The sequence below is a fragment of the Biomphalaria glabrata genome, chromosome 14 (assembly GCF_947242115.1).
Source record: "Biomphalaria glabrata chromosome 14, xgBioGlab47.1, whole genome shotgun sequence".
NCBI classification, from domain to species: domain Eukaryota; kingdom Metazoa; phylum Mollusca; class Gastropoda; family Planorbidae; genus Biomphalaria; species Biomphalaria glabrata.
Genome location: NC_074724.1, coordinates 36744152 through 36869389, shown reverse-complemented (window position 1 = coordinate 36869389; position 125238 = coordinate 36744152). Strand labels below are relative to the sequence as shown.

Below are 125238 nucleotides of genomic sequence, written 5' to 3'. Positions count from 1 at the left end.
AGTCTGTGTAATTTAAAATGCTCACACACCAGCAGATAATGAAAGCATCACCTAATTTTTGGTATACAAAATTGAAAAAAAAAAATTATATCTTCACAGAGATGCCTACAAGTATCTTGCTTATTTTTGTACGCAAATGGACACGCGAGTACGGTTTAACATCTGAAAAGGAAATACGCATTCCTCCCGCGAAAGCAAAAAAAAAAGTTTTAAAAATTTTTATAAAAATTTATAAAAAAAATTAATTAAAAAAAAAAAACAACAACAACAACAACAAACCATGAACAAACTAACAAAAACAAAAAGAACAAAACCAAAAACAAAAAGTTGTTTCAATCATATAGAACTATATAGATCAGTGCATCCATGCCGGAAATGGATTAATCTTACCACGATATTTAACTTTTTCTTCTCTTGCGCTGATGCGCGAAGATTTCAACTACTGAACTAGACATCTAGACTAATTATTACTAATTAGACCTAGAATATCTAGATCTTGCTGATGCCAACAAAGTGGAGTACCTTTCAGTGTGTCAGCTTATTCCTAGACTTGTTATCTAATGGTATGTACTAGTACTACATCTAGACTTAATTAATTTTTATCTAGATCTAGCTATTATTGACTACATGATCATGATCTATTTAATTTAATATTATAATCTATACTTATACATATACTTATACTTATACTAGACTAGATCTACTAGTTACCTAGATCTAGTAACTATACTGTTACTATACTATTATTATTATATCTAGATCTATACTTTTATATAGATCTAGATTAGATTTGATTAGATCTAGTCTAGTCTAGTGTCTCTGTCTGAGTGTCTCTAGTCCTAGTAATAAGTAATTGCTACTAATAGTAGTATTTCTAGTATATAGGCTATTTTTTTTATAGCCATAGATTATGATAGATAGGTCTACTACTATACTAACTACTAGAATTACTAGATCTACTAATAGAACTAGAGAGTCTATATTTGGTATTAATATTTATATATATATATATTATATAGATCTAATCTAGAAAAGTAGAACCAGTTACCACTACCAGTATCCTGAGTATCATGAGTATGAGTATAGATTATAGATCTATATATTATATGAATCTAACTCCAACCTCACAAAGTATATCTTATTATCTAGATTGAAATTTTGAATCTAGAATCTAGATCTATTTATTAAATTCTTTTAGTTTTAGTATTACTACAAGTAGTACTTCTTCTTCTTCTAGCCAGCTTTATTGCTGCTGAGCTGTGAGCTCTTTTGCAGACTGTGCCAAGGAAAAAAGTGTGCTGTTTTCTTCAGCTGTTCAGCACTGCCGTACAGGGTGTTGGTTATGTTGGGCTGTAGTGGAAGTAGGGTCTGCCTAAGGTGGATTAGGGAGGGGCATTTAAAGAGGATATGGTTTACGGTTTCAAAGGGGTGGGCGCAATGTCTGCAAAGGGGTAGTTGTGTGGAGTTTATTTTGTTCAGGTGGTAATTTAATAGTGGTGTGTGTCCTGTTCTTAGTTGGAAGATTGTAGATTGTTCTTTGCGGGGGAGGAAGTTAATACTGTCCAGTTTGTTAGGCGTAGTCATTTCTCTGTACATGGCTCTGCCTGTGTTTCCTGATGCCCATTGGTTGAGCCACTCCTCTTTGTGATTGTTGACTAACATTGACCTTAGGGTGAGGTAGTTAACAGGTCTATCTGGTTGTTCCATAGATGAACCTGCCTTTGATAGCTTATCTGCCTTTTCATTTCCCATGATGCCAATGTGTCCAGGGATCCACTGTAGTGGTATTGATATTTAATTTTGATATCATCTGGTGGATTATCACAATTAGTGTTGTCAACTCTCTTGGGCTGTTTGAGGTGCTGCTGTTAAGTGCTTGCAGAGTAGATTGGGAGTCTGTAAAGACAACAATATCTGATGGTGGTTGCACTCCTTCATATAATTTGTTTTCCACTGTCTGGAGTGCTATGGTGATTGCCTCAATTTCGGCTTGGAAGTTTGAGCAGTAATCACCACAGGGTGCGCTTATCTCAAAGTGTTTATTTTTAGGAAAGATCAGGAAGGCACCAAGACCAGCATTGATGGTAGCTTTGAAAGCCGATCCGTCTGTATAAATATGGATAGCTGTTTTTTTATAGCTTTCGATTGTTTCAAGCGTGCCTACTTTGAGCTCCAGTGGATTTGATTCTTTTGTTAAGGTGTTATTTAGTAAATGTGTTTTGATGGTTGGTTGTTTGTAGTTTAGTCCGGGTGTAATGTTTGAAAACCTGGTAATTTTTTCTCTGTTATTGGGTAGGTGGTGTTTTAGGGCTAGTTCATCAGTAAGTTGGATCAGAGTCCTTTGCTTTTTTTGGTTGTTTTTCCTATTTCTCTGTGTTAGTAATTTATTTGGATGATCGTCCTCCAACCTTCTGTATCTCTCAATAGCTTCTAATGCTGCTCTGTTGCGCCTTAACTTAAGAGGTTCAATATTGGAGTCTATTTCACAGGCTGCTGTGGGAGTAGTTCTCATACCTCCACTAATAAACCGCAAGGCTTGGTTTTGGATTGTATCTAATGATGATTGATAGGTTTTGTTGGCAGCTACTTGTATGGAGAGACAGTTATCCATTACAGATCTGACAGCTCCCCATGATGTTCCTGCTAGGTGTTTTATTATGTTTAATCTTTGTGATGCCTTTTCTTTTAAATCTGCCATAAAGTGTTTTAGAGACAGTCTTTGGTCTAGTTTTACACCAAGATATGTTGGATTTTCTTCTTTATTTATTGTCTGAGACTCTATTTTTAGGATGTAGTTTCTTTTTGCTGTTTTGTTGCTGTGGCTAAAGATTTTCTTTGTTTATTTCCATTTTCCATAATTTTGAATATGTGGAGATAGTTGTGAGGGCTCTATTTAGTTTGGATCTAGTCAGCACTGGATATTTCTCTGTAGTCCAAATTAAAAGGTTGTCTGCATAAAGTGCCTTATTGACCGAAATGAGGTCCGGGAGGTCATTCATGAAGATTAGAAAGAGAGTGCAGCTAAGGGCTGAACCTTGTGGTAGTCCTTCTTCCAAACTTTTTTTGCTAGAGATGGCACCTTCGAATCGGGTTTGGATGGTTCTGTTTTTTAAGAATGCCCTGATCAAGCTGTACATTTTTCCATGGATGCCCATTTGTTTCATCTTCAAAAATAGACCTTTTCTCCACACTCTATCATAGGCTTGCTGCAAATCTATAAATACTGCTGTAGTGTCCTTGTTTTCATGAAACCCTTCTACTGTGTCCTGGATAAAACGAAAGAGGTGGTCTTCTGTTCTACTTGCTTTCCCGAAGCCAGCTTGTGCATTGTGGAGTGAGCAAGTACTTTCTAGCCACCAACAAAGTCGGTTATTGATCATTTTTTCTGCCATTTTGCCAATGTTGGATGTTAGAGATATTGGTCTATAACTTTTTGGGTCTCCAGGTGGTTTATTTTTTCTTTAAAATGGGTATTATGTTTGCGGTTCTCCATTCCTGTGGTATGTCTCCAGTTTTCCATGTATGGTTGATAAAGTTAAGTATACAGTTTTGGGCCTGTGGTCCTAGTCCCTGAATCATTTCATTTGTTATTTTATCGGCTCCAGGGGATTTTCTTGACTTGAGGCTTTTTAGGGCAGTATTGAGCTCATGTAGAGTGAAGGGAGTGTCAAAGATCTGACAGTTGACTGTTGGAGTTTTTTCTTCTTTCTTTAAGATATTACTGAAGGCCTGGTCCAGTTGTTTTCTTGGCTTTGACTTGTTAATGCTGGCAAAATATTTATTGAAGGTTTCAGCCTTTTTAAGGTTTTCTGTTATTATGTCGTCAGTGCCTTTTATAGGTTGGGGGTTTGTTATTTGTTTCTTTCCTGCTAGCCGGTGCAGAAGGGTCCAGGCCTTTCGACCATCCTTGTTTAGATCTAGTTGTTCGCATGTTGTGGTCCACTTTTTAAGTTCACATGTTCACATCATTATGTGCTATGCTCCCACCAACCTTGCAAGTGATACTGACAAAAATACATTCTATGACCAACTGCAAAGTATAGTTGACAAAATACCTACAAGAGATGTTTTGATCGTCATGGGAGACTTGAATGCCAAAGTGGGAAGTGACAACAGAGAGAGAGAGAAAAGTATGGGCACCCATGGACTTGGCACCATAAACGAAAATGGAGAAATGTTTGCAGACTTCTGCACATTTAATGATTTAGTGATAGGAGGCAGCATTTTCCCCCACAAAAAATGCCAAGTGACATGGGTTTCACCAGACAATAAAACAGAGAATCAAATCGACCACATTACCATACGGCGGAACTGGAGAAGCACATTACTAGATGTACGAAACAGAAGAGGAGCAGATATTGGCTCAGACCACCACCTAGTTGTTGCCAAACTAAAAATGAAGCTGGCCAGCAATAAAACAGAAAGAAACAAAAGGAAAAGATTTGACCTAGACAAGCTCAACAACACACAGATTAAAAAGGAATTCCAACTATCACTTTTTCTTTTTTTCTGTTTTAATTTTGTATCTTATAAGCCCTGTCAATTTGTTGTACGTTGTCTTGTTCTCTCTAGTAGGATTTTTTTCTATAGTCTTCCTGGCCATTGTTTCTTTCTTTTACTAATTTATCTAATTCAGGTGTCCATAAAGGTTTGTATTTCTTAACTTGGCCTCGGGGGATGTATTTTTTTGCTGCTTGTAAGATGTTGGAGACTATAGTTGTGTAGGTTGAATTGACGTCTGTCTCAATTATACTTGATAGTCTTGTGTCTGTTTCTTGTGAAAAAGCTACAAGTAGTACAAGTAAGTACTAAGAGTCTAAGTATTAGTATTTTATTTATCGACCTAAAAAAAAAGGCTAAATTTAACTGACTAGGTACATTGTAGCTTTAAAAATTGGGCAAATATAGGTCTAGTGACTAGTCTAGTAGTAGATCTAGAATTCTAGATTCTAGTATTTCACATTCAGGACATTAGCTTACAATTCCATAGAATTATTAAAATAGCTATAAATTAAATAGCCTATGGCATAGGCCCTATGCACATTAAAACCAACAAACCATTGATGAATCTGCCCCAGCCTCCAGATCAGTCACCAGTGGTCTCCGATGGGGACGCTATCAGCGTATCAGCCTTACTAAGAGTTTTAGTGAATTGCCACTAGATAAAAAGTATGTTCTACTTTGAATGATTGCATTTTCTGATGAGGTTATGAAACCAAGTCGGCTTCACAAACATATAGCAATATAAAAAATAATTTTTAAAACAATATTCATGAACAATTATAAAGATCTACTATTAAAACAACATTAAAAACATAAAACGGCAAAGCTGGATATGTTTTGGTAGCCTCTTAGAAAAATGCATAGCTTTTTTAAAAGTCTTATGATACTGTTTGAAAATTGATTAAAACAAAAAAAAATTTTTAAAACATATGTTATACATCTGATCTGTTAGTGATGAAATATTATTTTAAAATTGTCTAGTTATGTAGATTATAAATGACCACATATAGGAAACCATCAGTGGTTGAACGCAACAATGACTTCATAGTAATATAGAATAAAGAACAGACCTATTCACACTATTCACCTAGTAAGTTATAATACACAAAAAAGTTAAGCCTGCAATTTCATTTCTATTTGAATCTAATTAAATAAAATTGTAAATAAAATACAAACCCATGCCAAAAATAATCTCATCTTTCAACAGTTTTGTGAAACAAATGATAAAAAAAGAGATTAGACTAAAAACTTAAGTTAGCTGGGATGTTAACATAGAAGGCACACACGTGGTGTAGCTATGGTGGGGGGAGGAGGGGGAACAATTTGAAAATCCCCTGGGCCCCCACTTTGTGGGGCCCCAAATGAGTGTCTTTTTCATTAAATAAATTAAATATTACGCAAAATGCAGGGGCCCCCAAAGAGTTAAAGCCCTCCTGGCCCCCAAATGATGGAAAATTCCTGGCTTCGCCCCTGGATGCACAACTGAGATGTGGCTGCATTTAAATGTTTCAGTAAAGTTCCAAAACTGTGGTCAAAAATGGAGTTATGTTTTAGCTTTTTCATCAACATACATGGTTAACCAAGATTTAGTGGGTGACAAACTTAATGAATAAGCAAAGTAATAGACTGGATGTAGCGACTAGAGGAGACCTTTGCCTTGCTTTGGCTAATTTAAAGCTTGAAATTTCTAATATTGTCAGACTGCAGGAGGCACAAGTTTCCCATTAGCTTAATTTATTTTTGTAGTGAATTCAGCAATAATAATGTTTATATTAAAAGAATAAAACTAAATTTACAATTAAACTAAAAACAGTAGGCCCAAATATTTAAAAGGGGGTTATTCTTAAGGATTTGAAAGAAAGTCATGACAGTGAGATTAACTTTTGTGTGTAATCACTGCAAATTATTTGACATCATTTTTGTATAATAATAATATTGGCTGTTTTCGCCTTCAATTCCGAAGATTACGGGTGAGAGCAGTGTTTCACATAATTACGCAGACCCAGTTGAGACCTGCATATTTTCCAGAATTTTGTGCAGACAAAGCCATAAACAAAACTAGATGTCACTAGATCCAGACAAACAAACCATTGCATCTGGTTTAAGTCTAAATTCACTTCTAGCATAAAGTCATATTCTTTGAAATGAATTTTCTGTTGGTGCCATTACGGAACCAGGAATAAAACACTAGAAGCACCATGATCATAACATCATTGCCAAATGTAAAGAACTTATTCATATTCTAGAAAAGTCTATGAACTACGACAAAGACTAAAAGTGTTAATATTTTGAAAACTTTACAGCATGTCTTATATAACTCTTATACTGTGTTATTTTTTTTTTTTTTTGGATTGCTGCATGCCTGTATTAGTGTATCTTACGAGATTGAAGGATTTTAGTCTTTCCTGAGTATATTTCTTTATATTTAGAAAAATACACAATTGCCCCTCAAAATACACATTTCCAGGTCTGGGAATACACATTTCCATTTTGGCATGTAGGCATCTCTTGAGTCTTTAAAATTCGTCCTATTGCGACGGACTAGTTCTATTGGGAGATGGTATTACTACTTCTAATCTTTAAAATAAGTAAATTGTAATTTATTTCTCAAAGGTGGCCAGTCTTCAGAGACGACTTTAGCATTGGATGAGGCCCTGATCGAGTGTCTTTAGGGGTACGAATATTTGTTTGATGAGCTGAAGATGACGAAAGATTCTCTTTGTGGCGGGGCTCCGATCTCTCTCTCTATATATATATATATATATTTATCTCTTTCCCTCTCTATCTTTCTCTTTCTATATCTATTTTTCTCTTTCCCTCTCTTGTTAGCTTAAAATAATGGTACACTCATTAGCCTAATATAACACTAAAGAACACTGCACGCTAGATACAAGAGACTCTTTCATAACACACTCTCTAAAACACAGGTTACACACAACACAGTATGAACTTTCTTACCAAGGGGAACAACTACATGTGGCATTTTACGTCTCGAGAGACGATCTTTTCCCTTTGCAACTTCTTGTGTGACTAAAGAGGCCAATCCTTGATACACAGCTGCGATCGCAGGTTGGGCATATATAATCACCAGGCGCCGTTGCATTTTCACCCTTCTTTCTGCTTCTGTTGTGTATGACATCTGCAATCTGTGACCCTTCCTTTATGCTCTCTCTCCATGTGGATCTGTCCAGTGCCACCTCTTTCCAGTTGCCAGTGTCGATTTTGAAGAGCTTCATGTCGCGTTTGCATACATCCGTATAACGTAAAACGTAACACACATACATAAATACAATGTCAACATGTCTATTTTTTTCTCTCTTTCTTTCTCTCTGTCTCTCGTTCTCTATGCCTCTCTCGTCTGGTATGCTTTGAGTCTAGTATCCTCCTTTGGTTTCTAATAAAATTTATTTAAAAACAATGAGGACAGCATTGCTACAATAACACATTGGACGGGGCGCTGGGCGAGTATCATCGGGGCTCCAATCTCTCTCTTTTTCTCTTTCCCTCTTATGTTAGCTTAAATAATAATAATAAGGCTTGTCTTCGAGTCCCAAGATTAACGAGGAATGCAATACTTCTCGTGGATATGCAGTCCCATCTGTGACCTACATATTTTGCCACTTCATTGTCCGCCGGTAGTCGATATTAGATTTTCTGTATGCGACGCTGGGTACATCAAACTCTTTCATAACACACAATAGGAGCTTTCTTACCAAGGGGAATAACTCTATATACAAACACATTCACATAAGCACAATGTCAACATCTCTATATTTTTCTTTCTCTTATTCTCTCTGTCTCTCGTCGTTTAGTATGCAATTATTCTTGTATCCTCCTTTGGTTCCTACAAAAATTTGTTTAAAAAAATTAAAATAGCATCACTACAATAACAAATAATCAGAGACTGTCTCATCACTGGACCTGGCCCTGGGCGAGTGTCATTAGGGACACGAATATTTGTACGATGGGCTGAAGGTGACAAAAGATTCTCTTTGAGGCGGGGCTTCAATCTTTCTTTTTCTCTTTTTTTTCTTTCTGGTTTTCTATTTCCCTCTCGGTTTAGGAAATTTAGGCACCCGGATAATTAGGCACTTTTTTGACAAGACGGAAAATTAGGCACTGGAAAATAGGCACTCTTTAAATAGCGACCTTAATTTTGAAAATAATATTAAAATTTTAACGTATATTTCATCCTTAGACCATGGGCTATCGGTGACGTTATAAAAAAAAATAGCATCTATAACGATTCTTACTGAATTTTCTTGATATAAAAGAAAAGCTGACAAAACGGGGGAAAATGACAATCACGAGAATGTGTGAAAAAAATAACTCCGGATGAAGAGCCATTATAAAATGATGATTCTCCTCTCATTTCTTCACCTCCTTAGCCCTCCCCCCCTCCACGCACTCCCACTAAAAGGAGAGGATTTGTCGCGGGTAGAATGTTGAGCTAGGTCGTGAAAATGACGCAATGAGCCTCAAGGCTACACACTGGAGTTAAGGGCAGGGAACAGCATTGTATACCAAGGTGTTAAAATTAGAGTGGGAATGGGGAGGAAGGTTTTATGCGCGTTACTTATAGGAATTAAAATATACTGATCAACTTAAGTAGTATTCATATTTTATAAACAGTCTTAATCTCCATTATCAACACTCCTTCTTTCTATTGTTAATGGGTAGCCCCTTTACGAAGATCTATTGTGTGAGTGTATAGGTGTGTTACCTCCTTCAAATATTATTTGTGGTAATTAATTTTTATTGAATATATATGTAAATTTATGTAATATAATATTTAATAGGTATATGGTTGGAAATTGCAAAACGGCTAGAAATCACGATCAAATATGTTTTGAAAAGACAGATGAGTTAAACATTTCTCGTTTTTTTAATGGAATATTGGTCTCTTATAGATACTTAGTCTGCTTATAGCAGATTGTTGATGTTCCAATTTAACCCCGCCTTCTCTATCATAAACCAAATTTAATATAGGGCCTATTTACTACAATTTTCGAGAAGGTATGATATTCCCCCATTCCTTTTATGTTCAGTACCACATACAATTTTTTTGCTCTTTAGAATGAAAAATAAAAAAAAGTCAAAAAAGGTTTCATACACACATTATTAAACAAACACTTACACACACACACACACATATATATGATTAAAACAACAACAACAAAACACTCGTTTCCCTTTCAACACTGCCCAATGAAATTTAACTATCTGCATTTCCTTTATATTATTATTTGTATTACTGTTATTAACATTATGATGGTTAAAACTGAAATGTGTCTACCAAAGTTTTTGAAAGCTCTGCAAAGCCTATAAAATTGAACTCCCCAAACGTCCATTTGTACTATATGCTGATCTACTTTCCTTACACCGCCAGTGTGTAGCCTTGAGACTCATTACGTAATTTTCACGGCCACGTTCAACATCTACCCACGACTAATCCTCTCCTTTTAGTGGGAGTGCGTGGAAAAGGGGGGTGGGGGCTAAAGGACATTACGTGCGTTACTTCGAGGTTTAAACAAGACCAATCGTTGTTATCGCTATAACAATAGGCCATATGTCTCGGTTTTTATGTTAATAAACTAATACAAGTATTTAGTTTATATACAATATACAATAGTAATCCAAATATCTATAGTTCTCTCTTTTTATATTAATTAAAAATGAACAATTCTACTTGGAAGAGGTAGTTCCGAATTCCCCCCGAGTCACGTTGTTGTGTGTATACAACGCGCACCGTGCTTAATTTTAGTTAGTTTGTAGTGGGACTCTGAAGCGTTTTAAGTCAATATTTAGTGGTTTCAATTTACTCATTAGCGCTAAACTATAATTTGTTAATAACAGGAGAATCTAGAGATACATTTTTTTAAATAGTTTCAACTAAAACAAATAGTTACGTTGGCCTATAATCTGCCATACTGAGATCAAGATTACTTGATCTACAATGAATGACTACACTTACAGTTCTTAGCATTCGGGTAACCAGTCCTAGAAAAAAAAAGTAACACTTTCATCCCCCCCCCCTTTTTTTTCCTCTGCCCAAAAGTAAACAAGCTTGAACTTGAGTACAACACTAAAAGTTGGACAGCAGACCAGTGTGTATTGGTCAGATAGCTCTAGGGCTAGTATGTAGTCGATATGTCGACTAGTTGTTATAAAAGATAAAAAGACTGCCATGAGTTTTCCTTGTGCGTAATAGGCTTGAGTTGTTTAGCGAACAAATAACACATCTGATAGTCAAGGATATATCGAGATCTACTCTTACAGTTACACAGGTCAAATGTGTCTTACCCCGCCCTTTCATTGTGAAATTTGGTTTCTAAGTAATAAAATGGATCTAGATCTATTTCGTCGACGCATTTTTGAAACTTTAATGTAACATTTTGTGAATTTCTTAAAAATGCTAGAACTTTTAATAACATAATAATGCATCATGTATCCAACACAAAAAATAATTCTTAATGTTATCGATGTGCATAATGTATTAACGATTGGCGGAATATGAAATACATATAACGTTAAAAAATAGCTGAAGTTTATGAAAATAACAATGTTTCAACTAATATGCATATTATCCCATATATAGGCCTATAAATAAATAAATAAATAAATAAAAAATTAATAAAAAAAATATACATGTATGTGTGTGTGTGCGTGCATGCGTGTGTGTGTGTTTTGTGTAGTTTATACCAAGCCTTTTTTTAATCTTACAAGAACGTTTGTAAAAACATCTTTTTCTGTATGCATCATCGGCAATGTGTTGACGCTTGCTGTGGACTATAAAGGAAGTATCATTGAATGATTGATAATTTAAACCAGGGGTGGCCAACATTTTTCTACCGAGGGCCGCATTAAAAACTATTGTGGACTGGCGGGCCGCATAATTTTTTTTTACTCTCAATTGAGGAATTACAAAAAAAGTTAGCAATATCTTTAACTAATTTTATGAATAGTTTTTTAAATTTTGGTATTGTCCTTTTACATCACAACATTTCACCACAAATGTACAATTGTACTTAATGTGAAGCATTTAAATGTTTACATCCGTGCATCTGTAACTGTAGAACTAGCCTACTAGTTTTTTTTATTCTTGCGACTGCTGTCAAATTACAGTCAGTGAGCATCGGCCTGTTATAACACTTGATAATTTTGAAACAAACGAAATAAAGCGTGTTCTTAGATAAATCAGGTTCAGAATAATGTGAAAGCTTCGCAGCAAAGTTTTCATAAGTATAGGAATACAGCTTCTGGCAGTCATGAAACTTCTGTGGAAGAACTCACTGGAATTACTCTTTCATGTCATATTTTGCTTGGAGGTATGTCATCTGGAGCTGAATCAGCTTCTGCATTAAATGGTGAGCTGATGGTATAAAAACTAGTTCCAATTCTTAAAATTTATTTTTAAATTCCACAATAAAGGAATCCAAATAAGTCTTGTACTTTCAACCATTTCAGTAGAAATAGTTTCACCTTTCAGCTAAGGAAAATGATGAGACCCGATTTCACTCGCCGCCTCAAGAAGTGGTATAACTTTGTTTGAAAAAAATTAAGATGCAGATACATTTAATTTGCAAACAAAACATTGCAATGTCTCCAATGATAAGCATGAAGTTTGTCTTCAACTTTTCATTAGAAATATTAGTAACACAGTCAATGTCCTTCAATGAACCTAACTATTTCTTCCTTGAGATTCCATATTCTTCTAGTCCAGCGGATGTAACCGAACATCGGAATGTTTTGTTTCCAAATCGTCAAGTACTTCTCGGAACTGCCAGTCATGGCCGGCAGATAATTGGAAGCCCTTGGCAAAGTGACAACAGTAAAATATTCAATTTATTAAAAACCTATTGTTCTTCAACACTAACATTGAGGACAAGTTTCGCTATTTCTTCTCTAAATAATAAAACAGTAGTTAGTGCAAGGCCCTCACCAATTGGGACCCTAAGCTGTTTGTCTATGCCTAAGGCTGGCCCTGTGCCAATAATAAGATCATTGAGAAATCAATTCCAACATTATATTTGATATTCAATGCTTTATTTAATTAAAAAGCCTGTTTTTCTTAGTCAAAGCACGAGCTCCGTTAGTTGTTACACTCGCCATCTTGTACAAGCCGACCCAACACTTTCAACACAGTTTTTGATAGAATTGAATAAATACTGGCCCGTGTTTGTCTTTGACTGAATGCTTCGAAATATTGCCATTTTAAATAATCTTCGCTTACTTTAAACTTTTTAGAATGACGTTTAAAGACAATGTTTATTTTGCCCCTTCGTGATAAGTGATAAGAATCAAAAGTTTCAATAATTTCTAGATCTATAGATATTTACAATTATTTATTTAAATATTTTTTGCATTTTTATATGTGTAATGTGTGGAAACATCTGATCGAATTAGCCTTAATTAGGCGTCGGCGGACCGCATAAAACACTTCGGCGGGCCGTAATTTGCCCACCCCTGATTTAAACCCATCCTTAAACAGTTCTTGGCCCTTTATGAAAACATTTGTAAAGTTATTTGAAAATTCAGGGAGTTCGTTGATGTTATTCTATATATTTTAAAATGTTTGTAAGTGTAAAATTTCGTAAAAATAGAGGAGCAACAGCAATGGAATTATAAGAAAAGGCCATTCTCCTCTTTGTTGTCCAACAATCACGTGACTTTGGTTAAAGTAGGTCAGAAATAAGGAACTACCTCATTCAGTGGTAGAGTTCTTACTATGAGTATTACCTTGAGTTCTTAAAAAAATAACCAATGAATCAGGCTCCCTTACACAGGCGACTATCTCACAAGAAATAAAGGTTTATGTGCCGATCATCAACATCCACATTTTTACCGTCCCCTCCCCGTTTCAAAAGTACGACCCCCCCCCCCCCTTTCCTTTTTCAGGAGCACTTCTTAAGGGTTAAAGTAGATGAGGAGAGAGCGATTATATTTATCACCAACACTCTCCGACATAATATATAATAAATAATTTATAATATTATTTAATCTAACGTATTTACATTGGTAACTAAACATGTACACAAATCGCGTAATTATCAATTTCAAAAACTCATCCGACAACCATGGGGGTTGGTGATGGAGGTGAAGCAATGAGCGGAGAATCATCTCTACCTCCCCTCCCCTGAATCATGTGATGTCTATATTATATAATGACTCTTAATTGGGAGTCTTTTTTTTGCCACACATTCTCATGATTATATTTTTTTCCCCGTTTTGTTTCAGGTTTTCTTTTGTATCATGAAAAGTAGTAAGAATCGTTATATTTATTTTTAGGTCAACGATAGCCCATAGCCTAATGATAAAATATCCGTTAAAATTGTTTAATTATGTTCAAAATTAAGGTCGCTAAATAAAGAGTGCCTAATTTTCCGCCTTGTCAAAAAGTGTCTAATTATCGGGTGCCTAAATATCCGATGCCTAAATTTCCAGACATCCATGTTAGCTTAAATAATAATAAAAATAATAAGGCTTGTCTTCAAGTCCGAATATTAACGAGGAATGCAACATTTCTCGTGGATACACAGTCCCAGCTGTGACCTACATATTTTGCATAACAATTGTTCGCCGGTGGTCGATTAGATTTTCTATATGCGACTCTAACACTCGATGCTGGGTGCATCAAACTCTTTAATAACACATAACACACAATAGGAGCTTGCTTTACCGAGGGGAATAGCTCTATATACAAACACATCAACACAATGTCAACATCTTTATATTTTTCTTTCTCTTATTCTCTCTCTTTCTCTCTCTCGTCGTTCGGTATGCTTTGATTCTACTATCCTCCCTTTGTTTCTACAAAACTTTATTTAAAAAAAAACAACGAAGATAGCGTTACTACAAGAGCAATTAATCCATGGCGTCTCAGCATTGCACGGGACCTGGGCGAGTACCAAAAGGGACACGAATATTTGTACGATGGACTAAAGGTGTCGAAAGATTCGCTTTGTGGTGGGGCTCCAATCTCTCTCTTTCTGTTTCCCTCTAAGCCTTAATCTCTCTCTTATTCGATATCTCTTCCCCCCTTTCTATCTCATTCTTTCGCTCTATCTCTTTTCTCTCTCTCTCTATTTCTCTCATTTTTCCTCTCTTTGACCCACTCTCTCCCTCCCTCTTTCTCTCTCTATTTCTCTCTCTCTCTCGTTGTAGTCTTGACCTGGTATGCTTTTCGCGCCATTGGTCACGTGAGCCATTTGTCGATAAACTATTTGTCCAGTGAACTAAATATTATTTTCAAAGAATTGTCATTGAATCTTCTTCAGAGTTAACATACGTTTTATATTTGACGGACAGGCGTGGGAGCTCCAGTTGCACACGTTCACAGACCACGGGGACCGCCATTCCAGCCACGGGTCTCTGATGACGGCCCCATTTGTGGAACGGCGTGTCGGACTTTTTGGACTGGGACTGGGGTGTGTGTGTGTGTGTGTCAGGTGTACCTTTCATTCTCAACATGGAGAGTAAAAAAAAAACATAAACAAAACACATAACAAAAACAAAACAAAAAAAAAAAAAAACGGACAGAAGCGAGGCTCACTACCCGATGTTCGCCTATCTGCTTCCACTAACATTTCTACCGAGGCGCCACCTTAAAGGTCAGGGGGATCTGGAATTAACTCGGTGTCATTGAACCATCTGTCTCTGCACCATTTGTCGTGGCGCCTTTATTGACCTCAACCTATCCCTTGGTTTGTTAGCCCGTTGGGGCACCACTCATGATCGGTCAACCGTCTTCCTCCTTCCCTCTCTGTCCTTTGCTTTGTATAAAATCTCTTCCAAAGACAGGCACGTCCATTCTTTTTGTTGTTTTCTAATCGCTTTCTCTGTCTGTCATTTTTTTTTTTTACAGTGGTAGCAGGCCTTCATTAACCTATTATAATGTCTTGAATTACTTCCCTTATTTCTGACCCAGTGCAGTCTTGCCAATGTTGGCATTATTTTGAGGAGAAACTCGTGCGCTAATGGACACACGCGATGGCTGTGTTGAAGCACGGAGATACTTTTGGGCTGTATGACACGTTGCGGGGTTGACTGCAGACACTTGGTACTAGATTGACACGTGATATGACGTAATTATTTTCCTTTTTTGAGGAACGTTTGTTAATATGTAAGATAACTTTATTGATCCAATCGAATGGAAATTCAGTTTGACTACAATTGACACTCTCAGCGCAACTCCTGTACAATAACATATAGATGCACGATATAGATGCACACACGAACAACATTCACACACGAAAAACACATACACACTCATAACCAGCGCTTTATAAATAGACTTCTATGAATTCTCGATGACGGAATGTTTTGTTTTATGTTGGTCATCCAGGCCAAGTCCAGGGTCTATTATTACTGAATGTTTTAATTTTCTTCGTTGATAAATTATAGTTTCCACAGAACTGGATGTACGAATTAACAGTTGTGGTAAGTTCATCTGTCTGGGCAGTTGTTTACAAACATGTCCCAATCTGTTTGCTCCAGGCAACTTTGTGGCTGTAAAACAGCGTCGTCAGACCATGACTGAATGGACTGTACTTCGGTTTTTTTTGTTTTTAAAACCGATTTGTACACGGGTGTAAGTGTTGTCCGACTCTCCGAGGGGAAATAACGATCGAGATGTGTAGGCCACTTCTATGTTGCTATAACACATGTCCAAGGTTTTATCGTGCCTTGTGGGACAATTAACATGTTGACTTTGTGTTGGCAAGTGTTGAGCTAACGAAAGATGATTGAAATCTCCCATAACTAGTCGGACAGCATCAGAACTTTTTGTCCCAATTATATGTACAATGTTTAGTACCGGGTATATGTTTTGCTGCTTTCTCTGTGTTGGCTGTGGGTTTTATATACTCAAGTATGACGTAGACTTGTGTAAACTCTCTCGGCAGGTAGTATAGCCTGAGACTGTTACATAGTAGTTCAATATCGGTCGTGCACACTTTAGTTTTGATTGAGATATTGAGATATAAGATAATATAAGGCTGCGCAACAAGATCCACTTTATTTAGAATCTTATAATGGCAAGCTAGGAATATTGATTTATGTGTTAAGTTATGGACCTTGTTGATATCCAAAAGGGCTGAGCCGAAGGCTCTTCGAGCTCTAAGTTTGAAAAAAAAAATGTTTGGACGCCAAAAAAAAAAACCCTGTGAGAACACAGTTCTGTTTGGGAGAGACCCGAGTCAATGCCTATGTAAAGCATTGCTGTTTTCAATGCCTTTGGCCCCCGACGCATGCTTGGCTGCACATGGCCGAAGGCCGATGACACTGGGAGCCTCCGCCATTTTCCTTCGTTATACCAAGCTAACCGTGGGGGACTCGCCATTTATGTAACGGTCCCTTTGAGGAACAGCGCATGGATGTGTGACAGGTTTGTGGGGACTTTTTTACAACCCCGCCCGTGCAAGAGGTGGACTCTCGTCTACCCGTGGGCATCCCCACGGGAGTTATGTTTCGCCATTCATTTAGCCTAGCTACCCCCTCAAGTAGCCGTTTCCACCCAGGTTCCACGATGAGGCAGAACAGCGTACCCGGAAAATTATGGACCTAGATTTAGTATAGAATCTAGACTTGAAAAAAGGTGTGTGGATATTATAGATCTAATTGTTATAACAATAAGCTACATATTAGAAATTTAGTTTTCGGTTTTTCAACACCGGGAAATATAGATCTATTTAAGAATATGAAATTTTTACAATTTATTGTAGTAGCAGTATAGTAATATTATTGGGTTGGAAAGATTCCATGTCTCTTGCAAAGCAACACCAAGTATGCAACGACATCTTCAACCATTAATAACCTTGACCTTGTGCTAGTACACGTAGGGAAAAGAATAAGGCCACCAGACGTCTGCACACCCACGCAGACAACTCTTGCTACCTGTCATGTCTGAGTGTCAAGTTTTACTGTCGCCGCTAGGGGTGGGGGAGTTAGAATATCCAATCAGAGGCAAGATAGATGGCTGCCTGGTCGTGCGGTTTGCACGCTGGACTGTCGTTCAGATTTATCGATGGTCCCGGGTTCAAACCCTGCCCGCTCCCATCCCCCGTCGTCCTGCGGGAGGTTTGGACTAGGAAGTAATTATCTTCAACTCTGAAGGAACATCCGAAACATGTAAAACATTTTACAACATTTTATATTAAATCACGATGTTTTGCATTGAGCCGACTTCTGCACTGATCGCGAAGGACCCGCTCGGGAAAGACCGTGACCTCCGTGTCATATCACGTTGGCTGTGGAAAGACAGCCTTATGAACTCTCCGTGACTTACGCCTTCTTCGATGTAGCGCAACCAGAAAAAAAAATCTCAAGCATAGAAGATTACTTCATAGACCAGTGTTTCTCAAACTTTTTTGTCTGGCGGCACAGTTAAAAAAAACTACAAAAGTTTCGCGGCACACCACGAAGAGCAACAGTTGTTTTATAATAAAAAGAAAAAAAATAAATTAGGCCCTACCTGTTTTTAAGTAATATATTTAATGTTAAGGGTGTGCCTGTTTTTTTTAGAGCAAATGTGATCTAATCAAGGCTCCAGAGTCGACAAACAAACTCACATTTCATCGTCCATTGTAAGAAGTCTCTCTCTTTTCTTAGACTTTGATTTCAGTCAGTGCTCAAAATCCAAACTCACAAAACCATGAAGATGCAAATGGAAGAATTATTTTGATTGCTTTTAAACTGATTGCAGGATATAACTTGTTGATTGAAATCTAAAACACATCCAGGCTTTTCTCGGCAAAACTTGACTTAAGAACGGCATCGTTTCTTTAAATCAATTAGCTTCTCTGCTTCTTCAGTTGTCAAATTTGTAGCTTCATTGTTTCCAAATGGATAACTGACCCATCCATATTCATTACTTCCAACTGTTGAAAATTAATGCCACAATGCTGACTGCAAGTGTGTCAAAGTGTCCAGAATTTCGGGGGTGATTTCTTTAGTTGAAGCACATTCATTGTAAGTAGGAAAGCAGTCGAAGACTCCTTTCGAGATCTTACTTTGTCACAAAGACAATTTTTCACCAAATGATTCAGTTTGAGGATGCAGTGATGATGGTTTCCGATGGTCCTTGAATTTAATTTGTCAAATAAATCAGAGAGAAACGTCACATTAACCACCAGATCTCGTCATGAATAAAAAATCCAACTTGAAATCAATCCCTTTTCTGGCAGCTTTAGGTAGTTCGTAAGTGTCTTAGCTTGTTTATTTTGTTGAGCCCTGATGTTTTCAAAAGTATTTCTTCGGTTGCGCTTTTACAGCTGGATATTTAGTTTCCAAGTGTCTCTTCAATTTGCTTGAAACAAGCGTCTCATTCGACAGAGTTGCATTGCAGATCAGACAGAATGGCAATGGTTCAGAAGATATGAAACCATATCTGGTGTAATCTTCTTTGTACCTTCGTTTGGTTCCTTGCTTTTCATTTAACACTTTCGCAGTTTCATTCTTGCTAACATATTTCTCCATCGATAACAATGAATAAGGCTTATTATTAATTTGTTATTATTAGCATACACCTAACCAATTTACTTGAAACACATCGCTTATTGTTATCGTTACCAATTCGAGAACTGCTGTGCGTCTGCTAAGGCGGCCAACATTTTATTCATTATAATAATATATGTGTAGTGGACCATTTCACTGCTAAGGCGGCCAACATTTTATTCATTATAATAATATATGTGTAGTGGACCATTTCATAGCCTGAATAGCTAACACCCCTTTCCGTCATAATGGAAAGATCCACTACTACTACTGGTCATTGCAAGTGGAGATGTCATCGCAACGTAAAATCAAAATTTAATAATAGGCAGACCTGTGTAACGCTGCACGTGTGGCGTTCTAAAAACTCCCGCGGCACACCTGCAAATCTTCGGACAGTTTGAGAAACATTGTCATAGACGGTTGTGATGGTAGACTGGCAGACGTCTGTGGCGCGGGAAGACCTGTAAGACTAAGACGGAACTGTTCGATGGGTCAACCGAACTGGACACTTCGTAACAGTATAAATGTCAGTTGGTCGACACAGGGGAACGTGGGTGGGTGCACTATGAGCTACAACCCCAGCTCCATTTTGTTTTATCCGCTCTAAAAACTCCAAAGGGGGGGGGGAATAAATACCTGTGTGGTGAAGCACTTGGCTTCCTATGGTTCTCAGCAAGAATTTCTGAAGACTGGTATTTTTAATTTCGTGATAATTATGACGCCTGTATCTACACAACTCTAATGGGTACCTGACATTAATGGGGCGGGGTAAAGGAGGTTGGTCGTTGTGCTGGCCACATGACACTATCGTTAAGCGTTGGCTTTTGAAACAGACAGGGCCGGAATAAAATGCGTCCAGGCCCCGGGGCAGGATTTTGTCCCATACACTTTTTCGAAAAGCTTTAAAAAGACTTATATGATTATTATGAATAACAATACCGGTACTTAAATCCGGAGCTACATTTACATATTATTATTATTATTATTAAAGACTCATGAGCATGCAACAAGCGGGCACTTGTTAATCGCGACAATGTTGCCAACCGACTTAAGATTGTCGTGGCAAAAATACAAATAGAATGTTTGACCAAAAAAAAAAAAGTTCAGACCCGTCATAATTCGGTAATATTTGTCTTTTTTTTTATAGAGGCTGTAGCCCGGCATGATCTCACTTAAATCCGGCCCTAAAAACAATGGCCTTTACATCATCTGACCTACAAATGGTGAGGTCTGAAAGGATACTTTTTATAATACCGGTACTAAAAACAAGGGAGAGAAAGCATGTTTGCTTTCATTGAGTAGTTCCACAAATTCAGTTTAAAAAAAAAGTCTAATTATGCTTTCTAACGATTTTCTACATGTTTTACTTTTGTTCATTTCCCCATTATTATAACATGTAGTTGATACAAGTTTAGACCTGACCCTGAATTCTGAGATCCAGCTAGGCGCCCACAATCTCGGGGACTTTAAACCAGTCGTGCAGACCGACCTCCGTCTCTATTTCGTAGGTGTTGACTCGCACCCTCTTTTTTTCCAACACACACAAATGAAGAGATGGGGCGAGAATGGATAAGTAGGCCTATTGCAACAGTGGGCATCTGTTCATTAACAGCACATCAATCTCTGGTCAGGTGTGTTGTGGGGTCACGGAGGTCACGGTTGTGGCAGCGAGCAGTGAGAAAAGGTTACATCATACGATATCACCAGCTGCTTGCTTCATAGTAACTTTATACATACTCATCTCTTTGCCTTTGATTCCGAAGATTGTGTGACTAAAGATGAATGCCCCATTTAACGTGGCAAAGCAGACCCAGTTGCGACCTGCATATTTTGCCACAACTTATGCATAAAAAGCAGGTTCTCTGAGGCCTACGTTCTTTTTTTTTTTGTTCGTCGACTGCGCCTGTCTTATCTGATGAATTACAGACGTTACTTCAAAGGAAATTACGGCCTGTGAGAATCTAGTTATCTAGTTAATTAGTGATTTAGTATTTTCCAAGTCATTTCTTTTCCTGGCTGATTAAGACAACCCATTCCATGCTCTAATAGCACCATTGAAGAAGGAGCACTTGTACACATTTGTCCTAGCACGTGGAACAAGTAATGTGCTTTACCCTGCTGTCTTTCTGAGTATTTTATTTTGTTTTCAGAAAACTTTCAGACAAGATAATTTTTATTGATCCAATCAAATGGAAATTGTTTGTATAGAACTGTCTTTGTCTTTGACCACCTCAAGTAACTACTGTAACAATAACAATATAGATGCAAATGCGAACACCATTCACACACGGAACACATACACCCTAACAACCAGCGCTTTAGAAGTTAGACTTCTATAGACTTCACAACCAGCGTTTTCTAAATTAGACTTCTATTGACTTCACAACCAGCGTTTTAAAAGTTAGACTTGTATGGACTTCTCGATGAAGACAGATGACCTTTCGTGTTTGTAAATTATGGTACAGCTAGTATCATGTAGTATTGCTACTTTACTTTTTAACCTTCTGAGTGATTTTGATCATTGTGCTACTCTAATCAAATGTATTCTTTTCTGGCAGTTGTTTTTCTCTGTCACCTCGATCAAAATGGCGCCGCATTTGATCTTTATAGCGCATGGGGGAGGGGGGGGTCTCTGTTACGCCATCCTTCATTACGCTTAATTTAAAGATTGCATTTGGCATGCAATCATTCCAATACACAATACTCATATATAATAGAATAATTTTGGGATTAATTTCCAATTGAATGAATAATACCTGAGGTAGATTTAGCAAATTTTATAACTAAGTGCTTAAAAAAAAAATTCTATTAGGAAAATAAGAGTTTAGATTTCAACAGTAGAAAGGTGGAAGAAATTGGTGTTAATATAAAGGCCTATAGGTCTGTGATTTGTCTCAATTTTGAAAGAAAAAAATATATCACGAGATTTTTTAATTAGGAATCACTAAGTGCGCAAACAATTCCCGAAATTCGCAAAGTAGGCCTACTTGAATTTTATCTAGTGATCTTTATCTTCGCACATTTTAAGAATTTTTAATTGAAGTAGAGCGAGAGAGAGAGTGTGTGTGTATCTATGATGCAGATATTCTGCTCTATGACAAAGTTCGTTGGTTATAGAGAGAAACATTTTAAGCTTCAATTTTTACCGATTAAAAAAAAACATCTTATTATTCACTATTCACTGTGCAGAGATAACGAACGATCTGTAGATGACAGCTCTTTTATTTTTATTACGAACATGTAATGCTAATTTAAAAAAGATCAACAACGTCATAAACATAGTCAATATTTGATGGAATGGTTATTAATTATTTACGATGGGGGATTATTTACGAGGATGGTCGTGCGGTATGCGCGCTGGACTGTCGTTCGCGATGGTCCCGGGTTCAAACCCAGCCCGCTCCCCTCTCCCGTCGTCCTGAGGACGGTTTGGACTAGGAAGTAAATTATCTTCAACTCTGAATGAACATCCGAAACATGTAAAACATTTTACAAACAAACATAATAATTTAGTGAAAAAAAAAGGACATCTTATTACGCAATCCTTTGTGTAATCTAACCATCGAATTTGTCGGCACATCTGGGAAGCGTGGTCGAGAGACTAAGAACGCTTGAACTTAACTTTGCTTGGCTACCTATAAAAGGGGCTCGAGGTTCGACACCCGACTCGAGCAGTTAACAAACAAAAAATGTAGGCTCAAGGCCATTACAAACATAAACAGGAGAGCTAAAATGACACAAACTAATCTAAATAAAAAGTTTTAAACAGATATGTCTTATTAATGTTCTTCTTGAATTTAGTGTAGCATGTCTGTCTGAGATCAATGGGGAGTGAGTTCCAAACCTTTGGTCCGTGCACAGAAATTGCCCGCAGACCGTAGCTTGTGAGGAAGTTATAGTTCTAACATGTGTTGCCTATAGGTAAATCCGGCCCTGGTATAATACTAAGTTTAATTTGATGAAGGCCCCCCAACCTAAGACAAAGGTAACGGTAGTCGCGAGATTGTACTTTAAATCCTAATTATTTCAAATAAAAGTGTCTCCAGGGCTACTAACTCTGATCAAACTTCAATTTTGTATTGTTTATATTGCTCTCTTTTGGATGACGAGTTGGCCGACCACTGGTTAGTATATTGTGTGTATGTGTATTGAGGGGTCACGGGTCAGAGTAATTTAAGCGATCTATTGTGTGATAGCAACTAAACGTCGGAAGTGTGGGTCTATCTAGTTCCGGATGTAACAAATGCACATGTCTCGGATAAACTGGCCAATCCCAATCTATTAGACCTAATCTCGGTCAAGTTTTGACACAGAAGCCTATTGGTCACGTGCGGTCGAAGTGAATAGAGCTCAGTGTGTTGCCAGCATTCAAATGAAATGGGACGCTCCTATGAGGCTAATCCTATCTATTGCCTATCTCGTTATGTCCCTTGTGTCTAATCTTCGGTTCCAGGTATGTTTGCAGTGTCTTCTAGATCTAATTTAAATTTAGTAATGCCATCTTATTATCTAGTCAATATTTACTTGCTTTGGCAACTAACTCTTTATCAACTTTATGGTAATTCTGTCAAAGATTAAATAACTTTTATAACATTAATTTATGTCTAGATTCTAGAGATGTATAGGCTATATACTATAATATGGATTATAGATATAGACTATTCACTCTTATAGGGAATATAGGCCTTTTAGATAAAGTAAATTTGCTTACGTCACGATAACGATAACCGGCTCATCTGTATCTAGATCTAGAGACTCTTAGTATCTAGAAGTCTAGATAGATCTAGCTCTAATCTAGATTGAGATTCTAGTGGTCTATAAGCCTAGATCTACATATTTATTACTATATATTTCTAGGCTAAAGATCTATATATATAGTATATTATATATATATATATATATATATATATATATGGAGGCGCAGCGGCTGAGCCGTAAAGCGCTTGCCTTCTGAACCTGGGGTCCCGGGTTTGAATCCCGGTGAAGGCTGGGATTTTTATATTGGGATCCTTGGGCGCCTCTGAGTCCACCCAGCTCTAATGGGTACCTGACATTAGTTGGGGAAAAGTAAAGGCGGTTGGTCGTTGTACTGGCCACATGACACCCTCGTTAACCGTAGGCCACAGAATCAGATGACCTTTACATCATCTGCCCTATAGACCACTAGGTCTAAAAGGGGAACTTTACTTTATATATATATATATATATATATATATATATAGAGAGAGAGAGAGAATTCTAGATCTAGTAAACATCTAACTACTGTTGTGTTATTGTTACCTGCATCAAGTGTATCCTAGGCCTAGTCTTACTTTGTACTTATCATATTTGTGAAAAGAAAATGCTGCCTTAATAACATAACTAGTTAGTTCATTTGTGTTGAAATATGCATTGACGACTTGGTCTGCATAGCCATGTGAAATACTGCAGGTCTACTCATCCATAATCTTTGTATTAAAGATGGTGTCACTCATCCATAATCTTTGTATTAAAGATGGTGTCACTCATCCATAATCTTTGTATTAAAGATGGTGTCACTCATCCATAATTTTTGTATTAAAGATGGTGTCACTCATCCATAATAATCTTTGTTTTAAAGATGGTATCACTCATCCATAATCTTTGTATTAAAGATGGTGTCTTTCATCCATAATCTTTGTATTAAAGACTGTCTGCTTATCCATAACCTTCACAGTCCTTTGTATTAAAGATGGTGCCTTATTATGCTAGAAATATAACTTAGATCTAGTGGGAAGCGTGGTTGAGAGACTAAGTGTGCTTGACCTTGTCTTGGCTACTTAGAAGGGGGCTCGAAGTTCGACACCCGACTCGGGCAGAGTTGCGCTTACTGAGCGCCTAAAGGCAGCACGGAAAACCAATTCCTAGATAACCCCCCCCCCCCCCCCCCCACTGGTCCACAAATAAGATTGGACCAAAGCGCTCTGAGCATGCTATAGGCATGAAAGTAGCGCTATATAAAAGCTATAATAATAGTGTTTAAAAAATTTAGCAACCAATTATATTTTAAACAGGAGTGTTGTAACTTGTAATGAATAGTTTTTAACTTTTCTTTTCAGATCAAAACACAGATCTCTTCTTTGTAATATAAAAAGGGAACATCATACAGATTGCTAGAAATTATTGCATCTGAGAAGCAGACAGTAAATAAAAACGCTAAAAAAATTGGTGTATCAAGGATGCTGGCATTCTTTAAGGCAAGTAGTCATTGACAAAGGTAGAATTTAACAATTTTGAATTTAATGTCATTGTCATAAAATTTTCCTAATAAGCAAGGGCAAGCTATTAAACCACTGATTTAGCAAAGCAAATATCTGTAAGTTTCATTCTTTTTTTGTGTGTTGCTTTATCTTTTGTGTTATTGCATGCAAATTGAGCATGTTTTTAATTGAAGTTATTTAAAGAATAATTATGTTAATTAATAACTCATTAAGCTTCATATAGTTTTTATAGATCTATTTTTAATAGTTAAGTTGAAATTTTATCATCAAAAAAACTTAACAACTCTGATTTCATAGTCCAATGTTTTATTTATTCATTATCATAATTAAATTTGTGAACATTTTCAGATCAATGTCTAGTTATCAGATGATTATAACCATCACTTGTGAGGAACTGGTCAGAAGTTAAAACATGTGAAAAGTGTTATGCTACAAAGTGTTATTTAAGGCAAGTAATCCATTCATTGCGATTTATGCATTTTTCATTTAAATTCATTGTTTCATTTGAAGTATGCTAATTAGGAACAGGAAAGCTGTGGAACTACTGATCTAGCAAGTTTTTTTTTTTTTTTTTTTTTAATGTTTCAGTTATGTTCTTTTTTTTTTTTTTGCATGCAATTTGAGAATATATTTTTAATGTTTATATAACATTTAAAGAATAATTTTCTGATTTTATAGAACATTTTGTAATTAAAAATATATGCATAATAATGGTTGAATTTCATAATGCTTGATGTGCATCTCGAAATAATGAATTCAAACTTTTTTTTGTTAGCCAAAGTTTCAACACAAGCTTCATATCACATTAAAAATGTTCAGAACGAGATCTTAAGGTGTACAGCCTTGTGAGCGAAGTGAAGGACAGTTGACAGGTTGTGTGTGGTGCCCCAGCAGTTCAACAAAGGAACAGGTGAGGGTGTTGTGATGGAAAGTAGTGAAGATAAGATGATCAATTTTTTTTTTCCAAAGTCATTGCTTCAAATGCTATAATTTATGTAATTTAGACTTAAGTTTCTTTTGATGCTTGCTTAATAAAGAATAGGCAGGCAGTTGGTATATATAGATATTGAGCAGCACAGTAAGTAATAGTATAGTTTTTTTGACTTTGTACTGCATGTTAATTAAACTTGTTTTTAATATTAACATAACACTTTGTATATTTTTCTGTTATTTTAGTTTTTGGAAACCTGTTTTAAATATATGCATATTAGAAAAGCCTGATTATGATTGATGTATTATTTATGAGATAGGTAAACTCAGGTTTAGCCTTACTAACTTGGTAATAAAGTCAATATCTTCAAAATAAACTCTTTCTCTTTGCAGTCATAACATCCATATTCTCATATTTTATAACATTTTCAGTTCCAAGTGATCTAGAAATGTGATCTAGATTATGAGAACTATGACTAAGAGACATCTGAGAAATAAAAAGCACCTATAATCAGAATTGTAGCAAGCTTGTACCATATTTCTCTTTTTAAGGCAAGTGGTTCTTTCCAATGTTACATTTAACTACTTTTAATTTAAGTTCTTTTCATGTATGTTAAATAAGAACTAGTTTCTTACTACAGACCTATCAAAGCAAGTATATTTTTTTTTCTATGTATTTGTATATTTTAATTGCATTTTTTTTTTTTTTTTTTTTATTGCATGCTAATTGAAAATGTTTTAAATATTTTCCTAACAATTTAAGAATATTTGTTTTCTGTTATCTCTTAGCCTTATGGTAATTAGTTTCAAATGTATACATAACAACTTTAATAAATTTTCTTCACTTTAACATTTAAAGAGCTAGATCCAATTGGGGATTATCTCATTATGAAGCTTAGTCAAAATCCCAGTATCTTCACTAAGACTTTTGAATAGCAATTTTTTATTAGATGCCATTTATTTGTTTAAATGCTCAGCTACTTGATATCTGGTTGAATTCAAATGATAATAATTGCATCTTAATGTGTAATTATACAATTATTTATTTACCTTGTAGTTGTTTTTTTAATCAGTTCAAGACGTTGAGTATTGATTACTAATCAACTACTAGCCTGGAAGATAAAAGCCAAAGCTGTAAACAGACAGGTCAGGTAAATATATGAATGAAGAAATTAAATCTAGAAGTAAACATCATGGGAAGTCTAATTATAGGGCAAGTATTTTTCCTTCATATCTTATTTAACATAGTCAAACCATGCAATACTTATAGGCTTAACTATTGTTTTCATAGAAACAATGTTATTTTAAATATCATGAGATAGTGTATTTAAGAGATATTGTAGTTCAAGTTTCCATATTTAATCAGCTTAACAAGTGCACATTCTCTGCTGCCAACAGTACCAATTTGTCATCCAAGCAACAAATATTCCTTGGTAATCTGCTATCAGATGACAGTTATCTCTTTGGCATTTTTATGAAGCTTTCAAAACCAAAGTAAGACTTAATTTTTTCTTTTCTTTAACTGCTAATTCTAAAATAATTTATCATTGCATGTTAAAAATAACTTGTTATACATTTTTCTGTGTTTTTGGTCAAGCTTCAGATTTGCTTAGCATATTCCTGTACTACATATCAACAAATGTTTGATGGTTTGTCTGGTTCATCTCTTAACACTATGAAGATGGCTACACTGTGAGTACAAAGTTTTAATTTCATTCAAATCACATTTTACAAAAAAGATAATGGAAATTAAATTAAATATATTATTTTACTATTAGTATATAACAATGTTATTTTAATATCATGAGATAGTGTATTTTAAGAGAGATTCTAATTCAGTATATGATGTTTCCATATTTCAGAATCTTAACAAGAAAACATTCTGTTGCCAACAGTACCAATTTGTCATCCTATCCAAGCAACTACTATTCCTTGGTAATCTGCTATCAGATGATTACAGTTTTCTCTTTGGCATTTGTATGAATTAAAGCTTTCAAAGCCAAAGTAAGACATTTTTTTTCTTCAACAGTTAATTCTGAAACAATTTATTCAAATTTTTTAAACATTATTCTGAACTATTTTCTGTGTTTTGGTCAAGCCTTAGATTTGGTTAGCATAACCCTGAACTGCATATCAACAAATGTCTAATGGTCTGTCTGGTTCATTTCTCAAGACTATGAAGATGGCTACACAGTGAGTACAAAGTTTTATTTTCATTCACCAAACAAATTTTACAAAAGAAGAAAATATTAAAAGCTATAGGTATTTATTTTGTTAGATAACTATCTTTGTTATTTGATGCATTACTTAGCCTTGGACAATGCATCATCATAACTAATATAATATTAAAAGGCATTTATTAATTTACCAAATTTAGGTCAATCAAATAAGATTATGTAATCACAAACTGTTTTCAGGGTATCAGCTATCAGCAGTGCACCCCTATGATACACAAGTCTTCATTGCCAAGTCACTCTGCCAAACAGTGTGTACACCTTTCTTGCATTGGTAGTGACCCACTTTACTGTCATGAGTCTGGATATGTCAGGCCAAGGAGATCAAGTTTGTGTCCAAGGTTACTTAGTTAATTCTCTAAGAACAATAGGTGAGTTGAATTCTAGTGTACCAGTCAAATATCTTAAAGCAAAGTAAAAAAAAATAATAATTTTAAAAGCATATAAAAATCTGTTATAAAAACATAAAATGTTAGTTTTAGAGTACTAGTTTTAGAGTACTCCTTTCAGACCAAGTGATCATGGGTCAGATAGTGTCAAGCTCAACTGTTTCTATGGCCATTGGTTAACCATGGGTTGTATGGCCAGCAAATTTTCAAACATTGCTCTAGTTTTAGGTTTATAATCTACATGTTTTCTTCTAAAGTTAACAAATTAGGACCAAAATGTGAACTTTTAATAAGGTGGTGTAGTTGCAACCACACAAGAGCTGCTTCACATTTACTGTTTGAATGGTGCATACATTTTTATAATAACTTACCTTCTGATTTGTAAGGTTGATATTTTATTAATATATATATATATATATATTATATAAAGCAGAATGTTTGGCGTATGTATGTATGTATGTTCCAGTATAGAAATAAAAACTTGATAAAACTTGGCAGAAATGTTCCTTGGGTACCAACTTAGACCATAGTGTATGTATTGTGGCCCTAAAACAAACTTAAGACCATCAAAAAAAAAAAAAAAGACCAGCTTTATTACAGCTATAGTATTTTATGGATCTAGGCGATGTTTACAATGTTGACATGAGAAAAGATCGAAAGGATTTAGATCTAGATCTAATTTTTAGAACTAAACTTTGCACTTATTTTTTTTTTTTGACACATGAAAATACAAAATATAGTTTATTTATTTCATTATTTAATAAAATTAACCTTCAAATTTGTGTTACAAAATCATTTTTACATTAGTTCGTTATAGTCTATGCCTAGGTCTAAAACTCTTATTGAACTCTAAGATGATAAAACTTTTTTTTGCAAAGATAGTTTTATGCTTTAACACATGAACATACTAATTATAATTATAGTCCATTCATTTCATATTTTAATCAAAGTAACATTAAAATTTTTTTAATACATTCGTTCGCTGTTCGCTAAAGCTGCGTAGCCGTGTTGAGATGGCCTATATTCATTCATGAAAAAAGTTCACGCATGCGCAGCACAGAATGAACTCTATAAAAGCCAATTTTTAACTCTAGATTAGTCTAGATCTAGATCTTTGTCTACCTCAAGATCTACTTTATACTTTAACACATGAACATACAAAATTAAGTCTATTCATTTCAAATTTTAATCAAATATATGTAGGCCTACAAGCAAATGTTTTAATTTGAAAAAATGGATTTAAGTAGATTAGCTATTTTGATTTGATGGCTTCATTCATACTATTTTTACATTTACACATTCGCTTTATTTATTACATTATTATTTCGTTTAAATGTTTTAAAAACACTATATCGACAGTAATAAGCAAATAAAGACCCGCAGGTCGCTGGTAAAATATATCTAGTATATATATATATTAATACACTTGGGCAAGGGCTATTACTGTTTCCTTTTTTTTTTTAGATTGACATTTTTCTTTAAATTTGTAAATTTGCTTCAACATTCAAGTTTTTTTTTTTTAAAGACAGACTCTACATGCTACTGATCTGGAGGTTAGTGGCTCAATCATTGTGCACTGATTCTTCACTGATGCCTTGATTCTCCACTGTCAACTTTATTGTCATAAAGTTTATCTAGTGATCTACATATCAAGGTAATAAATATTTTTTTACACTATAACCCAAGAGCTTTTGCTTTAAGATGCATTGTTTTTACAATAGGAGCCTAATTCTGATGTATTTTTTTAGGACCCTAGCAATAGTTTCTTAAACTTTCAGACAATAAGAGCTAGTTTAGAACCAAAACACAAAACTTAAGCCAGATCTGTATAGTCTTTTGTTTTTCTAAAAATATTTTAAATAAAAGTCTAGATAGGGTAGCTTATAAGGCCTACTTGTGAAATTAGATATTTTTTAAATGTGTACTTATACTTTTGATATTTGAAGTATTTTAAAACCGCATATTTTTCTATTTATGTAATTTATTTATTTTGTTTGTATTATTTACTTATTTATTTATTTATTTAATTATTATTTTAAAAAAAAATTAGTTACCTCCTTTTGTTTAATTGGATAGCATTTCAAAACCTAAAAGATGGAGCTGTTGGGTTAAAAACACAAATTAATGAACTCACATTAGACTGCATTACTTCCTAAAAATTTAAAATAAGCAATTTGCTTCATTCTTCGTGGCACATTTATGTATATAGCCAAATGAAAAGTTGAATGTGATTTTCTTATTTAAAAAAATGTTCCCCTTTCAGACCTTGCGATCTATAGGAAGGATGATGTAAAGGTCATGTTTTGTGGCCCACAGTTAACCAGGGTGTCATGTGGCCAGCTCAACAACCAACCGCCTTAACTTTCCCCAACTAATGTCAGGTACCCATTAGAGTTGGGTAGAATCTTGACGTACCCAAAGGTCCCAAAATTTAAAATATCAGGATTCAAACCTGGGACTTCAACTTTATAAGCTAAGTGTGTTACCGCACAGCCACTATACCTCCTATCAAAGAGAGATACATAAAAAAATTGACATTAAAATACCATGGAGTCTCATAAACCTTTTCTATTTTTCCATCACACAGTGAGATAGTATGACTATTATTTGAAAACAAAATGACCATCACTAAAAAACACAATTCTTTTTAAACATTAGGTCTGAGACAGAAAAAGCTCTTCTTGAATGAAAAGAAATTTTATCAATATTGCATTTAAAGGTTATGCATTTAAATGTGATGTATTTGTTAAACAGTGCATTTTTCTTATCTCACTTATAGACTAAATGGTCAATTAAACACGAGGTCAAGGAAAAAGGATGAACATTTCAAGGCTACAGAAGGAACATTAAACGTCTCTCTCACTGTGAAAAGATTCTACCGATCTACAAATGATCAACATGTTTTATCTTAAGTTCGTCTGCCATTTCTTCAAATGGAGCCATATTAAGAATAAGGTAAGAAATATTCTTATACTTCACAGCATTTATTTTTTTGTAAAGTGATGATCCTGCATTAGTTGTATGTTGTTTGTGTATGTTACTTTAAATATCCTGCATTAGTTTTATGTTGTATGTGCATGATAATTTAAATATCCTGCATTAGTTGTATGTTGTATGTGCATGATACTTTAAATATCCTGCATTAGTTGTATATGTATGCATGGTTCCTGTATTTGTTTTGTATATTATGATGTCAGTAATTACTTCACAAACACTTCACACACAACTTGTAAGTTCACCTGTCTAGTTAAAGAAATCTGTATTGTATTTGTTTTAGTAGTGTCTAGTTATGAAAGTAAACTGAATTTTCATTTGTTAAACTTAGTGATATACCATTTTAATTTCAGTTAAAATATGTGGATGTTCCTATTAAATTTTTCAGAAAAACTGCATTGCTCTGAAATAATTCCAACTGTATAAATGTAAATATATTTCAACAAATAATGGAATTGGATTCTTTGTCATTTGGATTAATTCAATAGTAATGTATTCTAAATATGGAATTCAAACACAAAAATGAAAAGTTGTGAATCACCATCAACTTTCACTTTGCCACTTGGAGATTGGGATGATTCAAGTTACTGGAGATTGGGATGATTAAAGTTACTATTGTAGCAACTATGTGTTAATGTGCATGGTCTTAACACCCCAGTACTTAATTGGACAAAAAAAAAAGGATCTCCAATTCACAGTGATATGTACTATTGCATAAACAAGTTGACTTGACTTCATGTAGATCTTTAACTAAATAAACTGTTTCAATTCTTCAGTGTGTGATAGTGTGAAAAAAAACATTTATGGTTTCTTGTGATTATGTGCAATATAATGACATATTAAGTTGACTTAAATACTCTTAAAATGTTTCATTTCTAAGGTGTGGAAAAATGTGCATTATATTTTCATGTTGGGAGTTAATGTGAAAACAAAAATCTACTATTCCATGTGATACAATTGCATGCAAAAAATCCTAACCCTAACCCATTCAATGAACAATCAGTATGAACGTTTCCACCAAAGGAAATGTTGCCGCTCATGATGTATCTATTTATTTGGCTCCAGATATTCAACTGATGCACATTCGCAAAACAAATGTAAAAAAAAAAAGATTTAATCCATTACATGTATATAATTATGCAGGAACATTTGGGATTGTCATTTGTATCACACTCATCTCTCATTCATTGAGACTCTACACTTAATCTGGTGATCTAGATGTATTTGCAATTCACAGTGAAATCATTCTTTGAGTGCTTAAAAAAGAAATTCTTACGGATGTATAACTGTGTTAGACGTCTTCATTTATATTCCAATTGAACGTTTGTAACAATAAATATAACAAAAAATGTGTGATAATTAGCAGGTCTTTGACCTCTGCACTTAATGTGGTGATCAAAATGTGTTTGCAATTCCCAGTGAAATCATTCTTTGAGTGCTTAAAAAAGAAATTCATACGGATGTATAACTGTGTAAGACGTCTTCATTTATATTCCGATTGAACGTTTGTAAAAATCAATAATTAAGTCACACTCAAGGAACATATGAACCTGTCCATCAAAGGAAATATCGCCGCTCGTGATGCAACGCACACTAATCAACATTTGTACTTGCAGACCAACTAAATAGTTGAGGAGAAAACACATTTAATTGATGACTTTACTATGTTTAGCTTAGGACTTTTCAAAAGCGAAGACTGGACTCTTTAGCCATCTTCGTGTTCATAGGAATGATTAATGGAGGACTTTTAAAAGCGAAGACTGGACTCCTTAGCCATCTTCGTGTTCATAGGAATGATTAACGTAGCAATTTTAAAAGTGAAGACTGGGCTCTTTAGCCATCTTCATGTTAAAAGGATGTAGTTGAGGACTTTTTCAAAGAAGATCGGTCTCTGTGGCCATCTTTGTACTTATAGGAAAGGATATTGTATTATGTTTTAAACATGAGGATTTTTAGCTGAGGACTAGATGTATTAATAGTCATCAATTGAATTGTTGATCCAAGACAAAATAGTTGGTTATGTCTGTGTGCATTTGTAGACAACCCAGCAGTGCACATCCTTTTTCTTGTTTTGCTTTTTTCACGTGCTACAATGCCTTGGACAAAGCATCATCATAACTTGGAATGTTTAAAGGCATTATAAAAATATCATAGAAGAATGAGTTTGTGAAATAACCGGTTATTTCAGTTCAGTTGAATAATAGTTGGGACATAATTAGTTGAGTGCAAGCTTTGAGGCTGATTCAACTCACTCGACATTAGTTGAGTGCGAAGTTTGTGAGGCTGCTTCAGCCCTCAAACCGGATGCTTGTAGACCACCTTCAATAGCTTGAACACGACGTCATCACAAATATTGTTACAGTCAGTTCATCAAAATGAAGTTGTCGGTCGACAAGCTCAAAACAGGAGTCAGCCGAAAATGCAAGCCTGAAACTTTTTATTGGGCTCCAGCTATTCAACTGATGCACGTTTGCAAAACAAATGTTAAAAAAAAAAAGGATGAAAATAGAAGCCATCAGATGTATATGATTGTGCAGGAACAGTTGGGATTTGTGTCGTTTGTATCACGCTCATCTCTCATCCACTGAGACATTGTGAAGCGATGTAACCAGTGATGTTTCGAAACATCTCTATTTAATTGTGATGTGGATATCTACAAACGTTTGTGTACAAATGTGTGATAATTCGCAGATTTTTCATCTCTGCACTTAATGTGGTGATCAAAATGTATTTGCGATTCCCAGTGAAATCATTCTTTGAGTGCTTAAAAAAGAAATTCATAAGGATGTATAACTGTGTTTAACGTCTTCATTTATATTCCGATGGAAGGTTTGTAACAATAATTAAGTCACACTCAAGGAACATAAGAACCTGTCCATCAAAGGAAATATCGCCGCTCGTGATGCAACGCACACTAATCAACATTTGTACTTGCAGACCAACTAAATAGTTGCGGAGAAAACACATTTAATTGATGACTTTACTATGTTTAGCTTAGGACTTTTCAAAAGCGAAGACTGGACTCTTTAGCCATCTTTGTGTTCATAGGAAGGATTAATGGAGGACTTTTAAAATCGAAGACTGGACTCCTTAGCCATCTTCGTGTTTATAGGAATGATTAATGGAGGAATTTTTAAAGCGAAGACTGGACTCCTTAGCCATCTTCGTGTTCATAGGAATGATTAACGTAGCAATTTTAAAAGTGAAGACTGGGCTCTTTAGCCATCTTCATGTTAAAAGGATGTAGTTGAGGACTTTTTCAAAGAAGATCGGTCTCGGTGGCCATCTTTGTACTTATAGGAAAGGATATTGTATTATGTTTTAAACATGAGGATTTTTAGCTGAGGACTAGATGTATTAATAGTCATCAATTGAATTGTTGATCCAAGACAAAATAGTTGGTTATGTCTGTGTGCATTTGTAGACAACCCAGCAGTGCACATCCTTTTTCTTGTTTTGCTTTTTTCACGTGCTACAATGCCTTGGACAAAGCATCATCATAACTTGGAATGTTTAAAGGCATTATAAAAATATCATAGAAGAATGAGTTTGTGAAATAACCGGTTATTTCAGTTCAGTTGAATAATAGTTGGGACATAATTAGTTGAGTGCAAGCTTTGAGGCTGATTCAACTCACTCGACATTAGTTGAGTGCGAAGTTTGTGAGGCTGCTTCAGCCCTCAAACCGGATGCTTGTAGACCACCTTCAATAGCTTGAACACGACGTCATCACAAATATTGTTACAGTCAGTTCATCAAAATGAAGTTGTCGGTCGACAAGCTCAAAACAGGAGTCAGCCGAAAATGCAAGCCTGAAACTTTTTATTGGGCTCCAGCTATTCAACTGATGCACGTTTGCAAAACAAATGTTAAAAAAAAAAAAAGGATGAAAATAGAAGCCATCAGATGTATATGATTGTGCAGGAACAGTTGGGATTTGTGTCGTTTGTATCACGCTCATCTCTCATCCACTGAGACATTGTGAAGCGATGTAACCAGTGATGTTTCGAAACATCTCTATTTAATTGTGATGTGGATATCTACAAACGTTTGTGTACAAATGTGTGATAATTCGCAGATTTTTCATCTCTGCACTTAATGTGGTGATCAAAATGTATTTGCGATTCCCAGTGAAATCATTCTTTGAGTGCTTAAAAAAGAAATTCATAAGGATGTATAACTGTGTTTAACGTCTTCATTTATATTCCGATGGAAGGTTTGTAACAATAATTAAGTCACACTCAAGGAACATAAGAACGTGTCCATCAAAGGAAATATCGCCGCTCGTGATGCAACGCACACTAATCAACATTTGTACTTGCAGACCAACTAAATAGTTGCGGAGAAAACACATTTAATTGATGACTTTACTATGTTTAGCTTAGGACTTTTCAAAATCGAAGACTGGACTCCTTAGCCATCTTCGTGTTTATAGGAATGATTAATGGAGGAATTTTAAAAGCGAAGACTGGACTCCTTAGCCATCTTCGTGTTCATAGGAATTTTAACGTAGGAATTTTAAAAGTGAAGACTGGGCTCTTTAGCCATCTTCATGTTAAAAGGATGTAGTTGAGGACTTTTTCAAAGAAGATCGGTCTCGGTGGCCATCTTTGTACTTATAGGAAAGGATATTGTATTATGTTTTAAACATGAGGATTTTTAGCTGAGGACTAGATGTATTAATAGTCATCAATTGAATTGTTGATCCAAGACAAAATAGTTGGTTATGTCTGTGTGCATTTGTAGACAACCCAGCAGTGCACATCCTTTTTCTTGTTTTGCTTTTTTCACGTGCTACAATGCCTTGGACAAAGCATCATCATAACTTGGAATGTTTAAAGGCATTATAAAAATATCATAGAAGAATGAGTTTGTGAAATAACCGGTTATTTCAGTTCAGTTGAATAATAGTTGGGACATAATTAGTTGAGTGCAAGCTTTGAGGCTGATTCAACTCACTCGACATTAGTTGAGTGCGAAGTTTGTGAGGCTGCTTCAGCCCTCAAACCGGATGCTTGTAGACCACCTTCAATAGCTTGAACACGACGTCATCACAAATATTGTTACAGTCAGTTCATCAAAATGAAGTTGTCGGTCGACAAGCTCAAAACAGGAGTCAGCCGAAAATGCAAGCCTGAAACTTTTTATTGGGCTCCAGCTATTCAACTGATGCACGTTTGCAAAACAAATGTTAAAAAAAAAAGGATGAAAATAGAAGCCATCAGATGTATATGATTGTGCAGGAACAGTTGGGATTTGTGTCGTTTGTATCACGCTCATCTCTCATCCACTGAGACATTGTGAAGCGATGTAACCAGTGATGTTTCGAAACATCTCTATTTAATTGTGATGTGGATATCTACAAACGTTTGTGTACAAATGTGTGATAATTCGCAGATTTTTCATCTCTGCACTTAATGTGGTGATCAAAATGTATTTGCGATTCCCAGTGAAATCATTAATTGAGTGCTTAAAAAAGAAATTCATAAGGATGTATAACTGTGTTTAACGTCTTCATTTATATTCCGATGGAAGGTTTGTAACAATAATTAAGTCACACTCAAGGAACATAAGAACGTGTCCATCAAAGGAAATATCGCCGCTCGTGATGCAACGCACACTAATCAACATTTGTACTTGCAGACCAACTAAATAGTTGCGGAGAAAACACATTTAATTGATGACTTTACTATGTTTAGCTTAGGACTTTTCAAAAGCGAAGACTGGACTCTTTAGCCATCTTCGTGTTCATAGGAAGGATTAATGGAGGACTTTTAAAATCGAAGACTGGACTCCTTAGCCATCTTCGTGTTTATAGGAATGATTAATGGAGGAATTTTAAAAGCGAAGACTGGATTCCTTAGCCATCTTCGTGTTCATAGGAATGATTAACTTAGGAATTTTAAAAGTGAAGACTGGGCTCTTTAGCCATCTTCATGTTAAAAGGATGTAGTTGAGGACTTTTTCAAAGAAGATCGGTCTCGGTGGCCATCTTTGTACTTATAGGAAAGGATATTGTATTATGTTTTAAACATGAGGATTTTTAGCTGAGGACTAGATGTATTAATAGTCATCAATTGAATTGTTGATCCAAGACAAAATAGTTGGTTATGTCTGTGTGCATTTGTAGACAACCCAGCAGTGCACATCCTTTTTCTTGTTTTGCTTTTTTCACGTGCTACAATGCCTTGGACAAAGCATCATCATAACTTGGAATGTTTAAAGGCATTATAAAAATATCATAGAAGAATGAGTTTGTGAAATAACCGGTTATTTCAGTTCAGTTGAATAATAGTTGGGACATAATTAGTTGAGTGCAAGCTTTGAGGCTGATTCAACTCACTCGACATTAGTTGAGTGCGAAGTTTGTGAGGCTGCTTCAGCCCTCAAACCGGATGCTTGTAGACCACCTTCAATAGCTTGAACACGACGTCATCACAAATATTGTTACAGTCAGTTCATCAAAATGAAGTTGTCGGTCGACAAGCTCAAAACAGGAGTCAGCCGAAAATGCAAGCCTGAAACTTTTTATTGGGCTCCAGCTATTCAACTGATGCACGTTTGCAAAACAAATGTTAAAAAAAAAAGGATGAAAATAGAAGCCATCAGATGTATATGATTGTGCAGGAACAGTTGGGATTTGTGTCGTTTGTATCACGCTCATCTCTCATCCACTGAGACATTGTGAAGCGATGTAACCAGTGATGTTTCGAAACATCTCTATTTAATTGTGATGAGGATATCTACAAACGTTTGTGTACAAATGTGTGATAATTCGCAGATTTTTCATCTCTGCACTTAATGTGGTGATCAAAATGTATTTGCGATTCCCAGTGAAATCCTTCTTTGAGTGCTTAAAAAAGAAATTCATAAGGATGTATAACTGTGTTAGACGTCTTCATTTATATTCCGATGGAAGGTTTGTAACAATAATTAAGTCACACTCAAGGAACATAAGAACCTGTCCATCAAAGGAAATATCGCCGCTCGTGATGCAACGCACACTAATCAACATTTGTACTTGCAGACCAACTAAATAGTTGCGGAGAAAACACATTTAATTGATGACTTTACTATGTTTAGCTTAGGACTTTTCAAAAGCGAAGACTGGACTCTTTAGCCATCTTCGTGTTCATAGGAAGGATTAATGGAGGACTTTTAAAATCGAAGACTGGACTCCTTAGCCATCTTCGTGTTTATAGGAATGATTAATGGAGGAATTTTAAAAGCGAAGACTGGACTCCTTAGCCATCTTCGTGTTCATAGGAATGATTAACGTAGGAATTTTAAAAGTGAAGACTGGGCTCTTTAGCCATCTTCATGTTAAAAGGATGTAGTTGAGGACTTTTTCAAAGAAGATCGGTCTCGGTGGCCATCTTTGTACTTATAGGAAAGGATATTGTATTATGTTTTAAACATGAGGATTTTTAGCTGAGGACTAGATGTATTAATAGTCATCAATTGAATTGTTGATCCAAGACAAAATAGTTGGTTATGTCTGTGTGCATTTGTAGACAACCCAGCAGTGCACATCCTTTTTCTTGTTTTGCTTTTTTCACGTGCTACAATGCCTTGGACAAAGCATCATCATAACTTGGAATGTTTAAAGGCATTATAAAAATATCATAGAAGAATGAGTTTGTGAAATAACCGGTTATTTCAGTTCAGTTGAATAATAGTTGGGACATAATTAGTTGAGTGCAAGCTTTGAGGCTGATTCAACTCACTCGACATTAGTTGAGTGCGAAGTTTGTGAGGCTGCTTCAGCCCTCAAACCGGATGCTTGTAGACCACCTTCAATAGCTTGAACACGACGTCATCACAAATATTGTTACAGTCAGTTCATCAAAATGAAGTTGTCGGTCGACAAGCTCAAAACAGGAGTCAGCCGAAAATGCAAGCCTGAAACTTTTTATTGGGCTCCAGCTATTCAACTGATGCACGTTTGCAAAACAAATGTTAAAAAAAAAAGGATGAAAATAGAAGCCATCAGATGTATATGATTGTGCAGGAACAGTTGGGATTTGTGTCGTTTGTATCACGCTCATCTCTCATCCACTGAGACATTGTGAAGCGATGTAACCAGTGATGTTTCGAAACATCTCTATTTAATTGTGATGAGGATATCTACAAACGTTTGTGTACAAATATGTGATAATTCGCAGATTTTTCATCTCTGCACTTAATGTGGTGATCAAAATGTATTTGCGATTCCCAGTGAAATCATTCTTTGAGTGCTTAAAAAAGAAATTCATAAGGATGTATAACTGTGTTAGACGTCTTCATTTATATTGCGATGGAAGGTTTGTAACAATAATTAAGTCACACTCAAGGAACATAAGAACCTGTCCATCAAAGGAAATATCGCCGCTCGTGATGCAACGCACACTAATCAACATTTGTACTTGCAGACCAACTAAATAGTTGCGGAGAAAACACATTTAATTGATGACTTTACTATGTTTAGCTTAGGACTTTTCAAAAGCGAAGACTGGACTCTTTAGCCATCTTCGTGTTCATAGGAATGATTAATGGAGGACTTTTAAAATCGAAGACTGGACTCCTTAGCCATCTTCGTGTTCATAGGAATGATTAACGTAGCAATTTTAAAAGTGAAGACTGGGCTCTTTAGCCATCTTCATGTTAAAAGGATGTAGTTGAGGACTTTTTCAAAGAAGATCGGTCTCGGTGGCCATCTTTGTACTTATAGGAAAGGATATTGTATTATGTTTTAAACATGAGGATTTTTAGCTGAGGACTAGATGTATTAATAGTCATCAATTGAATTGTTGATCCAAGACAAAATAGTTGGTTATGTCTGTGTGCATTTGTAGACAACCCAGCAGTGCACATCCTTTTTCTTGTTTTGCTTTTTTCACGTGCTACAATGCCTTGGACAAAGCATCATCATAACTTGGAATGTTTAAAGGCATTATAAAAATATCATAGAAGAATGAGTTTGTGAAATAACCGGTTATTTCAGTTCAGTTGAATAATAGTTGGGACATAATTAGTTGAGTGCAAGCTTTGAGGCTGATTCAACTCACTCGACATTAGTTGAGTGCGAAGTTTGTGAGGCTGCTTCAGCCCTCAAACCGGATGCTTGTAGACCACCTTCAATAGCTTGAACACGACGTCATCACAAATATTGTTACAGTCAGTTCATCAAAATGAAGTTGTCGGTCGACAAGCTCAAAACAGGAGTCAGCCGAAAATGCAAGCCTGAAACTTTTTATTGGGCTCCAGCTATTCAACTGATGCACGTTTGCAAAACAAATGTTAAAAAAAAAAGGATGAAAATAGAAGCCATCAGATGTATATGATTGTGCAGGAACAGTTGGGATTTGTGTCGTTTGTATCACGCTCATCTCTCATCCACTGAGACATTGTGAAGCGATGTAACCAGTGATGTTTCGAAACATCTCTATTTAATTGTGATGAGGATATCTACAAACGTTTGTGTACAAATGTGTGATAATTCGCAGATTTTTCATCTCTGCACTTAATGTGGTGATCAAAATGTATTTGCGATTCCCAGTGAAATCATTCTTTGAGTGCTTAAAAAAGAAATTCATAAGGATGTATAACTGTGTTAGACGTCTTCATTTATATTGCGATGGAAGGTTTGTAACAATAATTAAGTCACACTCAAGGAACATAAGAACCTGTCCATCAAAGGAAATATCGCCGCTCGTGATGCAACGCACACTAATCAACATTTGTACTTGCAGACCAACTAAATAGTTGCGGAGAAAACACATTTAATTGATGACTTTACTATGTTTAGCTTAGGACTTTTCAAAAGCGAAGACTGGACTCTTTAGCCATCTTCGTGTTCATAGGAATGATTAATGGAGGACTTTTTAAATCGAAGACTGGACTCCTTAGCCATCTTCGTGTTTATAGGAATGATTAATGGAGGAATTTTAAAAGCGAAGACTGGACTCCTTAGCCATCTTCGTGTTCATAGGAATGATTAACGTAGCAATTTTAAAAGTGAAGACTGGGCTCTTTAGCCATCTTCATGTTAAAAGGATGTAGTTGAGGACTTTTTCAAAGAAGATCGGTCTCGGTGGCCATCTTTGTACTTATAGGAAAGGATATTGTATTATGTTTTAAACATGAGGATTTTTAGCTGAGGACTAGATGTATTAATAGTCATCAATTGAATTGTTGATCCAAGACAAAATAGTTGGTTATGTCTGTGTGCATTTGTAGACAACCCAGCAGTGCACATCCTTTTTCTTGTTTTGCTTTTTTCACGTGCTACAATGCCTTGGACAAAGCATCATCATAACTTGGAATGTTTAAAGGCATTATAAAAATATCATAGAAGAATGAGTTTGTGAAATAACCGGTTATTTCAGTTCAGTTGAATAATAGTTGGGACATAATTAGTTGAGTGCAAGCTTTGAGGCTGATTCAACTCACTCGACATTAGTTGAGTGCGAAGTTTGTGAGGCTGCTTCAGCCCTCAAACCGGATGCTTGTAGACCACCTTCAATAGCTTGAACACGACGTCATCACAAATATTGTTACAGTCAGTTCATCAAAATGAAGTTGTCGGTCGACAAGCTCAAAACAGGAGTCAGCCGAAAATGCAAGCCTGAAACTTTTTATTGGGCTCCAGCTATTCAACTGATGCACGTTTGCAAAACAAATGTTAAAAAAAAAAAAAGGATGAAAATAGAAGCCATCAGATGTATATGATTGTGCAGGAACAGTTGGGATTTGTGTCGTTTGTATCACGCTCATCTCTCATCCACTGAGACATTGTGAAGCGATGTAACCAGTGATGTTTCGAAACATCTCTATTTAATTGTGATGTGGATATCTACAAACGTTTGTGTACAAATATGTGATAATTCGCAGATTTTTCATCTCTGCACTTAATGTGGTGATCAAAATGTATTTGCGATTCCCAGTGAAATCATTCTTTGAGTGCTTAAAAAAGAAATTCATAAGGATGTATAACTGTGTTTGACGTCTTCATTTATATTCCGATGGAAGGTTTGTAACAATAATTAAGTCACACTCAAGGAACATAAGAACCTGTCCATCAAAGGAAATATCGCCGCTCGTGATGCAACGCACACTAATCAACATTTGTACTTGCAGACCAACTAAATAGTTGCGGAGAAAACACATTTAATTGATGACTTTACTATGTTTAGCTTAGGACTTTTCAAAAGCGAAGACTGGACTCTTTAGCCATCTTCGTGTTTATAGGAATGATTAATGGAGGAATTTTAAAAGCGAAGACTGGACTCCTTAGCCATCTTCGTGTTCATAGGAATGATTAACGTAGGAATTTTAAAAGTGAAGACTGGGCTCTTTAGCCATCTTCATGTTAAAAGGATGTAGTTGAGGACTTTTTCAAAGAAGATCGGTCTCGGTGGCCATCTTTGTACTTATAGGAAAGGATATTGTATTATGTTTTAAACATGAGGATTTTTAGCTGAGGACTAGATGTATTAATAGTCATCAATTGAATTGTTGATCCAAGACAAAATAGTTGGTTATGTCTGTGTGCATTTGTAGACAACCCAGCAGTGCACATCCTTTTTCTTGTTTTGCTTTTTTCACGTGCTACAATGCCTTGGACAAAGCATCATCATAACTTGGAATGTTTAAAGGCATTATAAAAATATCATAGAAGAATGAGTTTGTGAAATAACCGGTTATTTCAGTTCAGTTGAATAATAGTTGGGACATAATTAGTTGAGTGCAAGCTTTGAGGCTGATTCAACTCACTCGACATTAGTTGAGTGCGAAGTTTGTGAGGCTGCTTCAGCCCTCAAACCGGATGCTTGTAGACCACCTTCAATAGCTTGAACACGACGTCATCACAAATATTGTTACAGTCAGTTCATCAAAATGAAGTTGTCGGTCGACAAGCTCAAAACAGGAGTCAGCCGAAAATGCAAGCCTGAAACTTTTTATTGGGCTCCAGCTATTCAACTGATGCACGTTTGCAAAACAAATGTTAAAAAAAAAAGGATGAAAATAGAAGCCATCAGATGTATATGATTGTGCAGGAACAGTTGGGATTTGTGTCGTTTGTATCACGCTCATCTCTCATCCACTGAGACATTGTGAAGCGATGTAACCAGTGATGTTTCGAAACATCTCTATTTAATTGTGATGAGGATATCTACAAACGTTTGTGTACAAATGTGTGATAATTCGCAGATTTTTCATCTCTGCACTTAATGTGGTGATCAAAATGTATTTGCGATTCCCAGTGAAATCCTTCTTTGAGTGCTTAAAAAAGAAATTCATAAGGATGTATAACTGTGTTAGACGTCTTCATTTATATTCCGATGGAAGGTTTGTAACAATAATTAAGTCACACTCAAGGAACATAAGAACCTGTCCATCAAAGGAAATATCGCCGCTCGTGATGCAACGCACACTAATCAACATTTGTACTTGCAGACCAACTAAATAGTTGCGGAGAAAACACATTTAATTGATGACTTTACTATGTTTAGCTTAGGACTTTTCAAAAGCGAAGACTGGACTCTTTAGCCATCTTCGTGTTCATAGGAAGGATTAATGGAGGACTTTTAAAATCGAAGACTGGACTCCTTAGCCATCTTCGTGTTTATAGGAATGATTAATGGAGGAATTTTAAAAGCGAAGACTGGACTCCTTAGCCATCTTCGTGTTCATAGGAATGATTAACGTAGCAATTTTAAAAGTGAAGACTGGGCTCTTTAGCCATCTTCATGTTAAAAGGATGTAGTTGAGGACTTTTTCAAAGAAGATCGGTCTCGGTGGCCATCTTTGTACTTATAGGAAAGGATATTGTATTATGTTTTAAACATGAGGATTTTTAGCTGAGGACTAGATGTATTAATAGTCATCAATTGAATTGTTGATCCAAGACAAAATAGTTGGTTATGTCTGTGTGCATTTGTAGACAACCCAGCAGTGCACATCCTTTTTCTTGTTTTGCTTTTTTCACGTGCTACAATGCCTTGGACAAAGCATCATCATAACTTGGAATGTTTAAAGGCATTATAAAAATATCATAGAAGAATGAGTTTGTGAAATAACCGGTTATTTCAGTTCAGTTGAATAATAGTTGGGACATAATTAGTTGAGTGCAAGCTTTGAGGCTGATTCAACTCACTCGACATTAGTTGAGTGCGAAGTTTGTGAGGCTGCTTCAGCCCTCAAACCGGATGCTTGTAGACCACCTTCAATAGCTTGAACACGACGTCATCACAAATATTGTTACAGTCAGTTCATCAAAATGAAGTTGTCGGTCGACAAGCTCAAAACAGGAGTCAGCCGAAAATGCAAGCCTGAAACTTTTTATTGGGCTCCAGCTATTCAACTGATGCACGTTTGCAAAACAAATGTTAAAAAAAAAAGGATGAAAATAGAAGCCATCAGATGTATATGATTGTGCAGGAACAGTTGGGATTTGTGTCGTTTGTATCACGCTCATCTCTCATCCACTGAGACATTGTGAAGCGATGTAACCAGTGATGTTTCGAAACATCTCTATTTAATTGTGATGAGGATATCTACAAACGTTTGTGTACAAATGTGTGATAATTCGCAGATTTTTCATCTCTGCACTTAATGTGGTGATCAAAATGTATTTGCGATTCCCAGTGAAATCATTCTTTGAGTGCTTAAAAAAGAAATTCATAAGGATGTATAACTGTGTTAGACGTCTTCATTTATATTGCGATGGAAGGTTTGTAACAATAATTAAGTCACACTCAAGGAACATAAGAACCTGTCCATCAAAGGAAATATCGCCGCTCGTGATGCAACGCACACTAATCAACATTTGTACTTGCAGACCAACTAAATAGTTGCGGAGAAAACACATTTAATTGATGACTTTACTATGTTTAGCTTAGGACTTTTCAAAAGCGAAGACTGGACTCTTTAGCCATCTTCGTGTTCATAGGAATGATTAATGGAGGACTTTTTAAATCGAAGACTGGACTCCTTAGCCATCTTCGTGTTTATAGGAATGATTAATGGAGGAATTTTAAAAGCGAAGACTGGACTCCTTAGCCATCTTCGTGTTCATAGGAATGATTAACGTAGCAATTTTAAAAGTGAAGACTGGGCTCTTTAGCCATCTTCATGTTAAAAGGATGTAGTTGAGGACTTTTTCAAAGAAGATCGGTCTCGGTGGCCATCTTTGTACTTATAGGAAAGGATATTGTATTATGTTTTAAACATGAGGATTTTTAGCTGAGGACTAGATGTATTAATAGTCATCAATTGAATTGTTGATCCAAGACAAAATAGTTGGTTATGTCTGTGTGCATTTGTAGACAACCCAGCAGTGCACATCCTTTTTCTTGTTTTGCTTTTTTCACGTGCTACAATGCCTTGGACAAAGCATCATCATAACTTGGAATGTTTAAAGGCATTATAAAAATATCATAGAAGAATGAGTTTGTGAAATAACCGGTTATTTCAGTTCAGTTGAATAATAGTTGGGACATAATTAGTTGAGTGCAAGCTTTGAGGCTGATTCAACTCACTCGACATTAGTTGAGTGCGAAGTTTGTGAGGCTGATTCAGCCCTCAAACCGGATGCTTGTAGACCACCTTCAATAGCTTGAACACGACGTCATCACAAATATTGTTACAGTCAGTTCATCAAAATGAAGTTGTCGGTCGACAAGCTCAAAACAGGAGTCAGCCGAAAATGCAAGCCTGAAACTTTTTATTGGGCTCCAGCTATTCAACTGATGCACGTTTGCAAAACAAATGTTAAAAAAAAAAAAAGGATGAAAATAGAAGCCATCAGATGTATATGATTGTGCAGGAACAGTTGGGATTTGTGTCGTTTGTATCACGCTCATCTCTCATCCACTGAGACATTGTGAAGCGATGTAACCAGTGATGTTTCGAAACATCTCTATTTAATTGTGATGTGGATATCTACAAACGTTTGTGTACAAATATGTGATAATTCGCAGATTTTTCATCTCTGCACTTAATGTGGTGATCAAAATGTATTTGCGATTCCCAGTGAAATCATTCTTTGAGTGCTTAAAAAAGAAATTCATAAGGATGTATAACTGTGTTTGACGTCTTCATTTATATTCCGATGGAAGGTTTGTAACAATAATTAAGTCACACTCAAGGAACATAAGAACCTGTCCATCAAAGGAAATATCGCCGCTCGTGATGCAACGCACACTAATCAACATTTGTACTTGCAGACCAACTAAATAGTTGCGGAGAAAACACATTTAATTGATGACTTTACTATGTTTAGCTTAGGACTTTTCAAAAGCGAAGACTGGACTCTTTAGCCATCTTCGTGTTTATAGGAATGATTAATGGAGGAATTTTAAAAGCGAAGACTGGACTCCTTAGCCATCTTCGTGTTCATAGGAATGATTAACGTAGGAATTTTAAAAGTGAAGACTGGGCTCTTTAGCCATCTTCATGTTAAAAGGATGTAGTTGAGGACTTTTTCAAAGAAGATCGGTCTCGGTGGCCATCTTTGTACTTATAGGAAAGGATATTGTATTATGTTTTAAACATGAGGATTTTTAGCTGAGGACTAGATGTATTAATAGTCATCAATTGAATTGTTGATCCAAGACAAAATAGTTGGTTATGTCTGTGTGCATTTGTAGACAACCCAGCAGTGCACATCCTTTTTCTTGTTTTGCTTTTTTCACGTGCTACAATGCCTTGGACAAAGCATCATCATAACTTGGAATGTTTAAAGGCATTATAAAAATATCATAGAAGAATGAGTTTGTGAAATAACCGGTTATTTCAGTTCAGTTGAATAATAGTTGGGACATAATTAGTTGAGTGCAAGCTTTGAGGCTGATTCAACTCACTCGACATTAGTTGAGTGCGAAGTTTGTGAGGCTGCTTCAGCCCTCAAACCGGATGCTTGTAGACCACCTTCAATAGCTTGAACACGACGTCATCACAAATATTGTTACAGTCAGTTCATCAAAATGAAGTTGTCGGTCGACAAGCTCAAAACAGGAGTCAGCCGAAAATGCAAGCCTGAAACTTTTTATTGGGCTCCAGCTATTCAACTGATGCACGTTTGCAAAACAAATGTTAAAAAAAAAAGGATGAAAATAGAAGCCATCAGATGTATATGATTGTGCAGGAACAGTTGGGATTTGTGTCGTTTGTATCACGCTCATCTCTCATCCACTGAGACATTGTGAAGCGATGTAACCAGTGATGTTTCGAAACATCTCTATTTAATTGTGATGAGGATATCTACAAACGTTTGTGTACAAATGTGTGATAATTCGCAGATTTTTCATCTCTGCACTTAATGTGGTGATCAAAATGTATTTGCGATTCCCAGTGAAATCCTTCTTTGAGTGCTTAAAAAAGAAATTCATAAGGATGTATAACTGTGTTAGACGTCTTCATTTATATTCCGATGGAAGGTTTGTAACAATAATTAAGTCACACTCAAGGAACATAAGAACCTGTCCATCAAAGGAAATATCGCCGCTCGTGATGCAACGCACACTAATCAACATTTGTACTTGCAGACCAACTAAATAGTTGCGGAGAAAACACATTTAATTGATGACTTTACTATGTTTAGCTTAGGACTTTTCAAAAGCGAAGACTGGACTCTTTAGCCATCTTCGTGTTCATAGGAAGGATTAATGGAGGACTTTTAAAATCGAAGACTGGACTCCTTAGCCATCTTCGTGTTTATAGGAATGATTAATGGAGGAATTTTAAAAGCGAAGACTGGACTCCTTAGCCATCTTCGTGTTCATAGGAATGATTAACGTAGGAATTTTAAAAGTGAAGACTGGGCTCTTTAGCCATCTTCATGTTAAAAGGATGTAGTTGAGGACTTTTTCAAAGAAGATCGGTCTCGGTGGCCATCTTTGTACTTATAGGAAAGGATATTGTATTATGTTTTAAACATGAGGATTTTTAGCTGAGGACTAGATGTATTAATAGTCATCAATTGAATTGTTGATCCAAGACAAAATAGTTGGTTATGTCTGTGTGCATTTGTAGACAACCCAGCAGTGCACATCCTTTTTCTTGTTTTGCTTTTTTCACGTGCTACAATGCCTTGGACAAAGCATCATCATAACTTGGAATGTTTAAAGGCATTATAAAAATATCATAGAAGAATGAGTTTGTGAAATAACCGGTTATTTCAGTTCAGTTGAATAATAGTTGGGACATAATTAGTTGAGTGCAAGCTTTGAGGCTGATTCAACTCACTCGACATTAGTTGAGTGCGAAGTTTGTGAGGCTGCTTCAGCCCTCAAACCGGATGCTTGTAGACCACCTTCAATAGCTTGAACACGACGTCATCACAAATATTGTTACAGTCAGTTCATCAAAATGAAGTTGTCGGTCGACAAGCTCAAAACAGGAGTCAGCCGAAAATGCAAGCCTGAAACTTTTTATTGGGCTCCAGCTATTCAACTGATGCACGTTTGCAAAACAAATGTTAAAAAAAAAAGGATGAAAATAGAAGCCATCAGATGTATATGATTGTGCAGGAACAGTTGGGATTTGTGTCGTTTGTATCACGCTCATCTCTCATCCACTGAGACATTGTGAAGCGATGTAACCAGTGATGTTTCGAAACATCTCTATTTAATTGTGATGAGGATATCTACAAACGTTTGTGTACAAATATGTGATAATTCGCAGATTTTTCATCTCTGCACTTAATGTGGTGATCAAAATGTATTTGCGATTCCCAGTGAAATCATTCTTTGAGTGCTTAAAAAAGAAATTCATAAGGATGTATAACTGTGTTAGACGTCTTCATTTATATTGCGATGGAAGGTTTGTAACAATAATTAAGTCACACTCAAGGAACATAAGAACCTGTCCATCAAAGGAAATATCGCCGCTCGTGATGCAACGCACACTAATCAACATTTGTACTTGCAGACCAACTAAATAGTTGCGGAGAAAACACATTTAATTGATGACTTTACTATGTTTAGCTTAGGACTTTTCAAAAGCGAAGACTGGACTCTTTAGCCATCTTCGTGTTCATAGGAATGATTAATGGAGGACTTTTAAAATCGAAGACTGGACTCCTTAGCCATCTTCGTGTTCATAGGAATGATTAACGTAGCAATTTTAAAAGTGAAGACTGGGCTCTTTAGCCATCTTCATGTTAAAAGGATGTAGTTGAGGACTTTTTCAAAGAAGATCGGTCTCGGTGGCCATCTTTGTACTTATAGGAAAGGATATTGTATTATGTTTTAAACATGAGGATTTTTAGCTGAGGACTAGATGTATTAATAGTCATCAATTGAATTGTTGATCCAAGACAAAATAGTTGGTTATGTCTGTGTGCATTTGTAGACAACCCAGCAGTGCACATCCTTTTTCTTGTTTTGCTTTTTTCACGTGCTACAATGCCTTGGACAAAGCATCATCATAACTTGGAATGTTTAAAGGCATTATAAAAATATCATAGAAGAATGAGTTTGTGAAATAACCGGTTATTTCAGTTCAGTTGAATAATAGTTGGGACATAATTAGTTGAGTGCAAGCTTTGAGGCTGATTCAACTCACTCGACATTAGTTGAGTGCGAAGTTTGTGAGGCTGCTTCAGCCCTCAAACCGGATGCTTGTAGACCACCTTCAATAGCTTGAACACGACGTCATCACAAATATTGTTACAGTCAGTTCATCAAAATGAAGTTGTCGGTCGACAAGCTCAAAACAGGAGTCAGCCGAAAATGCAAGCCTGAAACTTTTTATTGGGCTCCAACTATTCAACTGATGCACGTTTGCAAAACAAGAGTTAAAAAAAAAAGGATGAAAATAGAAGCCATCAGATATATATGATTGTGCAGGAACAGTTGGGATTGTCGTTTGTATCACGCTCATCTCTTATCCATTGAGACACTGTGAAGTGATGTAACCAGTGAGGTTTTGAACTTTATTGAATTGTAATGAGGATATCTACAAACATTTGTGTACAAATGTGTGCTAATTAGCAGGTCTTTGACCTCTGCACTTAATGTGGTGATCAAAATGTATTTGCAATTCCCAGTGAAATCATTCTTTGAGTGCTTAGAAAAGGAAATTCATACGGATGTATAACTGTGTTAGACGTCTTCATTTATATTCCAATTGAACGTTTGTAACAATAAATATAACAACAAATGTGTGATAATTAGCAGGTCTTTGACCTCTGCACTTAATGTGGTGATCAAAATGTGTTTGCAATTCCCAGTGAAATCATTCTTTGAGTGCCTAAAAAGAAATTCATACGGATGTATAACTGTGTTAGACGTCTTCATTTATATTCCGACTGAACGTTTGTAACAATAAATATAACAACAAATGTGTATTAATTAGCAAGTCTTTGACCTCTGCACTTAATGTGGTTATCAAAATGTGTTTGCAATTCCCAGTGAAATCATTCTTTGAGTGCTTAAAAAAGAAATTCATACGGATGTATAACTGTGTTAGATGTCTTCATCTATATTCCATTGAACGTTTGTAACAATAAATATAACAACAAATGTGTGATAATTAGCTTGTCTTTGACCTCTGCATTTAATGTGGTGATCAAAATATATTTGCAATTCCCAGTGAAATCATTCTTTGAGTGCTTAATAAAGAAATTTGTCTTATATTTACCTGTCATATTTTCTTAGTTTTACCTGTCATATTTTCTTAGTTTAACATGTCATATTTTCTTTGTTATGCCTTTCATATTTTCTTAGTTTTACTTGTCCATTTTTCTTAGTTTTTCCTGTCATTTTTTTCTTAGTTTTACCTGTCATATTTTTTTAGTTTTACCTGTCATAAGTTCTAGTTTTACCTGTCATATTTTCATAGTATTACCTGTCTTTTTTTCTTAGTTTTACATGTCATATTATCTTAGTTAAGCCTGTCATACGTTCTTAGTTATACCTGTCATAGTATCTTGTGTAACACGTTTATCATTTGTAATGACTGTGGTATATTTCACTAGTACACCATTAACATATGTTGGAAGAAATTATAGTTCTAGTTTAATATTATACACTGTTGCTTGAACTTCATTTATATTAACATTATTACTTTGTTACCTATTCTGATTTCCGATTCCTTATCTATTTATTTCTTGGTACATTATAGTTTGGAGAATTAGATTCTTGTCTTTGATGTTGATAATAAATTTCTCTTTGGTGATCTAGATTCCAATAATATTGCTTTTAACAGGATGCATTTCTTTCTTTGTTCTTCTATTAATGAGTTAATAACACTCAAAGTCTTGCCACTTAGTTTACAGATGAATATATTAGAACAAGTATCTTCATTGTAATTGCAAGTTTTACAGATAGTCTGAAAATAACTATTTATTTCATCAGTTTCATAAGGTCCCTCATTTTTTGCCTATAAATATTCTCTTTATGTTCACGCTTGGTAGTTTTTTTGTCTCCCTTGTTTTGAATTGCAGCTTTTATTTTTCAGTTGTTTTTTTTTTTTTAATTTCTGATTCTTTGTCTGGTTTTGCATCCTTTTAATTTCTTTCAGCATCTAGTTGCATTTCTCTCTTCTCTTTGTGCTTTGTAAATATTCTCTATATGTTCACACTTGGTAGTTTCTGTTTTGTCTCCCTTTTTTTGAATTGCAGCTTTTATTTTTCAGTTTTTTTTTTTTTTTATTTCTGATTCTTTGTCTGGTTTTGCTTCCTTTTAATTTATTTCAGCATCTAGTTGCATTTCTCTCTTCTCTTTGTGCTCTCGCCAACTCTTTCAATATCAACTTGATTTTCTTTCCTTTCCATTTATGTCAAAACATCTTTCTTTTCTTCATCTTTAAGACCAAACGATTCAGCAACTTTCTTTAGTTCAGTATATCCATCCATGTATCTATTAATACTTATCAAAAGTACAATGGCATTCTGTACTTTTTTTATAGATAATAATGATATCTAATATCTTTTATAGTTTACAATCACTTACAATATTATCAAGCCAATACTATTGTGATTAACATAACACACTAAATTGTCAACAATCTAATAATCAATGTCATAATCAATTATTATGTTTTTACAATATATTATTTGGTCATATAGAAAGAGAAAACAAAATTAATAAAATATTATAATGTAAAAAAAAAATGTAACAAAGTTTATACCAAAATGTTACAATTATATAAATGATGATATGATGATGACTCAGTGCACTGAAAACTTTGATTAAATTGAGGAGGATTCGAGCAACACATTGATCTCACTCTCTTACCCTAAAGCACATCCTGTTCCAAAAGCAAGATTTGGTCAATATATAAAAACAAACAAGTACAGCAGGAAAAAAAGACAGAAAATTTTCAAGAAATACTACATATACTTACAAATATAAATAAAAATGACTTAAAGACCCCAAGAAATTGTGCACAATATTAATACAATGTAAACATTAAAATAAACAATAGTCTAAACACAAAAATCTACTAGTGTTAAATCTGCGACCTCTAAAACCTTATGTTCTGATCATATATATATATTTTTTTTACACATTGAAAAAAGACAAAATTTAACAAGGACACAATATCAGTGATACCAAATTTTGACAAGAACAATACTGTCAACAGCTTTCTAAATATAGAACATAAAAATTAAAAATGAAAATCAAAATTATCAGTAATATATTTCAATACTGATTATCTTCCTGTAATGTCATTGAATACTAGCACTGATATAGCTCATCACTTTGAAGAGTGCTTCTTAATCTTTTCACTGTCCAACTTCAATAGAATGTATATATAAATATATATACTTTTACTGCACAAAATTACTGACTATTACTTGAGATGTATAATATACATCAGCATAAAATTACTGCCTGTGTCCAAATTTACAATTACTGTCCAACTTCAATACAATTTTATATACTTGTACTGCACAAAATTACTATTATTTGATGAGATATATAATATACACAAATGTAATGTCTGCCTGTGTCAAAATTTACAATTACAAATCAACTTCAATGCAATATATATACTTGTACTGCACAAAATTACTGACTATTACTTGATGAGATACATAATATACATTGGCATAAAAATATTGTCTGCCTGTGTCAAAATTTACACTGTCCAACTTCAATATACTATTTACTAATTAATTGTTGGTGCACCTGAAGTGTCTGGTCGATTTTTGGGGCACCTTTTTCATCCTTCAACTGTCTACGAGTGTTTACATACTATTTACTAATGAGATATAAAATATACACAAATTTACTGTCTATGGTGTCAAAATTTACAATTACAAATCAACTTCAATGCAATATATATACTTGTACTGCACAAAATTACTATTACTTGATGAGATATATAATATACATTGGCATAAAAATATTGTCTGCCTGTGTCAAAATTTACACTGTCCAACTTCAATATACTATTTACTAATTAATTGTTGGTGCACCTGAAGTGTCTGGTCAATTTTTGGGGCACCTTTTTCATCCTTCAACTGTTTACGAGTGTTTACATACTATTTACTAATGAGATATATAATATACACAAATTTACTGTCTGCCTGTGTCAAAATTTACAATTACAGTTCAACTTCAATTCAATATATATACTTGTACTGCACAAAATTACTGACTATTACTTGATGTCATATATAATATACATTGGCATAAAAATATTGTCTGCCTGTGTCAAAATTTACACTGTCTAACTTCAATATACTATTTACTAATTAATTGTTGGTGCACCTGAAGTGTCTGGTCGATTTTTGGGGCACCTTTTTCATCCTTCAACTGTCTACGAGTGTTTACATACTATTTACTAATGAGATATATAATATACACAAATTTATTGTCTGCCTGTGTCAAAATTTACAATTACAAATCAACTTCAATGCAATATATATACTTGTACTGCACAAAATTACTGACTATTACTTGATGAGATATATAATATACATTGGCATAAAAATATTGTCTGCCTGTGTCAAAATTTACACTGTCCAACTTCAATATACTATTTACTAATTAATTGTTGGTGCACCTGAAGTGTCTGGTCGATTTTTGGGGCACCTTTTTCATCCTTCAACTGTCTACGAGTGTTTACATACTATTTACTAATGAGATATATAATATACACAAATTTACTGTCTGCCTGTGTCAAAATTTACAATTACAGTTCAACTTCAATTCAATATATATACTTGTACTGCACAAAATTACTGACTATTACTTGATGTCATATATAATATACATTGGCATAAAAATATTGTCTGCCTGTGTCAAAATTTACACTGTCCAACTTCAATATACTATTTACTAATTAATTGTTGGTGCACCTGAAGTGTCTGGTCGATTTTTGGGGCACCTTTTTCATCCTTCAACTGTCTACGAGTGTTTACATACTATTTACTAATGAGATATAAAATATACACAAATTTACTGTCTATGGTGTCAAAATTTACAATTACAAATCAACTTCAATGCAATATATATACTTGTACTGCACAAAATTACTGACTATTACTTGATGAGATATATAATATACATTGGCATAAAAATATTGTCTGCCTGTGTCAAAATTTACACTGTCCAACTTCAATATACTATTTACTAATTAATTGTTGGTGCACCTGAAGTGTCTGGTCGATTTTTGGGGCACCTTTTTCATCCTTCAACTGTCTACGAGTGTTTACATACTATTTACTAATGAGATATAAAATATACACAAATTTACTGTCTATGGTGTCAAAATTTACAATTACAAATCAACTTCAATGCAATATATATACTTGTACTGCACAAAATTACTGACTATTACTTGATGAGATATATAATATACATTGGCATAAAAATATTGTCTGCCTGTGTCAAAATTTACACTGTCCAACTTCAATATACTATTTACTAATTAATTGTTGGTGCACCTGAAGTGTCTGGTCAATTTTTGGGGCACCTTTTTCATCCTTCAACTGTTTACGAGTGTTTACATACTATTTACTAATGAGATATATAATATACACAAATTTACTGTCTGCCTGTGTCAAAATTTACAATTACAGTTCAACTTCAATTCAATATATATACTTGTACTGCACAAAATTACTGACTATTACTTGATGTCATATATAATATACATTGGCATAAAAATATTGTCTGCCTGTGTCAAAATTTACACTGTCCAACTTCAATATACTATTTACTAATTAATTGTTGGTGCACCTGAAGTGTCTGGTTGATTTTTGGGGCACCTTTTTCATCCTTCAACTGTCTACGAGTGTTTACATACTATTTACTAATGAGATATATAATATACACAAATTTACTGTCTGCCTGTGTCAAAATTTACAATTACAGTTCAACTTCAATTCAATATATATACTTGTACTGCACAAAATTACTGACTATTACTTGATGTCATATATAATATACATTGGCATAAAAATATTGTCTGCCTGTGTCAAAATTTACACTGTCCAACTTCAATATACTATTTACTAATTAATTGTTGGTGCACCTGAAGTGTCTGGTCGATTTTTGGGGCACCTTTTTCATCCTTCAACTGTCTACGAGTGTTTACATACTATTTACTAATGAGATATAAAATATACACAAATTTACTGTCTATGGTGTCAAAATTTACAATTACAAATCAACTTCAATGCAATATATATACTTGTACTGCACAAAATTACTGACTATTACTTGATGAGATATATAATATACATTGGCATAAAAATATTGTCTGCCTGTGTCAAAATTTACACTGTCCAACTTCAATATACTATTTACTAATTAATTGTTGGTGCACCTGAAGTGTCTGGTCGATTTTTGGGGCACCTTTTTCATCCTTCAACTGTCTACGAGTGTTTACATACTATTTACTAATGAGATATAAAATATACACAAATTTACTGTCTATGGTGTCAAAATTTACAATTACAAATCAACTTCAATGCAATATATATACTTGTACTGCACAAAATTACTGACTATTACTTGATGAGATATATAATATACATTGGCATAAAAATATTGTCTGCCTGTGTCAAAATTTACACTGTCCAACTTCAATATACTATTTACTAATTAATTGTTGGTGCACCTGAAGTGTCTGGTCGATTTTTGGGGCACCTTTTTCATCCTTTAAATGTCTACGAGTGTTTGATTTGTGATAGGGCAAAGCAATTGTGAATATATTATATTAAAAATAGATTTTTATTAATTTATGTAAATGTTTACTATTTTCACCATCTGAGCTGTGAATGAATCTTGTTTTTAATGACCCAACTGTATAAAACTTAGCTCTTGAGCTATGAAGGGGGAATAACCCTTGAGAGATTATGGGCATGACATAGCCTTAATTGTGCTGATGTGCCAAAAACAAAAAATATCAATACCTTCCAACTGTTGGGCACCTATATGGTCATCAATTGTTGGAATACTTCATCCCTCATACCAACTGCTGGGCACCTCAAGTGTGTCCTGTCAGCTATTTGGGCACCACAAGTGTCCTAACAACTGTTTGGGCACCTCAAATATCCTTTTAACTGTTGAGGCACCTTAGGTATCGGTATCTATTGATGAAGCACTTCAAATGTCCTATCATTTGTTGGGGCATCTCATTTATCCTAACAACTGTTCGGCACTTCAATAATCTTATTTTTGGGCACTCCAAGTGTTCTATCAATTGTTTGGGCACTCCCAAGTGTCCTATCAATTGTTAGGCACCTCATCGATCATACCAACTGTTGTCCACCTCAAGTTTGTCCAATCAGGTGTTGGGGCACCACAAGTGTTTCAACACTTTTTAGGCACCTCAAATGTCCTTATAACTGATGGGGCACCTCAATATCCTATCAATTGGTAGGGCACCTTAAGTATCCTAACAATTGGTAGAGCATCTCTAGTGTCCTATCAATTTGTAGGGCACCTCTTGTTCTATTGTTTGGTAGGGCACTTCAAGTATTCTATCAGTTGGTAAGGCACCTCTTTTTCCTACCAACTGTTAGATAACCACAAGTCTCCTATTAACTGTTGGGGTACCTAAAGTATCCTATCATGGGGCATCTCATTCATCCTAACAACTCAATGGTCTTATTGTTGGGGCACTCTAAGTTTCCTATCAATTGTTGGGCACCTCATCCATCATACCAACTGTTGTTCATGTTTGTCCTATCAGTTGTTGGGGCACCACAAGTGTCCTAACAACTGCTTGTCCTTTTAACTTATGTGGCACCTCAAGTGTCCTATTAACTGTTGGGGCACATCAAGTATTCATTCAACTCTCTCTCTATATATATATATTATATTATATTATGTTAGTTTTGATTACCATTATAAATAAATATATATGATTATGGTTATTATATATTATATATAATCTGCAGTGTTTTTACAAATGTGTAGTCCTGCTTATTACTCCCAGAACCACTTTTTTTTTTTTTAGTTTCATTAGCAACATATGAATTTATATATTTGAAATGTTTAATCACACTTCTTTTTACTGAAGTTTAATTTTTTGTTAACAGATATCAAGCTACAAAATAAAATTCCAATTTTTTAGGTTCTCGCCTATATCTGCAATTTATATCTATATATTAAGTTTTGTTACCTTGAACTCTTTCAAGTTTTTGTTACACAACTTTATATTTCAGATTCTTTTTGTTCTTCCTTAGGTTCAAATGTATCAGTTGTTTTTGTTGACAGATATCAAGGTATAGAAATAAGAATCTAATTTAGAGTTTTTTAAAGCTTGATTAGTCATAATATTTGCACTATTATTTCCAATATGTGCCAGAGTGTCTGCTAAATGTAACTAGTATGATTAAAAACATGGTCATTGCAAAGTCTAACATATGGACAAGTAGGATGCTTGGGGCTTGATTCAGTGAAAGAATGTTGGACAAGCAGAAGTGTTATGGAGTGTGTGTGTTTTTATGGTGACTGTGGTAAGAGGTAAGCGATTGAATGTGAATGATGCAAAAGTGGCATTGTCGTCACTGGGTCTTAGTTAGGGGAGACGACTCCAGAATGTAAGACTGAAAGGTTGTGTTATTGTAGTGAGTTAGATTGTAAGAAATTTTATTACTTAAGTCTACTACATTTATTTCATGTGATCACAAGTATTATAAATGTTATATTTAGTTTTGTTCACAAGGAAGTTGTTCAAGTTCTTATTAGCTAAGATATATTATGCCTTCAACAGTTTAGTTGCCTACCAGCAGTTTGGTGCTACAAGTCAACAACAGTCAGACTAAATTAAATAAAGCCATGTCTATTTCTACATGATTTTGTTGCTACTAACCTGGTGTTACTAACAACTAACTCGAAAAGGGAGAGGGGAATTATCATCTTATTCATGTACTATTTACATTAGATTTTTACCAAATTATTAAATTTTTACTACCCTTACTACTTTAACTGTGAATAGACCTTGATTTTAATGATTTAACTGTATAGAATTTAGCCCCTGTTATGTAGAGAGAGAGAGTAGTCTTTAAGGGACTGCAGGCACGACATGGCCTAAATTGTGCAGATGTGCATAAAATCAAAGAAATAAAACATTAACAAAATGTGTATTATAATTGTCACTTTTCCTCTACTTAGAATTTTTTTCTCTCCTAGATTTTCATAATTTTTTGTTGAAGTCATTTCAGTTCTCAATTATTTTGTGCACCAAGTTACAAGAAAAAATTTAAGCAAGAGAGGTCACTACACTAAGACTTTGTCTTCTCATAAGAAAGGATGGCTGCCTGGTCATGTGATATGTGCACTGGACTGTGTATGGTCATCTTGATGCTCATATCTTGCCTGATGACATTTATTCTGCGAACATTTGGTCAAGGAAGTAGATTCTCTTCAGCTCTCAAGAAACATTCAAAACATGTCAAACATTCGACAAGAATATCAAGTGCAATGTACATGTAAGTAATGTTGAAACATCTGATCTCATTTATGCATTCTTGAGGACAATCTGCAGCCACTAAACCAGTTACATCAGATCTGGATAAAGTGGTCGCTTCCTCTTCATTAAGGCTAGAACAGAAAGATTTTATAACTCTTTTACTCCATTTTCTGTCAGTGTGTTTCATGGTCATTAGTCACATCACAAAGAGGTTTAGTTTATTAACCAGTGGTTGTGTATGACAGTGTCTTTGTATGTTTTGTGTGTGAATATTGTTCCTGTTTGTATCTATATTGTCGTTGCTATAGTGGTAATCCTCCGGGTAATCATAATCAAACTAAATTTTCATTTGTTTGGATCTTATCTGGTGGGAATTTTAAACTTAGTAATTTGCTCTTAGCTTACTTTTTGATTTTTAAGTACATTATAAAAGAAATACAATAGATAAGGATAGAAAAAGAAAAGCAAACAATAAAGAGATTTGCTGAAACAATATAAAGTGAAATAAAAATATATATATAAAAAAAAAGAATAAACCTGGAGATTTTGAAGGAAAGACTGCTGTTGCCAACTCAACAAAACCAATGAGTTTGTACTGCAAGCAAAAGAACTTAGTTGTGATTTCATTTTGCTAGAAATGCACAAACTTAATAGCATAATTTTCACTCTAAATATTAAAGCTTTCTGTATTCTGTACACCAGATACACTACATAGCTAGTTATTTATTGTTTTCTGGCATAATTGAAAATCTCCAATAAGTTCCTTAGACTTAAATGACTTAATTAACCTTAAAATTTTTAAAACTTTATTTGTTTGTTATTCTTTGCTGCTGTATTAGATGTCTTGGGTGTATTTTTTTTTCTTAAAAGTTTATTCATAAAATACTAAGTTAAAACATAAAGTGAAACCTGCATCATCATAATAGTTTTGTTTAACATGAAAAGAAAAGCAACAAAAGAATTTTTTTTTTCCTTTTCAAGGCAAAAGTTTTTCTTATTAATTTTTAAATTCTTATTTAGACCAACATGATGAAAAGGTAGACAACATGAAGATGTAGACCAACATGAAGAGGTAGACCAGCATGATGAAGATGTAGACCAACATGATGAAGATGTAGACCAACATGAAGATGAAATGTAAACCAAAAAATGGGTCAAGAGATGTATGGAATACAATGGTAAGCAATGCTGTGTATATCTCTTTATATTTTCTTTATACTAAACCCCTGAGTAAAGCTTTGCCAAGTTTTGTGTTTCACTGACTATAAAAATGTTTTTATCAAATTTTGTTCTCTTGTATTGACAGTGAACATCTTGAGAAGTAAAACAATTCCTAGAGGCAAAGACACAGACACACCGGATCTATTAGAGATTTTCCTTTTCTACCATCATTTAGAGACTTCCTTGTGCTCTAAGGGAATATGTCATTATCTTTTGATTGCTAATTGGCATTGATGTTTTTACATTCCTACTGCGTCTGAAAGAAATTAACATTTCCCTAATGCTACTTCAAAACCAGACCTTCTCAAGACAATTTTAGTGACCAAGCTGCAATATGGGACTCAGTAGGAAACAATGAAGAATGCTCCTAACCTCAGGTTGAGTAACCATGCTCACCTACTAGAGTGGCGACAAATACTTCTACACCCACAGTTATACATCCTGAACCCTGTAACCCAACCTCACAACATGGTTACATTACCGGAAGTGGTCGCAAGGTCAGAAAACCTAACAGATACAATGGATAGAACAATGAACAGGTACAAGTACTCAAGTGATGTACTTTGTGAGAACTATTTAGGTGGAATCACCATAATTGACTTGTATAAATCTTGTTCTATATTTAGGTATATCTTGACAATCAGTCCAGTCATTTGTTCATTTTTTTTTTAAATATTCCTTTTTTTTCCCTCAATCTTCTTGTTGTTTCAGTTACATGTTTTTGTATTTTGAAGGAGGAAGGTGCTTTGGTATATTATCGTTATTATTATTGTACCAGTATTAAGCAAACTTGTATATCTTTAATTATTCATGAATTCTAAAGCAGAACGTCACTTCCACCGGAAAATGTTGTAACAACTATACGTGTCTTCAGTTAACATTCAATACTCTGTACAGTCATAACGCCAAAGCCTTGCTAGATTATGCTTTTAATTCAATTTGTTATCTCCCCTGCTTTAGTGTGCTATCATATAATTTTTTGTGTCACATCCCTGCACAATTTGTTCTATGCTTTTTTACAGTATAAATAGCGACTTGACATTATTTAGCTCTATTATAATATTGTTATATTATTATATTTAAAATAAAACTGTTAACATATTCTATGCTGTTATAATATAAATGTTTTGCTGTTACCATGAATACAGTTTGAGTTTTTGTCTGATTTCTTAGAGGAGAAATTTTTCATAAATAATAATAATAAGGCTTATCTTCAAGTCCGAAGATTAGTGAGAAGTATGCAGTATTCCCCAGCTAGGGCCTACATATTTTGCTATAAATAAAGAGTATAATAATATTTACTACTTGGTATTGTCAGTCTTCACTAAAGCAATGAGTTTATCCCCTTAGTGTGTTTAAAATTTTCAAATACTAATTCACTTTGTATTATCTATTGGTGATCATGGGGTATCCACTTTGTCATCTCCATAGTCTCTGGTGTTAAGACTCAGTGTCCTGTTGGAGGTTACGGCTAAGATGTTATCTCTCTTTCTGATGGAACACATGTAAAACCAACAAAACAAACATTAGACCTAGACTTTATTAACAGGTAAATTTTTATAATTGTGAACTGGCGCTCCCAAAGCTACTTTTATGTATTTTAAATTTTACTTCTGTAGGCTAGTGCTAAGCTGTATACTTGTATTTCTGCCTATTATATGGGTAAGGGTGGATTACTTAAAATAGAGCCTATGCTGTTTCCTGTACTGTTGACCAGTGGTCTCTGTGTCAGTTTTAATTATTCTGTACCTGGGACTGCCTGTAAGTTTCAGAATTTTTCTTTTATTTTTTAAAATTTTACTATGTGTAAATCTGTTTTATATTTGAACAACTGTCAAAATAACTAGCAATTTTTTTTTCTAAAGTTTGTTTTAAAAATATGGCCAAGCCCTGCCCAGTGCTGTCATGATGGCCACTTCTAATGTTTATGTACTAGATTGTAACTGCTGCCTTAGTCATTGAAATTAAAGTCTCATTTTTGAATTTCTTCTTTATGTTTCTAGATTTCTTTTAGTTCGCTAGTTTAGTTTAGTTTAGTTGTCTGGTTGCTTAGATGACTCAAACCCCTTGGTCACAGAGGTGCACAGATACAACCCACCCAGTAGTGTTACAATCTGGCAACTGTAACTTCTTGTTATCCCAGGCTAGACATGACCTTAGGCCCCGACAGGCTAACATATTCTCTCATTCCAGACAGCATTGTCCCTAACAATACATAATTACCTTGCTTTAGTTGTAGAATGAAAGATGAGCAAACAGTTAAAAGTTTCTATAGAATTCACTTGGAGGTGTGGTGGCTAAGCGGTAAAGTGCTTGGCTGCCAAACATAGGTCTAGGGTTTGAAGACCATTTTTTTTATAATAGTCCTAATATAAAGAAAAACAATTAGGCACCTTTCAGTCCACCCAGCTCAAATGGGTTCCTGACATTTAATGGAGAAAAGTAAAGGCGGTTGGTCATTGTGGTGGCCACCTGATACCCTCATTGACCATAAGACACAGAAACATGATTTTTTTTATCATCTGTCTTACAGATCGCAAAGTCTGAAAAGGGAAATTTATTTTAACTTGAATATTTTCACATTTTGCCCTACATCAAAAAGCTTCTCCCATTTTTTGTCTATCATTCACTTTCTCTTTGGAATGGTTTATTTTTCTTAATGATTGAATATTGAAGTCAATTAGATTAGTTGACTATGACTTTGTAGAGGGTAATCACTGACTAGATGTTAATAGCATTTCCTGTTATATCTTTTTTGGTAATTTAATTGCTGATTAATTTCTTCTTGTTCATTGAAGTAATTACTGTACATTTCAAGGTGTATTGAGACCAGCACAATGACCTATTTTCCCTTTACCATTAACTTTCAAATACATTAATAGTTATCTCTTAATATGAATTCAGTAATTTAGCACAGACCAGTTACAATTTAAAAAAAAAAATGAATGCCACTTTGATTGCAAGGTATACATATACATCAAAATGAGTCAATCAAATCAATGTATACGATATCACAATAAAACTGAAAGTGCTGCACAAATAAATATTTAGTTGTACATTGGTAGTCATGATATTACTTTTAGTAGTAGAAATAACTTAATTCATTTAGATCAGGGGTGGGCAAATTACAGACCACGGGCCACATGCGGCCTGCCAAAATGTTTTTTGCGGCCCGCGGAAACCTACAGAATTCAGGTGAACCCACAGATTAAACATATAAAAATGCAAATATATTAAAAATAAATAATTTTAAATACCTTATCAATTATGATACTTAAATGGCCTAAATTGTGCCGATGTGCCTAAAATCAATCAATTATGATGAAGAAGCTAAATAAACATTCTCTAAAGTTTTAAGCAAATGAAGATTATGCTTATTGGTAATATTTTGAAACAAGACACACACTCAGACCAGTATTTATGTAGAACTGTGTTGAAAGTGTTGGGTTGGCTTGGAACAAGATATCAAGTGTAACAACTGATGGAGCCCATGCTTTAACTGAGAAAAACAGTGAATATCAGACATATTATTGACCTAATCATCTCAGTGATCAAACTTATCAGAGCCACAGACAGTTTCAAGAAGTACCACATGGGCAAGGTATTGAAAAGAATATGGGGTCTCAAGGAAAAATTTTTTTTTCCTTAATGACACTGACAGTGGCTTTCTTACTAATGTTTCTAATGAAGAGTTGCAATGGGCTACTTGCACATCATGAAATTTATGAGCATCTTTTCAAGCTTTTCCATTTCTCCAGTCAAGCAAGTGAAAACAGGTTTTATCATTTTGTAAATGTTAAACATACTATACCACTGACTCAAGTCCGTTTCAGCAGACAACATGAAGTTTATTTTACCATAATAATGATAATAGTACACTGCACTCCTTGTTAGTGCTACAAGTCAAGAAATAATAACAATCCTATCCACATAACAGCGGTATCAAAAGTATCCAATATATGTTAGTTACAAATCACGTCCGCATCTCAGCGGGTAACAATAAGAACAATTGCTACTAGTGACACTGGAGCTCCAACTATAGATATCTATTGCAATACGAATAATACTTTAATATTCAATAAGCACATGATGAAATCAACTCTCAAATATAATTAATCAACAATCATTAGTCCATCAACTTTCATGCTATATACAAATATATACACCAGTCCAGGAAGCAACGTCCAACCTTCCTGGACCGGGAGCAAAACCTTACTGACTTGACTGAACTCAAAGTCAACTTTAATCATTCTACTTCCTGTTTTCTACATCAGGAATTCCACGTGTCTTTTAAACTCTTAACATGACGTGAACTTTAGATCATGCAATGTTAACTAAGACTGTGACACATTTTCCTTTGCTGAAAGGTGAAACTATTTCTAGTAAAAAGAAAAGAACAAGACTTATGGAATTTGAAAACAAATGTTAAGACGTCAAGAACTTAAACCATTTTTGAATATCCTCACTTCACCATTTAGTACAGAAGCTGATTCAGCTCCCGAGGAAATACTTCCTAGCAAATTATGACCCAAAAGAGAAGCAGTTTGAAGGGTGCATAAGCTGTATTTCCACACTTAAAAAGACTTGATGCTAAACTTTGACATTTTTGGATGCACAAGAATATTTTCTTTTGTTTGAACATATGCAACCAGAAGAACAAGTGGATGCTGACTGGCTGTAATTTAACAGCAGTCACAAAGATAAGAACTAGTAAAGCTAGTTCCAGAGTTCCAGAACATTATGCACAATTAAATACTTCACATTAAGTATAACTGGATTGTTGTGAAGAATGAATGTGATGTAAAAAGACAGTAACAAAATTTTTTTAAATATTAGTTAAATTAGTTTCAAAAATTGCTAAATCTTGTTATAATTCCTCAATTTGAATGTCTAATACAGTATACAAGTAAATTAATAGACAGCTAGCATATTTTTCTAAGTTGTAAATACAAATTATATATATGTGGCCCCCTATTCCTAAAAAAAAAATTTAATGCGGTCCTCAACAGAAAAAGTTTGCCATCCCTAATTTAGATGGTTGATTTTAAAAGGGAGACAATTAAATTAGAAGTTATACTACTTAGACATTAAAAAAAACAAAAAAAAGAAAGATACAAAGGGATAAAATAAAGTACCAGTTGTTATTCTTAAAATTAAAAAAAATGTAATTAACACATTAGCATATTCTGTTCCAAAAATATAAACTTGATCAGAATATTTATTGCTAGAGTTGTATATATGGCTCCTTTTGTCTCGAAAGGCAATGGATGCGCCCAAATGAGTCACTGGTTTTGGCTTAATCTTGAGACGGGGCAGAATCTGGTGTGGCTAATCAAGCCAATTCTAGAACGGTTTTAAACTAAGCTCTAAGCACCCACTAGAGCAGGCAGGCTGTGGCGGATCAGCACCTAACTGACTGGGGGCTGCCCAGGTTGAGGTGGGCGGTAGCTGATCAGTGAGGCGCGAAGACCTCTCCCACCGTCAGAGACAACCCGTGGCGTCCATACATTACGCCAATCAAGTTGGACTTATAACCCGTAACTGTTGTCTCCCGTGTTGTTTTAGCCGCTTTGCAGCAGCACCAGAGTTTCCTCTCCGGGGCGCATTCCTGGGCCTTGGATAAAGGGGTCATGGGTGGCCCATGCGTCATGATCCCTCTCTCGACCTTGCTGATGTGATCCAAAGGAATGCATCACTAGAGTTGTATACTCTAAACATCTTACAACAGATATATTGACATGCTGATCTATTGGTTCCCATGGGATAAAACACTGTCAGGCAGTCATCCAATGAACAATGTAGTTAACACCCAGGACTATACATAAATACTTCATGTCAACTTAATAACATTGTCACTACCAACGAGGTTCAATGTACAATGAATTTACACTGAATTCTATAAATGATTATAAAAACTAAAATGCAAGTAAATAAATGCTTTCACTATGATATACATATTCTACGTATATACAAACAAAACAAACTTGATATGAATAAACCAAAATTTTTATCACTTTAAAAAAAATTGTTCAGTGCAGAGAGTACATTAAATATGAGATGTTTTATGTAATTAATTACATTAATTACTTAATTATGTAATACAATAAATATGCCATTGTACAATATTTCATTTACAAAACATAGTTGAAAAAAGTCTAGTAATATAGCAGTGTTCAGTGGCAACATTTTCATAAAGAACTCTTAAAAGAAAACTACAGTTGATAATCTTATCTTATATAATACAGATGTTACTTCAAAATAGAAGATAATGCATATATTAAAAAGTAAATTAAGTTATTAGTAACAAGTAAAATACAAGCCAGTGGTTTCAAATACAAATATATCCAGTTATCATTTATTAATAGGTCTAATCACCTGTACAGGTACCATTTATTCAAAAAACATTCCACATAAAGATGATGTAATCTCAAAAATGAAATGTTTTCTTTTTAAATTTCTTTAGCATTTAAATTTTTTAATGGAATCCTGTGGTTAATTAACTGTACTTATACCTATTTAAATTTCAATGACAAATATTCTAAAATCCAAAGTAAATGAATAATAGGTACCTGGTAAATTTAAATTAATAAACATAGCAAGTTGTCTTAAAAAACAAACACCCAAATTGACCTTTGATCCCTCTTTCATGAACACTCTCAGCATCAAGAAAACTAAACCATTCATGAACAGTATTGCTTGAGCATAAAAGTGTGTTATTTGGCGACTACAAAAAGTTGTATACAATTAATCTCAATCTTTTATCACTAAACGGATAGAAATCTTTCTGCTAGACAAGTAAGCAATGGATTTCAGATATCCCTCACAGCTTCTGTGGTTGAATGATTCTCAGAATAAAAGCTGCTTAGAATAATATCAGTTGAGCTTGACCATCACTAAACAGAATTGACAGGTAAGGGGACACACAATTCGTTCACTGAAATTTATAATGCAGAAATTTTCAATGGTAATTATGAAATTTTTAGAAAAGATAGGGCTTAAAATCATGGAGGAGTTCTTTTAGCAATAAAAAACACTCTTATAGCAGAAGAAATTACCTTACCTAACTTAAAAATATAGAATCTACATTTTGTAAAATTAATACCACCTCAACATCCCTAATAATAGGCAGCATTTACAGACCATCAAATTCTAGTTTAGAATACATGCAGGAACTATGTAATCAGATTACTACACTTAAAGAGACAGATAAAAATGCAGTTTTTTGGATTATGGGTGATTTCAACATACCTGATATAAATTGGAAAACACTAACCATAGATAAACTTCAAAACCCTAAGGACATAAATGAGCTTTTCATAGAAACTTTACACAACCTAAGTTTATATCAAATCATTAAAAAGCCAACTAGATTAAACAACACATTAGATCTCTTCTTAACCAACAGACCTGGATTAGTAGTTTATTATGATATTATCCCTGGTCTATCAGACCATGAGATCATAAAAATACACAGTCAGATAAAAGCAGTAGCCAATACAAAACCCCAAAGAAAAATTTTACTCTGGAATAAATGTAACCTAACACAACTACACCAAGCTGCATTAAACTTTCAACAAACATTCTTATTAGAAAAAGACATTAACCAACCAGTCGATGACCTCTGGAATTTCATTAAAAACCATCTTAAAGGCATTATAGAAAATCATATACCAACTAAATACACATCAAACAAAATAAATAAATGCTGGTTTAATAATAGACTAAAGAAGCTTTGTAAACAGAAGGAAAACCTATATAGAAAATTTAAAGAAACCAAGGCAGAAAGAGTTTACAAAAAGTATATAAAAATTAAACACCTAACCCAAAAAGTAAGCAGACAGCTGCAGAGTGAATACATAAACAATGTAATATCTAAAGATAACAACAAAAACCTATGGTCATACATTAAGTCTAAGAAAATGGAAACAACAGGCATAGCACCTTAAAAGATGAACATAACATAATACATAATGATAATGAAACTAAAGCAAACATCCTAAACAAATACTTTGCATCAGCATTCTCAGCCCCAGGAGACAAAGACATATTACTTAATTTGAACCAAGTAGACAACATAGAAGATTTAGTAGTACAAGAAAATGGAATTCAAAAACTATTAGCCAACACCAAACCAAATAAAGCGTCTGGACCTGAAGGTATTCCAGCTAGATTACTCAAAGAACTAAGCAATGAACTAGCCCCAGTGTTCAAAATACTCTTTCAGGCATCGCTTAACCAGGGCAGAGTACCAAAGGACTAGAAAGAAGCTAATGTCACCCCCCTATTTAAAAAAGGAGAAAAATCTGACCCAGGAAACTACAGACCAGTATCACTTACCAGCATCACATGTAAAATCCTAGAACACATAATAATTAGCAACATCATAAACCACTTAGACAAACATAATGTCCTCACCCCATACCAACATGGCTTTAGGAAATATAGATCATGTGAAACACAACTAATAGGACTAATTGATGATTTTTCAAAAGGTTTAGATAGTAGTGAACAAATAGATGCTATCTTACTAGATTTTTCCAAGGCTTTTGACAAAGTTCACCACTATAGTTTGCTTAAACAATTAAAATATTTCGGCATTAATGGTCCACTGCATCAGTGGATTAAAGATTTTCTGATAGGGAGAGAACAAACTGTAATAATAAATGGCTCTAAATCAACACCGATAACAGTAAACTCAGGTGTACCTCAAGGAACAGTCTTGGGTCCACCACTATTTTTAATTTACATAAATGATTTACCAAATTGCATTACTTCAGGAACAAAAGTCAGATTATTTGCAGACGATTGCATAATATATAGAACAATAAAAACAACACAAGACAAAGATATTTTACAAAGAGAATTAGATGAATTACAGAAAAGGGAATCAAATTGGAGCATGTCTTTCCACCCAGAACAATTGCTATAGCTTAGCCAAATAACCTCAACGAAAGGAGTATAAAATAACAAAATAGAATGTTTAATAACCAAATAGGAAACTAGATCTAGAATTACACTAATCACATCACAAGCGTCGTTTTCATCTCTAATCATCGGCCATCTTGACTTCCTCTCTTATTTCCTGTCTCTGTCCTGTGTCTCCTGGTGCGCAGTCTCACACCTAATGACAGCGTGCATTGTAGAGTCATAACACCAATTGTTGCAACTCTCGGCTAGGCACTCAACGAATAGGCATGCAACTCAACACAGTGTAACAGGAAATGTTTGTTTGTTTGTTTGTTGATTTGAGGCACATCGGCACAATTTAGGCCATGTCGTGCCTGCAGTCCCCTAAGGACTACTCTCTCTCTAAACAACAAGGGCCAGATTCTATACAGTAATATAATTAAAATTAAGGTCTATTCACAGTTAAAATAGTAAAGGTAGTAAAAATTTAAATATTTGGTAAAAATCTAATGTAAATAGTGCATGTTCACAAATTCAGAAATCAGATCTTCGTAGATAGCCCCACTTCCCGAATAAAGCCCAGTACCTTCCCAGGGTCGACATTATTAAATAGTGTTTTTAGATTAGTGGCTCTAAAATGTTTCGCCCTGACATCCTGGTATCTGGGGCAATCAACGAGGATATGTTCCACGGTGAGGCGAGAGTCACAGTACTCGCAAAGTGGGGGCTCCTCTCTCTTCAGTACAAAAGAGTGCGTGATGTAGGTGTGGCCAATCCTAAGTCTGGACATGGTTGTGCTACCACGCCTTGTCAGACCCTGTAACAGGAAATAAAGACAGGTGTTTATTCACTAGGACAAACACATAGCATCCTTCAGCTTCCTCAGAGTCTTTCTACTAATTTACCAGTCCTTTAGACAGCAACCCGAATGTGGACCAACGACAGCCTTCCCAGCTTCGTTCCAGGTCCCTTCTACAACCTTCAGGCAGCACCAAAAGCTTGCTTCTTAGTTTCCAAACATTCAGACTCTTCACAATCCCTGATGCCCTGTTCTTCTCTCCATTCTAGTCTCTTCCTGTTTACGTTCACTAGTGCGCTAGTGCGCACCTCAAGCACTGGTGCAAGGCAGGGTTACAACACTACCCCCATGTTTACACAACATTTGAATAGTAACACAACGATTATATAGGAAACTAAAAGCAGTGATAAATCTAGGAATAAAAAATACTGATAACAGTGAAAATAATTTCACAACAGTTTTACAAGTTTTAATTAATCTTTTAGACATTTAAAACAATGTTTAATGATTATAAATCTGTCTACTAAAGCAAAAAAAATTTCTTTAATTTTCAAATTAAATTATTGTGACCAAAAAAGCTATCACCCTAACTTCAATACTGCTTACCAAGACAGATTGCAACTTATAGTTCGTCCATCGTGGTTCGATGATGACCACTTTGTCATCCAGGGGGCTGAGGGCTTTGCACTGGGGTTTTATGCCTCCTCATGTGGCTGGTGAGACCTATGTGAGCCCGGAATGTTCGGCCGCACACTGGGCAGGTTATTCCAGCTGGAGCTAGTGTCGTGGGCCTTGCTTTTCTTTTCTGGCGTTTTTCTTCTGCCAGCATTGTTCTTTTTTCCCCAGCAACCTGTGCGCCAGTTTTCACAGCGCGATGCCATGATGCTCTGTCATGTGCCTCTGTCTCCCAGGTGGCTGGGTCTATGCTGAACGCCTTCAGAGAAGCTTTGAGGGTGTCCCTGAAGCGCTTTCTTTGACCACCTTGCGAGCGCTTTCCTTCGCTTAGTTGGCCATACAGGAGTCGTTTAGGGATGCGGTGGTCTTCCATTCTGTAGACGTGACCTGCCCATCGCAGCTGGGACTGCATCAGGATTGTGTGGATGCTTTGCAGACACACTCTGGTATTTTGTCTTGCCATTTGACATTTAGTATTTTTCTCAGACATGTTATGTGGAAGTGGTTTAGTTTCTTTGCATGTTTACTGTACACTGTCCATGTTTCTGAGGCATAGAGCAATGTAGGGAGGATGACAGCTCTATAGACCCCTAGCTTTGTGTTTGTGGTGATGCCACGTCTGTTCCAGACAGTTTTAGACAGTCTGCCATAGGATGCACTGGCCTTGGCGATACGCAGATCAATTTCACTATCGATTTTTCCATTTCTGGAGAGTGTGCTGCCAAGATATGTGAATTTGTCCACTGCGTTTATATCCTGTCCATTTATAGTAATGCTTGGATCCATGTCCATGTTTTTGCTTTAAGCCGCCTCGGGTTGAGTAGGCCACCATTAAATCTGTATGATATATTTATCAAGACAGATTGCAACTTAGTTTCTGGATCAATGACAACAACCACTTCATGATTTTCTCATACAATGTAGATCAGAGATTTCTGTGTAAAGAAAGGAGATTCAATTCAGAAGTTGCAAGTCAGAAATACAAAAAGCAACACAAATATGTATTTGCAAATACAGACAAAAATATACCACTCAAGGCTGAATTCATTCATAGAAATTTATGGCAGAATACATAGAAATATGAGAAGTAAATAGCTTGATAGACAGAAACATGACCTGTAAATTACTTGATAGGGTTAATGTTATAATTGAAATTTAACAGTAGACTTCAAATAAGAAAAGAATGTTAATGTATGTTAAATTACAGGTTTCACTAGTTTAGCTAATAGCAATTTGAATATTATTTTACACTTGGTAACTACATGCTTCAACTTTACTCTGTGCAAAAGTGCAGTCCTACCTTGATTTCTATCAAGTGATCTCCAGCCTACATGTTTCAGTTCTTTACCAGCCATTAACATAAGACAATCAAAGCCATATTGTAAATCATGTGAACTATCTGAATTGTTCTTCTCTTCTACAGCAAGATGTCTTCACTCAATGCATAATTCCCCTAGAATGAAGAAGATAAGATAATCCATGCATTGTTAAAAGAAAGATGTCAATTAACTGTGATGTCATCCTCTGAGCTGAGTCAGCTAGAGCTGCTCCCAATGTTTATTCCTGTCAAGAATGCCTTGCTTTGGCAAGTCTTTCAAAACCTTTTACAACTTACACCTTCAAGTGTCTTTCAATGAACAAATCATGTTGATCCTCTGCCAACATAAAGAAGTATACATAGATATTAGCATTTCAAAGTCATGGGCCAAAAGCTCAGTCATTTTTCATTTCGTTTCTATATCAATATTTTGATTTTTTGTCGGCTAAAGGATTTGTGTACTTCATAGGAAAACAATGGGGTCCTGGGTTTGAACCTCCAGCCTCAATGAAGATTGGGATTTTGAATTTTTAGGGTGCCCCTCAGTAACCCAACTCTAATGGGTAACTGATTTTAGGTGGGGAAAATTAAGGTGGTTAGTCATTGTGCTGGACACATGACGACCTGCTCATTAACCACTAGCCATAGAAACATAACCTTGACATCATTAGCTCCATAGATCGCAAGGTCTGAAAGGTAAACTTTACTTTTTTTTTTTATTAATATCCACTGTGCATACTGCATTCCGTTACTTCTTACTTATGTACAATAGATTTCTCTTTTCCCTTCCTTGTGTTTCTTGAATCTAGTATCTTTTTATAGAGCATTCTGATACCTCCACAAAGCTAATGGATTATATTATTTGTCATAATGTCCAAAAATAGAAACTAATTATTTTATAATGAGAATGTGGGTATGTGTGTTGTCTATCCAGTACCCAAAACTACACATTTTTCAAGAAAAAATCAACAAATTAAACATATTGAAAAGGTAATAAAAATTAACAAGGCTTATGTGAAGGTCTTTCTAAATTTTATTAAGATTTGTGGTTAAACAGTAGAGTTCTTTTTATTTATTTAAATAGATCATTGAGTGTAATACTTCAAGACCTATATCTAGTTCCTAATCTTCAGACAGGTGATCATGGATAAAATCTGAACATTTTCATTTCAATATATGGATTCCATGGTGGAAAGGTGTTCTACAGCTTCTGCAAAGATCATGCAGTATCCACCCTAGACAAACAGTATCCACCTTAGACAAACAGTATCCATTTCTATATAAAAAAATACATACATATAATTTTCTTTACATATTAAAAGAAAAAGAGAAAGATTACCTGAGGTGACCAGACACCATCAATAAAGCAATATTTTTTTGAGATATCAGTTACTGGTTCGGAAACTGCAGATGGATCAGTCACTGTACAAAACTTGGTCAGTAAAATTTGAAAAGTAGACAACTCCATGGTAAACAATAAAATCGCCACCTGAAAACACAAATAAACAATAAGAGGATGTAGACACACACAAAAATTATTACAATGTATGATTTTAATTCAATATGAGCCAAAGGAATAGTTATAACCTTATATAGCCTTAAACACATCAAACATTTGAACTAGTGACCAATACTGCACCACATTTTAAGGATAAATGTATAAAATTTACAGCTATTTTATTTGAATAAATGTGAATATTAAAGTCAATATAAACAAATATGAGACTGTGTGACAAAAGTGTAACTTAAATATTACATACTGTTTGTGGTTTTTTTTTCTCTGTGTTCTCATTATAAATTGTAGGGTTCAGATATATATATATTTATCGAAGATGAACTCCATTCTTTTCAGATCAGGCAGCTTTCCATACAATCTTTATTCTAAAGGACTGTTGGGGGCCAGTATTTTGTTTGGGCCTCATGATAAAACAAGGCCATGTGTTTCAACATTCAGAATATGTGTTGCCTCATTATGTTGTGCCCTGTTCAAAGGTGAAAAATAATTCATTGACTGTGTCCTGATAGAATGTAACATGCATCCTTAATCCTGATGTTTGAGTGACAACTGTTATATTTTTGGTTTATACTACTCTTTTTTTCTTTTTCTATTCTCTTCTGGATATAGTGGAATTTAAGAAAAGAAAAAGTAAAGTACCCCTTTCAGACCTTGTGGTCTATAGGGCAGATGATGTAAAGGGCATCTGTTTCTGTGGCCTATGGTTAACGAGGGTGTCATGTGTCCAACCACCTCTACTTTTCCCTAACTAATGTCAGGTACCCACTAGAGCTGGGTGGATTCAAGAGGTGCCCAAAGATCCCGAAATTAAAAACCCCAGTCTTCAGCAGGATTCAAGCCCTGCACCCTGGTTCAGTAGCCAAGTGCTTTACCACTTAGCCATTGCACCTCCCATGGAATTTAAGACTGCTTAGTTATTCTCCCATTTGGGCAGTGTCAGATTTTTCTTCTCCTCTATTTGAAAGTGTGCTGGGATCCATTGGAGAACAGTTTTCTTGCTATTATTGTTGAGATTTATAAGAGCTGTCCTGACCTTTTTGATAGAGGAGGCATCAGATTTTTTTAAACATTAGAAAGAAATGTTTATTCATTAGAAAGTGTGCATGAGAGATCGCCAGTGGCAATTAAATTTTCTAATCTTTCTCAATTGAGCCATTTATTGAATAAGACAGCTCCTCTGTTACTGGTGGATTCTTAAGATGATTCATCTGTATAATTGACCCACTAGTTATTGGTTTATTAGATTTGTAGAAAAATATTCACCATTTTCTTGAGATCTTTCTGATTGTGATAAGATTTTTTGGTTATGTTTTCAATACTGTCTCTTACAGCAGAAAGAGAGCTTAGGTCCCAGGGGGAGAGAGTCATTGCACTGTTTACCTGATTCATAAATTATATTTTATAAGTGGTGTTTCTTTGAGATTCTTGTATGAAATGAGGTCTTTTCAGTTAGTTTTGAGTGCCAGACTTGTGGGTTTAAGTTTTGAGTGGGTAGCTCTCTTAGGTTTTCATTTTAGTAAACTGATTAAGGATTATTATTTCTCTTATTTTGTCCAGAGAAATCAGGGAAAAAATGATCTCTTCCATTGCTTTGAAGGTTGTTGTTTTCATTGTTTGGAGTTAGGTTTTTGTTTTACTTTTTTACTTTGACAATTTTCTGTAGAATTGACTGCTGAATCATATGATGTAGCACTGTGTTTGATAGTGATGTAGCTGGTACATTTCTTTTTCAAAATGTAATTTGCTTATGGAAGCTCACAGCCTGCTAGGTGGTTGGTGTTAGCCTTCCCTGGTTGTCCAAGAAGTCTACATCTGAGTTGCCAGTTACACTGATAAGATTTGGTATCCACTGCATCTAGTGTGTTGTAGCTGGTACATTTCTATTTCAAAATGTTGTGATTTGGTATCTACTGCATCTAGCGTGTTGTAGCTGGTACATTTCTATTTCAAAATTTTGTGATTTGGTATCCCCTGCATCTAGTGTGTTGTAGCTGGTACATTTCTATTTCAAAATGTTGTGACTTGGTATCCACTGCATCTAGCATGATGTAGCTGGTACATTTCTATTTCAAAATGTTGTGACTTGGTATCCACTGCATCTAGCATGATGTAGCTGGTACATTTCTATTTCAAAATGTTGTGACTTGGTATCCACTGCATCTAGCATGATGTAGCTGGTACTTTTCTATTTCAAAATGTTGTGACATGGTATCCACTGCATCTAACGTGATGTAGCTGGTACATTTCTATTTCAAAATGTTGTGACTTGGTATCCATTGCATCTAGCATGATGTAGCTGGTACATTTCTATTTCAAAATGTTGTGACTTGGTATCCATTGCCTCTAGCATGATGTAGCTGGTACATTTCTATTTCAAAATGTTGTGATTTGCTCCCAATTAATATTTCCATTTTATATCTTTTTCAATTTTACTTTTTTTTTAGTTGACTTTAAAGACTGTCATTTTAATCATACTGCCATGTAAGATCTTTAAATTTGTTGAACCATGGATTGGGCAATCATAAATCTATAAAGTTAGTATGAGTGAAAGCATCAATGAGTTTGAATATAACTATACCAAACAGATTAAAAAAGTAAAAGTTCTCCTTTCAGACCTTGTGGTCTATAGGGCAGATGATGTTAAGGTCATCTGTATCTGTGGCCTATGATTTACGAGGGTGTCATGTGATGTGGCCAGCACAACGACCAATCACCTTTACTTTTCCCCAACCAATGTCAGGTACCCATTAGAGCTGGGTGGACTCAGAGGCGCCCAAACATCCAGAAATTAGAAATCCCAGTTTTCACCAGGATTCATAGCTGGGACCCCCAGCATGGAAGCCAAGAGCTTTACCACTCAGCCACCACGACTCCATCAAATTGATTAGGCTAAAAGTAGTCCTATAGTTCTTTGAGTGAAAAGAACACAAGAAAACAGTGTTTAATGAATAAAAAATGGAAGAAGAAACTTTTTTTTTCCACTAAAGTAAATCAAAGTAATGTTCCCCTTTCAGACCTTACAATCTATGGGGCTGAGGATGTAAAGGTCATCTGTTTCTGTGGCCCATGGTTAATGAGGTTGTCAGCACAACAACCACCTGCCTTTACCTTCCCCATCACATCAGGTACCTTTAGCTTGGTAGACATAGTCATGTGATCATGGCACAGCACACATATTGTTGGTAAAAATCTGGTTTCTATGCACAGTCAACACACGCTTTTAGGCACTTACCATGGATAAGTCGAGCAAAGAAAGATATAGTCAGGAAATTACAGAAATAAATAATATTGATCCTTACACTTTGAAAGCAAGCCATCATAATAAAGAAAATGATTTGCTGCCCTCCTTGTGTTATCCAGATCTCTTCACTTATAATCTTGTTCTACTGAAAGTGCCTACACAATCACAAAGGATGAATTCAAGGTATTCCGAATCAATTTTATTGTTAGACCTAGATTAGATCTAGATCTACTAATCTAGACTAGATTCTAGATCTATATTCTAGCTATTTAAGATAGCATATCTAGACATATATACAACATTCATATAGATTGTGATAGAGATCTACTCTTTACTCAAGCCTTCAAGGTCTAGTATTCTAGATCTAGATCTATGGCTATATAGATCTATTATATATTATATACAAAATCTGGATGATGTCTCAGATTAGAGTGTGACTAGATCTAGAGTGTCTGCCTACATAATACTTAGTAGGTCATTCTAGATCTCATCTAGACTCTATAGAATAGATCTAGATAACATCTAAAATCTACATATCTCTGTTGCTGCATATTTTAAGCATATGAGACTTAATCTTTATCCAATAGATTTAGCTAGATCTAGTCTTCACTTCTAGGTCACTTGATAAGATAAATAAATTTAGCTTTTATATAGCGCTACTTTCGTGCTTATAGCATGCTCAGAGCGCTATGGTCCAATCAATCTCATTGGTGGACCGGAGAGGAGGGGTATCTGGAAGGTTTTCATATATATATATATATATATATATATATATATATATATATATATATTACATATTAGTATTATAATTTATTAGATTAGAGATAACTTATAAATATATATGGACTATGGTTACAGATAATAGTTACTTATTATTAGATACTAGTATTATCTAGATCAGATCTAACTTCTAAACCAAAGAAAACTTTACTATCCAGTTATATCTAAGTCTAGGCCTGAAGACTTTTTAAAGTTTATTCTAGGACTAGGCTCATCGGGTCTAGTAACTTGATAAATCTAATGGTCCTAGATCTGTGTTTCTTTTACAACTTTCAAATGCTCTTTAAGATTTGAAGCTAATTACACCTTAGCCCAAACCTTTTGGTTGTTGCGGCTGAAGCACTTGACTAGTCTCGATTGAATTTTTGGTGTAGACTTGGGTTTTTAATTTCTATATTTTTAGGACGCTTCGAAGTCCAACCATTGTCTTGATATGAACAGGTATTTTTTATTATTTTTTTTTTCTTTTCATTATACAAGAGCTCTACATCTATTACTAAAATGTTATCGCTATTTTTACTTTTGAAAATGTCTACAGGCTTACAAGAGTTTAGCAGCTTACAACCAGTTCCTAGATGGTTGGGTTCAAGATATTATGGCTTTTAAACCACTAGCAAAGGTAAGTAATAAATATTGTTATATTATACTAAATATCTTGATATTCATTGTATTTACATGTATATGAGACCAATGTCTTGATATGAACAGGTATTTTAAATTTTTTTTTTTCTTTTCATTAGGTTCTTCACTCTCAGTGGTTAGCAGAAAAGGTACTGCAGCCCTGGATAAGTCGAGATGGTATTATTCTATCAGCCCACTGTTCTTGTACAGTTGGACTTGGAGAGTCCTGCACTCATGTGGCAGCCACTTTATTTATGCTGGAAGCCAACACCAGACTAAAAGAGAGTAAGACAGTTAGTTACAGGCTTGTTATCTTACTGGATAAATCCATCAGAGCTTAAAAAAGTTTTGCCAACTAAGGTTTCTGAGATTGACATCACCTCATTAAGAAACAAAAAGTTAAATTTGATTCTCTTGTGAACAACATCACTTCTAAAAATAAAAATGTAAAGGCTATTAAATCCAAAGAAACTATAAAGCTTAGTATAAATATTTTTAATTCATTTATTGAAAGTAATGAGACAACACCTTGAGTTGTTATTCCAATCAGATATTTTACTATGTTGTGCTTATAGGATGGCTGCCTGGTCGTGCGGTTTGTGCGCTGGACTGCCGTTCGGATTTATCGACGGTCGAGGGTTAAACCCTACCCGCTCCCATCCCCCGTCGTCCTGCGGGAGGTTTGGACTAGGAAGTAAACTATCTTCAACTCTGAAGGAACATCCGAAACATGTAAAACATTTTACAAATATTTTTTTACAGGAAGAATAGGTTTGTGCCTGTGCTTTAATGCTGCTAGGTCTTTCAATGAAAATTTCAAAACAGTCATTTATTACTGTCACCTTCCTGCCATAAGTACTAATAATTTCTTTGGGCCTGAGAATCTCCTTATTGGGCCAGAAAATCAAATCGGACATGTTGACATACATAACATCCAAAACAGTATATGAATATCTTAGATGCAGTTGTGGGATGAGTTTTGAACATATCAGCTAATACATAGGCAGGTTTACCTAGAATATTTGAAATAATGTGTTTTAAAAAAAATATTTTTTGTACATTCATAATTATAGTAGTTAAATTAAATTATATATATATATAAATATATATATATATATATATATATATATATATATATATATATATATATATATATATATATATATATATATATATATATATATATATATATATATGTAAATGTGAGACAGTGCATTTTTTTTTATATGTGTATTATATCCAAGGTATCCAATGAGAAATATTTATATAATTTAATATATAGATATATTTATTCAAATCATGTAATGCATTTATTTATTTGTGGAAATAACAGAAATGAATTGAAGTATTGTTTGTATATTAATTATTATTATCTTATCTATTAGTATGAAAATTGTAGATCTATTCATTCAAGAGACCCTTAGTGGAACCTGGAGTACCAGGTTCCAATCTCGTTGAAGACTATTATTTTGAATTTTGGGATACCTGTAAGTCCAACCAGATTTAAATGGTATTTGACATTAGTTGGGGAAAAGTAAGGTGGTTGGTCATTGTGCTGGACAAGACATCCTCGTTAACCTAATCCACAGAAACAGGTGACCTTTACATCATCTGCCTTATAGATCATAAGGTCTTTAAAGTTAACTTGTTTATTAAAAAAAAACATTTTATTTCTAGATCAAAACATGTTCTATGAAACTGTTTGAATAACAATGGACGCCAAGAACTAGTTGTTTTTTTTATAAAGTATCTTAGTTATTAATTCAAATAAAGATGTCTGCCTGGTCATGCATTTTGCGCAATGGACTATTCAGACTTACAGATGGTTCTGGGTTTAAACCCTGCCCATTCCCATCCCCTGTGGAAATCATTTCTAAAAAGTTAAATCTAAATCTAATCTAGATTGAAAGATTCTGGTCAATCTAGCTAGAGCTTGAGAGTCGAGTACTATGTCACATGCTATGTATGTGGATCTAGTATGTATGTTTAGAGTATACTATTATGTAGAATCTATTTATATCGACTCAAGCTCTATACTAGATCTAGACCAATTACAGACTATTTATAATACTATCATGATCTAGATGCATGTTTATAATCTAGACTTGTATTAATTATTAGATCTAGATCTAGATTCTAGATACAGTTTTAAGTCTTAGATCTAGACCGTAAAAAAACCTTCTAGATATGAATCTTGATTAGATTTCTAACTTACAACTTGCATTTGACCTACATGTTACTTTATTGTTGTTTTTTTCAAATTACTATTTAAATCAGTAGATATACTAAATGTAGCCTGAGAAGATTTACCTATAAATCCTACATGTTAAGATATATAATCTAAATCTGTAGCATTTACTTTTGACTTTAGCCATAGGAGTAAGTGATACACTATTGTTGGAGCATAGTGATATGAAATCTAGTCTTTATACTAGAATATATAGTATAACTAGCAATCCAGACTAAAATAGGTGGACATAGGTTTCACCATTCACTCTACATACCAATTTACAAAGCTCAACAACAACAGCAAAAAAACTGTTATTCATTGGATACCAGCTCACATACAATTAGCAGGAAATGAGAGGGCTGACACACTCGCCAAGAGTGGGAGAACAAACTCACAGGTAAACTATGCACTCTATCCAGAAGAAATGAAGAAATTAATTGTAGATAAAATAAATGAGAAATGGACGAGCTCCCATCCAAATCACAAGAAAGATGACACTTACTATAAGCTATCCTGACAAGACCAACGTCTAATCTTTCGACTCAGGACCGGACACAACAGAATGCGACAACACATGTTCCGGAAGCTCAAAATTGGAACCAGTGAAATCTGCCCATGTGGAGTATCACCAGAAAATGCTGACCACATCCTCCAAAACTGCTCTCTACCAAGAGGCCCGTATAAGACATTGGCCCCAAATCACCCCAATAGAAAGAAAACTATATGGAGAGCTCCCTGATTTGGAAACCACTGCGCAGTTCATCTCATGTATTGGTCTAGTCATATGAACACTCCAACATAACAATGAGAACGATGAAGAAGAAGAAGACCAGTCACATGAGGAAGCACTAAACCTCAGTGTAAAGCCCTCAGCCATGATGGACAAAATATTTATTGTATCATCTAGTTAATATAGATCTATCTACTTTATCTTATTATAATTAGATCTACTAAATTGTACTGTAAAATGTTTTACATTTTGGAAGTTCCTTCGTAGTCCAAACCTCCCCAGGACAACAGCCAAGTCTTTTCGAAGTAATCTCTTTTTGAAGTAATCTCTTCATCCCTAGAGCCTTGCCAAGTTCTAGGCCTAGGTCGTCTAGGAATGCTAAAAAAATCTCATTTTTTTTCTTGTTTATTGACGTATATGAGTTTTTTTTAAGCACCCTTTTATGCAGCAGTAGCTAGGCATTTTGTTTAAATTAATGCACTAAAAAGGTCAAAGTAGAGATTGTGTTTTGGAAACTTAAACTCAATTGTATTAGATCTAGATTTACTATAGTCAGTATAGCTAGAGTAAGGCTACTAATTTTAACTTACAAACAAAATGGCGGATCAGCTTAGTACGCAGAAACTGTCGCATCATATGTCTACCAACCCAAAGGGTGGAATGACCTAAAGATCTGAAATCCAAAATCCCAGCCTTTACTGGGATTCGAACCGGAGACCTTTTAAAACATTATCATTAATCATGGCTAGATTTGAAAGAAAAATTATTTTGTTAATTATTTACCTCCATATTCATGAATTATTTATAATCTGGATTAATAGGGCTGGCTCAGTCCTTTTGCTATTAGTATTAGTAAGGGTCTTACCAGCATTCTGAGCATTGCACAGTCTGTCTCCATACTCATTATCATACTGTCTGATCTTAGACAGTTTTCTCACATACTATCACTGAGTATCAGTATATTTATATTGAGTATAATCACTATAATTATAATCACTATAATTAGTATAATGTCTGTAGTCTAGTGTAATCTGATTGAAGTTTGAAGGCATATGATTACTGTAAGTTAGACGTAGGTCTAGTCTAGAATTCAATTAAAAAACGTATTCTTAGAATATTATAGGTAGTCCACAACATCAGTGGCCACAACCGTGGCCCAGTAATTTGGGTAAAACTTCCCATCGAATACCCCTAGTTATTAGACTGTCATGGTGGATCTTAGTTTACTAACTAGACCTAGACTAATCAGTGATCTTTTTGAAAAGAGACGATTAAAGAATATTTTTTGAAAGGGATCAATCATGTAAAGAAAATCGTTGAGAGGTGTAATTGTTTATAATTTAATTTTTCGCGTCAACGACAGCTGATTTAATTTATTTATTTTTATTTGTACGTATTAAATACTAAAATAAGATATATACATTAAATTATATGCGCTGTCTAGGTATAATTAGGATTAAGGTCTCATGAAATAACAATTTTATTAGAAGAAGAAAAGAAAATCTTTATGCTACTTATAAAAAGGACTTGAATAAAACGAAAAATTAAGTTATGGCGTTATGTCGACTAGATCTAAATCATATATATATATATATAGTTCGTCCATCGTGGTTCGATGATGACCACTTTTGTCATCCAGGGGGCTGGGGGCGTTGCACTGGGATTTTTGGGCTTCCTCGTGTGGCTGTTGAAACATATGTTAGCCCGGAATATTCAGCTGCACACTGGGCAGGTTATTCTAGATGGACTAAATTTCTTTTTTAGTGGAGTAAAGTAGTGCCATTAGAGAATGAAATGGGTTGCCTGAATAAGCAAGAAAACCAACGAATTAGCAGAGTTTAAGTCACTTATTAACATGTATGACTAGAATGGCATATTAAACGCGTTGGACGTAGATCTTCTTCTACGTTCTCATTGTTATGTTGGAGTGTTCAGATGAGTAGACCAATACATGAGATAAACTGCGCAGTGGTGTCCAAATCAGGGAGCTGTCCATATAGTTTCCTTTCTATTGGGGTGATTTGGGGCCAATGACTTATACGGGCCTCTTGGTAAAGAGAGCAGTTTTGGAGGACGTGGTCTGCATTCTCTGGTGATACTCTACATGGGCAGATTTCACTGGATCTAGATCTAGATCTAATTATCTTCTCTTTTGAAGTAACCTCTCTTTTATAGAATAATATAAGACAAACTCTAATTTATTTATTTTGTCATTTTTGTCATCATTCGTTTTATAAAAATAAACGGGAGTTAAAATTATTTATAGTTTTTTGAAAGTCAGTTGCGACAATAACAATAGCTATGCACATTTCCTAAGATCTCATAGATGTAATTTTACGTATTTAAATGTAATATCAATATATTGATACCTTTTCAGACCTTGCGATTTATGGGATATAAATGATCTAAAAGTAATCTGCTTCTATGGCTGATAGCAAATTAACGAGGATGTCATGTGGCCAGCACAACAACCAACTTTACCCATCTACTTCGGATTTTACTTATCTTATATAATGCAGACCTTACTTCAAAAAAAAAGAGATGATTACGTCCTACGTCCTACGCGTCATGCATTTAGTCATGATTGTTAACCAATGACTTAAATTCTACCAAGTCACTGGTTTTCCTGGCTGGCTCAGGCAACCCATTCCATGCTCTAATAGAACTAGGGAAGAATGATAATTTGAAACCTAAGAATAGATGTAATTAAGTCTTTTTTATAAAGGGATGAATCATATATATTTTAAAAAAAAACGAGATTCAATCGCTTATTTTTGCCCGTGAAGCGTGCTACGAAACATCCCAAGTATATGCACATTACTGCTTATTGTCGAATGGCTACAATGGGCAGCGCATATGAGCGCAACACATTCTCAAGGATGACAAAAATACAAGAGAAATTAAGGGGGATACTAGAGGTTGATCACAGAAAGCCCTAGGGAAGATGATCCAGTTAGTAACTAGAGCCAGCTAAAAACGTTACCACGTGACGTGTCAGCCTAACCCATTAAACCCAATAGAGACTGGTGTGAGGAGAACAAGGAAGAAATTCAAGAACTGCTAAAGAAAAAGCACAACTGCTATTGTTCTGTTCTTGCAAACAATAATGACAATGTAGCCAGATCTCTCTATAAAGCTTCTTGTAACACTCCGCAGTCAAAGGTCCGGGCATAGAAGTAAATGGTGGCTTATGCTAACACTGGTGACACACGCTCTTTCCACGAGTCGCTTCTATGTGCCTATAGCTCTCATCTTACCAGACTGTAACCATACTACGTCGCCGCTAAAATCTTCCGATGATTCCACTCTTTTAACTAGCAAGACGGATACACAAAATTGCTGGACAGAACACTATGGCTTGCTATTTGGTGACAAATGGTTTGTATCGGAGGGATCCGTGGTAAATATTCAAAAAAAAAAAAAAAAAAATAGGAGAGGAGCTCGATGATTCACCATTTGAGAAACTTGAAACTGCAATTTTCATATACAAAAGGAGTGACAAGTCTAACTGCTCCAACTATAGAGGCATCACACTTCAATCAGTAGCATGAAAGCTCTTTGCATGAGTTTTGCTTGACCGACTAACCCATTTTTTTTTAGTGGAGAACCAATGTGACTTTAGAGCCGGTATTTTTGGATATTTGTTCTGCGACAGTTACAAGAAAATGCAGAGAGCGGAACTTAAATATATATGCTGCCTTTGTGGATCTCACCAAGGCTTTCGACACGGTTAGTTGCGATGGCTTATAATCTTTTGCTGTAATAGCAAATGGTGATTTTCACGATAAACTAAACAATAACCAGAGGCGTAGCTAGGGTGGGGCCACATGTCCGTGGCCCCTAAATGAGTGGGTTTGTTTTTTTACACTAAATATTAAATATTACTCAAAATGCAGGGGCCACCAAAGAAGTAACTCCAGGGCCCCAAAAGAACGGCAGATTCCTAGCTACGCCACTGACACTAACAATGGATTCACTGTTGCTAACAAAAGAATAAGAAAAGAAACTGAGGCAAAATTGAGCCTTGAGATTTGTAAAATGTTTGTTTGTTAAATGTTTGTTTTTAAAATGTTTGTTTCTAAAATGTTTTTTTCTAAAAATGTTTCTAAAATGTTTGTTTGTAAAATGCTTGTTTGTAAAATGCTTGTTTGTAAAATGTCTGTAAAATGTTTGTAAAATGTTTGTTTGTAATATGTTTGTTTGTAAAATGTTTGTTTGTAAAATGACTGTAAAGTGTTTATTTGTAAAATGTTTGTTTCTAAATTGTCTGTAATGTTTGTTTGTAAAATGTTTGTTTGTTAAATGTTTGTTTGTAAAATGTTTGTAAATTGTTTTACTTGTTTTGGATGTTGAAGATGATTTACTTCCTAGTCCAAACATCCCTCAGGGCGACGGGGGATGGCAGCGAGCAGGGTTTGAACCGAAGAACATCGAGACGACCGAACGCACATACCGCACCACCAGGCAACCCTCCTTGTAACCATTTATAACAAACGAATATTCACACTTGATTAGAGTTACCCCACTAAAAAATATTACTAAATTCAGACAATTCAGAAGAACATCTATGACACAAGGTGAGAATACAGAGAAACAGAAAACTCAGAAACAAAGACAGACACATTTCTTATTTCATATGCTAGGACGAATTCGTATAAGTGCTTCGTCTTTTCGGTGCTTTTAGTGCATGTATTGGGTTGTCTAAATCAGCTAGGAAAACCAACAAAAATTTTTAGTCTTTGATTAACATACTCGGCTATTTAGACGTAATTATATTTCTTAATGAAGTAACGTCAGTAATTTATAAGATAAGTAAAAAGAATTGAGTTATAATTTTAACAATAGCTCAATGCGTGACAGTTGATCTTCGTATCAAATCTCCTTTAATACACTAGTCAGTTGCCATTTTTACAAAGCGTATATTAACTTACTTTGTCTGTCCATCTGTCTGTCTGGTAAAAAGTTTGTGCCCCTTGTTTCTCCAGTATCCATTCTCGGAACAAGTTGAAACTTTGCACGATTATTCTTTGGCAAAGACAAGACACGAATCAGCTAAAAAAAAAACATAATCCGATTAGTCTATTAATTACTTGTAAATAATTATTTTGTTTGAAACTAACAAGAGAAATTAATTCCATCAGTAGTCACAGATACGGCTAAATATGCAGAATTTCGTCCCCTTAGATTATTGAACGTGTTATTTCTACCTCGCCCGTTCTCGAATTAAGTTGAAAATTGAAACCATTATTTATTGTAGCTAATAAAAAATAAATCAAAAACAAAATTAAACAATTAGTCATTTGAATATAGGTAATTAATTATTTTGTTTGATATCGCATAAGAAAAATAATTTTTACATTAACGAGAGATATGCTTGCAAGTGTGGAATTCTTTCCCTTAGATAAGGTTTGTATTTCATAATTGGATTTAAAAAAAAAAAAGACTTTCTCCCTTATCTTATCTTATATAATACAGACGTTACTTCAAAAAAAAGAAGATGATTACGTCCTACGCGTCATGCATTTAGTCATGCATATTAACCAATGACTTTAAATTCTGCCAAGTCACTGGTTTTCCTGGCTAGCTCAGGCAACCCATTCCATGCTCTAATAGCACTAGGGAAGAAGGAGTGTTTGTACAAATTTGTCCTAGCCTAGCATATGGGACGAGGAATGTGCCTTTATCTTTGTGTCTTTCTAAGTATTTTATTAAATTTTGTTTTTGTATTTGAAGATTATGGTTCAGTGTTTTATGTATGATTGCTACTTTACTTTTGAGCCTTCTGTCCACTCTAATAGACTCATTTAGTGCTATCAAGGGACGAACTTCGAAAATTCAACTCTACAGTGCTACAGTGTGTAAAAAAAAATCATTTAGGCCTAACCTTTAAATAAAACAACCGTATCAATGCTGCCTTAGTTTTTATACACCGGATACACCAAAGATAGCCGCATATAGTTGTATCGCCTTTTTATGGAAATGTCCAATGAAAGACGTACACAAGGAGAAGAAGACTTTAACAAAACAAAAAGCACTGAGCGTGTGTGAGTGATTCTCTTATCTTATTATTGTGTTTCGTGTTTAAACAATACGTTTCCCCTTTCAGATCTTGCGATCTATGGGGCGGATGATGTTAATGTCATCTGTCTCTAACATGAGCAGGGTGTCATGTGGCCAGCACAAGATCTATTGGGCGGATGTCATCTGTCTCTAACTTGAGCAGGGTGTCATGTGGCCAGCACAAGATCTATGGGGCGGTTGATGTTAATGTCATCTGTCTCAAACATGAGCATGGTGTCATGTGGCCAGCACAAGATCTATGGGGCGGATGTCATCTGTCTCTAACTTGAGCAGGGTGTCATGTGGCCAGCACAAGATCTATGGGGCGGATGTCATCTGTCTCTAACTTGAGCAGGGTGTCATGTGGCCAGCACAAGATCTATGGGGCGGATGTCATCTGTCTCTAACTTGAGCAGGGTGTCATGTGGTCAGCACAAGATCTATGGGGCGGATGTCATCTGTCTCTAACTTGAGCAGGGTGTCATGTGGCCAGCACAAGATCAATGGGGCAGATGTCATCTGTCTCTAACATGAGCAGGATGTCATGTGGCCAGCACAAGATCTATGGGGCGGATCTCATCTGTCTCTAACTTGAGCAGGGTGTCATGTGGCCAGCACAAGATCTATGGGGCGGATGATGTTAATGTCATCTGTCTCTAACATGAGCATGGTGTCATGTGGCCAGCACAAGATCTATGAGGCGGATGATGTTAATGTCATCTGTCTCTAACATGAGCATGGTGTCATGTGGCCAGCACAAGATCTATGGGGCGGATGATGTTAATGTCATCTGTCTCTAACATGAGCATGGTGTCATGTGGCCAGCACAAGATCTATGGGGCGGATGTCATCTGTCTCTAACATGAGCAGGGTGTCATGTGGCCAGCACAAGATCTATGGGGCGGATGTCATCTGTCTCTAACATGAGCAGGGTGTCATGTGGTCAGCACAAGATATATGGGGCGGATGTCATCTGTCTCTAACATGAGCATGGTGTCATGTGGCCAGCACAAGATCTATGGGGCGTATGTCATCTGTCTCTAACATGAGCATGGTGTCATGTGGCCAGCACAAGATATATGGGGCGGTTGATGTTAATGTCATCTGTCTCTAACATGAGCATGATGTCATGTGGCCAGCACAAGATCTATGGGGCGGATGATGTTAATGTCACATCTGTCTCTAACATGAGCATAGTGTCATGTGGCCAGCACAAGATCTATGGGGCGGATGATGTTAATGTCACATCTGTCTCTATCATGAGCATGGTGTCATGTGGCCAGCACAAGATCTATGGGGCGGATGATGTTAATGTCATCTGTCTCTAACATGAGCATGGTGTCATGTGGCCAGCACAAGATCTATGGGGCGGATGATGTTAATGTCATCTGTCTCTAACATGAGCATGGTGTCATGTGGCCAGCACAAGATCTATGGGGCGGATGTCATCTGTCTCTAACATGAGCAGGGTGTCATGTGGCCAGCACAAGATCTATGGGGCGGATGTCATCTGTCTCTAACATGAGCAGGGTGTCATGTGGTCAGCACAAGATATATGGGGCGGATGTCATCTGTCTCTAACATGAGCATGGTGTCATGTGGCCAGCACAAGATCTATGGGGCGTATGTCATCTGTCTCTAACATGAGCATGGTGTCATGTGGCCAGCACAAGATATATGGGGCGGTTGATGTTAATGTCATCTGTCTCTAACATGAGCATGATGTCATGTGGCCAGCACAAGATCTATGGGGCGGATGATGTTAATGTCACATCTGTCTCTAACATGAGCATAGTGTCATGTGGCCAGCACAAGATCTATGGGGCGGATGATGTTAATGTCACATCTGTCTCTATCATGAGCATGGTGTCATGTGGCCAGCACAAGATCTATGGGGCGGATGATGTTAATGTCATCTGTCTCTAACATGAGCATGGTGTCATGTGGCCAGCACAAGATCTATGGGGCGGATGTCATCTGTCTCTAACATGAGCATGGTGTCATGTGGCCAGCACAAGATCTATGGGGCGGATGTCATCTGTCTCTAACATGAGCAGGGTGTCATGTGGTCAGCACAAGATATATGGGGCGGATGTCATCTGTCTCTAACATGAGCATGGTGTCATGTGGCCAGCACAAGATCTATGGGGCGTATGTCATCTGTCTCTAACATGAGCATGGTGTCATGTGGCCAGCACAAGATATATGGGGCGGTTGATGTTAATGTCATCTGTCTCTAACATGAGCATGATGTCATGTGGCCAGCACAAGATCTATGGGACGGATGATGTTAATGTCACATCTGTCTCTAACATGAGCATAGTGTCATGTGGCCAGCACAAGATCTATGGGGCGGATGATGTTAATGTCACATCTGTCTCTATCATGAGCATGGTGTCATGTGGCCAGCACAAGATCTATGGGGCGGATGATGTTAATGTCATCTGTCTCTAACATGAGCATGGTGTCATGTGGCCAGCACAAGATCTATGGGGCGGATGATGTTAATGTCATCTGTCTCTAACATGAGCATGGTGTCATGTGGCCAGCACAAGATCTATGGGGCGGATGATGTTAATGTCATCTGTCTCTAACATGAGCATGGTGTCATGTGGCCAGCACAAGATCTATGGGGCGGATGTCATCTGTCTCTAACATGAGCAGGGTGTCATGTGGTCAGCACAAGATATATGGGGCGGATGTCATCTGTCTCTAACATGAGCATGGTGTCATGTGGCCAGCACAAGATCTATGGGGCGTATGTCATCTGTCTCTAACATGAGCATGGTGTCATGTGGCCAGCACAAGATCTATGGGGCGGATGATGTTAATGTCACATCTGTCTCTAACATGAGCATGGTGTCATGTGGCCAGCACAAGATCTATGGGGCGGATGATGTTAATGTCATCTGTCTCTAACATGAGCATGGTGTCATGTGGCCAGGACAAGATCTATGGGGCGGATGATGTTAATGTCATCTGTCTCTAACATGAGCATGGTGTCATGTGGCCAGCACAAGATCTATGGGGCGGATGATGTTAATGTCATCTGTCTCTAACATGAGCATGGTGTCATGTGGCCAGCACAAGATCTATGGGGCGGATGATGTTAATGTCATCTGTCTCTAACATGAGCATGGTGTCATGTGGCCAGCACAAGATCTATGGGGCGGATGATGTTAATGTCATCTTTCTCTAACATGCACATGGTGTCATGTGGCCAGCACAAGATCTATGGGGCGGTTGATGTTAATGTCATCTGTCTCTAACATGAGCATGATGTCATGTGGCCAGCACAAGATCTATGGGGCGGATGATGTTAATGTCACATCTGTCTCTATCATGAGCATGGTGTCATGTGGCCAGCACAAGATCTATGGGGCGGATGATGTTAATGTCACATCTGTCTCTATCATGAGCATGGTGTCATGTGGCCAGCACAAGATCTATGGGGCGGATGATGTTAATGTCATCTGTCTCTAACATGAGCATGATGTCATGTGGCCAGCACAAGATCTATGGGGCGGATGATGTTAATGTCATCTGTCTCTAACATGAGCATGGTGTCATGTGGCCAGCACAAGATCTATGGGGCGGATGATGTTAATGTCACATCTGTCTCTAACATGAGCATAGTGTCATGTGGCCAGCACAAGATCTATGGGGCGGATGATGTTAATGTCACATCTGTCTCTATCATGAGCATGGTGTCATGTGGCCAGCACAAGATCTATGGGGCGGATGATGTTAATGTCATCTGTCTCTAACATGAGCATGATGTCATGTGGCCAGCACAAGATCTATGGGGCGGATGATGTTAATGTCATCTGTCTCTAACATGAGCATGGTGTCATGTGGCCAGCACAAGATCTATGGGGCGGATGATGTTAATGTCATCTGTCTCTAACATGAGCATGGTGTCATGTGGCCAGCACAATGATAAACCGCCTTTGCTTTCTCCAACTACAGTCAGGTACCCATTATAGTTGAATGGAAAAACATCCTGAAACTGAAAATCTCTGTCTTCGCCGAGATTGGAACTCAGAACCACACGTTCGGAAGTCAAGCGCTTAATCACTCAGCCACCGCGCCCCTTCAAACAATTTTGCTATTAATGTTTGTTTCTTAATATATGACTAAATATGTCCTAAAAAAAATAACTTGTTTTGAAATAAATATATTCCTAGCCATCAATAAAAATTATCATATAATATCTGCTTGAAATACTTGTATTAGGAGCTGTCGTCATTCAGAAGTACAAAGAAGTAGAACTCATATATATATATATATATATATATATATATATATATATATATATATATATATATATATATATATACATATAAATAGAGCCTGTTTTTGAGTGTGTAATTCTTTCGTGCGTGAGTGTTGTTTGTATTTGCATCTATACAGTTATTATTACAGTAGTTACGCTGAGGTATTCAATTGTAGTCAAACTGAATTTCCATTTGATTGGATTAATAAACATTATCTTATCTTTAACTTTATCTATCCCTAAGTCTAATGGACCGTCGTCGACGTCTTTCTCCATTCCTCTCTATCTTTTGCCTTAGTAAGAACTTCTTTCAATGGCAGGTCCGTCCATTCTCTTATGTTGTATCGTATCTTATCTTATCTTAAATAAAGTTTACATTTCAAAACATAATTTAGAAAATCTTCTTACATATTTCTCTATGCCCTTGACTGGCAAGTTTCAAGCACTCTGAGATCTGTCCACCTAGGATGGTCTCAGGGTCACACCTACAGACCACTTCTCTGTTGCCTCCTGTGAAATGGACGATGACACCCACCCCCACAGCTACAGCAGCAGACAGCATCAGAAAGACGAACCCATCCAAGGCATTCTTATCTTCTTATCTTATATAATACAGACGTTACTTCAAAAAAGAAGATGATTACGTCCTACGCGTTATGCATTTAGTCATGCATATTAACATGACATCCACTCCTGCTGTCACGCATGGCCGTTAAGTTGGTATGACTGTTGGATAAATCTTTTAGTTCAAATTTTTGTGACAGCATAGCGTTCGGTCTACCAACAAAAAGTTAGTAAACCAATTTGCTGTGGAAAAAAAAAAGAAACTCTACATTATTCCAAGGTATAGGTTTGACATCTGTCTACTAATTCATGCACAAATAAACTAAATCTAGATCTACATATCGAGGCATGGCGACCGGATGTTAAAGCGCTTGGCTACCTAAAAGTGGGTAAGATTATATCTTGGCAAAAGCAAACATAAACAAATCTATCTATCTATCTATCTATCTATCTATCTATCTATCTATCTATCTATCTATCTATCTATCTATTATCTATCTATCTATCTATCTATCTATCTATCTATCTATCTATCTATCTATCTATCTATCTATCTATCTATCTATCTTTCTGTCTGTCTGTCTATTCCCGAAAATACACATCTACTAAAGTAATCTAGTTGTATATATTTATTTTGGCCTTGTTATATTTTTTGTCGGTACAAATATCCTAGACGTTACTGCTTACAAAGAGGAAATAAAAAGGCGCCATTCTTGGAAAAACAAACTCAAAAATGGTTGCATTTGAATTGTGTTTTACGGGATACACATTTGAGACCAAACGAAAATCCACTGCCGAGGACAGATGTAGACGGCGAAAAGAAAATCTAAATCGAACACCGGTGGACAACGGTTAAGCCTACGCTAGATGTGGCAAAATATGTAGGTCACAGCTGGGGCTGCTTAGCCACGGGAAATACTGCATTCCCCACTAATCTTCGGACTCGAAGAGAAGCCTTATAATTATATCTGAGTAAAAGCGCTATTATTAAAATGTAAAAAAAAAATTAAAAAAATTAAAATATCAATTTCAGTTACATCGTTTCATCTTCTAAATAGAAACTTTTCTATCTAAGCGACAAGATTGATTCACAACATTGGCGTATCTAGGGTTTGGGAGCCCTGGCAGCTCCTTCATTTTGACATTCGACATCATGATATGAGAGGCCAACTACGCTTGAACTTGGCTTGGCTTGGCTACCTAGAAGGGGGCTCGAGGTTCAACACCCGACTCGGGCAGAGTTGCGTTTACTGAGCGCCTAAAGGCAGCACGGGAAAACCAACTCCTAGATACCCCCTCCCCTCACTGGTCCACAAATGAGATTGGACCAAAAGCGTTAGGGTTTGTTTTACATGTTTCGGATGTTCCTTCAGAGTTGAAGATAATTACTTCCTATTCCAAACCTCCCGCAGGACGACGGGGGATGGGAGCGGGCAGGGTTTGAACCCTGGACCATCGATAAATCCGAACGACAGTCCAGCGCGCAAACCGCACGACCAGGCAGCCATCCCCATGCTATAAGCATGAAAGTAGCGCTATATAAAAGCTATAATAATAATATTTAATCTAAAAACAAATTTCGGGCTCTCATTTGGAGGATCCCTCCAGTGGTGGGCCCTGGGGTGTTTAAAATGTGGACCTCCCCTTCCCCCACCCTAGCTACGCCACTGATTCACTAGGTTCTTTTGAATAAAACAATATAATGCCTCTTCACCAACGCGATTCTATGGTCTACCTCCTTTTTGCGGCAGAACGGACCAATTTCTTCCGACTAACAAACTATCATACTATTGATGGTTTTTTTTTTTGAGTGAACAAAAAAAGGCCGGTAGAGGTCTCGCTAAACAGGAGGATGGTCTCTACCATTTATACATCCTTCTTTTACTGTTTCTTAATTTCATTTTCTTTAACATGTTTAATTACACATTTACCACACTAAAATTGACCCAGTCCTTTTTTAGATCCCTCCAGAAGATGCACAGTATGCGTCGCAGGCAGTGTAGGTGGAAGCTATTTAATCTGTGTTCTTGACGCATGCTCTCACTGCCATAAAGAAGTGTGCTCAGAACGCAGGCATTGTAGACAAGGATTTTTGTTGCCGTGGTCAATTGGGTATTTTCCCACACACGCTTGGAGAGTTTTGCCATTGCTGCAGAAGCCTTCCTTATTCTTTTTGTCAGCTCAGTGTCTAAGTCTAGGTTGCTGGCTATTGTTGTTCCCAAGTATGTTAATTCCTGCACCACCGCAAGTGTATGATTTCCAATGTGTATCACTGGTATTTCTGCAACACCTTGTGCCAGGATTTCAGTCTTGGAGAGGCTGATTGTGAGGCCAAACTCTTGACAAGCAGCTGCCAGTGCATTCACAAGCCTCTGCAATCCTTCTTGTGAATGAGACATGAGTGCAGTATGGTCGGCGAACAGCAGTTCTCTAATCAAGATAAGCCGTCTCTTATATATATATTAGTATTATGAGAATAGAGTAAGAAAGTATAAAGAGAATAGACAAAGAAAGTATAAGATAAGATAAGATAACTTTTATTGATCCAATCAAATAGAAATTCGGTTTGACTACAATTGACAACCTCAGCGTAACTACTATACAACAATATAGATGCACAATATAGATGCACAATATAGATGCACAATATAGATGCACATACGAACGACATTCACACACGAAAAACACATACACATATCCAGCGCTTTATAAATAGACTTCTATGTACTTCTCGATGACGACAGAATGTTAATTTTCAATGTTGGTAATCCAGGGTCTGTTATTACTGAATGTTTTAATTTTCTTCTTTGGTACAATCATGCTTTCACAGAACTGGATGTAGGCCTACGAATTAACAGTTGTGGTAAGTTCATCTTTCTGGGTAGTTGTTTACAAACATGTCTCAGTCTGTTTGCTCCACACAACTTTGTAGCTGTAAAACAGCGTCGTCAGACCATGACTGGATGGACCGTACTTCGAGTTTTGTTGTTTTTAAAACCGATTTGTACACGGGTGTAAGTGTGGTCCGACTCTCCGAGGGGAAATAACGATCAAGATGTGTAGGCCATTTTTATGTTGCTATAACATATGTCCAAGGTTTTATCGTGCCTTGTGGGACAATTAACATATTGACTATGTGTTGGCAAGTGTTGATCCAACGAAAGATGATTGAAATCTCCCATAACTAGTCGGGAGGAACCATAGGAAGGGATTCTCGGAGCGGTACAGGGGACCCACCTCCTCCGGCCCGAGCCTCAAGGCGGCGACGATGGACGCCATCGAAGCTCTGACTGCTCCCTATCCGGACAATTTTAGTAGCAGAGTGCCTGCTGGGTGGACCAAGCCACCCTCCAGATCCTTGCGTTCAATCAAAAATGTCTTTATAGACATAGCGGAAAAAAAAATGCAAACAAAAAAAAAAAAAATGGAAACGAAGACATTACACTCCTCGCGGAATCGAAAGTAATCAAAACGGAAGTAATCTAAACGGAAGTTGAACCCTTAAAGTGCTGAGTGGAGTCTACTGTCTACAAGCAGAGCCTGCCTTACATAATTGGAGGTAAAACGAATAGGGCGGCCCAATGCGAAGTGAATAATGTGGCCTCAAATGAAATAGAAAAGCAAAAAATTAATACCTAAAATATGCAATCAATAATAAACTTTCCTGTTTCACCTGTATTCATATCAAAATCAACAAATAAGTTAAATTCACATAGCTCCCACGGCACTAATATCCTTCATGGACGATCCATGAGACTAGAAGTAACGTTTCCATTATGTCAACAGAGGGAAGACATAACGGTCTTCTAACATATGTCATCTAACAAGTACATCTAAATAGTTGTGACTAAACCTTGACTCATAGTAGAGACTTACAATTAGAGCTAGGGGAGAGGACGTAGTAGAGACTTACAATTACAGCTAGGGGAGAGGACGTAGCAGAGACTTACAATTACAGCTAGGGGAGAGGACGTAGTAGAGACTTACAATTAGAACTAGGGGAGAGGACGTAGTAGAGACTTACAATTACAGCTAGGGGAGAGGACGTAGTAGAGACTTACAATTACAGCTAGGGGAGAGGACGTAGTAGAGACTTACAATTACAGCTAGGGGAGAGGACGTAGTAGAGACTTACAATTACAGCTAGGGGAGAGGACGTAGTAGAGACTTACAATTACAGCTAGGGGAGAGGACGTAGTAGAGACTTACAATTACAGCTAGGGGAGAGGACGTAGCAGAGACTTACAATTACAGCTAGGGGAGAGGACGTAGTAGAGACTTACAATTAGAACTAGGGGAGAGGACGTAGTAGAGACTTACAATTACAGCTAGGGGAGAGGACGTAGTAGAGACTTACAATTACAGCTAGGGGAGAGGACGTAGTAGAGACTTACAATTACAGCTAGGGGAGAGGACGTAGCAGAGACTTACAATTACAGCTAGGGGAGAGGACGTAGTAGAGACTTACAATTAGAACTAGGGGAGAGGACGTAGTAGAGACTTACAATTACAGCTAGGGGAGAGGACGTAGTAGAGACTTACAATTACAGCTAGGGGAGAGGACGTAGTAGAGACTTACAATTACAGCTAGGGGAGAGGACGTAGTAGAGACTTACAATTACAGCTAGGGGAGAGGACGTAGCAGAGACTTACAATTACAGCTAGGGGAGAGGACGTAGTAGAGACTTACAATTACAGCTAGGGGAGAGGACGTAGTAGAGACTTACAATTACAGCTAGGGGAGAGGACGTAGTAGAGACTTACAATTAGAGCTAGGGGAGAGGACGTAGCAGAGACTTACAATTGGAGCTAGGGGAGAGGACGTAGCAGGAACTTACAATTAGAGCTAGGGGAGAGGACGTAGTAGAGACAATTACAGCTAGGGGAGAGGACGTAGCAGAGACTTACAATTAGAGCTAGGGGAGAGGACGTAGTAGAGACTTACAATTAGAACTAGGGGAGAGGACGTAGTAGAGACTTACAATTAGAGCTATGGGAGAGGACGTAGTAGAGACTTACAATTAGAACTAGGGGAGAGGACGTAGTAGAGACTTACAATTACAGCTAGGGGAGAGGACGTAGTAGAGACTTACAATTACAGCTAGGGGAGAGGACGTAGTAGAGACTTACAATTACAGCTAGGGGAGAGGACGTAGTAGAGACTTACAATTACAGCTAGGGGAGAGGACGTAGCAGAGACTTACAATTACAGCTAGGGGAGAGGACGTAGTAGAGACTTACAATTAGAACTAGGGGAGAGGACGTAGTAGAGACTTACAATTAGAGCTAGGGGAGAGGACGTAGCAGAGACTTTCAATTGGAGCTAGGGGAGAGGACGTAGCAGAGACTTACAATTGGAGCTAGGGGAGAGGACGTAGCAGAGACTTACAATTAGAGCTAGGGGAGAGGACGTAGTAGAGACTTACAATTAGAGCTATGGGAGAGGACGTAGTAGAGACTTACAATTAGAGCTAGGGGAGAGGACGTAGCAGAGACTTACAATTAGAGCTAGGGGAGAGGACGTAGTAGAGACTTACAATTAGAGCTAGGGGAGAGGACGTACAGCCTTAGAGTTCTGCTTGAGATTTAATTCACGTTTCGCGATTTTTTTTTCTGAAAAAAATTCTTTGAGTGTGACTAAGGATGGTCCAGCTACAAGACTGGGGGATGGGGATATAGGTCGAGTGTAACCTGATCAAGAAAAGAAAACTGCTCCTCTATTACACCAAATTAGTTTAACAATGCTTGGTTGGGGGTGGGTAGTGATTCCACATACCGCTTCCCCCTCTCTTTTCATTAATCCACTAGTATCTACATTCTTCTATGGAGACAGTTTTTCTCTTCTACCATACCGGTGGCTATTTTTACCTTTTCTTCTTCCGTACCTTTCAACACGCGCCGACACGTACTATCGTAGTTTTCACGGCAGAACTAGGTGTGATGTAATCACCATTCCCTGTTCGGAGCTTCGCCAGCGCCGGCTCCGTATTACATCAGTTACTGTTAGGATCACCGGCAGGCTCGTAAAGGGGAAGGGCAAGGTACGGTGAGTTACCTTGGTCAATACTGATCTCGTCGTTCACTTTCACTTTCTTTGTTAGATCACCGACATACAGTTTAACTGAGGTCTAAGTCGTTCACTTTCTTTGTTAGATCACCGACATACAGTTTAACTGAGGTCTAAGTCGTTCACTTTCTTTGTTAGATCACCGACATACAGTTTAACTGAGGTCTAAGTCGTTCACTTTCTTTGTTAGTTCACCGACATACAGTTTAACTGAGGTCTAAGTCGTTCACTTTCTTTGTTAGATCACCGACAGACAGTTCAACTGAGGTCTAAGTCTAAAATGTGACGTAACATAAACGATGTCCCGATCACATCTCTCTAGTTTGGATCCTATATCGTCGGCCAGCTTCAAAAGCAGTTATGTATGACAAATGCACTCTGCTTGTCACACTCATAAATAAAATAAATTATAGCTTTTGTATAGCGCTACTTTCATGCTTATAGCATGCTCAGCTATGGTCCAATCTCATTTGTGGACCAGTGGGAGGAGGGGGCAACTGGGAGAAATTTTCCGTGCTGGCTTTTAGGCGCTCAGTAAACACAACTCTGCTCGCGTCGGGTGTCGAACCTCGCACGCTTCTCACAGTGTCTCCCCCCTCGTTCCCCTATTTGGTCCAGAGAAGTAGTAACACTCATACTATTTCATCTTGCTGCTCTTTTATCCCATTGAAGAGATTTAATAAAATCATTGATTTTGTATCGGCCCAGTCTCTATTTGGAGCCATCACAAGGTTACTAACTCCGATGCCATTGTAACATTTCCCGAATCTTCCTTTCCATGCCACAATCCAATCATGACTTTCTCAACTTTGTTGTATATATTGCTTTTTTTTTATATTGTTCACTGTTACATTCAATAGTTTTATTATTTCTCTTTATTCTATTACGGTTTGTGTGTGTCAGGCCTACCCGTGTATCTAATTAACCCTGTGCATTAAGCAGTCATTTAAAATTAGCCAATTTGTTTGCTAACTATTGGTAATTAATTATTTTGTTTGGAATCGAAAAAGTGAAAGAAATTGTACTTGAATGATGTGGTGGTGTAAATATTTGTTCTTATTGTATATTATAATATACATATATATTATATAAGAAACAACGAAGATTAAATTACGCTATGACTACAACATGTCAAGCTTAAAGTTGAGGGTTATATATTTGATGTTAATATTTTTTCTATAATTTTTTTCGCCTTTGTAGATCTATGTTATTACTTCTGTTACATAATTTATATCTAGTTTTTAGTTATTGCTTAAAGTCCAAAAGCTTGTTTGCAAAACAGCAACAGAAAAAAGTTGGCAAGTAATTCAAGGGAGATAGTCTAGTATTAAGCCTTAAAATCAAAATGGCGTATATCCAATGACAATATATGGTAATAAGAAATAAAACTTAAAAATATATATTTTAAAAACTATTTATCTCCGAAGAAATCACATTACATATCTGTATTCATGGGTGCCCGCAAGGGGGTGCACTGGATTCTGAGTATCGAAATTTTAGCCATTTGTTCGCGCCATCAAATCAATTAACTTCTAAGTAGCAACTGAACAAGTACGTCAGAAGTAGTGCCTATACTAGTGCTTCCACTGGTTAATGTAGTAGTGATTAGCCTAGGCGTATGGAAAGGATGGCCAACCATGTACGTGCGCGCCTCTGAATTCTGAGTAGCCACGTTTTAGCCAATTAAAAAAAAATATATTTTATGCATCTTATAAAATATTATATGCATCTTCCAGAACTTTTCTTTTTTGGTTTATCACGAAGATGTAGATTTAGTCAAAATCCGGTGGGGGGTTCAAGTGCACCACAATGTACCCCTTAGGGTGCTTATGTATTATTGATTCAAGAGTTTAATAAATTAATGTTTAGGAAAACTGTTCGCATCGGATCGTCTTCTAAGTCTAAATCATGCGCCTGTCTCACAGGTGGCTGTAGCAATGCTGAAGGCTTTCAGAGAAGCTTTGAGGGTGTCCCTAAAACATTTGCTTTGTCCACCTTGTGAGCGCTTTTCTTCCCTTAGTTGGCCATAAAGGAGTCGTTTAGGGATGCGGCGGTCTTCCATTCTGCAGATGGGTGCTGCCCATCGAAGCCTGAACTGCATCAAGATTGTGTGGGTGCTTTGCAGGCCGCTTGTCGAAGGACTTCAGTATTGGCTATTTTTTCTTGCCATTTAACATTAAGTATTTTTATTACACACTTCATGTGGAAGTGGTTCAGTTTTCTTTTTGCATGTTTTTTTATATACACACTTGAGACCAAATCAAAATCCGCGACAGAGGACAGACGTAGACGACGAAAAGAAAATCTTAATCGACCGCCGGCGGACAATATTTTTGCCTGCTCTGGATTTGGTAAAATATTTAGGTCACAGCTGGGGCTGAGTAGCCACGGGAAATATTGCATTCTTCATTAATCTTCGGACTCGAACACAAGCCTTATTATTATGTAGGTCTGTGATCTTATATATGTAGCATTATTTAAATCAGTTCCCCCTCCCCATTGTACTGCTGATTCCTTGCTTTGAAGTAATTACCTTGTGTTCCTTATGTTTCTTGTTTCCTTGTGTTCCTTATGTTTCTTGTTTCTTGTGTTCCTCGTGTTCCTTCTCTCTATCTGTTAGTTTCTGCAGACTTCTACTTATAAGAAAAGAGTCCTTGTAATCACAACAAATTTCCACAAGGATCAATAAAGCAGTCTTAGTCTTAGTTGTAATTCATATGTTGCATATATTGGGCCATAACAATACAGGGCCAGGTAGGCAGTACTGGCTAGTCCACGATATGTAGTCTTGAGCATATATTGGGCCATAACAATACAGGGCCAGGTAGGCAGTACTGGCTAGTCCACGACATGCATTAAGTCTTGACTTGTAATGGACCACCCTTCACTCATACACACACATGTTATTTTATAATGAAAACGCGACATCCTTTTGATACATGCTTTGTCTTGTATTTAGCTGAATATTGGTCAGTGTTTATCACATCGACAACTTTATAAGAAATTATGTTATTAACCAGAGGGATATAATGGACACAAATATTCACCAATAGTATGGCACTGTAATTCGAATGAGCTGAAGATTAAATGTCTCGCTATACAAGGAAACAGATTGTTTACTAGCCTGCATCCTTGACCTTAGATCGGACTACTCTGGGCGTGCTAGGAACATGTTCCAAATCTAGACATTTCCTGTTTTTACTGTATGCAGCAGACCTTTTTCAATGACGTTCAGTCTTGACTTGTCCAATAAAAGCTGGATACATTCTGAAACTGCAAGATGGAGAGCAGTCCAACCTAAGTAATCACTATTGAGACAAGTTAGAATCAGTGGCGTGCCAAATGTGGGGAGAGAAGAGCATCCGCCTCTGGTGCCGGGGCGTAAGGGGGTGGCGCCAAAACATTACAAAACATATATTTCACTAATTCAGATAAGCTAGCATGAATAATTGTATTAATCATTTCACTGATTTGTATCCGCTTTGTTAATTTTCAACCCCAGCCAAATGCAAAGTAAGTAAGTAAGTCAGACACTTAACTTAACTTTTTAAGCAGCATGGCTAAATGTACATGTATTTCTAGGACTGTGACTGTTACTACAGATAGTTCATTAGCTAGCTTCGTTTTCATTATTTGTAAGTTATGTATTTCTCACATGACTATGCAAATATGTATGACGTACACTATTGTAAGGTTGGGGAGGGGGCGCTGACAGCACGAGCCACTCCGGTTGGCTGGCATCCTTGGTACGCCTTTAGATATAATCCTAATATAAAAATAATTGTTAACTTATTAACGAAAGAGACTCACTATCTTAGTCTGAACTGAATGTCCATGTTAGTGATAAAGTGGCCAATCCATGTAATCTATAGAATCCCAACAAGTAGAAAATTAATGAGAAGTACAGTATTTCACGTAGGCACGCAGTCCCAGCTGCGACCTACATATTTTGCCACAGTCAGCGCTGGCATAACTATTGTCCGATGGTGGTCGATTTAGGTTCCAGAGAGCGAAAAAGAGAGAGAGATAGAAGGACAGAGAGGGAGCGGGTCGTTAAACTTCATTGTTACAGATAAAGTAAATCACTTGCTGAAAAGTACGTTAGGGTGATCATTAACATGTAGGCCATTTATTCAAATAATTTTTAAAAAGAAGTGGGTTCCGGCCATAATAAACAATATTAAATAATAAAACCTTGGAACAAATCAACGGGTGTAGCCGGTGTGAACTGCTAGCATGATATTTATTTAATATTTTTGTTTTTTGCCTGAAATGAATTGGGGTCTATTATGTTTGCCTACAATGGCTTAAGTATTTGATGAAACATAAATGAAAAATAAAGATAAAATTTAAAAAAATAGCAAGGTTACAAAGACAATCTGTGGGAAACAAACTGAAAATCGGCCCCCGACTTTGTCAAACCAGGCAAGTAACAAAGGCAGGGTTCAATATTATCAGAATGAAATTTTATCAAAGACAAATGACAGAGAAGAATGGAGAAAAGAGGGTTAACAGATCTTGTGTGGTGCCCCATCGGTCCAGCAGACCAAAGGATAGGTGAAAGTGAATGTGAAATTATATACGAACCTGGCCTAACTGATGTCTTATAATAAATATTTAATTGATCGATTTATTTGGGGGCTAGAACAACAAAGATATATTCACGATTGAAGCCGCAGCGGTTTAATGTACCAAATAAGAAGTCAGAAAACCAAGAAGTATAATGTGTGTAATTCTGTACATTAGTCACAAGACAAGAGTTGAATGTTCTTTTAAAATGCATTAAATTTGCAAATTTTATATTGCAAAAACGTTTATATATCAACAGACTGTAATTGAGAGAACATATTGGAAGAATGTCTATTATTGTTGTAATTTTCTCTGTTTTCATCTGTCATATCTCAAGTACTGACGGTCAGTGTGATCTATTAATATAAACACTATTCTAATAACTTAGACTGTTCTGCCTTATAAAAAAAAGTCGTTAGAATCTCTGGTGTTATAACGTAATAGAAGAGAGATTTTTATTTGGGTAATAACGTCAGAATGTATTACCTTGTATAAGAGCTCATTGGAGTCTCTTTTGTAATTACATGTAAAAAAAAATTAACCAATACCATTGTGCTAAAGGTATTAGCAGTGAGAGACACACTTAATGCCAATCTATAAGGCTTGACTTCCGATTCGAAGATTAAGGAGGAGTATTTTACTTGGCAACGCAGCCTTGCTGTCATCTACTGAGTTTGTCACACCCAAAGCAGACATAACCGTGTGTCTTCCTGTGGTCGGTTTGGGTTCTCTTTCCGCCTGCTACTGAAAGGGGTTCTAACCAAGACAAAAGAAAGGAATGGAGAAAGACGGTCAACTAATCGTGTATGGTGCCCCAATGGTCCAACAGACTAAGGCAGTGTTTCCCAAACTTTTGACCTATGTCTACCTCATTTATAATTTTTGTAACCTTGATTACCCCTTGCCCCCCCCCAAAAAAAAAAGAATAAAAAAAAACTCCAATCAAAATACATTATTTAATTATACACTAAATAATAATGAAAGAACAATGCAATTATAAGTAAAATTTATTGTATAAATAACAATCTATGTGGATCAATGTTGATAATGTTTGTGTGCTGAGATAACAGATATTCGTTCTCTGGTTCTTCATGTTAATTTAAGAGGCGTTTGCTTTTTGACGTGATTTCTAGAAATGCTGACAGAGCATCTTAATGAACACATAAAGTTGGAAAAAGCAAGAAATTTTTTTGGAATGTTTTCAATCACACAACAGTTACCCCCCCCCCTCCCCCATTCGGCTAGTGTTTCCTATGGAAATATCCGATACAGTTTGAGATCAACAGACATAGCTCGTATAGAGTAACATATTCAAATATTTATCAGTTATTGAACTTAAGCCGCCTTCGATATTCATTTTCACTCCACGCACATTTAACTCTTTCTCTCCGTTTTTATTTGTCTTCATTTTGCTCATTACTATTTCACTTCCCTGTTATGACCAAGCTTCAATAGCTTTGTTGTTTGTTATCAGAAAAAGTTGTATCTGGTACAGAATTAAAGGGAATAGCATGCTCTTTTTATTTAACACAAAGTCAAGTTTATAAAATTAAACATTAATTTAATTTAATTAGGTCAAATCAACGATGGTATCGTCGATTAGGAGAGAAAGAGTTAATCATTGTTATTATTCATAAGAACTTTATAAAAATCATTTAATGGATGTCATAGTAACAGCTCTTATATATCGTCATGTAAATTTAAGCCTTATTTTTTCTTCACAGTTATGCTTCAATATGAGGCGAGTGAAGTCACTGGAGATCAAATGCCTGACCAGGTCAATGTAACTTTTAGCACAGAAACAAAATCTCTAACCAAACTTAATCTCAGACGCTCGCGGCATTTTAACCTCGATATTCCTTTGTATAGTTTGGACACCGACCAGGAAGGAATTTTCCATAGAAATAAAGTGAAAACCAGACCCAAAAGGTAAAAACAGTACATTTTAAATTATTTTTTTTTAAGAAATAGTTCCAATAGTCAACATACAAATTACAATGAAGAAAAACTTATTGTGCGAAACTTACTGAAAAGAATGTGATTGTGTTGCGAGCAAGTGTCTGGAGTAACGCATCCCTAAATTATTGTTTACATGTCCAGTGGTTAAGTGTGGGATTTAGGAAATTTAAGCATTGGCATATTTGACACCGGACATTAAGGAACCCGGTAATTTATCGACCCAGAAATTTAGGTACCGGTAAATTAGGGATAGTTTATCATTAGAATAGTTTCTTGATTTCATTCAAAAAAAAAATTCATATCAACAGTGAAAAATACACTCACACACACACACACAAGACTGGCTGCTCGAGTAAAATGTACACACATCGGCATACCATTCCACACGCTTAACACACGCAAAAAAAAGATAATAGATAACTCAATTGCTCAACAAGACTACTGCTATTAACTCTTTCTCTTCGTAATTATTTTCCTCGTTTTGATAGTATTATTCGTTTTGCTCATTTGTACGTAATTTCACTATACTGTTTTGTTTAAACTTCAAAAACTTAACGTTTCTGTTTGTTATCAGAAAATGTTGTATTTGGTATCAAAATGCTCTTTTAACATAACACATATTAAAGCTTATAAATCTAAAAATCAATTTAGTTTAATGGGGATCAAATCAACGTTGGCATCGTCAATTAGGAGAAAGAGTTAAAGCCAGTCGCGAGACGATTTTTGGACGTCTGATAGAAATGTGAAGAAAGCCTGTGCATTAGAGATGGTTGGAATGACATCGCCTCCCTCTCCATGCAGCTGTTCTGGTACAGCTGCGTCGCAGGTTAAAGGCAGGTGCTGGTACAGCTGCGTCGCAGGTTAAAGGCAGGTGCTGGTACAGCTGCGTCGCAGGTTAAAGGCAGGTGCTGGTACAGCTGCGTCGCTGGTTAAAGGCAGGTGCTGGTGCAGGTTAGGGTTAGGGTTAGGGTTAGTGCTGGTGCAGGTGCTGGTACAGCTGCGTCGCAGGTTAAAGGCAGGTGCTGGTAAAAGCTGCGTCGCAGGTTAAAGGCAGGTGCTGGTACAGCTGCGTCGCAGGTTAAAGTCAGCGACTCTCCGATTTTTCCTCAGGGTTGATTTTCTAAGCCTTTACCAAGTTTGGATATCACAACAAAATTAATGTGTATTATTTAGTTGGCCACGGGGATTTCGCCCCACAGTGTTTATTATGTGTATTTCATTAAAAATTTTTTTTTATTATTATAGCTTTTATATAGCGCTACTTTCATGCTTATAGCATGCTCAGAGCGCTTTTGGTCCAATCTCATTTGTTAGCCAGAGAGGGGTATCTAGGAGTTGGTTTTCCGTGCTGCCTTTAGGCGCTCAGTAAACACAACTCTACCCGAGTCGGGTGTCGAACCTCGAGCCCCCTTCTAGGTAGCCAAGCCAAGCCAAGCCAAGTGCACTTGGCCTCTCGACCACGCTTCCAATGTTATTCTGTTCATATTTTTACGTTGTTCATTAGAACACAGTATATCGCCCTGATTTTTTTTTCCATAACGCCAGTGTATTTTTCAATAAAAATCCAGATCTTACAAATGGAAAGGTAATCAAATTAATATGATCAATTCATTTTTTTCATGAAAATGAAGCCTCTCTTGTATCTAATATATTTTAAACATCCTACAGCTAACAAGAAAGGTTTCTGTAGACATACAATGAATATAATTGATTATAACTTAATTAGCTACAATAGCGGAGTCGTTAGTGGGGTCATGAGTTCGAATCCTGGTGAACTTATGGATCCAGAGTACTTCTCTCATCTCACTCAAGTTTAATCTGTGCCTAATATTAGCTGGGGAGAGTAAAAGCATTTGGTCGTTCGGCTGGCCACACAACGCTCTCATTAACTGTCGACCACAGCAACAGTTAAATTTTGCATCTACTCTATCTCTGGGGGTTCAATTTTTATTAATCTTTTTTTTTAATTGAGACCATCCTACGTACAGGACGGATACATAAATGAGAGATGACTTAATGTAGTTTTCATGTATTATCACTTTATAATCCAGTATTTAGTATTTTGTCTAATTTAATATAGGATAAACACTCTCATCATTACATGATCTAGGTTTCTACCAAGATATTACAAACAAAGCTGTTTTTCGTATCCAAAGGTCTTCAGAGAAATCGGCGTACAAGAAATCTAAATTAAATTTGGTCAGTTTTCCACAATTGCCCCAGTCGCTATGCAATTTCCTGCATAATCAGCTTCTCTTTGCGGCTAAATATGTATCTCGTGCTATGTAATAGTAATACAATTAAGTGAAAAATTAGTTCGGTTTTATATTTATTACAAAGCTTACATGAACTCTTTCTGTCTGTCTGTCTTTTTGTCTGGCTAAAAGTTTGTACACGATATTATTCCGACACCCAATCTCGGATCAAGCTGAACTTTTGGACAAATATTTCTTTTTAAATGACAAAACAAAATATTTTTTTTAAATAGTAAATTAGCAATTGGTAATAAATTATTTTGTTTGGTATCTCAAACAATGTCAAGAAATGGTGCTTGACTGAAGAGGTGGTGTAAGTTGAATGAGTCCCCTTTATACGAGTCTTAGTGAACACAAACATGAAATAGAAACAAAAGATAACTATACAATCTTCAATGTTTATAGGATCTTCGCTAGCAGAGTGTTTAAGAAGCCTGAGAAGGCTTTAGCCTCAAGTTCAAATTAAGGTCGTTCCCTTTTAATACATTTTAAAAGCGATCACCCAAAAAGCACGTTCATTCTCCACCTATCCCTTTTCAAGTGGTCCAGACAAGTGATAGGATCAAAGTGTATTGAGAACGCTAAAACCATGAAAATGCGCTAGCCAAAAACAATTGGTAAAAAATATTTCTAATCGAAAAGATGTATTATTGTAAGTCTAGACCTATTATGAATTTAATGACATGACTGATTTAAATATAACGTTCGTTTCCGTAAAAAAAATATTTTTTTTTTTTTTGTATTTAGCTTGTTTTGATTTTAAGATCATTACGTAGAATATTGGTTAAGTTGTGTGCTGGCCTGCTTGAGTCTAGAACGACTAGGGTTAAGTTGTGTGCTGGCCTGCTTGAGTCTTAGAACGACTAGGGTTAAGTTGTGTGCTGGCCTGCTTGAGTCTAGAACGACTAGGGTTAAGTTGTGTGCTGGCCTGCTTGAGTCTTAGAACGACTAGGGTTAAGTTGTGTGCTGGCCTGCTTGAGTCTTAGAACGACTAGGGTTAAGTTGTGTGCTGGCCTGCTGGAGTCTTAGAACGACTAGGGTTAAGTTGTGTGCTGGCCTGCTTGAGTCTTAGAACGACTAGGGTTAAGTTGTGTGCTGGACTGCTTGAGTCTTAGAACGACTAGGGTTAAGTTGTGTGCTGGCCTGCTTGAGTCTTAGAACGACTAGGGTTAAGTTGTGTGCTGGCCTGCTTGAGTCTTAGAACGACTAGGGTTAAGTTGTGTGCTGGCCTGCTTGAGTCTTAGAACGACTAGGGTTCATTGCGTCCTCAATCTTGTGTCGGGCTGACCTTGTGTGGCACACAATCGTCAAATCAGATAGCTCCGAATATGAACATTTAACAGATAACGTCCCCTAGCGCTGACCTGGTCATGTCCTCTGGACGGGAACAACCGTATCCCGAAAGTCCTCCTTTATGACTCGTGACAGGATCAAGAAAAACTGATCGTCCTTCCGCCCCGCCTCCGTTATGTCCATGCTATCAAACGGAACCTCAAAGCAGTGGATAATGACCAAGAAAGCCATGGACAGCGAACAAGAATTTGCCACATCTCCACAGTCATATGAAAAAATGTTCTTCGAGATGAGCCATAGTCGTTCTACTATGGAGGAGGCCAACTAAGCACTAATCTTGAATGCCTAGTAATACAGGAGCATTTTCAATAAAACATTGAACTAATTATAAATTTGTAATTGATTCTTATTTGTTACGCTGTAAAGACATGTCAACTAGTATCGTTTCAGAAAGTGAAATTTCTTTTGAACACTTCCAAATGTCTCTTCGACTCAGAGAAAAAGACCTTTAAAAAAGCCTTGGAGAAATATGTCCCCCAAACCGATGTCGCATTCTAGATGGACTGCATCTCCTAGACCACTTTCCACGACAACATTCGACCAATATGTTTATACTTTAGAAATACTGAAAACCACAACGCTTGATAGGTTTGACCGCGTAAGAATACTTCGTAAGTCACGTGACTTTCCATGTTATTAAGTTTTGTGTGAGTTAAAAAAAAAAAGCTCTCATGCTCGAATTCAAGTTGTCCCCCACCTTTTTAAAAATGCATTAAAAAGCAATAAAAAAGATACATCCTTCTTTCTCCCCCAACACCGCACATACCGGTTCAGTAAATTGATTGGATTATAGTGTAGTGAGAAAGCTAAAATCAAGAAATTGTGCTAAAAAAAAAACAATTAGTGAAAATATTAATACTCGCGCAGATTTATTTTCGTAAGTCTAGAGTCTAGATCTATGACAAATGTAATTACATAACTGATCCAAACTAATTGATACAACTAAGCTTTATATATATATATATTTTAAAAGTATTTTTATTATGTAATGAATATTACAGCGCCAGAAGAAAAAACTGTGAGAATGAATGCCATCAACATTAGAGACATTCATATGAAAAGCAAAGGTCATAAATCTAACCGGTCAAAACTGAGGTCAGTCCCACAAAGCCGACGTCGCCGGAACGTAGTGCAGGACTACTACCCACAAAGCAGACGTCGCCGGAACACAGTGCTGGACTACTACCCACAAAGCAGACGTCGCCGGAACACAGTGCAGGACTACTACCCACAAAGCAGTCGTCGCCGGAACACAGTGCTGGACTACTACCCACAAAGCAAACGTCGCCGGAACGCAGTGCAGGACTACTACCCACAAAGCAGTCGTCGCCGGAACACAGTGCTGGACTACTACCCACAAAGCAGACGTCGCCGGAACTCAGTGCAGGACTACTACGTAGACGTGGTGGTGATGATTGACTACAAACGCTACTCCAAGTTCTTAGCACAAGCGAACTACAATAACTTCACGGCAATGCAGACTATTCTAGAGTACTATGCTTTAGTATTTAGTGGGGTGAGTTTCTCTTAGCAGTGGTTCTCAAATTATCTAAATTCGATTGCGCGCATGTATGTAAATGTAAAATCTAATTCGATGTATAAATGTTAGTGCAGAATGAATCGACAGATAGTAGGCATGAGAAACATGCGTGGTCTAAATGTGTGACATTCATAATGAAAAGAAATGAATTGTGTTCAGATATCTCTTTAGTCGAGACGAGAAAGTCGCAGTAGAAAGTAGTAGAAAATCTGTAGCCAGATAGTACTTTGAATAACAACCAAATCTTTACATACTTTTTGTAAGGCACTAAATAAATGGTCAAAAATATTTATTTAAAAACAACGTGAAGCTTAAAAGTTGGAATAGAAGTTTGTTCATTTCACGGATTTCGTTTCTTCACAAAGCAAGACTGTGTGGTGCTCTTACAGAAAGCAGGAGAGACGATGGTTGCACACGTTTAAGGTATGGAAACGCAACAAGAAGCTCTATAAAACTGACACCAACAGTTGGGAACAAAAAGAAGTAAGGGTGAAAGTGATACAGAGTCTTCTGATTACAAATGCTCAACCTATGGCCAAAGCTGTGTATCGAGAATGGGACTCTTTATTTACACAAGACATTGAAAAGGGGAAGGGTTATTACCAAAATACCACAGGAATGTGGTGGCAGTGAATTATATCAATATCTTATTGATTAATTTTAGGAGAGTGAACACAATTTTAAGAGAATTCTAACAATTTTTAAGAGGACTTTAGGAGATTTTCATTTTGTAGGAGATTTATCTGCAGTCAAATTTTGTCAGTTGTTTGAAATAAGCTGTTAAAATGTTCGTCAAGCAGTAACTATCCATCCTGGCATGATTGAAACGCCTACAAATTTAATTGAAACCAATGAAACCAAATAACGATACCGGTAAATAAAAAAAAAAGGTTACCGAAACATTTTAATTTTATTAAAACTAGTCAGTAAAAATTAATTTGGAATACTTGAGATTTTCATACATGGCGGAATACCTATTAATAGAAAGCTTTTTGGCGTATCCGGTGTAAAAAATAAAGATAGCGTGAATAAGCCGTTTTTGAAACGTCACATGTTAGCCATTGTACCCATTTTAGCAATGCACAATCAAAGTGTTAAGCCTTTCGGTTTGTAACTTTCATTGGAGTTGGCAATTTGGAAGTTCAAATTAGACGTCCCTGACCTAGTTTAGCAACTTGAGAGCGTCCTTGAGTGCATTGGTGAAAATCTCAAAGAAAATGTGATTTCGTTTCTTATTTCGTTGAGAGATGTGTCTTGGCTACCAGAGAGGGCTCGAGTTCGAAGCCTCATATAGACTAAGAAATGTATATCCGAGCTGAGTTGTGTTTGTCTTGGCTACCAGAGAGGGCTCGAGTTCGAAGCCTCATATAGACTAAGAAATGTATATCCGAGCTGAGTTGTGTTTGTCTTGGCTACCAGAGAGGGCTCGAGTTCGAAGCCTCATATAGACTAAGAAATGTATATCCGAGCTGAGTTGTGTTTGTCTTGGCTACCAGAGAGGGCTCGAGTTCGAAGCCTCATATAGACTAAGAAATGTATATCCGAGCTGAGTTGTGTTTGTCTTGGCTACCAGAGAGGGCTCGAGTTCGAAGCCTCATATAGACTAAGAAATGTATATCCGAGCTGAGTTGTGTTTGTCTTGGCTACCAGAGAGGGCTCGAGTTCGAAGCCTCATATAGACTAAGAAATGTATATCCGAGCTGAGTTGTGTTTGTCTTGGCTACCAGAGAGGGCTCGAGTTCGAAGCCTCATATTGACTAAGAAATGTATATCCGAGCTGAGTAGTGTTTGTCTTGGCTACCAGAGAGGGCTCGAGTTCGAAGCCTCATATAGACTAAGAAATGTATATCCGAGCTGAGTTGTGTTTGTCTTGGCTACCAGAGAGGGCTCGAGTTCGAAGCCTCATATTGACTAAGAAATGTATATCCGAGCTGAGTTGTGTTTGTCTTGGCTACCAGAGAGGGCTCGAGTTCGAAGCCTCATATTGACTAAGAAATGTATATCCGAGCTGAGTTGTGTTTGTCTTGGCTACCAGAGAGGGCTCGAGTTCGAAGCCTCATATAGACTAAGAAATGTATATCCGAGCTGAGTTGTGTTTGTCTTGGCTACCAGAGAGGGCTCGAGTTCGAAGCCTCATATTGACTAAGAAATGTATATCCGAGCTGAGTTGTGTTTGCTGAGCGCATAAAGGATGCACAGAAAGATTCTCTCATGCCCAGATCCCCTCCAAAGAGATTGAGCCAGAGAGCAATGCTACGAGTAGCCTACTATACAGAAACTATACAAATTCTCTTAATCAGATAATTTTTTTTTGTTGGTGATTTTCCCTAATGTAATTAGCTTTAAGCTTAATGAATACTTTGCTCGAAAATCCTAAAGGTCGATCCGCATATGTTTCTTTTTTCAGGCCGATATGCTGTATGAAGGCATCAAACATCTAGAGTATACGATTCATATTCTTCTGAGTAAAGTATACGTTTTTCAGGTAGTGAAAATAATTAATAGTACTAGATTTATTTTTAAAACATAAAATAAGAGGAAAATTTGACCACGAATAAATATTAATATAGCCAGATTTATATTGCGTATAGATTACATTTTTTAGCAGTGTTTCTCAAACTTTTACCGAGGGTCCTCCATAATTAAGTTACCCTTTCAGACCTTGTGATCTATAAAGCAGATGATGTTTCTTTGGCCAACGGTTAACGAGCAGGAAATCATATAGCCAGCACAACGTCCAACCGTATTTACTTTCTCTAACTAAAGTCATCCACGGCGCCCCGGCTCCTCCGTAGGGGACAAAAAAAAAGTTCAAGATGTCTAGATCACTTTGAGAGTCGCTCAATGTCAAACACAGCATTTGTTCATTTTTTATTAATTTCTTCTTAAATTATTTCCATTTTTACAGCATTGACCATAACACTAACCCACCCACCCCCCTCATCCTGCCCCTCGTTATCCTCAACTAGATCTAAATGACTTGACCACATAACAAGTTACCCTACTTTTTTTTTTTTCCTTATCTCCCCTTGACATGGTGAAGACAAAGACTCAATACGCACGAGTGGTGGCGCTGGACGGTTCCGAGTAAACTACGACACACAATGTCGCCACGGCATCGAGGACGTGGAAACAAGAGACCACATTCTTTATGAATGTCGCGTTCTGCATAAAGGGAGATCGGGACATGGATTTGAAAGAGAACTGGTTCATGTGCGGTGTGCGGCTTTTGGTCTGTCCTCGTACGGGGACAAGGCGACCTTAGAACTTACTGCCCGCTTCCTTTCACGTGCTCTAAGCGAGTTATCGTAGCATGGTTCATTACTAATACGGTTTCTGATTCGGTTGCGCTGGTCTATGATGCCCGTGTAGGCGGGTACTCTGCCTCAACGTGGCACTCGGGTGGAAACGATCGCTAGAGGAAGGGATTCGACAAAATGAGTTTCATCACAAGATTCATGTGGGTGTGTCTAAGAGAATGCGAGAGATTTCTCATTGCATATTGCGGAGTTGCTGTTTATAAATAAATATCAATTGCTTGGATTAGACTGTAGAATTTTTTAAAAACTTTCTAAGGCAGCGGTTCTCAACCTTTTAAGCTCGGTGACCCCTTTTTACAACCCCCCACTCTGCCACGACCCCCCCCACACACACACCTACACACAGCAATAGAAGAATAGACAATAACAATCCATATTTTCGATGGTCTTAGGCGACCCCTGGCAAGTCGTTAATCGACCCCCAAGGGGGTCGCGACCCACAGGCTGAGAACCCCTGTTCTAAGGCCTGTGTCAATTTTTTTAGGCCTGAAAGTTTTAAAGTTTCATCAATTTAATTTGAGAGTTACGATGTATGCATAGTAAATTAGACCTTCTTGCTTCTTAAGTTAACATAACATGTAGATGATTGGAGGTGCTTAAAAGAAAAACAATATTGAATTTGTTTAGAGTTAATATTTTTAAACCCCATTCAATAAAATAAACGTTTCAGCAATGACAAATATTTCCATCAAACACAATTAACTTGTTGAAATCATAGAAGTAGTTTTTTAAAAAAACTTGACTAACAAAAAAAATATCCGAGCACAGTGATTTAAGAATAAGCATCATTGACTTTGCTAATAACTAACCAATGACTTCTATTTACTGACCAAAGACACTATCCAGACTCTCTGCAGACTGCACCACACGACACAACGAACTTAAAGAACCTCACAACTCAAAGCCCCTAAGTATTAGTAACAGTTTAATTTCAAATACATCACAATTGGCGACAACATTAACACAGAGTAAGCAAATCTCTCTTATATAGCGTCTCAACTGGCCTTCTCGAACCTTCTTGACCACTCCAGTTGATCACTTCCGCCGTGACCTGTGTGCGTAATATTTACAACACTGGTCCTTGCCGAACTGGCGAGTATTGTCGCTGGTCACGGTTGACCGCTCGTCCTGTGCTAGACTGGGGCGATTTGGGTAGGCTAAAAACACATACAGTTACGACCACCTGTGTCACCACCAAGTTTCAAACAATACCTTATTTTTTAAAATTAATGATGCAAGTTGTTTTTTTCGCATAAATATACTCTTTTGAAAACAATTTATCAATTAAAGACACATAGATAAAGGCACATTTTTTATTCCATATGAAAGTTTGTACAAGTGCTCCCTCTTCCCTAGTGCTATTAGAGGAAGTAGGGGCTGCCTTAATCAGCCAGGAAAACCAACGACTTGGCATATTTTAAGTGACTTATAAACATGTATGACTAGAATGATACATGAATACGCGTAAAATCTTATCATCTTCTCTATTGAAGTAACGTCTTTGATTTGTAAGAAAATTAATACATCCTTGCCTTTCTTAAGTCGTAGAACGACTGTGGTTTATCTCGTAGAACGACTGTGGTTTATCTCGTAGAACGACTGTGGTTTATCTCGTAGAACGACTGTGGTTTATTGTGGTTTATCTCGTAGAACGACTGTGGTTTATCTCGTAGAATGACTGTGGTTCATCTCACTGCTGACACCTATTCTCGAGACTAATTTCTATTATGATGATTACAAGAATGTAAGGGAAATTATATTAAAAGGAAAAAATATTTTTTTGTATATGCTGAGTAACATTTATCCATACAATTTAGCTATTAGTTAAAACAAAATGTCATAAATTAAATATTTCATTTGGTTTTCCTGATCAGTATCTCGCTGATCTTGGTATCTGAACAAACGTCGAATCCAGACCTTGTTGGTGAGTTTGCTAGTACTCGATTCTCTGCGTGAGACTCAGCTTTTGTTAAACGCTTGAGTGCAGAATTCAAGTTGACATCCTCAGGACTGTGCAAGTTCACATCATTCGTAGGCTTCCTGTCGTGGAAGCTACATTCGTAGGCTTCCTGTCGTGGAAGCTACATTCGTAGGCTTCCTGTCGTGGAAGCTACATTCGTAGGCTTCCTGTCGTGGAAGCTACATTCGTAGGCTTCCTGTCGTGGAAGCTACATTCGTAGGCTTCCTGTCGTGGAAGCTACATTCGTAGGCTTCCTGTCGTGGAAGCTACATTCGTAGGCTTCCTGTCGTGGAATCTACATTCGTAGCCTTCCTGTCGTGGAAGCTACATTCGTAGGAATAGCTATCACAAACATATCACTAGCGTCTCGGTTAAGTAAAGGATCGTATCTCTTTTTGACATGGTAGCCATCATGGTACCTATCGGTTTATCTGTCTTGTTAAGCATGGTACCTATCGGTTTATCTGTCTTGTTAAGCTTGGTTCCTGTCAGTTCATCTGTCTTGTTATACATGGCACCTACTAATTCATCTGTCTTGTTAAGCATAGTTCCTATTAGTTCATCTGTCTTGTTAAGCATGGTTCCTGTCAAATCATCTGTCTTGTTAAGCATGGTACCTATCAGTTCATCTGTCTTGTTAAGCATGGTACCTATCAGTTCATCTGTCTTGTTAAGCATGGTACCAATCAGTTCATCTGTCTTGTTAAAAATGGTACCTATCAGTTCATCTGTCTTGTTAAGTATGGTACCTATCAGTTCATCTGTCTTGTTAAGCATGGTACCAATAGGGTTCATCTGTCTTGCTAAGCATGGTACCTATAAGTTTATATGTCCTGTTAAGCATGGTACCAATCAGTTCATCTGTCTTGTTAAGCATGGTTCCTATCAGTTCATCTGTCTTGTTAAGCATGGTTCCTATCAGTTCATCTGTCTTGTTAAGCATGGTACCAATCAGTTCATCTGTCTTGTTAAGCATGGTTCCTATCAGTTCATCTGTCTTGTTAAGCATGGTACCTATAAGTTTATATGTCCTGTTAAGCATGGTACCAATCAGTTCATCTGTCTTGTTAAGCATGGTTCCTATCAGTTCATCTGTCTTGTTAAGCATGGTTCCTATCAGTTCATCTGTCTTGTTAAGCATGGTACCAATCAGTTCATCTGTCTTGTTAAGCATGGTTCCTATCAGTTCATCTGTCTTGTTAAGCATGGTACCTATAAGTTTACATGTCCTATTAAGCATGGTACCAATCAGTTCATCTGTCTTGTTAAGCATGGTTCCTATCAGTTCATCTGTCTTGTTAAGTATGGTTCCTATCAGTTCATCTGTCTTGTTAAGCATGGTTCCTATCAGTTCATCTGTCTTGTTAAGCATGGTACCAATCGGTTCATCTGTCTTGCTAAGCATGGTACCTATAAGTTTATATGTCCTGTTAAGCATGGTACCAATCAGTTCATCTGTCTTGTTAAGCATGGTTCCTATCAGTTCATCTGTCTTGTTAAGCATGGTTCCTATCAGTTCATCTGTCTTGTTAAGCATGGTACCAATCAGTTCATCTGTCTTGTTAAGCATGGTTCCTATCAGTTCATCTGTCTTGTTAAGCATGGTACCTATAAGTTTACATGTCCTGTTAAGCATGGTACCAATCAGTTCATCTGTCTTGTTAAGCATGGTTCCTATCAGTTCATCTGTCTTGTTAAGTATGGTTCCTATCAGTTCATCTGTCTTGTTAAGCATGGTTCCTATCAGTTCATCTGTCTTGTTAAGCATGGTACCAATCAGTTCATCTGTCTTGCTAAGCATGGTACCTATAAGTTTATATGTCCTGTTAAGCATGGTACCAATTAGTTCATCTGTCTTGTTAAGCAAGGTTCCTATCAGTTCATCTGTCTTGTTAAGCATGGTACCAATCAGTTCATCTGTGTTGTTAAGCATGGTACCTATCAGTTCATCTGTCTTGTTTAGTATGTTACCTATCAGTTGATCTGTCTTGTTAAGTATGGTACCTATCAGTTCATCTATCTTGTTAAGCATGGTACCAATCAGTTCATCTTTCTGCTAAGCATGGTACCTATAAGTTTATATGTCCTGTTAAGCATGGTACCAATCAGTTCATCTGTCTTGTTAAGCATGGTACCTATCAGTTCATCTGTCTTGTTAAGCATGGTACCAATCAGTTTATTTGTGTTGTTAAGCATGGTACCAATCGGTTCATCTGTCTTGTTAAGCATGGTACCAATCGGTTCATCTGTCTTGTTAAGCATGGTACCTATCGGTTTATCTGTCTTGTTAAGCTTGGTTCCTGTCAGTTCATCTGTCTTGTTATACATGGCACCTACTGATTCATCTGTCTTGTTAAGCATAGTTCCTATCAGTTCATCTGTCTTGTTAAGCATGGTACCTATCAGTTCATCTGTCTTGTTAAGCATGGTACCAATCAGTTCATCTGTCTTGCTAAGCATGGTACCTATAAGTTTATATGTCCTGTTAAGCATGGTACCAATCAGTTCATCTGTTTGTTAAGCATGGTTCCTATCAGTTCATCTGTCTTGTTAAGCATGGTTCCTATCAGTTCATCTGTCTTGTTAAGCATGGTTCCTATCAGTTCATCTGTCTTGTTAAGCATGGTACCAATCAGTTCATCTGTCTTGCTAAGCATGGTACCTATAAGTTTATATGTCCTGTTAAGCATGGTACCAATCAGTTCATCTGTCTTGTTAAGCATGGTTCCTATCAGTTCATCTGTCTTGTTAAGCATGGTACCTATCGGTTTATCTGTCTTGTTAAGCTTGGTTCCTGTCAGTTCATCTGTCTTGTTATACATGGCACCTACTGATTCATCTGTCTTGTTAAGCATAGTTCCTATCAGTTCATCTGTCTTGTTAAGCATGGTACCTATCAGTTCATCTGTCTTGTTAAGCATGGTACCAATCAGTTCATCTGTCTTGCTAAGCATGGTACCTATAAGTTTATATGTCCTGTTAAGCATGGTACCAATCAGTTCATCTGTTTGTTAAGCATGGTTCCTATCAGTTCATCTGTCTTGTTAAGCATGGTTCCTATCAGTTCATCTGTCTTGTTAAGCATGGTTCCTATCAGTTCATCTGTCTTGTTAAGCATGGTACCAATCAGTTCATCTGTCTTGCTAAGCATGGTACCTATAAGTTTATATGTCCTGTTAAGCATGGTACCAATCAGTTCATCTGTCTTGTTAAGCATGGTTCCTATCAGTTCATCTGTCTTGTTAAGCATGGTACCTATCAGTTCAACTGTCTTGTTAAGCATGGAACCAATCAGTTCATCTGTCTTGTTAAGTATGGTACCTATCATTTCATCTGTCTTGTTAAGTATGGTACCTATCAGTTCATCTGTCTTGTTAAGCATGGTACCAATCAGTTCATCTGTCTTGCTAAGCATGGTACCTATAAGTTTACATGTCTTGTTAAGCATGGTTCCTATCAGTTCATCTGTCTTGTTAAGCATGGTTCCTATCAGTTCATCTGTCTTGTTAAGCATGGTACCAATCAGTTCATCTGTCTTGCAAAGCATGGTACCTATAAGTTTATATGTCCTGTTAAGCATGGTACCAATCAGTTCATCTGTCTTGTTAAGCATGGTTCCTATCAGTTTATATGTCCTGTTAAGCATGGTACCAATCAGTTCATCTGTCTTGTTAAGCATGGTTCCTATCAGTTTATATGTCCTGTTAAGCATGGTACCAATCAGTTCATCTGTCTTGTTAAGCATGGTTCCTATCAGTTTATATGTCCTGTTAAGCATGGTACCAATCAGTTCATCTGTGTTGTTAAGCATGGTACCAATCAGTTTATCTGTCTTGTTATACATGGCACCTACTGATTCATCTGTCTTGTTAAGCATGGTACCTATCAGTTTATCTGTCTTGTTAAGCATGGTACCTATCAGTTCATCTGTCTTGTTAAGCATGGTACCAATCAGTTCATCTGTCTTTTTAAGTATGGTACCTATCAGTTCATCTGTCTTGTTAAGTATGGTACCTATCAGTTCATCTGTCTTGTTAAGCATGGTACCAATCAGTTCATCTGTCTTTTTAAGTATGGTACCTATCAGTTCATCTGTCTTGTTAAGTATGGTACCTATCAGTTCATCTGTCTTGTTTAGTATGTTACCTATGAGTTGATCTGTCTTGTTAAGTATGGTACCTATCAGTTCATCTGTCTTGTTAAGCATGGTACCAATCAGTTCATCTTTCTGCTAAGCATGGTACCTATAAGTTTATATGTCCTGTTAAGCATGGTACCAATCAGTTCATCTGTCTTGTTAAGCATGGTACCAATCAGTTTATTTGTGTTGTTAAGCATGGTACCAATCGGTTCATCTGTCTTGTTAAGCATGGTACCAATCAGTTCATCTGTCTTGTTAAGCATGGTACCAATCAGTTCATCTGTCTTGTTAAGCATGGTACCAATCAGTTCATCTGTCTTGTTAAGCATGGTACCAATCAGTTCATCTGTCTTGTTAAGTATGGTACCTATCAGTTCATCTGTCTTGTTAAGTATGGTACCTATCAGTTCATCTGTCTTGTTAAGCATGGTACCAATCAGTTCATCTGTCTTGCTAAGCATGGTACCTATAAGTTTACATGTCTTGTTAAGCATGGTTCCTATCAGTTCATCTGTCTTGTTAAGTATGGTACCTATCAGTTCATCTGTCTTGTTAAGCATGGTACCAATCAGTTCATCTGTCTTGCTAAGCATGGTACCTATAAGTTTACATGTCTTGTTAAGCATGGTTCCTATCAGTTCATCTGTCTTGTTAAGCATGGTTCCTATCAGTTCATCTGTCTTGTTAAGCATGGTACCAATCAGTTCATCTGTCTTGCAAAGCATGGTACCTATAAGTTTATATGTCCTGTTAAGCATGGTACCAATCAGTTCATCTGTCTTGTTAAGCATGGTTCCTATCAGTTTATATGTCCTGTTAAGCATGGTACCAATCAGTTCATCTGTCTTGTTAAGCATGGTTCCTATCAGTTCATCTGTCTTGTTAAGCATGGTTCCTATCAGTTCATCTGTCTTGTTAAGCATGGTACCAATCGGTTCATCTGTCTTGTTAAGCATGGTACCAATCGGTTCATCTGTCTTGTTAAGCATGGTACCTATCGGTTTATCTGTCTTGTTAAGCTTGGTTCCTGTCAGTTTATCTGTCTTGTTATACATGGCACCTACTGATTCATCTGTCTTGTTAAGCATGGTACCTATCAGTTTATCTGTCTTGTTAAGCATGGTACCTATCAGTTCATCTGTCTTGTTAAGCATGGTACCAATCAGTTCATCTGTCTTTTTAAGTATGGTACCTATCAGTTCATCTGTCTTGTTAAGTATGGTACCTATCAGTTCATCTGTCTTGTTTAGTATGTTACCTATCAGTTGATCTGTCTTGTTAAGTATGGTACCTATCAGTTCATCTGTCTTGTTAAGCATGGTACCAATCAGTTCATCTTTCTGCTAAGCATGGTACCTATAAGTTTATATGTCCTGTTAAGCATGGTACCAATCAGTTCATCTGTCTTGTTAAGCATGGTTCCTATCAGTTCATCTGTCTTGTTAAGCATGGTACCAATCAGTTTATTTGTGTTGTTAAGCATGGTACCAATCGGTTCATCTGTCTTGTTAAGCATGGTACCAATCGGTTCATCTGTCTTGTTAAGCATGGTACCTATCGGTTTATCTGTCTTGTTATACATGGCACCTACTGATTCATCTGTCTTGTTAAGCATAGTTCCTATCAGTTCATCTGTCTTGTTAAGCATGGTACCTATCAGTTCATCTGTCTTGTTAAGCATGGTACCAATCAGTTCATCTGTCTTGCTAAGCATGGTACCTATAAGTTTATATGTCCTGTTAAGCATGGTACCAATCACTTCATCTGTTTGTTAAGCATGGTTCCTATCAGTTCATCTGTCTTGTTAAGCATGGTTCCTATCAGTTCATCTGTCTTGTTAAGCATAGTTCCTATCAGTTCATCTGTCTTGTTAAGCATGGTACCAATCAGTTCATCTGTCTTGCTAAGCATGGTACCTATAAGTTTATATGTCCTGTTAAGCATGGTACCAATCAGTTCATCTGTCTTGTTAAGCATGGTTCCTATCAGTTCATCTGTCTTGTTAAGCATGGTACCTATCAGTTCATCTGTCTTGTTAAGCATGGTACCAATCAGTTCATCTGTCTTGCAAAGCATGGTTTCTATCGGTTTATCTGTCTTGTTAAGCTTGGTTCCTGTCAGTTCATCTGTCTTGTTATACATGGCACCTACTGATTCATCTGTCTTGTTAAGCATAGTTCCTATTAGTTCATCTGTCTTATTAAGTATGGTTCCTATCAGTTCATCTGTCTTGTTAAGTATGGTACCTATCAGTTCATCTGTCTTGTTAAGCATGGTACCAATCAGTTCATCTGTCTTGTTAAGCATGGTACCAATCAGTTCATCTGTCTTTTTAAGTATGGTACCTATCAGTTCATCTGTCTTGTTAAGTATGGTACCTATCAGTTCATCTGTCTTGTTTAGTATGTTACCTATCAGTTGATCTGTCTTGTTAAGTATGGTACCTATCAGTTCATCTGTCTTGTTAAGCATGGTACCAATCAGTTCATCTTTCTGCTAAGCATGGTACCTATAAGTTTATATGTCCTGTTAAGCATGGTACCAATCAGTTCATCTGTCTTGTTAAGCATGGTTCCTATCAGTTCATCTGTCTTGTTAAGCATGGTACCAATCAGTTTATTTGTGTTGTTAAGCATGGTACCAATCGGTTCATCTGTCTTGTTAAGCATGGTACCAATCGGTTCATCTGTCTTGTTAAGCATGGTACCTATCGGTTTATCTGTCTTGTTATACATGGCACCTACTGATTCATCTGTCTTGTTAAGCATAGTTCCTATCAGTTCATCTGTCTTGTTAAGCATGGTACCTATCAGTTCATCTGTCTTGTTAAGCATGGTACCAATCAGTTCATCTGTCTTGCTAAGCATGGTACCTATAAGTTTATATGTCCTGTTAAGCATGGTACCAATCACTTCATCTGTTTGTTAAGCATGGTTCCTATCAGTTCATCTGTCTTGTTAAGCATGGTTCCTATCAGTTCATCTGTCTTGTTAAGCATAGTTCCTATCAGTTCATCTGTCTTGTTAAGCATGGTACCAATCAGTTCATCTGTCTTGCTAAGCATGGTACCTATAAGTTTATATGTCCTGTTAAGCATGGTACCAATCAGTTCATCTGTCTTGTTAAGCATGGTTCCTATCAGTTCATCTGTCTTGTTAAGCATGGTACCTATCAGTTCATCTGTCTTGTTAAGCATGGTACCAATCAGTTCATCTGTCTTGCAAAGCATGGTTTCTATCGGTTTATCTGTCTTGTTAAGCTTGGTTCCTGTCAGTTCATCTGTCTTGTTATACATGGCACCTACTGATTCATCTGTCTTGTTAAGCATAGTTCCTATTAGTTCATCTGTCTTATTAAGTATGGTTCCTATCAGTTCATCTGTCTTGTTAAGTATGGTACCTATCAGTTCATCTGTCTTGTTAAGCATGGTACCAATCAGTTCATCTGTCTTGTTAAGCATGGTACCAATCAGTTCATCTGTCTTTTTAAGTATGGTACCTATCAGTTCATCTGTCTTGTTAAGTATGGTACCTATCAGTTCATCTGTCTTGTTTAGTATGTTACCTATCAGTTGATCTGTCTTGTTAAGTATGGTATCTATCAGTTCATCTGTCTTGTTAAGCATGGTACCAATCAGTTCATCTGTCTTGTTAAGCATGGTACCAATCAGTTCATCTGTCTTTTTAAGTATGGTACCTATCAGTTCATCTGTCTTGTTAAGTATGGTACCTATCAGTTCATCTGTCTTGTTAAGCATGGTACCAATCAGTTCATCTGTCTTTTTAAGTATGGTACCTATCAGTTCATCTGTCTTGTTAAGTATGGTACCTATCAGTTCATCTGTCTTGTTTAGTATGTTACCTATCAGTTGATCTGTCTTGTTAAGTATGGTACCTATCAGTTCATCTGTCTTGTTAAGCATGGTACCAATCAGTTCATCTTTCTGCTAAGCATGGTACCTATAAGTTTATATGTCCTGTTAAGCATGGTACCAATCAGTTCATCTGTCTTGTTAAGCATGGTTTCTATCAGTTTATATGTCCTGTTAAGCATGGTACCAATCAGTTCATCTGTCTTGCAAAGCATGGTACCTATAAGTTTATATGTCCTGTTAAGCATGGTACCAATCAGTTCATCTGTCTTGTTAAGCATGGTTTCTATCAGTTTATATGTCCTGTTAAGCATGGTACCAATCAGTTCATCCGTCTTGTTAAGCATGGTTCCTATCAGTTCATCTGTCTTGTTAAGCATGGTACCAATCAGTTCATCTGTGTTGTTAAGCATGGTACCAATCGGTTCATCTGTCTTGTTAAGCATGGTATCAATCGGTTCATCTGTCTTGTTAAGCATGGTACCAATCGGTTCATCTGTCTTGTTAAGCATGGTACCAATCAGTTCATCTGTCTTGTTAAGCATGGTACCAATCAGTTCATCTGTCTTGTTAAGCATGGTACCAATCAGTTCATCTGTCTTGTTAAGTATGGTACCTATCAGTTCATCTGTCTTGTTAAGCATGGTACCTATCGGTTTATCTTTCTTGTTAAGCTTGGTTCCTGTCAGTTCATCTGTCTTGTTATACATGGCACCTACTGATTCATCTGTCTTGTTAAGCATAGTTCCTATTAGTTCATCTGTCTTATTAAGTATGGTTCCTATCAGTTCATCTGTCTTGTTAAACATGGTTCCTATCAGTTCATCTGTCTTGTTAAGCATGGTACCAATCAGTTCATCTGTCTTGCTAAGCATGGTTCCTACCTGTTCATCTGTCTTGTTAAGCATGGTACCTATAAGTTCATCTGTCTTGTTAAGCATGGTACCAAATCAGTTCATCTGTCTTGTTACGTATGGTACCTATCAGTTCATCTGTCTTGTTAAGCATGGTTCCTATCAGTTCATTTGTCTTGTTAAGCATGGTACCAATCAGTTCATCTGTCTTGCTAAGCATGGTACCTATAAGTTTATATGTCCTGTTAAGCATGGTACCAATCAGTTCATCTGTCTTGTTAAGCATGGTTCCTATCAGTTTATCTCTCTTGTTAAGCATGGTACCTATCAGTTCATCTGTCTTGTTAAGCATGGTACCAATCAGTTCATCTGTCTTGTTAAGTATGGTACCTATCAGTTCATCTGTCTTGTTAAGTATCGTACCTATCAGTTCATCTGTCTTGTTAAGCATGGTACCAATCAGTTCATCTGTCTTGCTAAGCATGGTACCTTTAAGTTTACATGTCTTGTTAAGCATGGTTCCTATCAGTTCATCTGTCTTGTTAAGCATGGTTCCTATCAGTTCATCTGTCTTGTTAAGCATGGTACCAATCAGTTCATCTGTCTTGCAAAGCATGGTACCTATAAGTTTATATGTCCTGTTAAGCATGGTACCAATCAGTTCATCTGTCTTGTTAAGCATGGTTCCTATCAGTTTATATGTCCTGTTAAGCATGGTACCAATCAGTTCATCCGTCTTGTTAAGCATGGTTCCTATCAGTTCAT

The 125238-nt window shown here is 36.3% G+C and overlaps 2 protein-coding genes and 1 long non-coding RNA gene across 9 annotated transcripts; all 3 read left to right on the top strand.

The window, feature by feature from the left end:
• Positions 1-27297: 27297 nt before the first annotated feature.
• On the top strand, positions 27298-62854 carry LOC129922849 (uncharacterized). 7 transcript variants are annotated; one of them, XR_008774765.1, is made up of 11 exons: positions 27298-27316; positions 27763-27857; positions 28028-28169; positions 28264-28358; positions 28583-28770; positions 30314-30442; positions 31568-31743; positions 58418-58456; positions 58948-59665; positions 60667-60824; positions 60953-62854. It is a non-coding gene; the product is annotated as an uncharacterized LOC129922849 (long non-coding RNA). The 7 variants fall into 7 exon arrangements; XR_008774767.1 differs by lacking the exon at positions 27298-27316 and having other exon boundaries at positions 27661-27857; positions 30318-30442; XR_008774764.1 differs by lacking the exon at positions 27298-27316 and having other exon boundaries at positions 27661-27857; positions 59390-59665.
• Positions 62855-77093: 14239 nt separating this feature from the next.
• On the top strand, positions 77094-105153 carry LOC129922750 (uncharacterized). Its single transcript, XM_056009701.1, has 4 exons — positions 77094-77506; positions 78642-78722; positions 78844-79009; positions 104945-105153. Exons 2-4 carry the CDS (start codon positions 78699-78701, stop codon positions 105151-105153), a joined length of 399 nt encoding a protein of 132 aa, XP_055865676.1. The 5' UTR covers positions 77094-77506; positions 78642-78698.
• A 4622-nt stretch (positions 105154-109775) lies between these two features.
• On the top strand, positions 109776-113241 carry LOC129922749 (uncharacterized). The gene is made up of 3 exons (XM_056009700.1): positions 109776-110303; positions 112735-112812; positions 113236-113241. The coding sequence occupies exons 1-3, from the start codon at positions 109776-109778 to the stop codon at positions 113239-113241; spliced, it is 612 nt and encodes a 203-aa protein (XP_055865675.1).
• The last annotated feature ends 11997 nt before the right edge of the window (positions 113242-125238 follow it).

Bases quoted from the DNA above. Each gene is read 5' to 3' on its own strand.
- LOC129922750 (XM_056009701.1), top strand. From the start codon at position 78,699: ATGGCTTTTAAACCACTAGCAAAG. The intron at 78,723-78,843 runs GTAAGTAATAAA...TCTTTTCATTAG, and splicing joins CTTTTAAACCACTAGCAAAG to GTTCTTCACTCTCAGTGGTT. The intron at 79,010-104,944 runs GTAAGACAGTTA...TTTTCTTCACAG, and splicing joins CAACACCAGACTAAAAGAGA to TTATGCTTCAATATGAGGCG.
- LOC129922749 (XM_056009700.1), top strand. From the start codon at position 109,776: ATGAATATTACAGCGCCAGAAGAAAAAACTGTGAGAATGAATGCCATC. The intron at 110,304-112,734 runs GTGAGTTTCTCT...TTCTTTTTTCAG, and splicing joins ATGCTTTAGTATTTAGTGGG to GCCGATATGCTGTATGAAGG.